Consider the following 144,179-nt stretch of genomic DNA (forward strand, 5'->3'; position numbering starts at 1 on the left):
TACATTGTCACTGTAAACCTTGTACATTGTCACTGTAAACCATGTACATTGTCACTGTAAACCATGTACATTGTCACTGTAAACCTTGTACATTGTCACTGTAAACCATGTACATTGTCACTGTAAACCATGTACATTGTCACTGTAAACCATGTACATTGTCACTGTAAACCTTGTACATTGTCACTGTAAACCATATACATTGTCACTGTAAACCATGTACATTGTCACTGTAAACCATATACATTGTCACTGTAAACCTTGTACATTGTCACTGTAAACCATGTACATTGTCACTGTAAACCATGTACATTGTCACTGTAAACCATGTACATTGTCACTGTAAACCATATACATTGTCACTGTAAACCATGTACATTGTCACTGTAAACCATGTACATTGTCACTGTAAACCATGTACATTGTCACTGTAAACCATGTACATTGTCACTGTAAACCATGTACATTGTCACTGTAAACCATTTACATTGTCACTGTAAACCATATACATTGTCACTGTAAACCATGTACATTGTCACTGTAAACCATATACATTGTCACTGTAAACCATGTACATTGTCACTGTAAACCATGTACATTGTCACTGTAAACCTTGTACATTGTCACTGTAAACCATGTACATTGTCACTGTAAACCATGTACATTGTCACTGTAAACCATATACATTGTCACTGTAAACCATATACATTGTCACTGTAAACCATGTACATTGTCACTGTAAACCATATACATTGTCACTGTAAACCATGTACATTGTCACTGTAAACCATATACATTGTCACTGTAAACCATATACATTGTCACTGTAAACCATATACATTGTCACTGTAAACCATATACATTGTCACTGTAAACCTTGTACATTGTCACTGTAAACCATATACATTGTCACTGTAAACCATATACATTGTCACTGTAAACCATGTACATTGTCACTGTAAACCATCTACATTGTCACTGTAAACCATGTACACTGTCACTGTAAACCTTGTACATTGTCACTGTAAACCATCTACATTGTCACTGTAAACCATGTACATTGTCACTGTAAACCATGTACATTGTCACTGTAAACCATGTACATTGTCACTGTAAACCATGTACATTGTCACTGTAAACCATATACATTGTCACTGTAAACCATATACATTGTCACTGTAAACCATATACATTGTCACTGTAAACCATGTACATTGTCACTGTAAACCATGTACATTGTCACTGTAAACCATATACATTGTCACTGTAAACCATATACATTGTCACTGTAAACCATATACATTGTCACTGTAAACCATATACATTGTCACTGTAAACCTTGTACATTGTCACTGTAAACCATGTACATTGTCACTGTAAACCTTGTACATTGTCACTGTAAACCATATACATTGTCACTGTAAACCATGTACATTGTCACTGTAAACCTTGTACATTGTCACTGTAAACCATGTACATTGTCACTGTAAACCATGTACATTGTCACTGTAAACCATGTACATTGTCACTGTAAACCATGTACATTATCACTGTAAACCATGTACATTGTCACTGTAAACCATATACATTGTCACTGTAAACCATGTACATTGTCACTGTAAACCTTGTACATTGTCACTGTAAACCATGTACATTGTCACTGTAAACCTTGTACATTGTCACTGTAAACCATATACATTGTCACTGTAAACCATGTACATTGTCACTGTAAACCTTGTACATTGTCACTGTAAACCATGTACATTGTCACTGTAAACCATGTACATTGTCACTGTAAACCATATACATTGTCACTGTAAACCATTTACATTGTCACTGTAAACCATGTACATTGTCACTGTAAACCATGTACATTGTCACTGTAAACCATGTACATTGTCACTGTAAACCATGTACATTGTCACTGTAAACCATATACATTGTCACTGTAAACCATGTACATTGTCACTGTAAATCTTGTACATTGTCACTGTAAACCATATACATTGTCACTGTAAACCATGTACATTGTCACTGAAAACCATGTACATTGTCACTGTAAACCATGTACATTGTCACTATAAACCATATACATTGTCACTGTAAACCATATACATTGTCACTGTAAACCATGTACATTGTCACTGTAAACCATATACATTGTCACTGTAAACCATATACATTGTCACTGTAAACCATATACATTGTCACTGTAAACCATGTACATTGTCACTGTAAACCATATACATTGTCACTGTAAACCATGTACATTGTCACTGTAAACCATATACATTGTCACTGTAAACCATATACATTGTCACTGTAAACCATATACATTGTCACTGTAAACCATTTATATTGTCACTGTAAACCATATACATTGTCACTGTAAACCATGTACATTGTCACTGTAAACCATATACATTGTCACTGTAAACCATTTACATTGTCACTGTAAACCATTTACATTGTCACTGTAAACCTTGTACATTGTCACTGTAAACCATGTACATTGTCACTGTAAACCATATACATTGTCACTGTAAACCATGTACATTGTCACTGTAAACCATGTACATTGTCACTGTAAACCATGTACATTGTCACTGTAAACCATATACATTGTCACTGTAAACCATATACATTGTCACTGTAAACCATTTACATTGTCACTGTAAACCATTTACATTGTCACTGTAAACCATGTACATTGTCACTGTAAACCATATACATTGTCACTGTAAACCATGTACATTGTCTCTGTAAACCTTGTACATTGTCACTAAACCTTGTACATTGTCACTGTAAACCATGTACATTGTCACTGTAAACCATGTACATTGTCACTGTAAACCATATACATTGTCACTGTAAACCATGTACATTGTCACTGTAAACCATGTACATTGTCACTGTAAACCATATACATTGTCACTGTAAACCATATACATTGTCACTGTAAACCATGTACATTGTCACTGTAAACCATATACATTGTCACTGTAAACCATGTACACTCATGTTATTTTCATTGAGAGTGATAAAGTTCTGTTCTATAGCTATTACTGAAGTTTATCAAAAATCAGTGTTTATTTTTTTAATCCATGAATAAATGCGGACTACAAGCCATGAATTACCAGTTTGGGTGACTTGCATTGCATATCAACAACAGATGATGGTGTGAAATTGAATAATATTGATCTACACATACTAGTAGTAAATGCAAGTAACACATCATTGTGCTGGTCCCATAGACCAACGTTGGTGTAGGGTTTATGCAAAGACCACTCGTGTAGGGTATATGCTTCTACTAATTACTACGAATGTCACCTATCAAGGCAATCCAGTTATCGCTATTTACTTTAACTTGACATAATCTACTAGTAGGCCGTTAATTCTCTAAGAGGATTAGTTCGTCAATCACTTTTTTATCACCTTCATGATACCTGAGACCACTATAGATGATACAAACTACTGTGCTAAAACCATGGCAATAAATGTTTTCATCCAAATATGAAAAACACCAACAACAGAAAAGATTCCTGAATAACATAGCTGGAAATTAATTTGTTCGAGTTAATGGTGTCAAAACCTAGAAGTTGGCAACTGCATAATTTATGATTTACTACGATCAGTTCCAGTGTTGTGTGAGACGTCCTGTCATGTCCAAGGGATAGGAACTTACTGCTACTATGTATCATTAATTAAAGACCACTAACACACTGGTATATTTGCATTGGTTAATGTGAATCTTACTTGCGTTGATGTCATGAATACATAAATAACCATTTATTGGTTATTGGTTACCATGATTATTATTTTCAGCCAAAAAATAGGAGAGGGATCTACAGGGGCCTTGTAACTTCAAGTCGAAGACGAGAAGTGACAAAACCTTTAGGTCACGAGTATTTTCTAGCTGTAGGAAGACAAATATTGGGAAATAGTATTCTCATACCTATGTACGCATAAGTTGTTGTCAACCGTCGGGAATAGGAAGTAGTTTAGAGTACTCATTATGGTAACTTTCAACGTTTTGACTCATATTTCTAACACCGCAGAACCACAAGGTATGATGAAGACGTGAGTAGTAGGATAGAAATCCCATGTCTTCGTTCCGAACGCCTTCATCTTAGTGTGTGGTATTCAAGTCATCCAGCTGATGAATCAAGGCGAGACTCATAAACTGTCTCTCTATAATAGTGGTCTAACACTTTCTCATAGGCCCACTTCAGATTAGATACAATTTTAGATATGAAGACAGTTCTCTTGGTCTGAACAATAGAATCCTATCTAATCCAAATTAGATAACACATATACAAATAGTTGGGATTGAATTTTTCAGCTGTGACACAGACATAGACAATTCATTGTCTGTGTGGCTGTGATTATATCATTGACAATGAACTGTCTTTTCAATTATTTATAGTCGATTTTTAACGTATCACAAACACACATGCAGACGTAGAGCTAGATCATATAATGATGAACATATGTAGAATATCGAAATCCTTCGAAGCGAATTTGCCATGATCTTAGTATATGTATTGAATACTGAATTGCCCAAAAGCCCACAAGCGACTGTACTTACAGACTTGAAAACAGTTACTGTACATGTATTTAACTTGGTTCACTGAAAGCAGACAACGAAGCTATAATATATAATAAATCTTTCACAATAGGGAACTTGCAATCCAGACTGAGCATGCTCAGACGCAAATGACTATGGGATTATCTGTGGTTATCGTAATACCTAATCTGGAGCTACCGATAAAATAAACCTCCCATAATGGTCAGGGTATCTATGAATTGATCATTCGTGGTTGCAAACAATGTACCAGTATTGTTTACAATACCAATTCATTAGCATTTATTATCACATTTCCCATGATCCAACATTCAACATGGCGAGTTTGCAAGTTCCCTATTAGTCAACACGAATGTATTATACCAGCTAGTGAACTCACAGTCGGCAGATTCCAAGAACTGATAAAAAACAATTTCTAGTATACATCCAAGCCTAATTCTTGTGTGTGTGTGTGGGGGGGGGGGGGGCAATAAGGTGGCCATTGAATAGTTACACCAAATTACCATATACAATGTATTATTATCGTGATGAATTCAAGATACTAATTTGAATCAGATAACAGACACCTCAGACATCGGTATGCAAGGTAAATGCTCAAACCATTAATATAAAATTTGTATGACAAAAACCAAACAGAATAACAATTCAAACTTGTCATGACTTATGCTTTGCACTCAAAATTAAATCACTGGTGTTATGCATTGGCTATTTACTACTCATAATATAAATGACAACAGTGAAAATAAAACGATAAGCTAAATTAACAAACTTAATATATTGAATTTGAAGTATGCATTCTTAAGATATAGCGTAATTACAAAAAAATCATAAATTATGTAAATGACTAATTTATTGGAGTTTATGAAAATCATTAGAATCAATGAAGTAGTTTTTGAGATATTGTGTCCACAGACAGACAGACAGACAGACAGACAGACAGACAGACAGACAGACAGACAGACAGACAGACAGACAGACAAAAGTATATCATATAACCTTTCCTTACGGGAGAGTATAAAAACAACGACTCGGATTTTCGACACTCTATCTAGATTTGACATATGAACCGTTTATCTAGGTTTCACCTAGTCTATCAGCTAGCCCTCGGATGTTCTTCCGATAAAATACAACACACAGCCGAACAACGCTATCGAGGATGGAACATCCGAGTGTTCGGGCAAGCCCTCACATGCGAACTTCGTTCGCTTATAGTTATAACATCGAAAGAAAGCCCGAACGTCTAGCAGCAAGACTAGGTTTCACCATGGATGTATTAATACATCCATGGTTTGACGTACACCCGGGGACGTACACTAAAACCCAATCTGATTAAAATCTAATGCGGCAAGATGTCTTTATTTACCTCTATTTCGTGGGAAGGCGGAGATCACCCGAAACAAAACAAACGAGACAAAACGATGGAAATAGAGGTAAATAAAGACATCTAGCCGCTTTTTGTAATCAGATTGACTTAACCAGGCCTTTCGCCTCCGACAGCCGCTTACCATTTCGATGTCAGAACGAAAACGAAAGTTGGCAAACAGGAGTCTGTTAGGGGGCGCTCAACATCACAAAATCAAAATTTAACTTGATTGTCTGGAATCTAATTTTTAGATTTTGGTCATCAAGTAAATAAATGAATGCACTTTGTTTATGTGATATTGGCAATTCTGAGTGTTTTCACGGGAAAAATAGTCCTGAGAAGAAAAAAGGGATTGTAGGTCGACACGCATGCGTAACGCCTTTGTTTCTTGACCTTTGCTCGCCGTGGCAACCACTTTTTGTGCCTGGAGATCGATGCCAGGGGAATTTAAACCTTATTTTTGCTAAATACTAAAGACTTAGACCAAACCTGGTCATTTTCGAAGTCCGGGATGGCATCAAAAGCAGCGAAAAAGAAAGAATCGGCCAACAGGGTCAACTCTGCTTCCAAACAAGAGTAAGTCTTCTGCAGACTGCAGTTTGTTTATTTCAGTTCAAAATGGCCGACATTTTGTCTGTGATTTGATTCGTGTAGGGATGTTACTATTCGACAAACATACATATCTTTTACAGGGTGCGTAGTTTGGCGTCCTTGGCGATTTGACCGTGATACATTTATTCTTAAATCTGTTGCCATCTGCTGTTGAATCAGGAAGTAGGTATACGGAGCTAAAAGTTTAGTAAAACACCTGTCAACGCGCAGATGTTTTTCATACAATGATACATTTAAATCATATTAACTATTGATTGATTTGCTTAAAAATAATAACGACTTTATAGAAAGTTTCAGGTACAAACGAGTTTGATGTATTTGATGGTAAGGTCTAATGGATTTACAACAGAGCATTTAAAATTCTTAATGTCTTAATAAATGTAGTACTGATTCAGTGATTATGTTAAAGTAAAGTCATGGATCTCCACAAAATGACTTATTCTACATTGTAAGCACTTCATTACGGTTTGTTATTAATAACTAATCATGTTTAACAAGTAAAAGAAAAGTTTTAGTAAAGAGAAAACATATATAATTCACTGTGATGTTAGATTAGGTACATGTACATGTAGTTTGTGAAGTACAGTACAGCATTGGGGTTTAATATTTATATACATTGCTACAATTACCACTGTAAAACATATTTGCTTGTATTTCGGTGGGACCTCACCTTATTTCGTGAATCAAAAAACTGGTGTCATGATGCATTTAAGATTTTCTCTAAATTAGGGTTACAACATAAGTTCGCCAACTTGGAACCAATAACTACTAATGAAGCAACTGCATTATAAGAAATGTTCATGCCAACCAATGGGAATCAGAAATAATTCAAAACCCAAGTTGAGAACATATATTACTTTCAAGAAAACTTACGGAAAAGAAAATTATTTATTAGGAGAAATGTCCCATGCAAAACACTCCATAATGGCTCAATTTCGACTAGGCATAGGTAGACTTTGTGGGCTTGAAGTCGAAGACAGAGAATGTGACTTCTGCCAAAACTTACCAGAGGATGAAGTACACTTTATGTTTTACTGTAATTTATACAAGGATCTAAGGAAAGCATTAATGGATAAAATAATAACTTCAATTCCAAACTTTAAGTCATATGAACATTTACGATAAACTACACCATTTAATGTTAAAATTTCCCAGTGATACTGCAAACTTTCTACATGAAGCATTTAATCGTAGGAAAACCTTTATGTATCATTAAAACGTACGTGATATTTATTTATTTATTTATTTATTTATTTATTTATTTATTTATTTATGTATTTTGACATTCTTTTTGTGTCCTATAAGCCAGAGGGCTGGATGTGGCTCTTTTGTTTGTAAATTATATTTAAGCATTGTATAATTTAAATAAGTCCACATAGGACACCTTAATAAACAATAACATAACGTGTACATACATGTAGATGTAGACCAGCTTGCACATTGAGTATATAATACTCTATTCTGTCATTGGAGAAGGAAGGTACAATATCATTAAGTTCAAACTTATTCCATCTGCTACTTTGCTTGATACCTTTTTTGAAATCTGTTAGACATATTTTCCATATGATATACTGGTAGGCTTGGTTTGACTGTCTTCATGTTTAGCATACTGACATGTGGAAATGGGTCTTACTGATGTATGCGTACATTGTATATCTGTGCTAATATGAGAATCTGTCAAACTTAATATCAAAACAATCAGACCATTACTTTTCTCATGTAAAAGTACTGATTTGGTAATCAGACTTCACTAATTAATTCAGTGTAAGTGATAGTTTTAGAATTTAAACTGTACAAAATAGACCTTTCCGTCAAATTTAGACTGCTACATTTCCAATCAAGATGTAAATGTGAGGATATTTTATCTTACCATGTATGTATGTATAAATATTTTGGTGTACTATGTTACTGTGGATATTTATTTCCCTGTATAAACTACATGTACCCTTGTGCATGAGTTAATTACATGTATTACACATAAGAAGTACATTGTACATTGAAGCATACAATGGTGTATCATGTACATAGTCGGTATAGGGCTTCATACCATTGAAGGCAATAGTTGACTTTCCAGTGTCACTGCAGACACTGAGGTATTGAATTGACACCATTGTATTAAATTGGCACCAAGTTACATCTACATGTGTACACGTTTAGTAAAGTTGTTTGTAGTGTTATATGCTACTTGTGGTTGTATTTGGACAGCATTCTTAAATAGTGTTATTGGGTGACAGAAAGGGATATTTTTGAAAGTTTGATAACGAAACAATTATGCCATTATGTCACTTCAGATTATATCTGAATGGTCACCTGATAAGTGTTCTACTCCATAGCTAAACTACATGTACCAGTGTACAATCTACATCTGTTGAAGCAGTGAATACATCATGAATAATTCATTGTTATTGATTTTCGCTGTTAGTGTTAGCTACTATACCAGAAAGTTGAAGAAACTCCTATTGATGTGTGTTCTGGGAATGACAATGTCACATCATGTAAAAGAGGTACATGTAAAGTGTTGAGATGTAACTATTTAGACAATTCTGTGTAGTTGATATAACATTTGGGATGAATTTTACAAATAACAATACATTTTGATGTGCAGTTGTCTGGCAAACCCTTCCCCATGTCAATCAATGGATGGCAAACACAATAATACATGCGATACTTGTATACAGTTATACAAACTGAACACATTAATGCATGTGCTATTAAGTTATAAACTAACAGTAATACATGTGCTGTACATGTGCATTTAACTAAACAGTAATACATGTGCTATACATGTACAGTTAACTAAACAGTAATACATGTGCTGTACAGTTAACTAAACAGTAATACATGTGCTATACGTGTACAGTTAACTAAACAGTAATACATGTGCTATACATGTACAGTTAACTAAACAGTAATACATGTGCTGTACAGTTAACTAAACAGTAATACATGTGCTATACGTGTACAGTTAACTAAACAGTAATACATGTGCTGTACAGTTAACTAAACAGTAATACATGTGCTATACATGTACAGTTAACTAAACAGTAATACATGTGCTATACAGTTAACTAACAGTAATACATGTGCTATACAGTTAACTAAACAGTAATACATGTGCTATACGTGTACAGTTAACTAAACAGTAATACATGTGCTGTACAGTTAACTAAACAGTAATACATGTGCTATACATGTACAGTTAACTAAACAGTAATACATGTGCTATACAGTTAACTAACAGTAATACATGTGCTATACAGTTAACTAAACAGTAATACATGTGCTATACGTGTACAGTTAACTAAACAGTAATACATGTGCTGTACATGTACATTTAACTAAACAGTAATACATGTGCTATACATGTACAGTTAACTAAACAGTAATACATGTGCTATACAGTTAACTAACAGTAATACATGTGCTATACATGTACAGTTAACTAACAGTAATACATGTGCTATACATGTACAGTTAACTAACAGTAATACATGTGCTATACAGTTTGATAAACAGTAATACATGTGCTATACATGTACAGTTAACTAACAGTAATACATGTGCTGTACAGTTAACTAAACAGTAATACATGTGCTATACGTGTACAGTTAACTAAACAGTAATACATGTGCTATACAGTTAACTAACAGTAATACATGTACAGTTAACTAACAGTAATACATGTGCTATACATGTACAGTTAACTAACAGTAATACATGTGCTATACATGTACAGTTAACTAACAGTAATACATGTGCTATACATGTACAGTTAACTAACAGTAATACATGTGCTATACAGTTTGATAAACAGAACAGTTTTCATGCTTTCTAGCAAGGACAGTCTTGTCTATTTGTAATGATCAGACTGACATTATATCATGTTAAAATAGATGGTGTCTATGGCATAGTGCAACTGTAGGATTAGATGGCGTCTATGGCATAGTGCCACTACAGGATTAGATGGCGTCTATGGCATAGTACCACTACAGGATTAGTTGGCGTCTATGGCATAGTACCACTACAGGATTAGATGGTGTCTATGGCATAGTGCCACTACAGGATTAGATGGTGTCTATGGCATTTATAGTGCCACTACAGGATTAGATGGCGTCTATGGCATAGTGCCACTGTAGGATTAGATTGCATCTATGGCATAGTGCCACTGCAGGATTAGATGGCGTCTATGGCATAGTGCCACTACAGGATTAGATGCCGTCTATGGCATAGTGCCACTACAGGATTAGATGGCGTCTATGGCATAGTGCCACTGCAGGATTAGATGGTGTCTATGGCATAGTGCTACTACAGAATTAGATGGTGTCTATGGCATAGTGCCACTACAGGATTAGATGGCGTCTATGGCATAGTGCCACTACAGGATTAGATGCCGTCTATGGCATAGTGCCACTACAGGATTAGATGGCATCTATGGCATAGTGCTACTACAGAATTAGATGGTGTCTATGGCATAGTGCCACTACAGGATTATATGGCGTCTATGGCATAGTGCCACTACAGGATTAGATGGCGTCTATGGCATAGTGCCACTACAGGATTAGATGCCGTCAATGGCATAGTGCCACTGTAGGATTAGATGGCGTCTATGGCATAGTGCCACTACAGGATTAGATGGCGTCTATGGCATAGTGCCACTGTAGGATTAGATGGCGTCTATGGCATAGTGCTACTACAGGATTAGATGGCGTCTATGGCATAGTACCACTACAGGATTAGATGGCGTCTATGGCATAGTGCCACTGTAGGATTAGATGGCATCTATGGCATAGTGCCACTACAGGATTAGATGGTGTCTATGGCATAGTGCCACTACAGGATTAGATGGCGTCTATGGCATAGTGCCACTACAGGATTAGATGGCGTCTATGGCATAGTGCCACTACAGGATTAGATGGTGTCTATGGCATAGTACCACTACAGGATTAGATGGTGTCTATGGCATAGTGCCACTGTAGGATTAGATGGCGTCTATGGCATAGTGCCACTACAGGATTAGATGGCGTCTATGGCATAGTGCCACTACAGGATTAGATGGCGTCTATGGCATAGTACCACTACAGGATTAGATGGTGTCTATGGCATAGTGCCACTGTAGGATTAGATGGCGTCTATGGCATAGTGCCACTACAGGATTAGATGGCGTCTATGGCATAGTGCTACTACAGGATTAGATGGCGTCTATGGCATAGTGCCACTACAGGATTAGATGGCGTCTATGGCATAGTGCCACTACAGGATTAGATGGTGTCTATGGCATAGTGCCACTACAGGATTAGATGGCGTCTATGGCATAGTGCCACTACAGGATTAGATGGCGTCTATGGCATAGTGCCACTGTAGGATTAGATGGCGTCTATGGCATAGTGCTACTACAGGATTAGATGGCGTCTATGGCATAGTACCACTACAGGATTAGATGGCGTCTATGGCATAGTGCCACTGTAGGATTAGATGGCATCTATGGCATAGTGCTACTACAGGATTAGATGGCGTCTATGGCATAGTACCACTACAGGATTAGATGGCGTCTATGGCATAGTACCACTACAGGATTAGATGGCATCTATGGCATAGTACCACTACAGGATTAGATGGCGTCTATGGCATAGTGCCACTACAGGATTAGATGGCGTCTATGGCATAGTACCACTGCAGGATTAGATGGTGTCTATGGCATAGTGCCACTACAGGATTAGATGGTGTCTATGGCATAGTGCTACTACAGGATTAGATGGTGTCTATGGCATAGTGCCACTACAGGATTAGATGGCATCTATGGCATAGTACCACTGCAGGATTAGATGGCGTCTATGGCATAGTGCCACTACAGGATTAGATGGCGTCTATGGCATAGTGCCACATTCATACATTCATACCTACATGTATTTCTAGTTAGTGCGTAAAACAAACAGCTTAACAATAACATTCAGGTAAATACCTTTCAGAAAAAAATCTAATTTTGGATATATTTATCATCATCAGGTTTTGAGAAATAGTGACATAAAAATATATATTAAATGTCTAAACACTCTCTATCTTATGATTTTATAAGATAAAAGCTTAGAACTAAAAGTAATATATCTAACCTTTGTATTATTTTCACCAAAGTTTTAGAACCAAATCAAATTAACAGCATTTTGTAATATGCAAAAATGTGGTTACTCAGTAAACTAAAAATTGTGATGAGGTCTGACAATTAAAAGAAATGTGGTGATACACTGTCCCTGACATACATGTATATACATGTGTAATGTGACTTACAACAAGAAAACATACTTTTTATCCTCAATAACAAAAACTTAGTTTCCCCCAAAACCATGCAGGTGAGGATTACCAGAATTGCTATTAATTTAATGGTGTGTTAAGATATATATGAAAGGACACACTGCTTGGAATCAGGTAGATAATATTATCTTACATGTGATCTATCACCAATAAAAATATACAGTGCTGAAGTGTATCAGTACATTAACTCTTTCTTCAAACTCTTGTCTCTAATTTAACTCAAAGTTTTTACATAATCAGACACAAAGCTATAACCTCTTGTACAATGTAATTGATTGTTACTAGTGGCATGGTATTCATACTTTTTTGTAGATTTCTCAATCATTGGTACATGTATTGATTCAGGTTGTAAGGAGTTTTACATCTATTATTTGTGAACTTTAAGTGTTTATTTGTGTGTGTGTGGAGAAAGTGAGCTGGTAGGAGATACCATAAGTCATGGGGGGGGAGGGGTTTCAGTGTTGTCACATTGTATGACTCAAGAAAAAGACTCCCGTTTTCATAATGATAATCTTAATGTGTGTGTGTGTGTGTGTGTGTGTGTGTGTGTGTGTGTGTGTGTGTGTGTGTGTGTGTGTGTGTGTGTGTGTGTGTGTGTGTGTGTCAATAACTCACAGACTCTCTGCTTGTCATACATTTGTACAATGTACCTCCCATTGCAATTTAAAACACACAAGTTGTGCCACAGGTCACACCCCTCCTGATGAAGGATAAAGAGTGATAAATAGCCAGTATTGATTTCCATTTAGGAATACAAGTAGATGATAGTGCATCCACTGTTTGTTGGCAACCCTTACTCAGATAGGTTGTAGGAAGTCACTAAAAATGTGTTGTAAATATTCTAAAAAATGAAGAACAGTGGATGGGATAAATTTGCCAATCAGGAAAGTGTAACAAGTGGTCGGAACAGTGCTCTGTTATTTAGGTAAGCTTTTAACCATGTGACGTACATTGTACTGGCCAGTTGGCAATAATGATTGTCAACATGCTAAATGAAAAGAAATGTGACTAATTTACTATTGGTATGCAGTTTAATGTGGATAGGTGTAAATTTAGATATTTGATTTCTTGGTTCTGAGATTTTCTTGTGATGTGGTATGATCATAGGAATATTACAAAACCTCCATTTTAAAACTACTCCACCTTCAAGTCGATATTTTGGCTTCAAAATATTACGACAATTTGTCACAAATGCCTTACACGTACTTGTACTCTGTAGTGACTGGGACACTGTATACAAATGTCAGAATGAACATATCTCCCTGAGACTTGGGATGATCACACAATTTCATAGTAGCTCAATAAGCAAACTTCATTCGTTTAGGGAGGGGGAGGTGTATACATGCATTTCAAATAAAGTTCAAATGAATATTGCCATGATAAGGCCTAACAAAAAAATTGTGTGGTTCTGATTGCACTCGATTTTAGAATAGATGGGGTAGGTAGATTTTTATTTTATTTAACTTTTTTTTCATGTGTGAGTGTCTAGTTCAGGTAGTTATGTGTTCTGTTCTCTGTGAGTGTCTAGTTCAGGTAGTTATGTGTTCCGTTCTCTGTGAGTGTCTAGTTCAGGTAGTTATGTGTTCCGTTCTCTGTGAGTGTCTAGTTCAGGTAGTTACGTGTTCTGTTCTCTGTGAGTGTCTAGTTCAGGTAGTTATGTGTTCCGTTCTCTGTGAGTGTCTAGTTCAGGTAGTTATGTGTTCTGTTCTCTGTGAGTGTCTAGTTCAGGTAGTTATGTGTTCCGTTCTCTGTGAGTGTCTAGTTCAGGTAGTTACGTGTTCTGTTCTCTGTGAGTGTCTAGTTCAGGTAGTTATGTGTTCCGTTCTCTGTGAGTGTCTAGTTCAGGTAGTTATGTGTTCTGTTCTCTGTGAGTGTCTAGTTCAGGTAGTTATGTGTTCCGTTCTCTGTGAGTGTCTAGTTCAGGTAGTTACGTGTTCTGTTCTCTGTGAGTGTCTAGTTCAGGTAGTTATGTGTTCCGTTCTCTGTGAGTGTCTAGTTCAGGTAGTTACGTGTTCTGTTCTCTGTGAGTGTCTAGTTCAGGTAGTTATGTGTTCTGTTCTCTGTGAGTGTCTAGTTCAGGTAGTTATGTGTTCTGTTCTCTGTGAGTGTCTAGTTCAGGTAGTTATGTGTTCTGTTCTCTGTGAGTGTCTAGTTCAGGTAGTTACGTGTTCTGTTCTCTGTGAGTGTCTAGTTCAGGTAGTTATGTGTTCTGTTCTCTGTGAGTGTCTAGTTCAGGTAGTTATGTGTTCCGTTCTCTGTGAGTGTCTAGTTCAGGTAGTTATGTGTTCTGTTCTCTGTGAGTGTCTAGTTCAGGTAGTTATGTGTTCCGTTCTCTGTGAGTGTCTAGTTCAGGTAGTTACGTGTTCTGTTCTCTGTGAGTGTCTAGTTCAGGTAGTTATGTGTTCCGTTCTCTGTGAGTGTCTAGTTCAGGTAGTTATGTGTTCTGTTCTCTGTGAGTGTCTAGTTCAGGTAGTTACGTGTTCTGTTCTCTGTGAGTGTCTAGTTCAGGTAGTTAAGTGTTCCGTTCTCTGTGAGTGTCTAGTTCAGGTAGTTATGTGTTCTGTTCTCTGTGAGTGTCTAGTTCAGGTAGTTATGTGTTCTGTTCTCTGTGAGTGTCTAGTTCAGGTAGTTACGTGTTCTGTTCTCTGTGAGTGTCTAGTTCAGGTAGTTACGTGTTCTGTTCTCTGTGAGTGTCTAGTTCAGGTAGTTATGTGTTCCGTTCTCTGTGAGTGTCTAGTTCAGGTAGTTATGTGTTCTGTTCTCTGTGAGTGTCTAGTTCAGGTAGTTATGTGTTCTGTTCTCTGTGAGTGTCTAGTTCAGGTAGTTACGTGTTCTGTTCTCTGTGAGTGTCTAGTTCAGGTAGTTATGTGTTCTGTTCTCTGTGAGTGTCTAGTTCAGGTAGTTATGTGTTCTGTTCTCTGTGAGTGTCTAGTTCAGGTAGTTATGTGTTCCGTTCTCTGTGAGTGTCTAGTTCAGGTAGTTACGTGTTCTGTTCTCTGTGAGTGTCTAGTTCAGGTAGTTATGTGTTCCGTTCTCTGTGAGTGTCTAGTTCAGGTAGTTATGTGTTCCGTTCTCTGTGAGTGTCTAGTTCAGGTAGTTATGTGTTCTGTTCTCTGTGAGTGTCTAGTTCAGGTAGTTATGTGTTCCGTTCTCTGTGAGTGTCTAGTTCAGGTAGTTATGTGTTCTGTTCTCTGTGAGTGTCTAGTTCAGGTAGTTATGTGTTCTGTTCTCTGTGAGTGTCTAGTTCAGGTAGTTATGTGTTCTGTTCTCTGTGAGTGTCTAGTTCAGGTAGTTATGTTTTCCATTGTTTTCATATATACAGTCTCTGTGTTATTGGTTTCTTCCCATCAGATGTACAGCCTCAGCCAATTGCAAGAACAGTTTTCTTTTGTCTTTTTAAGTTGATGTCAGTTTCCATTTCCATTGTTTCTTGTGAGACTTCACAATTTTTGCAATTTTATTTATTTATTTTCATGAATACATGTACATGTACGTAATAAAAGTTTAGGGTCGGCGTGAAAAACTAGGTGTTTGTACCATTATCACTGTCTTATCAGAGTTTATCAATTTTGCACTAATTAATAGATTGTGAATCGTAGAACAAACTCACCAGCTACATGTATTGCCCAATTTAACAGATTATTCAGTTAGTGTAAACGAACTACTGGTCTGACTAACAGAAATGCAGGGGGGGGGGGGGGGGAAGCAACTCCAAAAGGACATGAAAGAGGAAGAAACAGTCAGAGGAAACAATAGTTATGATGGCAATATTTAAAACTTTATTTGAAATTTACAGAAAATAATATTAGAAATCTGGAAAATTTAGAGAACAAAATTATTTATTCATCCTATTCTATGTGCTTCTAGTGGAGAGGTTATTTGTCCTTTGTACATTATGTTGTATCATAAACCCTACATGAAAGGGATGTGTCTCTGCTGGCATTCATCAAAAGGAATGTTACTTCCACCCATTTTATGTCAGAAATAAGCTGATAAACAATGTGATCTATTGTCTTGCCATACAGTTAGTATAACCACAGGGGGCAGCGAGCATGTAACTGATTGATCAATTCACTCATGGAGTTTTAAAACTATCTCTTTTTCTTTCCCTGGTTTAATTGCTCTCAGCTATATCTCAGACCACTAGCAGTCTGAGGCTGTATGTAATTCTCTCTTTTCTTTATTGACTAAATAAAGACGCCTTGTACATTCTTCTCCTCTTATCTTAATTAAAACATTTCTAATCTTATAATTGGCGAGAGATCACTTACATTAACAGTTTACTTTATCTCTCATCTGCTGGGAGATTATCACACTGGACAAACATTTGATCATGCATAAACTAGTAAGAAAGTGAACACTAGATGTAATCATATAAATTGTAAGTGAACACTTGCATAGATGTAGTGTAGTCATATAAATTGTAAGTGAACACTTGCATAGATACGTGTAGTCATATAAATTGTAAGTGAACACTTGCATAGATGTAGTCATATAAATTGTAAGTGAACACTAGCATAGATGTAGTCATATAAATTGTAAGTGAACACTTGCATAGATGTAGTCATACAAATTGTAAGTGAACACTAGCATAGATGTAGTCATACAAATTGTAAGTGAACACTTGCATAGATGTAGTGTAGTCATATAAATTGTAAGTGAACACTTGCATAGATGTAGTGTAGTCATATAAATTGTAAGTGAACACTTGCATAGATGTAGTCATACAAATTGTAAGTGAACACTTGCATAGATGTAGTCATACAAATTGTAAGTGAACACTTGCATAGATGTAGTCATATAAATTGTAAGTGAACACTTGCATAGATGTAGTCATACAAATTGTAAGTGAACACTAGCATAGATGTAGTCATACAAATTGTAAGTGAACACTTGCATAGATGTAGTGTAGTCATATAAATTGTAAGTGAACACTTGCATAGATGTAGTCATACAAATTGTAAGTGAACACTTGCATAGATGTAGTCATATAAATTGTAAGTGAACACTTGCATAGATGTAGTCATACAAATTGTAAGTGAACACTTGCATAGATGTAGTCATATAACTGTAAATGTAGGATATAGTCAAGAGTATTTCTGTATTTCCATACAAATGTAGGTTGTCTTTCAGAATGAAAACATGTGTATATAAATATTCTTGAAATGTATCATGATACATTCTGAGCAAATAAAAACTTCTTATAATTTATTATTGTCCTCTTGGTAACATGACAATCAAACTACTGTTGCCAAATACTTTGCTTTATGAAGTTGGCCACAAGACCCCTGGAAGACTTGTTTACAGATCTGGTGCAGCACTTTCATTGAACTAGGGGAGTGAACTGTTTGTGGGAAAAAATAGAATTCAATTTACAACATGTTACATATAAATGTCCATTATGAGTATAATCCCAAAGATGTGTTTTGGAATAACAACAATTGAAGTAATACATTCTAGAACATAATATAAACCTGTAGATTGTATATTTGTTTTTCAGAGCTGCTTCCATTGCTGCTAGTGTTATTGGTTCTACTGGTGAAGCTAAGAAACATAAACCTGTAATATGGCCAGAGTTTTCTGATACTGATATCAACCAAGAAAAATGGGACACACCACACAAAGGAAAGGAAAAAGACAAAGGGAAAAGTCCCAATCTAGTAAGTTGAATTAATGAAAGGGTTATAGTCAAAGATAACACAGAATGTACTCGGTTGTTTTTCACCACTTCTTCAGCATATGTTTTTATTTTACCTTGCTGGAATATTTTATGTTAAAATCAATGAATTATTTTGACAATGAAACTGATATTTCACAAGGTTGATATAACCACTTAAAATATGTACAAAACACAGACATTTAAGAAAATAATAACTCGGACCTTGACCCACTGAAGAAGAAGGTCTGAGTCTCGTCAAAATATTTTGGTTAAGAAGGTCTGAGTCCCCTCAAAGTAGTTGGGTTAGAATTGTATGATAGCGTGGTGATAGTATTTTTATTATGTTCTTTAGTGTAATGTTGTGGTACAGTGTGCCCTCCAAGCCAATTTGACATGCCACTGACACACACAATTTTTAGTGACGTACCAAAATTTGGTGTCCCCTATCTCTTACTATGTGACAACTCAAGAAATGCCAGTTTTTATCATACTGACCCACAACAACAAAATTTGGTTATCATTAGAGAGCACACTGGTACAGGTATCGTTTTTAGCTTTCAATTAGATAATGGGATTATTTGTATGATATTCCTATACAGCAGCATTTCTTTGAGGATCCAGAGGGTCGTATTGATATGCCACCATCACTTAAACAACGTGTAGACCACTGGAAAAGACCACAAGATTTTATACTAGACAAGACTCCTGTTGTATTCGAAGAGAATGCTGTTGACTTTGATCTAATGACAGCTAATGAACATATACAGGACAGTGAGGTATGTTGATCTAATGACAGCTAATGAACATATACAGGACAGTGAGGTATGTTGATCTAATGACAGCTAATGAACATATACAGGACAGTGAGGTATGTTGATCTAAGGACACTGACAGCTAATAAACATATATTTTTTGTACAGGACAGTGAGGTATGTTTTGTATTTTAAGAATTTTTTAATCAGTTTTCAGTACACATAGTTTGTAAGACATGGTGTACATTGTACACATAGTTTGTAAGACATGGTGTACATTGTACACATAGTTTGTAAGACATGTTGTGTTGTATCATACCTATCAGCCAGTACCCAGAGAGAGGATTGGGCTGATTGACATGTTGTGTTGTACCATACCTATCAGCCAGCACCCAGAGAGAGGACTGAGTAGGGCTGATTGACATGTTGTGTTGTACCATACCTATCAGCCAGTACCCAGAGAGAGGACTGATTAGGGCTGATTGACATGTTGTGTTATACCATACCTATCAGCCAGCACCCAGAGAGAGGACTGAGTAGGGCTGATTGACATGTTGTGTTGTACCATACACATGTACCTATCAGCCAGCACCCAGAGAGAGGACTGAGTAGGGCTGATTGACATGTTGTGTTGTATCATACCTATCAGCCAGTACCCAGAGAGAGGACTGATTAGGGCTGATTGACATGTTGTGTTATACCATACCTATCAGCCAGCACCCAGAGAGAGGACTGAGTAGGGCTGATTGACATGTTGTGTTGTACCATACCTATCAGCCAGTACCCAGAGAGAGGACTGATTAGGGCTGATTGACATGTTGTGTTATACCATACCTATCAGCCAGCACCCAGAGAGAGGACTGAGTAGGGCTGATTGACATGTTGTGTTGTACCATACACATGTACCTATCAGCCAGCACCCAGAGAGAGGACTGAGTAGGGCTGATTGACATGTTGTGTTGTACCATACCTATCAGTCAGTACCCAGAGAGAGGACTGATTAGGGCTGATTGACATGTTGTGTTATACCATACCTATCAGCCAGCACCCAGAGAGAGGACTGAGTAGGGCTGATTGACATGTTGTGTTATATCATACCTATCAGCCAGTACCCAGAGAGAGGACTGAGTAGGGCTGATTGACATGTTGTGTTATATCATACCTATCAGCCAGTACCCAGAGAGAGGACTGAGTAGGGCTGATTGACATGTTGTGTTGTACCATACCTATCAGTCAGTACCCAGAGAGAGGACTGAGTAGGGCTGATTGACATGTTGTGTTATACCATACCTATCAGTCAGTACCCAGAGAGAGGATTGGGCTGATTGACATGTTGTGTTGTACAGTCTAACATACACCTTGTTTGAAAAACACAACATTTTTGTATATTTTGCAGTGTTTTATTTAAGGGCGGTAAGTAGGTAAAATCTACCGGGGTTCCCACATCATTTTACCGGGGTTCCCCACCTAAACTATGATACATTGCATGGGAAGCACTACCAGTTTTACCTCTTTCCCCCTTTCTGTTACCGGGGTTCCCAAACCTTAGCAAAAACACTGTTTTGAACTGACTTTTTATTGTGTTATGGTGAAAAACATAGAATTAAGTAAGGAGAACCTTAGTAGAACAAAATGACCCCCACTCCTACCTCCTCACACAAACACACACACACACACACACACACGCACACACATACATATGCACACACACACACATACATACACACACACACACACACACACACACACACACCCTCCCAAATGCCATGATTTCACCTAAAAATTAAATGCTTACTGTTGTTTTCAGTTGATGAGATGGATTACAAGTCAAATTGCTACATTATGGTGTATCACCATGGTAACTGATCAAGATGCTGCTATCAGTGCAACTCTATCGCCACCCACCAATCACATGTGGAAACCATGGGAACACATTTATTCAATGAGTAAAGTTGGTAAAGGTCCTCATGTCCCAATGTACAACCCTCATGGCAAATATGTAGTTAAACTTTACTGGATGGTAAGTATTGCTGATTTTAAACTAAGTTAGAGGGTTTAGCTAAATTTCTAGATTGTAAGTATTGTAGCAGCTTTTTTATACCAAGTTAGAGGGTCTAAGTCAAACTTAATGGTGAGCTCTGCTCACTTTTTTTTATATTTGTGAAAACAGCCAGTCAGCCTGATGATGTATAACATGGATAATCATGATGACACTTGAGTCAAAGAAAACACAAATTACACTTGTAAACCTGCTGTAATTAGCATTGAATGTAGAAACTAGTGACACTTGTAAACCTGCTGTAATTAGCATTGAATGTAGAAACTAGTGACACTTGTAAACCTGCTGTAATTAGCATTGAGTGTAGAAACTAGTGACACTTGTAAACCTGCTGTAATTAGCATTGAATGTAGAAACTAGTAACACTTGTAAACCTGCTGTAATTAGCATTGAATGTAGAAACTAGTGACACATGTAAACCTGCTGTAATTAGCATTGAATGTAGAAACTAGTAACACTTGTAAACCTGCTGTAATTAGCATTGAATGTAGAAACTAGTGACACTTGTAAACCTGCTGTAATTAGCATTGGATGTAGAAACTAGTAACACTTGTAAACCTGCTGTAATTAGCATTGAATGTAGAAACTAGTGACACTTGTAAACCTGCTGTAATTAGCATTGAATGTAGAAACTAGTGACACTTGTAAACCTGCTGTAATTAGCATTGAATGTAGAAACTAGTGACACTTGTAAACCTGCTGTAATTAGCATTGAGTGTAGAAACTAGTGACACTTGTAAACCTGCTGTAATTAGCATTGAATGTAGAAACTAGTGACACTTGTAAACCTGCTGTAATTAGCATTGAGTGTAGAAACTAGTGACACTTGTAAACCTGCTGTAATTAGCATTGAATGTAGAAACTAGTGACACTTGTAAACCTGCTGTAATTAGCATTGAATGTAGAAACTAGTGACACTTGTAAACCTGCTGTAATTAGCATTGAATGTAGAAACTAGTGACACTTGTAAACCTGCTGTAATTAGCATTGAATGTAGAAACTAGTGACACTTGTAAACCTGCTGTAATTAGCATTGAATGTAGAAACTAGTGACACTTGTAAACCTGCTGTAATTAGCATTGAGTGTAGAAACTAGTGACACTTGTAAACCTGCTGTAATTAGCATTGAATGTAGAAACTAGTGACACATGTAAACCTGCTGTAATTAGCATTGAGTGTAGAAACTAGTGACACTTGTAAACCTGCTGTAATTAGCATTGAGTGTAGAAACTAGTAACACTTGTAAACCTGCTGTAATTAGCATTGAATGTAGAAACTAGTGACACTTGTAAACCTGCTGTAATTAGCATTGAGTGTAGAAACTAGTAACACTTGTAAACCTGCTGTAATTAGCATTGAGTGTAGAAACTAGTAACACTTGTAAACCTGCTGTAATTAGCATTGAGTGTAGAAACTAGTGACACTTGTAAACCTGCTGTAATTAGCATTGAGTGTAGAAACTAGTGACACTTGTAAACCTGCTGTAATTAGCATTGAGTGTAGAAACTAGTGACACTTGTAAACCTGCTGTAATTAGCATTGAATGTAGAAACTAGTGACACATGTAAACCTGCTGTAATTAGCATTGAATGTAGAAACTAGTAACACTTGTAAACCTGCTGTAATTAGCATTGAATGTAGAAACTAGTGACACTTGTAAACCTGCTGTAATTAGCATTGAGTGTAGAAACTAGTGACACTTGTAAACCTGCTGTAATTAGCATTGAATGTAGAAACTAGTAACACTTGTAAACCTGCTGTAATTAGCATTGAATGTAGAAACTAGTGACACATGTAAACCTGCTGTAATTAGCATTGAATGTAGAAACTAGTAACACTTGTAAACCTGCTGTAATTAGCATTGAATGTAGAAACTAGTGACACTTGTAAACCTGCTGTAATTAGCATTGAATGTAGAAACTAGTAACACTTGTAAACCTGCTGTAAATAGCATTGAATGTAGAAACTAGTGACACTTGTAAACCTGCTGTAATTAGCATTGAATGTAGAAACTAGTGACACTTGTAAACCTGCTGTAATTAGCATTGAATGTAGAAACTAGTGACACTTGTAAACCTGCTGTAATTAGCATTGAGTGTAGAAACTAGTGACACTTGTAAACCTGCTGTAATTAGCATTGAATGTAGAAACTAGTAACACTTGTAAACCTGCTGTAATTAGCATTGAATGTAGAAACTAGTGACACTTGTAAACCTGCTGTAATTAGCATTGAATGTAGAAACTAGGAACACTTGTAAACCTGCTGTAATTAGCATTGAGTGTAGAAACTAGTGACACATGTAAACCTGCTGTAATTAGCATTGAGTGTAGAAACTAGTGACACATGTAAACCTGCTGTAATTAGCATTGAATGTAGAAACTAGTGACACATGTAAACCTGCTGTAATTAGCATTGAGTGTAGAAACTAGTGACACATGTAAACCTGCTGTAATTAGCATTGAGTGTAGAAACTAGTGACACATGTAAACCTGCTGTAATTAGCATTGAGTGTAGAAACTAGTGACACATGTAAACCTGCTGTAATTAGCATTGAATGTAGAAACTAGTGACACTTGTAAACCTGCTGTAATTAGCATTGAATGTAGAAACTAGTGACACTTGTAAACCTGCTGTAATTAGCATTGAGTGTAGAAACTAGTGACACTTGTAAACCTGCTGTAATTAGCATTGAGTGTAGAAACTAGTGACACTTGTAAACCTGCTGTAATTAGCATTGAGTGTAGAAACTAGTGACACTTGTAAACCTGCTGTAATTAGCATTGAGTGTAGAAACTAGTGACACTTGTAAACCTGCTGTAATTAGCATTGAGTGTAGAAACTAGTGACACATGTAAACCTGCTGTAATTAGCATTGAATGTAGAAACTAGTGACACTTGTAAACCTGCTGTAATTAGCATTGAGTGTAGAAACTAGTGACACTTGTAAACCTGCTGTAATTAGCATTGAGTGTAGAAACTAGTGACACTTGTAAACCTGCTGTAATTAGCATTAAGTGTAGAAACTAGTGACACTTGTAAACCTGCTGTAATTAGCATTGAGTGTAGAAACTAGTGACACTTGTAAACCTGCTGTAATTAGCATTGAGTGTAGAAACTAGTGACACTTGTAAACCTGCTGTAATTAGCATTGAGTGTAGAAACTAGTGACACTTGTAAACCTGCTGTAATTAGCATTGAGTGTAGAAACTAGTGACACTTGTAAACCTGCTGTAATTAGCATTGAATGTAGAAACTAGTGACACTTGTAAACCTGCTGTAATTAGCATTGAATGTAGAAACTAGTGACACTTGTAAACCTGCTGTAATTAGCATTGAATGTAGAAACTAGTGACACTTGTAAACCTGCTGTAATTAGCATTGAGTGTAGAAACTAGTGACACTTGTAAACCTGCTGTAATTAGCATTGAATGTAGAAACTAGTGACACATGTAAACCTGCTGTAATTAGCATTGAGTGTAGAAACTAGTGACACTTGTAAACCTGCTGTAATTAGCATTGAGTGTAGAAACTAGTAACACTTGTAAACCTGCTGTAATTAGCATTGAATGTAGAAACTAGTGACACTTGTAAACCTGCTGTAATTAGCATTGAGAGTAGAAACTAGTAACACTTGTAAACCTGCTGTAATTAGCATTGAGTGTAGAAACTAGTAACACTTGTAAACCTGCTGTAATTAGCATTGAGTGTAGAAACTAGTGACACTTGTAAACCTGCTGTAATTAGCATTGAGTGTAGAAACTAGTGACACTTGTAAACCTGCTGTAATTAGCATTGAATGTAGAAACTAGTGACACTTGTAAACCTGCTGTAATTAGCATTGAATGTAGAAACTAGTGACACATGTAAACCTGCTGTAATTAGCATTGAATGTAGAAACTAGTGACACTTGTAAACCTGCTGTAATTAGCATTGAGTGTAGAAACTAGTGACACTTGTAAACCTGCTGTAATTAGCATTGAATGTAGAAACTAGTAACACTTGTAAACCTGCTGTAATTAGCATTGAGTGTAGAAACTAGTGACACATGTAAACCTGCTGTAATTAGCATTGAATGTAGAAACTAGTGACACTTGTAAACCTGCTGTAATTAGCATTGAGTGTAGAAACTAGTGACACATGTAAACCTGCTGTAATTAGCATTGAATGTAGAAACTAGTGACACTTGTAAACCTGCTGTAATTAGCATTGAATGTAGAAACTAGTGACACATGTAAACCTGCTGTAATTAGCATTGAATGTAGAAACTAGTGACACTTGTAAACCTGCTGTAATTAGCATTGAATGTAGAAACTAGTGACACTTGTAAACCTGCTGTAATTAGCATTGAATGTAGAAACTAGTGACACTTGTAAACCTGCTGTAATTAGCATTGAATGTAGAAACTAGTGACACTTGTAAACCTGCTGTAATTAGCATTGAATGTAGAAACTAGTGACACTTGTAAACCTGCTGTAAATAGCATTGAATGTAGAAACTAGTGACACTTGTAAACCTGCTGTAATTAGCATTGAGTGTAGAAACTAGTAACACTTGTAAACCTGCTGTAATTAGCATTGAATGTAGAAACTAGTGACACTTGTAAACCTGCTGTAATTAGCATTGAGTGTAGAAACTAGTAACATTTGTAAACCTGCTGTAATTAGCATTGAGTGTAGAAACTAGTAACACTTGTAAACCTGCTGTAATTAGCATTGAGTGTAGAAACTAGTGACACTTGTAAACCTGCTGTAATTAGCATTGAGTGTAGAAACTAGTAACACTTGTAAACCTGCTGTAATTAGCATTGAATGTAGAAACTAGTGACACTTGTAAACCTGCTGTAATTAGCATTGAGAGTAGAAACTAGTAACACTTGTAAACCTGCTGTAATTAGCATTGAGTGTAGAAACTAGTAACACTTGTAAACCTGCTGTAATTAGCATTGAGTGTAGAAACTAGTGACACTTGTAAACCTGCTGTAATTAGCATTGAGTGTAGAAACTAGTGACACTTGTAAACCTGCTGTAATTAGCATTGAATGTAGAAACTATTGACACTTGTAAACCTGCTGTAATTAGCATTGAATGTAGAAACTAGTGACACATGTAAACCTGCTGTAATTAGCATTGAATGTAGAAACTAGTGACACTTGTAAACCTGCTGTAATTAGCATTGAGTGTAGAAACTAGTGACACTTGTAAACCTGCTGTAATTAGCATTGAATGTAGAAACTAGTAACACTTGTAAACCTGCTGTAATTAGCATTGAGTGTAGAAACTAGTGACACATGTAAACCTGCTGTAATTAGCATTGAATGTAGAAACTAGTGACACTTGTAAACCTGCTGTAATTAGCATTGAGTGTAGAAACTAGTGACACATGTAAACCTGCTGTAATTAGCATTGAATGTAGAAACTAGTGACACTTGTAAACCTGCTGTAATTAGCATTGAATGTAGAAACTAGTGACACATGTAAACCTGCTGTAATTAGCATTGAATGTAGAAACTAGTGACACTTGTAAACCTGCTGTAATTAGCATTGAATGTAGAAACTAGTGACACTTGTAAACCTGCTGTAATTAGCATTGAATGTAGAAACTAGTGACACTTGTAAACCTGCTGTAATTAGCATTGAATGTAGAAACTAGTGACACTTGTAAACCTGCTGTAATTAGCATTGAATGTAGAAACTAGTGACACTTGTAAACCTGCTGTAAATAGCATTGAATGTAGAAACTAGTGACACTTGTAAACCTGCTGTAATTAGCATTGAGTGTAGAAACTAGTAACACTTGTAAACCTGCTGTAATTAGCATTGAATGTAGAAACTAGTGACACTTGTAAACCTGCTGTAATTAGCATTGAGTGTAGAAACTAGTAACATTTGTAAACCTGCTGTAATTAGCATTGAGTGTAGAAACTAGTAACACTTGTAAACCTGCTGTAATTAGCATTGAGTGTAGAAACTAGTGACACTTGTAAACCTGCTGTAATTAGCATTGAGTGTAGAAACTAGTGACACTTGTAAACCTGCTGTAATTAGCATTGAGTGTAGAAACTAGTGACACTTGTAAACCTGCTGTAATTAGCATTGAATGTAGAAACTAGTGACACATGTAAACCTGCTGTAATTAGCATTGAATGTAGAAACTAGTAACACTTGTAAACCTGCTGTAATTAGCATTGAATGTAGAAACTAGTGACACTTGTAAACCTGCTGTAATTAGCATTGAGTGTAGAAACTAGTGACACTTGTAAACCTGCTGTAATTAGCATTGAATGTAGAAACTAGTAACACTTGTAAACCTGCTGTAATTAGCATTGAATGTAGAAACTAGTGACACATGTAAACCTGCTGTAATTAGCATTGAATGTAGAAACTAGTAACACTTGTAAACCTGCTGTAATTAGCATTGAATGTAGAAACTAGTGACACTTGTAAACCTGCTGTAATTAGCATTGAATGTAGAAACTAGTAACACTTGTAAACCTGCTGTAATTAGCATTGAATGTAGAAACTAGTGACACTTGTAAACCTGCTGTAATTAGCATTGAATGTAGAAACTAGTGACACTTGTAAACCTGCTGTAATTAGCATTGAATGTAGAAACTAGTGACACTTGTAAACCTGCTGTAATTAGCATTGAGTGTAGAAACTAGTGACACTTGTAAACCTGCTGTAATTAGCATTGAATGTAGAAACTAGTAACACTTGTAAACCTGCTGTAATTAGCATTGAATGTAGAAACTAGTAACACTTGTAAACCTGCTGTAATTAGCATTGAATGTAGAAACTAGTAACACTTGTAAACCTGCTGTAATTAGCATTGAGTGTAGAAACTAGTGACACATGTAAACCTGCTGTAATTAGCATTGAGTGTAGAAACTAGTGACACATGTAAACCTGCTGTAATTAGCATTGAATGTAGAAACTAGTGACACATGTAAACCTGCTGTAATTAGCATTGAGTGTAGAAACTAGTGACACATGTAAACCTGCTGTAATTAGCATTGAGTGTAGAAACTAGTGACACATGTAAACCTGCTGTAATTAGCATTGAGTGTAGAAACTAGTAACACTTGTAAACCTGCTGTAATTAGCATTGAATGTAGAAACTAGTGACACTTGTAAACCTGCTGTAATTAGCATTGAGTGTAGAAACTAGTGACACTTGTAAACCTGCTGTAATTAGCATTGAGTGTAGAAACTAGTGACACTTGTAAACCTGCTGTAATTAGCATTGAGTGTAGAAACTAGTGACACTTGTAAACCTGCTGTAATTAGCATTGAGTGTAGAAACTAGTGACACTTGTAAACCTGCTGTAATTAGCATTGAGTGTAGAAACTAGTGACACTTGTAAACCTGCTGTAATTAGCATTGAGTGTAGAAACTAGTGACACATGTAAACCTGCTGTAATTAGCATTGAATGTAGAAACTAGTGACACTTGTAAACCTGCTGTAATTAGCATTGAATGTAGAAACTAGTGACACTTGTAAACCTGCTGTAATTAGCATTGAGTGTAGAAACTAGTGACACTTGTAAACCTGCTGTAATTAGCATTGAGTGTAGAAACTAGTGACACTTGTAAACCTGCTGTAATTAGCATTGAGTGTAGAAACTAGTGACACTTGTAAACCTGCTGTAATTAGCATTGAGTGTAGAAACTAGTGACACTTGTAAACCTGCTGTAATTAGCATTGAGTGTAGAAACTAGTGACACTTGTAAACCTGCTGTAATTAGCATTGAGTGTAGAAACTAGTGACACTTGTAAACCTGCTGTAATTAGCATTGAGTGTAGAAACTAGTGACACTTGTAAACCTGCTGTAATTAGCATTGAATGTAGAAACTAGTGACACTTGTAAACCTGCTGTAATTAGCATTGAATGTAGAAACTAGTGACACTTGTAAACCTGCTGTAATTAGCATTGAATGTAGAAACTAGTGACACTTGTAAACCTGCTGTAATTAGCATTGAGTGTAGAAACTAGTGACACTTGTAAACCTGCTGTAATTAGCATTGAATGTAGAAACTAGTGACACATGTAAACCTGCTGTAATTAGCATTGAGTGTAGAAACTAGTGACACTTGTAAACCTGCTGTAATTAGCATTGAGTGTAGAAACTAGTAACACTTGTAAACCTGCTGTAATTAGCATTGAATGTAGAAACTAGTGACACTTGTAAACCTGCTGTAATTAGCATTGAGAGTAGAAACTAGTAACACTTGTAAACCTGCTGTAATTAGCATTGAGTGTAGAAACTAGTAACACTTGTAAACCTGCTGTAATTAGCATTGAGTGTAGAAACTAGTGACACTTGTAAACCTGCTGTAATTAGCATTGAGTGTAGAAACTAGTGACACTTGTAAACCTGCTGTAATTAGCATTGAATGTAGAAACTAGTGACACTTGTAAACCTGCTGTAATTAGCATTGAGTGTAGAAACTAGTGACACTTGTAAACCTGCTGTAATTAGCATTGAATGTAGAAACTAGTGACACTTGTAAACCTGCTGTAATTAGCATTGAATGTAGAAACTAGTGACACATGTAAACCTGCTGTAATTAGCATTGAATGTAGAAACTAGTGACACTTGTAAACCTGCTGTAATTAGCATTGAGTGTAGAAACTAGTGACACTTGTAAACCTGCTGTAATTAGCATTGAATGTAGAAACTAGTAACACTTGTAAACCTGCTGTAATTAGCATTGAGTGTAGAAACTAGTGACACATGTAAACCTGCTGTAATTAGCATTGAATGTAGAAACTAGTGACACTTGTAAACCTGCTGTAATTAGCATTGAATGTAGAAACTAGTGACATATGTAAACCTGCTGTAATTAGCATTGAATGTAGAAACTAGTGACACTTGTAAACCTGCTGTAATTAGCATTGAATGTAGAAACTAGTGACACTTGTAAACCTGCTGTAATTAGCATTGAATGTAGAAACTAGTGACACTTGTAAACCTGCTGTAATTAGCATTGGATGTAGAAACTAGTGACACTTGTAAACCTGCTGTAATTAGCATTGAATGTAGAAACTAGTGACACTTGTAAACCTGCTGTAAATAGCATTGAATGTAGAAACTAGTGACACTTGTAAACCTGCTGTAAATAGCATTGAATGTAGAAACTAGTGACACATGTAAACCTGCTGTAATTAGCATTGAATGTAGAAACTAGTGACACATGTAAACCTGCTGTAATTAGCATTGAATGTAGAAACTAGTGACACTTGTAAACCTGCTGTAATTAGCATTGAATGTAGAAACTAGTGACACATGTAAACCTGCTGTAATTAGCATTGAATGTAGAAACTAGTGACACTTGTAAACCTGCTGTAATTAGCATTGAGTGTAGAAACTAGTAACACTTGTAAACCTGCTGTAATTAGCATTGAGTGTAGAAACTAGTAACACTTGTAAACCTGCTGTAATTAGCATTGAATGTAGAAACTAGTGACACTTGTAAACCTGCTGTAATTAGCATTGAGTGTAGAAACTAGTAACACTTGTAAACCTGCTGTAATTAGCATTGAATGTAGAAACTAGTGACACTTGTAAACCTGCTGTAATTAGCATTGAGTGTAGAAACTAGTGACACTTGTAAACCTGCTGTAATTAGCATTGAGTGTAGAAACTAGTGACACTTGTAAACCTGCTGTAATTAGCATTGAATGTAGAAACTAGTGACACTTGTAAACCTGCTGTAATTAGCATTGAATGTAGAAACTAGTGACACTTGTAAACCTGCTGTAATTAGCATTGAATGTAGAAACTAGTGACACTTGTAAACCTGCTGTAATTAGCATTGAGTGTAGAAACTAGTAACACTTGTAAACCTGCTGTAATTAGCATTGAGAGTAGAAACTAGTAACACTTGTAAACCTGCTGTAATTAGCATTGAGTGTAGAAACTAGTAACACTTGTAAACCTGCTGTAATTAGCATTGAGTGTAGAAACTAGTGACACTTGTAAACCTGCTGTAATTAGCATTGAGTGTAGAAACTAGTGACACTTGTAAACCTGCTGTAATTAGCATTGAATGTAGAAACTAGTGACACTTGTAAACCTGCTGTAATTAGCATTGAATGTAGAAACTAGTGACACATGTAAACCTGCTGTAATTAGCATTGAATGTAGAAACTAGTGACACTTGTAAACCTGCTGTAATTAGCATTGAGTGTAGAAACTAGTGACACTTGTAAACCTGCTGTAATTAGCATTGAATGTAGAAACTAGTAACACTTGTAAACCTGCTGTAATTAGCATTGAGTGTAGAAACTAGTGACACATGTAAACCTGCTGTAATTAGCATTGAATGTAGAAACTAGTGACACTTGTAAACCTGCTGTAATTAGCATTGAGTGTAGAAACTAGTGACACATGTAAACCTGCTGTAATTAGCATTGAATGTAGAAACTAGTGACACTTGTAAACCTGCTGTAATTAGCATTGAATGTAGAAACTAGTGACATATGTAAACCTGCTGTAATTAGCATTGAATGTAGAAACTAGTGACACTTGTAAACCTGCTGTAATTAGCATTGAATGTAGAAACTAGTGACACTTGTAAACCTGCTGTAATTAGCATTGAATGTAGAAACTAGTGACACTTGTAAACCTGCTGTAATTAGCATTGAATGTAGAAACTAGTGACACTTGTAAACCTGCTGTAATTAGCATTGAATGTAGAAACTAGTGACACTTGTAAACCTGCTGTAAATAGCATTGAATGTAGAAACTAGTGACACTTGTAAACCTGCTGTAAATAGCATTGAATGTAGAAACTAGTGACACATGTAAACCTGCTGTAATTAGCATTGAATGTAGAAACTAGTGACACATGTAAACCTGCTGTAATTAGCATTGAATGTAGAAACTAGTGACACTTGTAAACCTGCTGTAATTAGCATTGAATGTAGAAACTAGTGACACATGTAAACCTGCTGTAATTAGCATTGAATGTAGAAACTAGTGACACTTGTAAACCTGCTGTAATTAGCATTGAGTGTAGAAACTAGTAACACTTGTAAACCTGCTGTAATTAGCATTGAGTGTAGAAACTAGTAACACTTGTAAACCTGCTGTAATTAGCATTGAATGTAGAAACTAGTGACACTTGTAAACCTGCTGTAATTAGCATTGAGTGTAGAAACTAGTAACACTTGTAAACCTGCTGTAATTAGCATTGAATGTAGAAACTAGTGACACTTGTAAACCTGCTGTAATTAGCATTGAGTGTAGAAACTAGTGACACTTGTAAACCTGCTGTAATTAGCATTGAGTGTAGAAACTAGTGACACTTGTAAACCTGCTGTAATTAGCATTGAATGTAGAAACTAGTGACACTTGTAAACCTGCTGTAATTAGCATTGAATGTAGAAACTAGTGACACTTGTAAACCTGCTGTAATTAGCATTGAATGTAGAAACTAGTGACACTTGTAAACCTGCTGTAATTAGCATTGAGTGTAGAAACTAGTAACACTTGTAAACCTGCTGTAATTAGCATTGAGTGTAGAAACTAGTAACACTTGTAAACCTGCTGTAATTAGCATTGAATGTAGAAACTAGTGACACTTGTAAACCTGCTGTAATTAGCATTGAATGTAGAAACTAGTGACACTTGTAAACCTGCTGTAATTAGCATTGAATGTAGAAACTAGTGACACATGTAAACCTGCTGTAATTAGCATTGAGTGTAGAAACTAGTGACACATGTAAACCTGCTGTAATTAGCATTGAATGTAGAAACTAGTGACACTTGTAAACCTGCTGTAATTAGCATTGAATGTAGAAACTAGTGACACTTGTAAACCTGCTGTAATTAGCATTGAATGTAGAAACTAGTGACACTTGTAAACCTGCTGTAATTAGCATTGAATGTAGAAACTAGTGACACATGTAAACCTGCTGTAATTAGCATTGAGTGTAGAAACTAGTGACACATGTAAACCTGCTGTAATTAGCATTGAATGTAGAAACTAGTGACACTTGTAAACCTGCTGTAATTAGCATTGAATGTAGAAACTAGTGACACTTGTAAAACTGCTGTAATTAGCATTGAGTGTAGAAACTAGTGACACATGTAAACCTGCTGTAATTAGCATTGAGTGTAGAAACTAGTGACACATGTAAACCTGCTGTAATTAGCATTGAATGTAGAAACTAGTGACACATGTAAACCTGCTGTAATTAGCATTGAATGTAGAAACTAGTGACACATGTAAACCTGCTGTAATTAGCATTGAGTGTAGAAACTAGTGACACATGTAAACCTGCTGTAATTAGCATTGAGTGTAGAAACTAGTGACACTTGTAAACCTGCTGTAATTAGCATTGAGTGTAGAAACTAGTGACACATGTAAACCTGCTGTAATTAGCATTGAGTGTAGAAACTAGTGACACATGTAAACCTGCTGTAATTAGCATTGAGTGTAGAAACTAGTGACACTTGTAAACCTGCTGTAATTAGCATTGAATGTAGAAACTAGTGACACTTGTAAACCTGCTGTAATTAGCATTGAATGTAGAAACTAGTGACACATGTAAACCTGCTGTAATTAGCATTGAATGTAGAAACTAGTGACACATGTAAACCTGCTGTAATTAGCATTGAATGTAGAAACTAGTGACACTTGTAAACCTGCTGTAATTAGCATTGAATGTAGAAACTAGTGACACTTGTAAACCTGCTGTAATTAGCATTGAATGTAGAAACTAGTAACACTTGTAAACCTGCTGTAATTAGCATTGAATGTAGAAACTAGTGACACTTGTAAACCTGCTGTAATTAGCATTGAGTGTAGAAACTAGTGACACTTGTAAACCTGCTGTAATTAGCATTGAGTGTAGAAACTAGTGACACTTGTAAACCTGCTGTAATTAGCATTGAATGTAGAAACTAGTAACACTTGTAAACCTGCTGTAATTAGCATTGAATGTAGAAACTAGTAACACTTGTAAACCTGCTGTAATTAGCATTGAGTGTAGAAACTAGTAACACTTGTAAACCTGCTGTAATTAGCATTGAATGTAGAAACTAGTAACACTTGTAAACCTGCTGTAATTAGCATTGAGTGTAGAAACTAGTGACACTTGTAAACCTGCTGTAATTAGCATTGAATGTAGAAACTAGTGACACTTGTAAACCTGCTGTAATTAGCATTGAATGTAGAAACTAGTGACACATGTAAACCTGCTGTAATTAGCATTGAGTGTAGAAACTAGTAACACTTGTAAACCTGCTGTAATTAGCATTGAATGTAGAAACTAGTAACACTTGTAAACCTGCTGTAATTAGCATTGAGTGTAGAAACTAGTGACACTTGTAAACCTGCTGTAATTAGCATTGAATGTAGAAACTAGTGACACTTGTAAACCTGCTGTAATTAGCATTGAGTGTAGAAACTAGTGACACTTGTAAACCTGCTGTAATTAGCATTGAATGTAGAAACTAGTGACACTTGTACTATTCATAGTCATATTGTTGACACATGGTCACTAGAACAGCTCTGCTAGTGTTTAACAGTTTGACATTTGACGTATTTTATCCTGAAATCTTTTTTCTATGCAATTATATGGACAAGCTTTTAGTTTTGAGCACCTTATCAACACAAAATTAAAACTTACTAGCATCTCTACATGTAAGTGACACTACTGATAATGTACTTTGGATGGTACATTGTAGTTTGCAGTGATAGATGGTGTAACATTGTTGTGTATGAGATCAAGCCTAAAGGCATGCAGTGCTCCTGATTTCAAACTTTACCAGTTTGTTTATGTCAATATCTCATTGTATAATACCACCTCTTTAATTACAGGGTGTCTGGCGAAAGATTGTGGTGGATGATACTATTCCTTATGATGACAATGAGAAAATGTTACTTCCAGCCACCACACTGCAGCATGAATTGTGGCCTATGTTATTAGCTAAAGCTCTCATCAAAGTTGCCTCCCTAGAGTAAGTTATAAACTGTATAATCAATTGGATCATGATTCAATAACTTGACAACTTTTAGGTTCATTGCTATATTGTATTACAGGTGCATGCAAGGATATCAGGGTAGTGTTGGATTGCATACAAAACATACATAAATCTGATAGTTTTGAATATACCTGCTACCAGAATGTAATCTTGTAGGCCCAGTAACAGAGGGGAAATCTGATACTATCATGAAAGTTCATCTGTATTGGTAATACATATTGTCACAAATTGAACTTTTGTTCTCAATACCGAATATTTTTTCTCCGAAATTTTCAGCTGTCAACACTACAGCTTTCATCAGCGGAATGATCTAACTTGACCTTCTTTGTGTGAAGGTCAATGATCGAGTCGTAGACATTTGGGAGTTTGTAGCGCCCTCCGTCTTTGTTGAGAGAAGGTTGTAATGCCCTGATGTAAATGGCTTCCTTCACTCCCCTTTCGAAATATCGTGGTTCAGTGTCCAAAACCTGCACTTTGAACAAGTCAACATGATGGCCTGGTGATTCCACATGCATATGTTGGGAGACCTCAGATGAAGTAGAGCTGCGTCGTCGGTGTTCAAGAAATCTGATAGTTTAGAACGTACTATAATCTTATAGAACCTGATAACAGAGTGGGGGAATATGATAGTTTAGTACGTACTATAATTTTATACAAGTTATAGAACCTGATAACAGAGTGGGGAATCTGATAGTTTAGAACGTACTATAATGTTATAGAACCTGACAACAGAGTGGGGGAATCTGATAGTTTAGTACGTACTATAATCTTATAGAAACTGATAACAGAGTGGGGGAATCTGATAGTTTAGAACGTACTATAATCTTATAGAACCTGATAACAGAGTGGGGGAATCTGATAGTTTAGAATGTACTATAGTCTTATAGAACCTGATAACAGAGTGGGGGAATCTGACAGTTTAGTACGTACTATAATCTTATAGAACCTGATAACAGAGTGGGGGAATCTGATAGTTTAGAACGTACTATAATCTTATAGAACCTGATAACAGAGTGGGGGAATCTGACAGTTTAGTACGTACTATAATTTTATAGAACCTGATAACAGAGTGGGGGAATCTGACAGTTTAGTACATACTATAATCTTATAGAACCTGACAACAGAGTGGGGGAATCTGATAGTTTAGTACGTACTATAATCTTATAGAACCTGATAACAGAGTGGGGGAATCTGACAGTTTAGAACGTACTATAATCTTATAGAACCTGATAACAGAGTGGGGGAATCTGATAGTTTAGTACGTACTATAATCTTATAGAACCTGATAACAGAGTGGGGGAATCTGATAGTTTAGAACGTACTATAATCTTATAGAACCTGATAACAGAGTGGGGGAATCTGATAGTTTAGTATGTACTATAATCTTATAGAACCTGATAACAGAGTGGGGGAATCTGATAGTTTAGAATGTACTATAGTCTTATAGAACCTGATAACAGAGTGGGGGAATCTGATAGTTTAGTACGTACTATAGTCTTATAGAACCTGATAACAGAGTGGGGGAATCTGATAGTTTAGAATGTACTATAATCTTATAGAACCTGACAACAGAGTGGGGGAATCTGATAGTTTAGTACGTACTATAGTCTTATAGAACCTGATAACAGAGTGGGGGAATCTGACAGTTTAGAACGTACTATAATCTTATAGAACCTGATAACAGAGTGGGGGAATCTGATAGTTTAGTACGTACTATAATCTTATAGAACCTGATAACAGAGTGGGGGAATCTGATAGTTTAGAACGTACTATAATCTTATAGAACCTGATAACAGAGTGGGGGAATCTGATAGTTTAGTACGTACTATAATCTTATAGAACCTGATAACAGAGTGGGGGAATCTGACAGTTTAGAACGTACTATAATCTTATAGAACCTGATAACAGAGTGGGGGAATCTGATAGTTTAGAACGTACTATAATCTTATAGAACCTGATAACAGAGTGGGGGAATCTGATAGTTTAGAACATACTATAATCTTATAGAACCTGATAACAGAGTGGGGGGAATCTGATAGTTTAGAACATACTATAATCTTATAGAACCTGATAACAGAGTGGGGGAATCTGATAGTTTAGAACGTACTATAGTCTTATAGAACCTGATAACATAGTGGGGGAATCTGATAGTTATGAACATACTATAATCTTATAGAACCTGACAACAGAGTGGGGGAATCTGATAGTTTAGAACGTACTATAATCTTATAGAACCTGATAACAGAGTGGGGGAATCTGATAGTTTAGAACGTACTATAATCTTATAGAACCTGATAACAGAGTGGGGGAATCTGACAGTTTAGTACGTACTATAATCTTATAGAACCTGACAACAGAGTGGGGGAATCTGATAGTTTAGTACGTACTATAATCTTATACAAGTTATAGAACCTGATAACAGAGTGGGGAATCTGACAGTTTAGTACACTCTATAAACTTATAGAACCTGACAACAGAGTGGGGGAATCTGACAGTTTAGAACGTACTATAATCTTATAGAACCTGACAACAGAGTGGGGGAATCTGATAGTTTAGAACGTACTATAGTCTTATAGAACCTGATAACAGAGTGGGGGAATCTGACAGTTTAGAACGTACTATAATCTTATAGAACCTGATAACAGAGTGGGGGAATCTGATAGTTTAGAACGTACTATAGTCTTATAGAACCTGATAACAGAGTGGGGGAATCTGATAGTTTAGTACGTACTATAGTCTTATAGAACCTGATAACAGAGTGGGGGAATCTGACAGTTTAGTACGTACTATAATCTTATAGAACCTGATAACAGAGTGGGGGAATCTGACAGTTTAGAACGTACTATAATCTTATAGAACCTGATAACAGAGTGGGGGAATCTGACAGTTTAGAACGTACTATAGTCTTATAGAACCTGATAACAGAGTGGGGGAATCTGATAGTTTAGAACGTACTATAATCTTATAGAACCTGACAACAGAGTGGGGGAATCTGATAGTTTAGAACGTACTATAGTCTTATAGAACCTGATAACAGAGTGGGGGAATCTGATAGTTTAGAACGTACTATAGTCTTATAGAACCTGATAACAGAGTGGGGGAATCTGATAGTTTAGAATGTACTATAATCTTATAGAACCTGATAACAGAGTGGGGGAATCTGACAGTTTAGAACATACTATAGTGTTATAGAACCTGATAACAGAGTGGGGGAATCTGACAGTTTAGTACGTACTATAATCTTATAGAACCTGATAACAGAGTGGGGGAATCTGACAGTTTAGTACGTACAACAATCTTATAGAACCTGATAACAGAATGGGGGAATCTGACAGTTTAGTACGTACTATAATCTTATAGAACCTGATAACAGAGTGGGGGAATCTGACAGTTTAGAACGTACTATAATCTTATAGAACCTGATAACAGAGTGGGGGAATCTGACAGTTTAGAACGTACTATTGTCTTATAGAACCTGATAACAGAGTGGGGGAATCTGATAGTTTAGAACGTACTATAATCTTATAGAACCTGACAACAGAGTGGGGGAATCTGATAGTTTAGAACGTACTATAGTCTTATAGAACCTGATAACAGAGTGGGGGAATCTGATAGTTTAGAACGTACTATAGTCTTATAGAACCTGATAACAGAGTGGGGGAATCTGATAGTTTAGAATGTACTATAGTCTTATAGAACCTGATAACAGAGTGGGGGAATCTGACAGTTTAGAACGTACTATAGTCTTATAGAACCTGATAACAGAGTGGGGGAATCTGACAGTTTAGTACGTACTATAATCTTATAGAACCTGATAACAGAGTGGGGGAATCTGACAGTTTAGTACGTACAACAATCTTATAGAACCTGATAACAGAGTGGGGGAATCTGACAGTTTAGTACGTACTACAATCTTATAGAACCTGATAACAGAGTGGGGGAATCTGACAGTTTAGTACGTACTATAATCTTATAGAACCTGATAACAGAGTGGGGGAATCTGACAGTTTAGAACGTACTATAATCGTATAGAACCTGATAACAGAGTGGGGGAATCTGACAGTTTAGAACGTACTATAGTCTTATAGAACCTGATAACAGAGTGGGGGAATCTGATAGTTTAGAACGTACTATAATCTTATAGAACCTGACAACAGAGTGGGGGAATCTGATAGTTTAGAACGTACTATAGTCTTATAGAACCTGATAACAGAGTGGGGGAATCTGATAGTTTAGAACGTACTATAGTCTTATAGAACCTGATAACAGAGTGGGGGAATCTGATAGTTTAGAATGTACTATAGTCTTATAGAACCTGATAACAGAGTGGGTGAATCTGACAGTTTAGAACGTACTATAGTCTTATAGAACCTGATAACAGAGTGGGGGAATCTGACAGTTTAGTACGTACTATAATCTTATAGAACCTGATAACAGAGTGGGGGAATCTGACAGTTTAGTACGTACAACAATCTTATAGAACCTGATAACAGAGTGGGGGAATCTGACAGTTTAGTACGTACTATAATCTTATAGAACCTGATAACAGAGTGGGGGAATCTGACAGTTTAGAACGTACTATAATCTTATAGAACCTGATAACAGAGTGGGGGAATCTGACAGTTTAGAACGTACTATTGTCTTATAGAACCTGATAACAGAGTGGGGGAATCTGACAGTTTAGTACGTACTATAATCTTATAGAACCTGATAACAGAGTGGGGGAATCTGACAGTTTAGTACGTACTATAATCTTATAGAACCCGATAACAGAGTGGGGGAATCTGACAGTTTAGAACGTACTATAGTCTTATAGAACCTGATAACAGAGTGGGGGAATCTGACAGTTTAGAATGTACTATAGTCTTATAGAACCTGATAACAGAGTGGGGGAATCTGACAGTTTAGTACGTACTATAATCTTATAGAACCTGATAACAGAGTGGGGGAATCTGACAGTTTAGTACGTACTATAATCTTATAGAACCTGATAACAGAGTGGGGGATCTGACAGTTTAGAACGTACTATAGTCTTATAGAACCTGATAACAGAGTGGGGGAATCTGACAGTTTAGAATGTACTATAGTCTTATAGAACCTGATAACAGAGTGGGGGAATCTGACAGTTTAGAATGTACTATAGTCTTATAGAACCTGATAACAGAGTGGGGGAATCTGACAGTTTAGTACGTACTATAGTCTTATAGAACCTGATAACAGAGTGGGGGAATCTGACAGTTTAGAATGTACTATAGTCTTATAGAACCTGATAACAGAGTGGGGGAATCTGACAGTTTAGAACGTACTATAGTCTTATAGAACCTGATAACAGAGTGGGGGAATCTGACAGTTTAGAATGTACTATAGTCTTATAGAACCTGATAACAGAGTGGGGGAATCTGACAGTTTAGAATGTACTATAGTCTTATAGAACCTGATAACAGAGTGGGGGAATCTGATAGTTTAGAACGTACTATAATCTTATAGAACCTGATAACAGAGTGGGGGAATCTGACAGTTTAGTACGTACTATAATCTTATAGAACCTGATAACAGAGTGGGGGAATCTGATAGTTTAGAACGTACCATTGTCTTATAGAACCTGATAACAGAGTGGGGGAATCTGATAGTTTAGAACGTACTATTGTCTTATAGAACCTGATAACAGAGTGGGGGAAATCTGGTCACCGTTGTTTACAATGTTTATTTCAATATTTTCAGTTACAATGGTGGAAGCAGTCATTCTGAGTTTGGTGATGTAACAGTTATACATTGTTTGACTGGATGGCTACCAGAGACTATACCTTTACAGTAAGTATTCTCATTTTACCCAGTGCTATGCAGGGCTGTCTGTTTTGTGACGGAATGTCATAGCAACTATAAGCTGTCCAAGCACTATATAGTAGTACATTAAAATGAAGTCACTCTCAAAGTCTTGTATAATGCTGCTTTTATAATCTATGTATACCTAGGCAATATTTCTGATCAAAGAATATTGACAGTAACACAAACTTAGAAAACAAAAACCAGATTTGATGGCATACCAAAAATACTTGCAAAATATTCAGAGTGTAGAGTTTCATATTGCGGTTAGAAAAAGTCAATTAAATGCACATATCAAGAACTGGGGACACTTTTTGAAATTGATAACTTAAGAAAAGTTTAAAATACCAAATGTAAAAGTATTCATTCACAAAAGAGTTGTATTTTTGTAATAAACCCAATAAAATGTTATTAAATACAAAAAAACAAACAAAAAAACTTGAAATGTTGTGGTTGATAAAAGTAAATATAGGAATAGAGCCACCTTCCTCAGATGTCAGGCAATATAGTGAAAGTTAATGTTTAGTTTAGCTTTCATTGTTAGCTGTCGATGTTATTCACTTCAAATTGTAAGTGTCAAGAATATCCACTGTCAGAAGTTTAATAGTTATGTCGTATGTAATAGTAGTTGATGTAATAGGTGTGTATTTTACAGATGTATTGCAGAGAAAGAAATGTTTAAGAAGTGGCAATCTGTGCTTAGAAATGAAACAGACACAACGAATAGACAGAGTAGTCAGAGTAGTAAAGGGCAAGTATACCAGACTATAGTAGTGTATAAGTAAAGATAGATGTTGTTTAGAAGTGTAATTTGTAGATGTACAATGTAGTTAGAAAGTTGGTACATATTCAGCATGGTACACAGCACGGTATAAAGTAAGTTGAGCGTAGTTTGTATTCCGCATGGTATGTAGTCAACACAGTATGTAGTCACATGGTATGAAGTCAACACAGTATGTAGTCACATGGTATGAAGTCAACACAGTATGTAGTCACATGGTATGTAGTCAACACAGTATGTAGTTACATGGTATGTAGTCAACACAGTATGTAGTCACATGGTATGAAGTCAACACAGTATGTAGTCACATGGTATGTAGTCAACACAGTATGTAGTCACATGGTATGAAGTCAACAGGGTACATAGCATGGTAAGTCAGCATGGTATAATATGTAGTCAGCATGGTACGTAATCAGCATGGTACATAGTCAACACAGTACCGGTATGTAGTCAATATGGTATGTAGTCAGCATGGTACATACAGTTAATGTAGTACATCTGGTTACAAATATAAATCCTAGAATAGACAGTTGTGTAATTCAGTATAAATACTTGATAGATAGATAGATAGATAGATAGATAGATAGATAGATAGATAGATAGATAGATAGATAGATAGATAGATAGATAGATAGATAGACAGAAAAGGCAAGTACAGTATAGGAATGTATGACTTGGTAGACAGAATGGCATGTACAGTGCAGGAATGTATGACTTGTTAAACCAAAGTACAAATGGGGTTAAAATGGTAATATACAGTAGCACTATTTTGACATGCGCACTCACCCTAGGTAGGTCGCAGTCACTTCCGTTTTGTGGTTATAATTGATCACATTGATCACATCAGTGATAGTGCATGCTGCGGCATGCGATTCAGTGAAAGTGCTTTCGGAAGACTGAGAGTTGATTGTACAACCATCATTGCTATATTACTCAAGATTATTTCATTTTGAAACACTGAATACAACCAAAGTATCTCTAAATATCATAAGGTACATATTTTCTGAGACAGAAACTTATAAGTGCATTTACTAGAGCACACATGCTGCTGAACTTGCTATCACAAAAGCAATCGAGTTAATACAACAGCAAAATGGAAGTGGCTGCGGCCTACCTAATGTGAGCACACCACCGGTGGAAAAATATTTCGAAATAGCACTATTGTTGTAACTATTTCAATGAAAATAAATGAGTAGTGATGTGTAGAATGTATACATCTATTGTCACAGCATGTGTGTGAATCTCAGAAATACTATTAGCTGGAAGTTGAATATCACACTATTAGCACACTTCTGGTTAATGGTGTTGATATAGGCTTTATAGTAAGATATAGTAAGATTCACAATGTGGGTGTATTGGTGATTATATATATTTTAGTTAGTAAGGCTACCAGTGGAATGTTGTTAGCAAGACTTCAGTAAAGTCTTGTTGACAAGGTTACCAGTGAAGTCTTGTTGGCATGTTACCTGCAGTGGAATGCTGTTGGCAAGGCTACCAGTCTCATTGGTTAAAACCAGAGATACATTGTAATATCATGCACCGAAGCAATGTACATGTGTCGTATTTTAACAATTCTAGGTATGGTCACATTAATCAAGTGTGGGACCTCCTTAAGATATTACTACCTGAGTTTAAATTACCAGAATTAGAAGAACAAAAACCACCAGAGCTGGATACAGTGAAAAAAGATCCAAGTAAAACTGATGAAGTCAGCAAAGATGGTAAGAAAGATGATAAGGCAGTAAAAGAAGTCAAAGACAAGGAGAAAGGTAAGTGTGCATGGTTTCATATGTATCAAAGATAGAACTATAGCCTAGGTAAGTGTATGTGTGATGTTTGACAACAACCTTTATCAGAATGTCATACTTACAACTGACCACTAGGTGGCGGTATAATCATGAGCTTGTGTGGGATTGTAGCACCTGATATTTTCGCAGGAAAACTTTGAACTGCTTGTTGGCTGTAACCTGTAAATCATTTGATCTAGCAAGGTGATGAACATTTTTAGCACAACTGAACTGATAAGGTTCAGTAGTGCTATAGGCATGGCAAAGTGTCTGTCTGTTTGTCTGTCTGTCAGTGTGTGTATGTGTGTGTGTGTGTGTGTGTGTAAACAACTTAAAAGTCAAAAACCAATGGACCGATTGCCATGATATGTGGTGGGTATATTACCTTGAGTGTCTAGTTGAGAAATTGTTCAAATCAAAATGTGTGATTTGGGTCAAAATACTTGAACTCCAAAAGTACATGGCAGATCTTAAATTTGATTGGAACACTTTTAACTTAAAGGTGTTTAGATTAAGAATTGTTCATGACATCATGATCCCATCAGTGATATGCAAATTAGATTTTAAAATGTCGATTTTGGTCAAAAACTTATATCTTGAAACTGCATGGTGAAATGGGTTGAAACTTGGTGGGGATGTTTCTGGAGGTATTGTTCTGTAGTTTTTGTTGAAAACATTTCGACACAATTGGTCCCAGCAACCATGACCATGCCCTTAGCAACAGTGAAATGACGATGCACATTACAAAGATAGCAACAGGGATGGGTAGGTAAGTGACTAATGATTCAAAAAATGTATCATACAAATATGCATAGCAACAGGACCATGCCCATAGCAATATCTACATGATGGTTTGTATTACAAAGATGAAAAGTGGGAAGGGAAAGCAAGTTAATAAAGATTCCAGAAAATGTATGGAAATATCCCTAGCAACAAGACCATGTCCATAGCAACAGCCAAATACAGTTGTGCTACCATGCCATTGGTGCTATTTTTGATCATTTGCATCTAAATAATTTTGACTTGATTTATTTACTTACAGAAAAGGCAGAGAAAGGTGAAAAGCCTGGCAAGGAGAAAGAACACAAAGAGGACAAAAAAGACAAAAAAGAGAAAGACAAAGATAAAGATAAACGTAAGGAGTCCACAGCAATCTCTGCTGTAGACATCATTTTTAACAGACACTAAAATGACTAGATTGTGGTGGCGTGTTGCTTAGTAACCAGTGGTAATTATGGGATGGTTTGGGATGTTTGTGGGTATTGTTTTTATCTCCACCATTGCATGTCACCATGGTAACCACCTGCATGCAGTGCGTGTGGCATAACCTTGACATTGACTCATTGCATGTTTCTGTGTGAAGTGGTTTTTTTTTTTGCCATATTAACATTCTAACATGTAAAATGGTTGAAACTATCCCCTTGACACAAGGCACATCATCACCCTGCATAGACTTGCACATTTTAGAAAAAAGACAGACAGGGAATTAAATTTGAAAACAATTTATATTTATGAAACCCTTAAAGAAGGATGTTTTTGATTGTTTTCATTTTCTTGTTTTTTATTTTGACTGGATTTGTCACATTGGTTGTGTCTGCTAAGTGAGTTTTACACTTCTTTGGATGACATAATCAGTGATCAAACTTGAACAAATAAAAGACCGACAATAAAAACAATCAAGCCTTTTCCTTTATCTGAATTAAATTCAAAATTATCAACTGAATCCCATCTTCTCTTGCCTTTCTGATATCTTCTAGTATTTGAAAAAACAAAAAACCTTTCAGTATAGTTTCCCAAAATGGCAAAAAAATATATTCTCTGATTTTCCTTCAGTGGAACACAGAATAAAAAAATTGTAAGAGCTGTTATCTTCCATATACCCTGGTACATGGACTAGGGGGTTAGTATTATTGGTATGGTATTTGGTGGACTGGGATTAATTGGTGGACCAATGCAAATTAAAAGCATAATACTGCAAATAGTGTACATAACAAAATATAGCCACAAATTAATAGTAATGGATGAATGATTAAAATGTAGGTATTATTGAGTTTTTGATAAAGATATAATGTGCTAATGAAATATAAATGGGGTTTTAAATGGAGTGACTGTGAAAATGTCTTCTGAAGTACAAATAATTGCATGAAAACAGCACATAATTTAAAGACAAGTTGTGCTTGTTTAATGTGTCTCTTTGTGCAATATTCACCATAATTTCATAATTGTTATAATTATACTGTAAATGGATTTCAAATGAATAACTAGGTACTGAAACAATGAGTGATGTAAAATGTCAAAAAACAATTGCACCACCATGTCAGTTTTATATATATATATATATATATATATATATATATGCACTTTCATCATTTCACATTATGCACACATTATTAATATTACATGTCATTTCAAAGATAAAACTCCATTAACTATTAATCCAGTCACCCCTATAATTGTGAAATACATTGATCCTTTAATAATAAAATAAGTGAGGTTATACTAAACTATATGTAAAGTAGGTATATAACTGACCAGTAATGATAGCACCATTCACAATCACAACTATTTCACTACATGTTAGCACCAGTGTTCAGCACGGAAAGGGAAGAACAATAACACATTTTGCATGAAAGTTTTTGCTAGATTTGTCAGACATCTTTATGGACTTGAACACAGCATTCAAAGAAGCTTATCATTGAATTTGCATGGTGCATGATTTTATGGGTGATGTCAAAGTTCAAGGGTTAAGGTCAAGGTTCATGTGCATGGATAAATATTCACAATCTATTTTCTCTTAGCATGTTCCACTCTCTACCAATGAGGACTCACACTAACTTTGTACTTCTGCTTGTATGTTCACTTTGGGATTCTCTTCTCCAATTTTTTTATGAATATATTATTATCGCGCAATCAACCACTGGTGTTCTTGATATACGCTGTGGCAACTGACCCTGCAATGAACCAACCAACTATCAACTGTAAAGGACCCGGTACTCAGGGTGATCCGGGGCTAGGTGTGTCAAATTGTGGCAGATCATTGGTTACCATCAGATCTCTCCACATTCATGTACATTTACATTATTGTTGTGCCTATATAGCCAATATGCTGATCAATGATTATGAAATGTCAGCACTGGTGACAGAGTGGTAAACTGGTGATAGAGTGCTCATAATCTGAACATAAGTGACAAAGTGCTGGTGTTCAGCCCACCATTGCCAAAGTGCTGGTGATCAACCCACCACTGCCAAAGTGCTGGTGATCATGAACTGACTGGTGGTGGGTGTGCAAGGTGACTGCGAGCATAAAAGTGATGAAGTGTTGGTTATCAGCACACTATTAGTAATCAAGGGCACACTGACTGAATGCTCTGTGATACAGTGCCAGCTATATAAACACAACAATAACAGAGTTCCTGGTTCTTTCTGACTCACAATTCCAGTCCAACAGTATAGTCTGGAGCATCTCATTCAGTATTCAGTTATTTTGCCTTCACAATAACAAGACACATTACCATACAGTGTCACTATCGGTGCATTCCAACCAGTCATGGCCTGTCTCTTACTCTGCTTCAATCTTGTAGTATTTTAAGAGGGATTTGGAACGCTATATAATTTACATTACAAATGTACTAAATGAATTCAAAAATCCTCTGTCCAATAGAATTCTCTACAATATTGTAAGATATGTACACTGCTGGGGAGATCTGATGAGTGATGTGTGTGTGTGTTTGGTTTCAGTTGTTATTATTTTCATATTTTGTATTTAATTATTTATCTACATTATGCTTTGTTGCTGCTTGTTTGCATTACAAAATTAAAATCCTAATATTTTAACAAATTGTACTAATAGTTCAGGTTCAAGTTTATATGTTAAAGATAAGACATTAGACAAAACACACTTCAATATTTTTCTGTTTTGACATTACTCTGGTATTTTTTTAAATTTATTATGAGACCTATTTACTTTGAGACTAACTTGTTTTAAACTTTCTTTTTGACCAATTCGTCTTATTTTTATGTACTGATGTAAACTATTTCTCTATTTTGATTTTCTCTCATATTTTTCTATTCATTTTTTTCCTTTTATTTTTTTAAAGTAAAACTGCATTTGAAGTTCTTTACTATCAATTACATTATATACTTGACACTGACAAATATGTGACATGTACAGTCTCAGTTTCCTTATATAGTCAATATAGCTGTATATGACCATATTTGGAGATCTCAGTGCTATTTGTAAGATGCATGTTTTTCAAATATTGTCAATGCAGATGTTACATACACCCTTGTTTCCTTATATGGTCATTATGGCTGTGTTTGGCCATATTTGGAAATCTTGATAATATAATGCAAAATGTACAATTGCCAAAAATGGTATAGTGATACAATTTTACCTCCGAGTCCCATAAGGGAGGTTATGTTATGCTTTTGTCTGTCTGTCTATGTGTGTGTGTCTGTCTGCCTGTCTGTCAGTCTGTCTGTCTGTGGACATGATATCTCAAAAAGTACTGCATCGATGAAACTTGCTAGACATCTTTCATATGTTAATCACAAGAACACTGATTAGATTTGGTAAACATCCAATGAATATTAATTAGTCATTTGCATAATTAATGATTTTTAGTAATTAGGCTATATCTTAAGAATGCTCTCTTGAAATTCAAAATAATTTGGTGCATGCTTTAATCATAACAAAGCGCACATGCCATATGTAGTTTGCTAATGTAGCATATAGTTTTAATGAATAATTTGTATAATTCATTATTTGTAGTAGTTAGGCTATATCTTAAGAATGCACTCTTCAAATTCGACATTTTTACAGAAATCAACCGTAATTAAGCACATATGTCCTAAAAAGCTATTTGGCATAGTTTTTAGTTTTAATGAGTAATTTGCATAAATAATGATTTTTGGTAATTAGGCTATATAGTAAGAATGCAAAATTCAAATTTAATTTAACTTGGTACATACATCAACCATTACAAATCACATGTGTCTGATGTACTTTTTTATGTAGTTTTTCATTGTGATGTTTAATTTGCATAAATAATCACTTTTGATGATTAGGCAATATCTTTAGAATGCAAGCTTTAAATTTCAGATAATTTGATGGTAAAAAAGTGCATGTCATGATGTATCCTTTAAAGCTTGTTGATGTAGCTTATAATCGTAATGGTTAATTTGCATAATTAATGATTTTTCAATAACGAGGCAGTATGTTACTATGCAAGCTCCAAATTTCATATAGTTTCATATAATTAATTTTCCAATTAAGGAATACATCATGCATAATACCAGAGTTCAAAATTTTGCATTCCAACAATGTGTAGGGCCAAAAATCTATTTTTTCCCCCTTACATTCAGCTTCTTAAGAGTAGGGCATGATGACAAAAGACAATAGACAAGAACACCATTGTCTACATTATTTCCTCATGAATATTCTGTCCAAACTCATGAATATGCACGTCACTGAACAGCGGTACGAGTGACTACACAGTGTCAAACGTGATTACCAGTAATGCCTGGCATGTTGAAGAAGCCTAAATCTGATCTACTCTGTTGTTTAATGTGTGTAGGAAGTAGGCCTCATTATGTGATGTATTTGAAGTAACGGCAGTAAAGATAAAAAACAGTATTGCCTTGTAGTCTTGTCATTTCAACTTTGGTTTTCAGAATGTTGATGAAAAATCTCATTGCCCTATTTCTATGAAGAAACTTTCCTGTTAAAACTTGAAGATTTGAATCGCCACTGTGACAGTTTTATTTATTTATTTCTTTTAAAGAGGGTTAAAAGTCATATAGATAACCTAGTTAGCTAAAAGCTAGTCTTCCCCAGACCCTCTAAAAGACAACAAACAGTGCTATAATTACTAAGGGAATATAAACAAATTATCACTTCCCTCTGACACCTTGTTAGGAAAGATATTACAATATTTAAAACATGAAATTATCATCGATCCCTATTACCTTGTAAGGAAGATAGTACAATATTTGGAACATGAAGAAATGATAATTTCCTGCCATTACCTAATTAGGAAGGATATGGTACCATGTTTGGAATATCAAGAAATTATCATTTTCTGCCAACTCCTTATTAGGAAGGAAGCTTACCATATTTGGAAGTTGTACATGTTGTATCAATTGTAGTATTGACAGTTGTTATAAATGAATCTAATGTACTTGATTGCCTTTGTTTAGATAAAGATGCAGGGTTAGGTGAAGCAGCCAATGGTCCACAGGTTGCCATTTATGTTAGTTATGATAATCCTCCTAAAGTACCTGTCAGAGTCTCACTGCTTGGAGAAATGGTAGGTTCTATTCCAATTACAAACTATCCACAGCTAACATAGCCATACCAAACCTACCTTGTCATGAAATGGTAGGTTCTATTCCAATTACAAACTATCCACAGCTAACATAGCCATACCAAACCTACCTTGTCATGAAATGGTAGGTTCTATTCCAATTACAAACTATCCACAGCTAACATAGCCATACCAAACCTACCTTGTCATGAAATGGTAGGTTCTATTCCAATTACAAACTATCCACAGCTAACATAGCCATACCAAACCTACCTTGTCATGAAATGGTAGGTTCTATTCCAATTACAAACTATCCACAGCTAACATAGCCATACCAAACCTACCTTGTCATGAAATGATAGGTTCTATTCCAATTACAAACTATCCACAGCTAACATAGCCATACCAAACCTACCTTGTCAGGATCAATATTTCATACAGTGTTATGGTAATTAAATATCATTCCCCAACTCTTTCCTCAAATTCATGTAAAGAGAATACATATTGTGAGTCACATACATTTATACATACTAATAGACAGACACACAACTGACATGTATACTATAGAATCATTCAAAACTCCTACACAAATTCACATACACAGTGAATATTAACAAATGAATGAACTTTGTACATTATTTTTGGTCAAGACATACTTTTCATATTCCCACAATCCATAGGCTGATGCATCAGAACGTCTTCGTCAGTCTGGACTATCGCATGTCTTTCCACATCCATTGCTGTTAACAAGAACACGATCCTGTCCTCTAGTAGCTCCACCACCACCACCTGTTGTACCAGCATGGAAATTAATAAGACAAAAGAAAAAGAAAACAACACCACATGACCAAGCACCAGGTTAGTATACATACTATTCAAAAAACCCAAACACTATGTTAGTATACATACTACTCCACATAACCAAACACTATGTTAGTATACATACTACTCCACATAACCAAATACTATGTTAGTATACATACTATTCAAAAAACCCAAACACTATGTTAGTATACATACTACTCCACATAACCAAATACTATGTTAGTATACATACTACTCCACATGACCAAGCACCAGGTTAGTATACATACTACTCCACATAACCAAATACTATGTTAGTATACATACTACTCCACATAACCAAACACTATGTTAGTATACATACTACTCCACATAACCAAATACTATGTTAGTATACATACTACTCCACATAACCAAATACTATGTTAGTATACATACCGTACTACTCCACATAACCAAACACTATGTTAGTATACATACTACTCCACATAACCAAATACTATGTTAGTATACATACGACTCCACATAACCAAATACTATGTTAGTATACATACTGCTCCACATAACCAAATACTATGTTAGTATACATACTACTCCACATAACCAAACACTATGTTAGTATACATACTACTCCACATAACCAAATACTATGTTAGTATACATACTACTCCACATAACCAAATACTAGGTTTAAGTTAACCTACCAAATACCAAAGGACCTTTAAGTCACCATCCATGGTCCTTTAAGTCATCATCCATGGTCCTTTAAGTCATTATCCATGGTCCTTTAAGTCACCGTCCATGGTCCTTTAAGTCACCATCCATGGTCCTTTAAGTCACCATCCATGGTCCTTTAAGTCACCATCCATGTTACTAATTTTGATAATCCTCATTATTCTACTTTGAATAACACTGTAAGATTGCAATATTTGTGATTTCAGAGCCTGAGATTAAAAGAGCAGAACAGTGGATTGAAGTGACTTCACCATATGTTAATTATAAAGTCAGTCCCATACCAATACCAACAGATGTGTAAGTATAACTTATATGGTGTGATGCATCTTTTACTTTAGTTTAATGTCTCCTCATAACGTTCTACTCTTTCCATATTCTACATCCAGTCTGATTAGTCCTCGTTGGACGAAGTCCGGGACGGGGACTTATGGTTTGGGTTCCGTCTGTCCGCGCGTCCGTGTGTCCGTCCGTCCAGAGCCGTTTCTTGGAGATGCCTGGACCGATTTTTTTCAAGCTTGGTACAGGGGCAACATACAATGACATACATGTGCATATCCATTTTCGTCATGATACGATCCAATATTGCCGCCTAGCAGCCATTTTGTTTGCGAATTTTCCATGTCCAAAGCCATAACTCAGACATGCTTGAACAGATCTCATTCAAAGTTGGTATTAGGACAGTGTTCTATGACATACATGTGCATATCCATTTTCGTCATGATACAATCCGATATGGCTGCCTGGTAGTGATTTTGTTGGCGCAGTTTTCATTTCCAAAGCCATAACTCATGCCAGACATGCTTGAACAGGTCCCCCCCCCCCCCCATACCCAACCCATCCTTATCGTTGAATGGTTTATTCCATCACGTCATCTTGAAGAGTAGGCATGTCCCATGTCCAACGAGGAGACACAACATGTCTAATTCTGTTTGATTTAGGTTCACAAGTGTTGTTGCGTGATCAGAGTAGTGATAATTCCTTAAAACCCAATCATAGCGGGGACTATGTCATTCTCAATGACTTGTTTATTTGAATCCTTTGACAAGATTTGCATTATTGTACCTCAATTCACTCAGCTGTACGAATGGCGACCTGATAGGAGAATATTGTTATGGGACAGGTTTAAATTTTGTTTAATTTTTTAAACTATCAAAGCAAGGAATGCATCATGCTTCCAATTCCCATATGACATGTCACCTTTGTGCCAGGTTTGAACACAGACACATGAATGGAAGGAGCCCATATTGGGGTACTAAAATCTTGTAACACCTGGGGTACTAAAATGTCGTAACACCTGTGACATATAATTTATTACTGCAGTAAAAGACCCAAGTCATCACTATCTAGAGGAGGGGGTTCCCGTCCTAGCACTGCACTCATGGGTGAAATTGTAGCGGAATTGGACGAAGACCATCCTGAGAGAACAGAAGAACTTTTACTGAAAGAAAAACAAAAAGCTGAGGAAAAACAAAAACTTGCAGAAAAAGAAGCTGAGTTAAGAGAAGCTGAAGCTAAAGCTGAACAACAGGTAAAGTTGACTTAGGATTGTAGGAACTGATGAAATCAATGCCTTTGATATCTACACCTTGACTCACAACTCTAGCGCAGCTGATGGTAATACAGACATGTCACAAGGGATATATATCTTCTTTATTACCTACTTATTAAATTTACATTTGTAGATAAAATAAATAATACATTTTTGAGGGAGGTAAAAGGAGACCAGAAAAATAGCTACTTGCTAATCAAGTCTGTCTCCTTAGACACTGTAAATAAAATTTTAAAATAAATACATGACAAAATATAAAGAGGGCAGTGAAAACAAAACATAAATATCTATGAAAATATATACATTATACATCAATATGAGTTGCAGTTTATTCATATCATATCAGGTGAAGAAAATCTTTTAGTGAATTACGAAAAACATTCCTTGATGATTTGGACCTAACATTAAGAGGTAAGGTATGCCCTAGTCTTGCTGCTAGACGTTCGGGCTTTCTTTCGATGCTATAACTATAAGCGAACGAAGTTCGCATGTGAGGACCTGCCCGAACAGTCTAGCGAATGTCATTTTCAGACCGGACATTCCATTGAGATTACATTGAGCGGTGGGTTGGGCCATCTATGCATATATATACTTTAATATATTCAATAACCTATGACCTCGGGGAATCTCTGCATGCAAGTGTTGACAAACACATTTACGTCATTACTATGGCTTATCGGTTTATGGTAATTGTGAGTTTGATGAGTGTGTAGACGTTGTCATTCACACATTTAAGTTAACGCATTGGTGGTTATTTATACAAGCCCCTCCTTAAGATGAATATGCATGAAAATTTAGCTATTGTCCTCTGTTTGTGCTTGTCGCTAATACGGTTCTCTGATTGGCAGTTATTTATATCCTGATGACATTCGCTAGACCTCGGATGTTCCATCCTCGATAGCGTTGTTCGGCTGTATGTCGTATTTTATCGGAAGAACATCCGAGGGCTAGCTGATAGACTAGGTATGCCCCCACATGAGAAAAATGACAGCTAAAATCACATGGCAGTGCATGAAGTAGTCTGCAAAATGTGGCTAAAACAATAAAGTGAGTTTCTGAAAATTACATGACCAGAAACAAAGTTGAGAATGCCATCAACTTTTGCTGTGAAATACAGAATTTTCAAATGATGATTTTTTCAAAGGAAGCTCTAATTATATTAGCGCTTGACAATCATAGCCCTCATTTCTGGTCTAAAAACTGCCTCTGAACAGTTCCTTGGTGGGAGGCTATTCAGATTTGTTCATGCCAAGTTGATCTGTGCCATTTCAGGTTTTTTAGTACAACTGAACTGATGAGGTTCAGTAGTGTAATAGGCATTGCTAAGTGTGTGTGTGTGTGTGTGTGTGTGTGTGTGTGTGTGTGTGTGTGTGTAAACAACTTAAAGTAAAAAACTGCAAGGGAATTCCTTTTTCTGCTTGACCATTTCGGTAATATGTTTGTTTTGCTTTGCTAAAACAAAACTGCATAGTGGAAGAGCTGAACAGCAGAACCATTGGTACACATAACAAACAAAAAAAGTACAGCAGAGCTATTGTGACCATTAGGTCCATTGCCATTCATTGTTTTAATTGTTTGCAGAAAATGGATATACCACCTAAACCAGATACTCCATCCAAAGATAGCAAAGATGGCAAAGATAAGAAATCTACCAAAGATGAGAAAAAAGATGGAAAACGTGAGAAAAGTGCAGCAAAACTTGAGAAAATTGAGGTTGGTGTTTATTTAAATGAACCTTTTCTGTCCATTATTGTGTGTGTTCTGTTACTTAAACCTGCACTAGCTGCAACTGGGACATTTTTTCATCAACTAACTGATAGTTATAGCACATGTTAGAGGACATTTACTGTGTTTTAGCACAGCTGTCAGCGAAAGTTGCTTAAGGGTTGGGTTAATACTCTGCCATCTGCCCTCCATCTGTCAACTTTTATCTTCTCCTCTATAACTGTATAGTCAATTGACGTGGACTTTATTGTGTAGGTGTCATTTGATGGGCAGATATAAGTTTGTTCAAGATGCAAATTAGGTCTAATTTGGTAAAAATGCTTCAAAAATCTTCTCCAAAACTACTGGGCGGCGCCAATTGAGTTGAAATTTGTTGTGTAGGTGTCTTGGAATGAGCAGATAAATGTTTGTTCAAGACAAAGTGACTGGGTGATTAATATGCAAATTAGGTCTAAAATAGAATTTTTGGTAAAAATCTTCTTATTACCAAAACTACTGGGCCAATTGAGTTGAAATTCTTGGGAACCTTGTTATCTACAACTATATTATGTAAATTCTTACCCATTATCATGTTAATTATAAAATTCACTATAGAAATCCCACCCCGCACATCTCGGCCAAATATTCCAATGTTTTCCCCAAAAATTTCAGTGTGAAATGCACGAGCCTGGCAAGGACTAATTCTGTAACAAAATGACAGTCCCAATTGAGCAGTGTTTCCGTTTTACCCATCTGTACTTCTGTTACTAACCCTGGTGCACATACACATCGTCAAGTCAATGAACAAATTCAATATTGAGACCTGTTTTCACAGACCTAGAGGTACTATGTTCAAGACCAGCCAAGGTAATTTCGATTTTTCACACACACTTTACAGAATGACAGGTGTAGAATTAGGTGCGGTAGCAATATGACTTGGTTTTAGGCAGGGCAGCATATGGTGATTGTGTTGTAACGTTGACAAGGTGGGGACAGTGCCATAGAAATGATTAACATGTTGATGACAGTTTCATTCATGGGTTAACGGTATGCGGACACTTCCTTTGTGTAACAGTGTCCCGTTAATTGAAAAAGTGTCTGCTAAATGACATTGAGAGCACAGTTGAAAGAATGTGGAAGAGTCAGAAAGGAGTATAACCAACGATATACTTATGAAAATACATTATATTTATCAATTAGAAGTCAGTATTACCTATAAGTAATGTAGTGACAAGTTTCAATCTTGAGCAAAAGCTCAATTTTTAATCTGTCACCATGTTAAAACTGTACTACTTGTAACTGGAGTATCATTTCTCAACCTGACAGCCTCAATTTCACTGAATATCATTGAAATGCTAATTAAATATTGCACATGTTCACCAATGGTTGATATTATCCATAAGTAGTACAGACATAGGTTAAAATAGTGATTGCCATTGAGGCTGCTGATTTTTGGATATTATGAGTATGTCATTTTATCTAACAAAACAGTTTTCAAAAAATGTTCCAGTTGAAATTAGTGCAGCTTTAGTAAGTAGTTATGGACAAGGTGTACAACTTTGCCTTCTGTACAGTGTACCCTCTATTGAAAGACAGCAGTTCTTGTCAGTCAAAGTCATACTGTAATTAATTAATACAAGAATACAAAATTTTGGTTTGTCAATTAAAAGACATTGTTGTGTGTCAGTGGCATGTCAAATTGGTGTAGTACTGCCTCCTGTACATGTAGTAATTTAGTACAGGCATACATTGGTGTAGTACTGCCTCCTGTACATGTAGTAATTTAGTACAGGCATACATTGGTGTAGTACTGCCTCCTGTACATGTAGTAATTTAGTACAGGCATACATTGGTGTAGTACTGCCTCCTGTACATGTAGTAATTTAGTACAGGCATAAATCCTCAGGTGTATAAACTATTGTATTAAATCTAGTCAATTTTTTTTTACATGTTATAGGAACCTAAGGGTCGTAAGGTCAGTGCTGGCTTAAAGAAGAAAGAAAGTTCTCTTGGTGAGAAAGCACCCTCATTGAAAAGTGAGAAGACAGAAAAGTCAGAGAAAATCACTCCTATTGGCAAAGATGCTAAAGACTTGAAAGATAAAGGTAAGAACTAAAGACAGCGTATGAAAGAATAGTTCTACTCTCAGTGTCAACAGTCACTGATATTTCAACAGCCTCAACCGAGATGTACCTACAATAGGTTGCTGTCATTGAACTTTGTAACAAGTTATTAGAGAAATACAGCTAGGATTTCAGTACCTACAATAGGTTGCTGTCATTGAACTTTGTAACAAATTAGAGAAATACAGCTAGGATTTCAGTACCTACAATAGGTTGCTGTCATTGAACTTTGTAACAAGTTAGAGAAATACAGTTAGGATTTCACTACCTACAATAGGTTGCTGTCATTAAACTTTGTAACAAGTTAGAGAAATACAGCTAGGATTTCAGTACCTACAATGGGTTGCTGTCATTAAACTTTGTAACAAGTTAGAGAAATACAGCTAGGATTTCAGTACCTACAATGGGTTGCTGTCATTAAACTTTGTAACAAGTTAGAGAAATACAGCTTGGATTTCAGTACCTACAATGGGTTGCTGTCATTAAACTTTGTAACAAGTTAGAGAAATACAGCTAGGATTTCAGTACCTACAATGGGTTGCTGTCATTAAACTTTGTAACAAGTTAGAGAAATACAGCTTGGATTTCAGTACCTACAATAGGTTGCTGTCATTAAACTTTGTAACAAGTTAGAGAAATACAGCTAGGATTTCAGTACCTACAATAGGTTGCTGTCATTAAACTTTGTAACAAGTTAGAGGAATACAGCTAGGATTTCAGTACCTACAATGGGTTGCTGTCATTGAACTTTGTAACAAGTTAGAGAAATACAGCTAGGATTTCAGTACCTACAATAGGTTGCTGTCATTAAACTTTGTAACAAATTAGAGAAATACAGATAGGATTTCAGTACCTACAATAGGTTGCTGTCATTAAACTTTGTAACAAGTTAGAGGAATACAGCTAGGATTTCAGTACCTACAATAGGTTGCTGTCATTAAACTTTGTAACAAGTTAGAGAAATACAGATAGGATTTCAGTACCTACAATAGGTTGCTGTCATTAAACTTTGTAACAAGTTAGAGAAATACAGCTAGGATTTCAGTACCTACAATAGGTTGCTGTCATTGAACTTTGTAACAAGTTAGAGGAATACAGCTAGGATTTCAGTACCTACAATAGGTTGCTGTCATTGAACTTTGTAACAAGTTAGAGGAATACAGCTAGGATTTCAGTACCTACAATAGGTTGCTGTCATTAAACTTTGTAACAAGTTAGAGAAATACAGCTAGGATTTCAGTACCTACAATAGGTTGCTGTCATTGAACTTTGTAACAAGTTAGAGAAATACAGCTAGGATTTCAGTACCTACAATAGGTTGCTGTCATTGAACTTTGTAACAAGTTAGAGAAATACAGCTAGGATTTCAGTACCTACAATAGGTTGCTGTCATTGAACTTTGTAACAAGTTAGAGAAATACAGCTAGGATTTCAGTACCTACAATAGGTTGCTGTCATTGAACTTTGTAACAAGTTAGAGAAATACAGCTAGGATTTCAGTACCTACAATAGGTTGCTGTCATTAAACTTTGTAACAAGTTAGAGAAATACAGCTAGGATTTCAGTACCTACAATAGGTTGCTGTCATTGAACTTTGTAACAAGTTAGAGAAATACAGCTTGGATTTCAGTACCTACAATAGGTTGCTGTCATTGAACTTTGTAACAAGTTAGAGAAATACAGCTAGGATTTCAGTACCTACAATAGGTTGCTGTCATTGAACTTTGTAACAAGTTAGAGAAATACAGCTAGGATTTCAGTACCTACAATAGGTTGCTGTCATTGAACTTTGTAACAAGTTAGAGAAATACAGCTAGGATTTCAGTACCTACAATAGGTTGCTGTCATTGAACTTTGTAACAAATTAGAGAAATACAGCTAGGATTTCAGTACCTACAATAGGTTGCTGTCATTGAACTTTGTAACAAGTTAGAGAAATACAGCTAGGATTTCAGTACCTACAATAGGTTGCTGTCATTAAACTTTGTAACATTGTAACAAGTTAGAGAAATACAGATAGGATTTCAGTACCTACAATAGGTTGCTGTCATTAAACTTTGTAACAAGTTAGAGGAATACAGCTAGGATTTCAGTACCTACAATGGGTTGCTGTCATTAAACTTTGTAACAAGTTAGAGGAATACAGCTTGGATTTCAGTACCTACAATAGGTTGCTGTCATTAAACTTTGTAACAAGTTAGAGGAATACAGCTAGGATTTCAGTACCTACATATGGATGTGGCAAATAATAGATGGTTCAATTCTTTGAAAGTGAGATGGTGGACAACCAAATTTCTGTAATAGTTTTGAACAGGACCAGAAACAAACCTTCATCCATGGCAAAGTTTGGATGATTAAAAAAAATTGATTCAAAATTTGAGTAAGAATGTAATTTGTATTTTGTTATTACACTTACAGACAGTTCCTTGAAACCAAGTGATGGGGCTGAAGGGGATGCCATGTCAGTGTTAACAGAGACAGCTAGTAAAGCTGAAGGCTCTACCAATGAAGGAGAAGGTGGTGATGATGAACAGAAAGAAAAACAAGAAGCTGCAGAACCTGTACAGAAAGATATCTGGATGCATTTTGAAGACTTTGCCAAGTGTTTCAAGTAAGATTATCCAAACATAAAGTAACTGTTCAAATTCATTCCACTATATTCGAAATTTATCTCGGGCTAAGCAGAGTTTTAGAGAATATCTGTCAACCTACTCACATATGCACACCTTGGGGCCATGTCTACACTACAAACACCTCACCACATACCTTGGGCCTTGTCTACACTACAAACACCTCACCACATACCTTGGGGCCATGTCTACACTACAAACACCTCACCACATACCTTGGGCCATGTCTACACTACAAACACCTCACCACATGATTGGGGCTTGTCTACACTACAAACACCTCACCACATACCTTGGGCCATGTATACACTACAAACACCTCACCACATACCTTGGGGCCATGTCTACACTACAAACACCTCACCACATACCTTGGGGCCATGTCTACACTACAAACACCTCACCACACACCTTGGGGCCATATGTACACTACAAACACCTCACCACACACCTTGGGGCCATGTCTACACTACAAACACCTCACCACACACCTTGGGCCTTGTCTACACTACAAACACCTCACCACATACCTTGGGGCCATATGTACACTACAAACACCTCACCACATTCCTTGGGGCCATGTCTACACTACAAACACCTCACCACATACCTTGGGGCCATGTCTACACTACAAACACCTCACCACACACCTTGGGGCCATGTCTATAAACACCTCACCACACACCTTGGGCCTTGTCTACACTACAAACACCTCACCACACACCTTGGGGCCATGTCTACACTACAAACACCTCACCACATGCCTTGGGCCATGTCTACACTACAAACACCTCACCACACACCTTGGGCCTTGTCTACACTACAAACACCTCACCAGTTTTTAAATATGTTCAAACAAAACTTTGTTTCTGAGTCAGAGTGAACTCTGATGTCATGCAATTAAGCCAGATTCAACAAGGTTTTCAGAAGTTAGAACTTGGGATATGCTATGTATCATGTTTATCAACAAATAACAAATACTCCACTGAGACATGTATATGGGACAACCACTGAATGCACACATTCATTTCTTGAAAATTGTAAGAAAATAAAACTTTATAACTGCAACAAAAACAGTTGACAAAAGTGTTTCAGAATTGGCAGAAAAATGGACCTAAAGATATAGCTGACCATTTAAGACATACAGTGCTACCTGTTAAACATTTGTAATGTAAAATAATAATTCTTACTTTTATTTTAGGACTCTGTATATTTTTCACAAACCAAATACTTACATCTGTAACCATAAGATGTCAGACCTTAGGGTGAGTACACAATCTGATATACAATATTTTGTATGTGACCATAATTTATGCAATTTACAAAATGATGCTGTCTTTATTTTGTAACCTTGTGGCAAGTGTGGTGACACTGTAGCTTGTATATACTAGTTTAAAATGTATGTTGTTGGAAGTCATACATTGTAGCTTGTATGTATACACTGTATCTAGTGTGGTTATAGTGGTGCTATGGATACACTGTAGTTAGTACAGAGACATTGTTGCTAGTCAAAGAATAGATACACTACCTAGAATAAGTATACTGTTGATAGTATTGATACACTATTGCTAGAATAGATAAACTGTAGCTAGAATAGATACACTATACAGTGTAACTACATGTAGAATACATTGCAGGTAATATAGATATACTGTTGCTAGAACATATGCACCATTGCTAAAATATATCGGACCACTGTAGCTAGTTTGGACACACTGCAGCTACATGTAGTATGGGCACACTGTAACTAGTATGGACCACTGTAGCTAGTATGGATACACTGTATAACTAGTATGAATACACTGTAGCTAGTTTGTACACACTGCAGCTGGTATTGACACACTAGCTAGTATGGGCACATGTACTGTAACTAGTATGGGCATACTATAGCTAGTATGGATACACTGTAGCTAGTATGGATACACTGTAACAAGTATGGACCACTGTAGCTAGTATGGATACACTGTAGCTAGTATGGATACACTGTAGCTAGTATGGATACACTAGCTAGTATGGATACACTGTAGCTAGTATGGATACACTAGCTAGTATGGATACACTGTAGCTAGTATGAATACACTGTAGCTAGTATGGATACACTGTAGCTAGTATGGATACACTGTAGCTAGTATGGATACACTGTAACTAGTATGGACCACTGTAACTAGTTTGGACACACTGTAGCTAGTATGGACATACTTTAGCTTGGAGATATTGCATATATGTAAACACCAGTTAGATTCTTAGACAAGAACACTTTAGCTAGTGCATGCATATAATGTATATAGCTAGTATACATTTACGTAATATTATTCTGTAGCTAGACCATTTATACACTACTAGGTATAATAGATACATTTTAACATAAATGGCCACATTGTAGCTAATGGTGATATGATAGCAAACAGCTTAGTCTGCAGTGGGCAATACAGTGTACATATACAACTGTTACATTATTATAGTTTGTAACAATGTATGATATTACATAGACACAGCAACAACCTAACCCACAGTATTGCAGAACAGTCAGTATAATGTTTTAGAAGTGTGGTTTTGTATGAATGTAGAACTGTTGTAATACTACAAATGTCAACAATTTTCATGTGAGCACTAGCACTACATTTGATATGTCTTTATATTTTTAGTGGTATAGTGAAGTGTGGTGGTACAAGTGTGTAGTAAAGTGTGGTGGTACAAGTGTATAGTGAAGTGTGGTGGTACAAGTGTATAGTGAAGTGTGGTGGTACAAGTGTGTAGTAAAGTGTGGTGGTACAAGTGTATAGTGAAGTGTGGTGGTACAAGTGTATAGTGAAGTGTGGTGGTACAAGTGTATAGTGAAGTGTGGTGGTACAAGTGTATAGTGAAGTGTGGTGGTACAAGTGTATAGTGAAGTGTGGTGGTACAAGTGTATAGTGAAGTGTGGTGGTACAAGTGTATAGTGAAGTGTGGTGGTACAAGTGTATAGTGAAGTGTGGTGGTACAAGTGTATAGTGAAGTGTGGTGGTACAAGTGTATAGTGAAGTGTGGTGGTACAAGTGTATAGTGAAGTGTGGTGCTACAAATGTATAGTGAAGTGTGCATGGTGGTACAAGTGTATAGTGAAGTGTGGTGGTACAAGTGTATAGTGAAGTGTGGTGGTACAAGTGTATAGTGAAGTGTGGTGGTACAAGTGTATAGTGAAGTGTGGTGGTACAAGTGTATAGTGAAGTGTGGTGGTACAAGTGTATAGTGAAGTGTGGTGGTACAAGTGTATAGTGAAGTGTGGTGGTACAAGTGTATAGTGAAGTGTGGTGGTACAAGTGTATAGTGAAGTGTGGTGGTACAAGTGTATAGTGAAGTGTGGTGGTACAAGTGTATAGTGAAGTGTGGTGGTACAAGTGTATAGTGAAGTGTGGTGGTACAAGTGTATAGTGAAGTGTGGTGGTACAAGTGTATAGTGAAGTGTGGTGGTACAAGTGTATAGTGAAGTGTGGTGGTACAAGTGTATAGTGAAGTGTGGTGGTACAAGTGTATAGTGAAGTGTGGTGGTACAAGTGTATAGTGAAGTGTGCATGGTGGTACAAGTGTATAGTGAAGTGTGGTGGTACAAGTGTATAGTGAAGTGTGGTGGTACAAGTGTATAGTGAAGTGTGGTGGTACAAGTGTATAGTGAAGTGTGGTGGTACAAGTGTATAGTGAAGTGTGGTGGTACAAGTGTATAGTGAAGTGTGGTGGTACAAGTGTATAGTGAAGTGTGGTGGTACAAGTGTATAGTGAAGTGTGGTGGTACAAGTGTATAGTATGTGAAAATTAGCGTAGTGATTTATGTTGTTGATTGTATAGCGTACTAATTTATTTTATGTTTGCACTGTTGCTGGAACACACTATATTCCTAGATGTTTGGTGTATGCACGCAATAATAGTTTAGTTGCCATAGAAACACAAGTCATATCATCCACCAATCAACATACACTTCTTGGCACTTGGGATATATTGGTTAATTTACATTACTTGTATTATCATGTACATGACGTATGTAATGTTTGTATGTATGTGTACAGAAATGTACTGTCATCTCTTTCTACTCCTCACATTGACACTGTACATACATACCTCTCTGGGTAATGGTTCATTCCATATTAATTATGTGTAAGGTCATACCATTCTGAAATGGGTGATGGTAGATTTCTGTTCAGCTGTCATGTAGTTTTTAAGTAGAATTCACATTAACTGTTGATGTAACTGCTTTTTTCACACTGCTGTCGCTCAGAAATTGGAACAAATGATAATGCAAAAACAACAAGCTGGTATCCAGGTATTTTCTTCCATTCTTGTGTACTGATGTGTGATGACCACTTCAAAACATGCACAGAGGAAAAAAGTCATAGGTTTTAAAGGATGTCAAATATGATATTGGCCCATCCTATCTCACACTTGTTTCTAAAGCATTGGTTGTGAAATATACATGCAGTAGTAGTACCTAGAAAATGCAAGATGTCTATTTCACCAAATGTTTAATCAATTCTAACACCATTGTCAAAATCTGCATTTCACCAAAACAAGAATAAAAATGCCAAAAAAAAGCAAGCAAAAAAACCCCATAGCAAACAATATCCTTTCTATAGTCAGGATATAAAATAATCGTTTATATCATAATACAATGATGCATGATGTTACTAATTTATACAACTGTAATATGTCTTTCATTTCATTTTCTTCAAAACCACCACAAATCAGGACTTGCTGGCTTTGTAGTGTTAATAATGATGATGATGATGATGGGCCACTAGCATATATTGACTATTCACTCAGCCTGTTAAATCACTATTTTCATGTTCAAATCTTGTGCATCTATTAATGGTTTATAATGCATTATTGAATATCATAATAACATATAGCATGGTGTGTCATATAATATTAAAGTTTGTCAGTATAATTGTATCTTTTCATATTCCTGCTGTATCTCTCCATAAAATATGACCTTTATACCTACCCCCAGCCTTGCAGACATAGATTTACAAAGTATGAAACCAGTCTTGTGTGCATTGCTGTGAGCAAAACATGACCCAGATTCAAGAAATATAAAATTGATGGATCAATATATGTACGGAATAAAATGACTCTCTAACAGTGTAAATTTGAGAAGGTTCCATTTACATCCATTTTATTATTGCCGATGAGTGTACATTGTCATACATGCAACATAATACCAAAAACATTATAGCATACCAATGTGCAAATGAATATCCATGCAAGTGTTCTATGTACACATGAAATCACTGTCAGTTTAACCTGGATATATTTTATGAACATTGCTATTTCAGATATAAACATTATTGCATAGATGTGTGGAGATGAGTAAATGAACATACACAGTTAAACATTGCATAGATGTGTGGAGATGAGTAAATGAACATACACAGTTAAACATTGCATAGATGTATGCAGATGTGTAAATGAACATACACAGTTAAACATTGCATAGATGTATGTAGATGAGTAAATGAACATACACAGTTTAACATTGCGTAGATGTATGTAGATGAGTAAATGAACATACACAGTTAAACATTGCATAGATGTATGCAGATGAGTAAATGAACATACACAGTTAAACATTGCATAGATGTATGTAGATGAGTAAATGAACATACACAGTTAAACATTGCATAGATGTATGCAGATGAGTAAATGAACATACACAGTTAAACATTGCATAGATGTATGCAGATGAGTAAATGAACATACACAGTTAAACATTGCATAGATGTGTGGAGATGAGTAAATGAACATACACAGTTAAACATTGCATAGATGTATGCAGATGTGTAAATGAACATACACAGTTAAACATTGCATAGATGTATGTAGATGAGTAAATGAACATACACAGTTTAACATTGCGTAGATGTATGTAGATGAGTAAATGAACATACACAGTTAAACATTGCATAGATGTATGCAGATGAGTAAATGAACATACACAGTTAAACATTGCATAGATGTATGTAGATGAGTAAATGAACATACACAGTTAAACATTGCATAGATGTATGTAGATGAGTAAATGAACATACACAGTTAAACATTGCATAGATGTATGCAGATGAGTAAATGAACATACACAGTTAAACATTGCATAGATGTATGCAGATGAGTAAATGAACATACACAGTTAAACATTGCATAGATGTATGCAGATGAGTAAATGAACATACACAGTTAAACATTGCATAGATGTATGTAGATGAGTAAATGAACATACACAGTTAAACATTGCATAGATGTATGTAGATGAGTAAATGAACATACACAGTTAAACATTGCATAGATGTATGCAGATGAGTAAATGAACATACACAGTTTAACATTGCATAGATGTATGCAGATGAGTAAATGAACATACACAGTTAAACATTGCATAGATGTGTGCAGATGAGTAAATGAACATACACAGTTAAACATTGCATTGATGTGTGCAGTTAAACGTTTATTTAATATTTGCCCTTCTGAATAAACATACCATATTAGTATCAATTATTCCCTGTGTGTATGTGTGAGTGCCAGTGTGCTGTACTTGGGGTATTTGCACTCATACTTTACATTATATAGCCACATCACTATGTTGATACCCTTAGTATGCCCTACTGGTAGTCATCAGGGGTTATGAACACCATCACTATGTTGATACCCTTAGTATGCCCTACTGGTAGTCATCAGGGGTTATGAACACCATCACTATGTTAATACCCTTAGTATGTCATACTGGTAGTCATCAGGGGTTATGAACACCATCACTATGTTAATACCCTTAGTATGCCCTACTGGTAGTCATCAGGGGTTATGAACACCATCACTATGTTAATACCCTTAGTATGCCCTACTGGTAGTCATCAGGGGTTATGAACACCATCACTATGTTAATACCCTTAGTATGTCATACTGGTAGTCATCAGGGGTTATGAACACCATCACTATGTTAATACCCTTAGTATGCCCTATGGTAGTCATCAGGGGTTATGAACACCATCACTATGTTAATACCCTTAGTATGTCATACTGGTAGTCATCAGGGGTTATGAACACCATCACTATGTTAATACCCTTAGTATGCCCTACTGGTAGTCATCAGGGGTTATGAACACCATCACTATGTTAATACCCTTAGTATGCCCTACTGGTAGTCATCAGGGGTTATGAACACCATCACTATGTTAATACCCTTAGTAAACTGACTCACCATAAATATAAAATTTGTATTTAAATTACCATTTGTACATTGATTTCAAATTCAAACTGACCTTCGCTATAAGTGTAAGTATAAGTATAAGTATAAAAATTAAAATTGATATATGTGAATAAAATGGATGTAAAGAAATCTTACTATATGACAACCAGCCATCAAGCTAAAAAAGAAAGTTGATAGTGTAAACTATCCTATTATACAAGTATTGTTTTGCTCACAGTTATCTTGTTTGATATTGATAATAATTTAATAATTGTAACTATTCTCTCAGAATGTACAGCCAACTAATGCCAAGACTAAGTCAGCAGCACCAGGAGGGCCAGCACCAGTTGGTTCAATGACAGCACAGACACCAGCTAGACAACCATTCAGTCCATCCCCACAACATCACCACCATGTGAGTTATTTCATTTCTACTTTGCAGACAGGTGTAGAAATTGAAAACCTTGACAAGGATTCCTTTTATTTTGTGATTAATTTTGTGGTCATTTTCCTCTTTCATAACCCATTCACTGCCAATCTCAACAGAATACATTTATTTTCACATTGATATACTCCCTATACAATTTCTGATAAAATGTGTCAAAATATGTCATGTAGTCAGTTATGAAATCTTAGCCAGGAGAAGACTTTATTTACTTTTAGTCACCGTATTTCAAATTACTGTTTTTAATATTTGTGTTCTCTTTTGTTATAATCTGCATCAGATAAACAACAACAAAAAACCTAACTGATAATCACAATAATAGCCAGCCTTCTGCTTGATCAGATTTTGATCAGATTGACCATCTATTTGTGTTAGTTTTACCCAAATTTATGTTGTTAGTCTGAAACTCATTAAAAGACAACAGATTGTAAACTGAAAGAGTGGCAGTTGAACTTGAAGTGTTACAACTAACAAGATAACATTTACTTTTTAGTCAACATAATTATGTGATAATTATGTGGTGGTCACACTGTATATGTACAAGTCACTGTCATAGTTGATGTTATTTCACTACTGTGTGTTTATTATGTCTGAATTAATTGTCACACTATATTATGTTCTTACTCCTTTATCAATGTATGATTGTCAGTATTAAAACAGTTCATCTAATTCCATCAGATACACATCAGGTATATTTGTACTATGAGTTTGGAAGTGAAATATGCATAAATTATACAAATTAATAATCTTGATTCTACTCAAGTCATTATTTTCATTCCTGCCTTGATGTGCAAATTTCATCTTCAGGGTAGATTATCTGTGACATGATTTTCTAGGTTGGCTGATGTTAGTCATACAATTTTTAGATGAGCTGGTTATATAAAAGTAAGGTTCCTTTATACTGTAGCAACTAGTATAGATTGGAATTTGTCTGCCCTGTCAATAATTGCTGATAAATTCAAAACATCACTATGAAACTTTGAATGTTAGAGAAGGAAAGAGAATATGGTGCATGTATCCCTGCAGTATTGCTAGATCTGTATCATAATGTACCTGTGTATTTTGACTCTAAAATTTCATCTTACAGGTGAAATGACATTTAATACACACCCTTAGACAACTTCTAATGCAAAAGAAACAATTACATAGGCGCCATGCACAGTGGGGATGTAGAAGTAGTTAAATTGAAATGTTGATTATCATTTAGAAAATAAACAATTCAAGTCCATGTGTAATGTATTCATTAGAAGTCTGTTTGTACTGCACTATGAAAGAATAGCAATGCTTATCACTGTTCAATGTGATTGGGTAAAGGATCCTGCTGTGTTTATTGTGTCTCTGTTATTGTTAGTCTAGAGCTAGTTGAAATATGTCTATCTTTGTGTCAAAAATGTAATGCCCCAAGTGAAACACCAAGCCTACACCATTTTAGCTATATTTAGCTGAAGCAATTTTTGTGCCAAAATAAATCGACATTGGTAAATGATAAATTCTGAGTAACTACACATAATGGCAGATATTATTAGTGTGAATCAATAATTAATTTATAAAAGTAATGTGGTAATAAGTTTCTTTTAATTAAGTAAAAGTTGTTTATCAGTTCAAGTAAAACAGAACAGAAATGTGAAAAATTGGATTCCAGTAAAATTGTTGGTTGTCAACTCCCAAATAAAAACAGTGGCAGTACATTGCAGTCCTAGAATTTCAAGTATTTAGGAATCTAAAAGGAATTGTATTCAATAGAAATACTGAGAATTAGATCAAATGTTGTACAGTCTTCTATCCATAGTTGACCATTTTATTGGAACAAAATGTCATCTGGTTTCAATTGTTATGCCTTTAATCTTAGTCAGCTTGTTCTTTCATACTTTGATAGAAATCTAACTTGTATATGTGTAATATAATGTTAGCTGTAAATCTGTCATTTAAGTCTAAGTAATGGTTAATCATAAACTTTTAAAATTTGAAATTGAATTGAGTCTAAAAGTTAACTTACAAAGTGAAAGCATGAATAGTATGTAATAATCATGTGTTATGTTCAATTTTATTACTAAAGCTATAATACTATCACATAAGCACGTGTATATCTTCTACTGTGTGATGTCAAACAGGGCAGATCAAAAACGCATATCACCCCCTGTTCTACCGAACTTTGTTTCTCAAGTGTTTGAGTGTTCCAGCTACGCTACGATCAAGTTGTTGTATAAATCATTATGTACTTTCAAACCGTAAATGCACACATTACTTTACATACATCATGGGGTGGCATATGAGTCCGATACATAGAGGTTCTTTTTATAAGTTTTAATTGAACAGATTTCATTCTACCTAAAATCATGTAGATTATTGATAACAATTTGTATGTAGGCTCACAGCTGGTACGATTTTCTGTCGAGCTCAAAGCTCCGAACGTAATCCTGAGCTAAAATAATTAAAATGTCAGAACAAAATTTGCATTAAGACAAAGTTTAGTTATGTTTTAAAGCTGAATTTGATATAACATATACATCGCTAGGTTATAACCGATATTTTTGGTCGAGAAACCACGGCACAGTGTAACCTGCATGTAAGATTGACCTTGCAACAGGTCACGCGATTACATAATTTGCATAGCCATCGTTCGCCATTTTTGATATGCAATGAAGAATAAAGTGCGATGAAGCGATGCAGTATTCGTAAAATTCAATTCATAAAGGAGGAAAAATGTGGAAAAACTTAATTATGTGTTAAATATATAATCTCATGAAATCAATGTTAGTTTTACGTCATACTGTGCCTCGTATGATTCCGCGGACTACAAATTCTTGTCTATCGGCTCAAATTTGTATTAGTCCGTGGAATCATACTCAGAGCAGTATGATGTAAAACTAACATTGATTTCATGGGATTATATATAAATATGACATGGTACATGGATTGCTTTGCTTAGGAAATGGTCAATATATTTGGACCATGACTAACAAATAGACAAAATGAAATACATGTACTTAATAATGTATGATTGCATTGCTTATTGATTTGTAATTCCCTATACAGCCTCTGTTAAAGTCATAATTTATGTCCAGTTTGGCATCACTGTTGCACACCACTTCTGAAGTTGCACACTCCTGTATTCATTGGTTTGCATCCCCTATACTGGTTTTGCATCCCATTATTGGAGTAGCACCTTGGTATTAGTGTATTGATGTTGCAGAGCAGTATTTGTGTTGCACTCCCTGTACTGATATTGCTCCCCAATAAATACATTTAGAAAATGGATGTTGCATGCAGGTTAGGTATGTTAATGCATGTCATTTATGTATAATGTGTTTTTCTCTTCCCCTCCCAATCCCTTCTATGTATTACTATCTTCTATGTGCCTCTCTATTTCTCTATCTCTCTTGTTCATTGTCTGCATTGCAGGAAGGAAAAGAAAGAGACAAAGAGAAGGTGACAAGACAAACCACAGTCAGTGTGCGTGTGCCATAACCTACTAATTGGCAACAATGTGGTACAATGTTTGCACAAGAGCACGATTTGTAACACACTGTAAAAGCCAAAATGTGTGTCACATAGTGATCACTTACAGCATGACAATAAACTAAACTCAGTAACAATAGTATGCACTCACCATAACACTGGACCTATCCAAATGACCCTAGATAATACAGTAGAAAGTTAGCTAAACCCTCCCAGTCAACTTGTTTTGTATTGACACAGTGTTAGTGTTTCTTGTACCTTGGAGTTGCCTAACTCAACTAGTTTGTTTGTTAGCAACAACTCCTTGCAGATAATCATTTCAATGTTCAAACAAGCTGTTATATTCCATTGTTGTCACCATATTCAACACCAGACATAAAACATTGAATGGAATATCAGTGAAAATGTTGTATCATACATACAAACAAAACAGTTGATGCAGGCATATAAAGTGTCTCAATTGAAACTTCTTTCCCTTGTCCTGTTCTTTGAAGAAAAAGTTCAGTCTTGGCTATGACATGACACAGGTTTTTTGAAAGACTGATGTGATGCTACATTACTGTTAATGGGACTGGGTTGTTTTATTGGTCTTACTGACTTCTGTTTTAACCAGTACATACAAGTTTTCAACCAACTTCTCTATACACGTATGATGCAGTCTGTCAAGTGTTCATACACATGCTATCAAGTTTACCTATTCTATCACACCATCACATGATTTGTAAATTGCCTCACTCACACGAGGATCTATGCTCACACATGTAGATATTAGATGGTGATAAATGCATTATGATGTTCCAGAATGCAACAGTCTTAGAATGAAATGAAATCGCTTGTAAGAACAGCTGCATGGTGGGAAATATACACTTAGAACTGACGGGCAAAGACTGTATAATAATGATGTGTGCATTCTTCATACACACTGTATGACAGTACATATAATGATGTGTGCATTCTTCATACACACTGTATGACAGTACATATAATGATGTGTGCATTCTTCATACACACTGTATGACAGTACATATAATGATGTGTGCATTCTTCATACACACTGTATGACAGTACATATAATGATGTGTGCATTCTTCATACACACTGTATGACAGTACATATAATGATGTGTGCATTCTTCATACACACTGTGTGGCAGTACATACAAATGTATAATGATGTGTGCATTCTTCATACGCACTGCGTGGCTGTACATATAATGATGTGTGCACTTCATACACACTGTGTGGCAGTACATATAATGATGCGTGCATTCTACACACTGTATGGCAGTACATATGATGTGTGCATTCTTCATACACACTGTGTGGCAGTACATATAATGATTTGTGCATTCTTCATACACACTGCGTGGCAGTACATATAATGATGTGTGCACTTCATACACACTGTGTGGCAGTACATATAATGATGTGTGCACTTCATACACACTGTGTGGCAGTACATATAATGATGTGTGCACTTCATACACACTGTGTGGCAGTACATATAATGATGTGTGCATTCTTCATACACACTGTATGGCAGTACATATAATGATGTGTGCTCTTCATACACACTGTGTGGCAGTATAAAGATGCCAGTGTAGAATCTTTGCCAATTGATGCATAGCCAAAACTGGATATTTCAAGACAATAATAGTAGAGTTATAAAGATTGAATAAAGCAAGTGATTGTCATGTTGCATTGATTCACCTGATATCAGTGAAAATGGCAGCTATGTAATACCAGTGTATTGCTGTCTTCTTTCACTTCTAACCAGTAAATCTTATTCTGATGTTTACAGGCACCATCTGATGAAAGACAACCACAGTACATGTGTATCCTTTTATTTTAACTACATGTATGCCTAGGTCTAAATAATACTTGTTCCTTGCAATTGTTCAAAGGAGTTCCTTACCATGTGACACACAGTCAGCTCACATATATTATGGGATATAATATTCATGAGTTTTATTTGGAAAGTCATAAACAATTAGGAGTCATTAAGTTCTGCTATTACATGTACAGGTATGCTTACTCCCAAGAGAAATTAGTTTCAACTTGACGTTTCTTGGCAGTTGTGTGTAATGTTTGTGGTGTAAAATCCTGAAATAACTCTCCATAATCCAAACATTATCAAAATGATTTATTTTGCTTCCTGGTTTTTCAAATTCAAAATAGTGTGTTTGATAAAATTGTACAAAGTCAAAGCATGAAAGCCAGTAAGAACCCCTTTATCAAATCTTGCTCAATATAACTTACATTCCAATATTGATTGGGGTAAACAATACATGTACATAGATTGGACATCCTATGTTCTATAATGTTGACATTAATGTTTCCATAACTACTGTGTCAGTTGTTGATAACTTGGAGCCTACAGAGATCATTGTTAGTTTCTCAGCATTGTCTAGATGGCTAGATCCACCACCTGAACACCCCAAAACATCACATAGTACAATACGAGACAAGAAAGACAGAGAATCTGATAGAGATTCAGTTGCTGCCAGTGGTGGTAGTTTATTGGATGGTAGGTATCCATGGTAACATCACATAGTACAAAACAAAACAAGAAGGACAAAATCTGATAGAGATTCAGTTGCTGCCAGTGGTGGTAGTTTAATAGGTAAACACCATGATGGTGTATGCACAATGCTGACACTGAGGGCACTATAACATTGCTAAGTAAGCCATCACACATCTCACTGCATAGTATTTGTATAATTATTCCTGAAAGATTCCTTCAATTGTTTCATTGTATTAGACTGAGTTATGTGTACCATCTATGTATTAGACTGAGTTATGTGTACCATCTATGTATTAGACTGAGTTATGTGTACCATCTATGTATTAGTAAAAGTCATTAACACAAATATTCTGTTTTCACTATTTACAGTAACTGTTGTTTTTTAAGGAGATGTTTATAGTCAATCTTTTGGGTGTATTAAAAAGTTAATGGAACATAGGGAGTCATATAGTGCATGGTATTCTCAGGCATAATATTTTGATTTTAACTTGTGTGGAATATTTGATGTCACTGTTTAGTTGGTGGTAGTACAAAGGAAAGTCATGCTCCAGTATCACCAGGATTGCTAGTAGCTGAGCCATACTCATGGAAGAGTTTAGTGGTAGGCCAACCCATACTAAGGATTAGAAGTACGTCAACTAGGGCAGCAGCTCTAAGCCTACCACCGGGGTAAGATATTCAATTGTGTTCTTCATATCAGTGTTTGAATCATTAGTTTTAAGGTATCACACTAGATTTTGAGGATAACACACAGTTTATGAAAAATATGTTGTTTTTTCACAACAATGCTAAGATAGTTACCACTTCACTCCACATTCAAACAAAACGAAACAAAACAAAACCTGTCAGCCAAACAAAAGACCAATATATCACCTTGTGACCTTGTATTGTATTGTATTACATGTTAATAATTTCACATTTTTTAGCTCCGCTGTCAGCGACAGCTGCGCGGGGCTTTAGGTTTAGAAGTTGATTCTTTGCCATCGCCCGTCATCATGCATCTGTTCATCAACTTTTTTCATTTTCATCTTCTTCTCCAAAAACTGGCAGTCACAATACTTTCATATTTGGTCTGCAAGTTGCCGGGGGGGGGGGGGGGGGGGGGGGGGCTATTTAGATGTTCATGCTAAGTTGATATTCACGATATTTTTTTCAAAAATTATATTTTCATCATCTTCAATACTACTCGTCAGATTGCTTTGATATCTGGTGTGTCTGTGCAGAGGGTAGCTTAGCTAGATTTGTTGATTTCAAGTCCATTTTTCCATTTTTGATGAATTTTTTTATTGTATTTATTAAATATGTAAATTAGATGCATGCTCAGACCGACACCATATTGGAAATCAGCTCCCTAAACTTTGAAGTAAACAGCCACTTTTCAAAAGACACCATATTGATGGCAGACAACAAGCAATGTAGTTCTATGCATCATGCGCCCTCAACGACAAGTGACCAGCATAAATCCAAAATCAACACCCCTTCTATGAGACTGCTTTACAGAATAGTGCATCCCAGAAAGCTCAATGAGAGATTGTGTTATTCCATCATACTTTCTCAAACCCTTTACAACTCGTGTGGCATTATTTTGTACTCGCTGCAATCTGTGAAACAAATACTGTGGCATTCCATACAATATGGAGTTTGCATAATCAAGATGAGAACTGACTAGAGTATGGATCAATGTTTCACAAGCTGTCTGATTCGAATGTTATGTATATTTTATATTGATTTCAGGCGTCATGTACTACGTTTTATGATGAATGCGCCACTTGGCTACCATATTCATCTTTGTTCAACTGTTAACTTTGTCTTTGGTGATGAAGAGACTGTCATGACATATCTAACAAGGGTAAGTGTTTATTCATATCACTTTGGTCTTTCTGTTCTCCACTCTACACTGAAAAGAAACACTTGGTTTGAATGGGTTCCTGTCCCCCACTGTACATGTACACTGAAAATAAAACACATTGTTTAAATGGTCTTCCTGTCCACGGCTCTACCGTACACTGACCAAGGGCAAGCGGCAACAATTCTTGTGTATATCAACAGTGGAATAACATTAATAAATAAAAGAAGAAAAAAAACATGAAATCAATACAAATAATTCCCAAAGATATCATAAGTTCTGCCATGGTACTGTGATACATGATAAATATCTGTAGAATGGCCAGGTATACGGAGACTTCTATATCATGGCTTTTACATCAACTACATGGAGTAATAGACTTCTATATCATGGCTTTTACATCAACTGCATGGAGAAATAGACTCCTATATCATGAAAATATGCTCAAGTTGCACATTTGCTAAAAAAGAAGGGGTAGGACACTCGTCTTCTTTTTCTCTGTATGCGTGAAACCACAATGCCCTCGTTCTCTGACACAAAAACTGGTACGGGTAAACTCACAGGTATATTTATATCTAGTCAATAAGGCTGCTACATTTTATTCTCTTCATTCAAATATTTGAGGAAACACAGATATGATGACTACTGTTTGTTGATTAATATTTTGTGAAATTTTATGATAATAATATAGACCAGAATCAACTGTATGTTAGAGCCTACTTTAACTCTAAAGCAGTAAATCTTAATTAAAGTAAGATATCACCAATTGTATTTTTGTTTATTTCCTTTGCAAAAAACACACGTTTAGGAGCTTCATTTCAAACAATGTGCCATTTCAGTAATCTGTTGTAATGTCCTGTAAATTCCACAATGTACTGCAACATGCTGAACACATATCTCACCACAAGAGGGCAGCAGGTGATAACGAGCATTGAGAGAAAATTCATGAATCACATGGTCGATTTTAAGTGTCCTGATTGGTTTATTCAATGTTGTGTCCCACTCCTCTGTATGACTAGTATAAGCAAGGAACGTGTTTGAGCATGAGCACAGAAGCATGTCAGCTGGCTTTTTTCAAGCACTCTAACTCTAAGCATCAACTTTTTGTCTTGATTATGTTTCATAATCTTGGTATCAGATAAGCATTTTACAAACAGACTGAATCTATTCCTATTTTTATTTTTTATTTTTTGGACTCTGTCATATTATAAACGTATTCTGGCCACCACTGTAAAGAATTAAGCTTATAAAAGGAATGATGTGTATCACAATCTAATCCCAAACACTTGTCAACAGAGATTAGTACAGCATAATACAGGAATTAAATGATGAAAACAGCATAATACAATACTAAGAATACCATTATTATGATAATAATAGTAATAAGTTGATATGTGGAAAGGTATAGTTCCCATAGCAACTAACATTTCCAAGACTAAAGGATACCAAAAGAAGAATGACAAGGAGAAGTTGGTATATGGAAATAAACTGTTCCCATAGCAACCATTCAAGTAATGTCAATAAAAACATTAGAATATTTTCATTTTTATAGACCAATATCACCATGACATCAAAGTCTTAGAATTTAACCGTCATAATTGTGTTTATATCTGAATTCCAGGAGAGTTGTAGGTTTGTAGACCATGCAAACCAAGTCATGCTATCCATTAAGAACTTTGTCCAATGTTTTGATGACCAAGACAAATTCACAGAAGCCATGAACAGTCTAGCATTGCTTCACTACCCTGTCAATGAGGGTAGCAAAGCTAAGGCTCATAACTTTGAGGTAAGTCTGACGTTATTGTGTATGACTTGTTAGAAATGTATGTGGTGTCTTCAAAGTGACATTCATTGAACAAGATACCAACATTGCCAAGCCCTCTTGTAATTTGAAATGAAAATCACACTAGGACACCTTCATTGACACATATTTACAGAAATAAAACTGGCCATATAGTATGTCCTAGCTGCTGGCTTGTATCCTTATGTTCTATGAATGTTGTATCAGTGTACCCTCTAAATTAGAGACAACATCTGACAAGATCCTTATCCTGTGGAGCCATTTTACAGAATGAATTAACCCTTTGAATTAGAGACAACATTTGTTATTGCTGGGTTTTCTTGCCATTCATGACATTGTATTAAAGGGAATAGGGGTTACCAAAGTATGGTGCCTAACAAACAATTGCTGTCTGACAGTGGCATATCATTGTCAAATTGGCTTAGAGAATACACTGGACAGAATATGTCATTGAAATGGAAGATATTATAATAGTTAGTAACTTTAAATTGATATATACAGGTGGCATAATATATTTCAAGATACTGTACAAACATGTGACATTTTACAACAAACTTACCCTGCTTTCAAGTTAAAAAAATAACGTCCAATTATTATACTGTTATAAATGAGATTACAGTCACACCATTGAGTGCCATTTGATTCCCACAAGCTAAGCAGTGCGCACTGAATTATATGCTAACATCAATACCTAGTTTACAAATAGCTTGAAGCATCACTCACTGATTTTCACAATATAATGCACCTCTACAAACAAAAGTCATTTTAATTTAGCAATATTTAACTTGATTCCATGCAGATTATATTAACACTAATAAAAACCCAATATTTGCTGTCAGATATATCAAAGATAGTGTTTATACTCAATCGTTCTATGATGAAGACAACAACACCGTGTACCGCCTCAATGTGTCAATAGTCACATTGAATAATTGCCTACCATTTCACTACCTAGACTCTTAATCACTTCTGTTCAATTGTTGTTTTTTTATATTCATCCCCAACCAGCAATCCTTCACATTTCAGGAAAAACGGTATCTGTATAAGGTGATTATTTGTTGAAAACACCTAATGCCTTCAAAAACTAACCTGCACCTTTCAATCCGCAATAACACAATTTATCATTATTTCATGATAAATTGACTCCATTTCATTGCTATATAGTATATAGACTAATGTTTCACTATCCATATTCCAGAATTATCCTATTTCATAGTTTCATGAATAACTATTCCATTCAGATTCCATGGCTTTGTCATAATATCACCATACTTATTCAGAGTACCAGACTCATCAACATAGTGTACCTGGTCTGCCACCATCATGTCATCCAGTGGTCTCCCCAGATGGTAGCTAAGCACAACAACTAATTTGCATACAGATACTTTGCATAAAAATAGAGTTGAATGATTACTATGTAAATACACAAATAAAGACATTAGAGTTAAGTGCAATGGTGACACTGGGGAGAACATTGTACATTCTTACTATTAGAGAATTTTATACTTTCTAGTTCAAGTAGTTGATATCATTATCATGTTGATTAAAAATACTTCAAATTTCAATGTTTTTTTTTTAGCACAATTGAACTGTGGTTCAGTAGTGTTAATAGGCATGGTGAAATGTCTGTTTGTTTGTTTGTTTGTGTGTGTGTGTATGTGTGTTGTATGTGTGTATGTATGTATGTATGTATGTATGTATGTATGTATGTATGTGTGTATGTATGCATGTGTGTGTATTTGTGTCTGAGTGTGTATGTATGTATGTGTGTATGTTTGTGTGTATGTGTGTGTGTGTCTGTCTGTCTGTGTGTGTGTGTGTGTGTGTGTGTGTGTGTGTGTGTGCTAATTGGAAAATGTTCAAATCAAAATGATCTTACCACGGTGTGTGATTTGGGTAAAAAATTGTAATATTTGGTCAAAAAACATAAACTCAAAAACTACTGGACAGATCAGTCTGAAATTTGGTGGGAACATTCTTAAGGGTGTTTAAACTAAGAATTGTTCATGACATGATTCCATCAGTGATATGCAAATTAGGGCTAAAAATGTGTCTTTTTGGTCAAAAATCATTAATTCCAAAACTATTGAGCGGATTAGACTGAAAGTTGATGGGGGATGTATCTGAGGGTATATAGATGAAGAAATATTAAGCATATATTAAGCATATTTCATCAGTAACATGCAAGTTAAGTGTAAAAATGTGAATTTTCATCAAAAACTTATATCTCAAAAAGTACTTGGTCAATGAGACTGAAACTTGGTGAGATGTTTTTAGAAGTGTTATTCTGCAGATTTTCTTCAAAATATTTTGACACAATTGGCCCTAGCAACCATGACCACACCCACAGCAACAACCAAACGGCGGTATATTTTGGTTAAGTAACAACATCATCTGGTAAACATTCAAAAAATGTATGCAAATACCCCTAGCAACCATGACCACATCCATAGCAACAGCCAAACTTTGGTGTATTTCACAAAGATAACAGGGTTTCTGAGACAAGTGAACAAACATTCAAAAAGTGTATGCAAATATGCCTAGCAACAAGACCACGCCCATGGCAACAGCCAAATGATCACATATATTGCAAAGATAACACCAGGGATTAATAGACAAGTGAATAAACATGCAAATATATCTAGCAACATGACCATGTCCCTAGCAACAGCTAAATGATCATGTATATTACAAAGATAACAACAGCGTTGGATAGGTAACTGGATCGCCATTCAGCAATTGAACAACTATACCTAGCATGGATCAGCATGTGGGTAAATATTTTAAAAACTGTACAGTTGTGCTACAATGCCATTGGCACTATTTTTAATTTTCTATCTTGTTAAACACTTTTCTTTCTTTACCATTAGATGTAAATTCTTGTAAGTTGTAGTCAGATAATACGATGTAGAAACAGTTTTATCTTATTATTGGTGTTCACAAGTTGTTATACCATTCTCTGTGATGGAGTGTTTCAGATAGCCAAAACTTAATTTGACTATACCATTTAAGTAAAGTTTATGCACAAGTTATAATAAAAAGTACTCATAATTTTAGCATTGATATAATTTTTGTTTATGTACGATATTAAAATGGTGTTCATATCAGCTGCATATTAGCAGTCTGTATTTCAAAATGAGATGCGTAATGTCAATAATTGTAGATAGTATGGACAAGAAATTATGTGTTTAGGTAGTCTTGCTTTGTCATCTTAAGATGGATTTAAAGTCAGCAAAAATCAGATCCAAGTACAATACGGATGTCTTGATAGACTGCAAGATCTGTTGTTGTTTCCATCTATGCAATATACAATCAATCTTCCAGTCTAATGTCGCAACTGACTTAGTGGTATGCAAATTAGGTGTGATTTGTAGACACTGAGTGATGATATATTCATTTATTGGGATCATAATAAAGTTTGAGTTCAAATGATACCTAATGATTTCAGTATTAATTTATACAATTGGACATTCAGTCATAGACTCTATACCAAGTGTATGGTACATTGGACATTCAGTTATAGACTGTGGACTAAGTGTATGGTACATTGGACATTCAGTCATTGACTGTATACCAAGTGTATGGTGCATTGGACATTCAGTCATAGACTGTGGACCAAGTGTATGGTACATTGGACATTCAGTCATAGACTGTGGACCAAGTGTATGGTGCATTGGACATTCAGTCATAGACTCTATACCAAGTGTATGGTACATTGGACATTCAGTCATAGACTCTATACCAAGTGTATGGTACTTTGGACATTCAATCATAGACTGTGGACCAAGTGTATGGTGCATTGGACATTCAGTTATAGACTGTGAACCAAGTGTATGGTACATTGGACATTCAGTTATAGACTGTGGACCAAGTGTATGGTACATTGGACATTCAGTCATAGACTCTATACCAAGTGTATGGTGCATTGGACATTCAGTCATTGACTGTGGACCAAGTGTATGGTACATTGGACATTCAGTTATAGACTGTGGACCAAGTGTATGGTACATTGGACATTCAGTTATAGACTCTATACCAAGTGTATGGTACATTGGACATTCAGTTATAGACTCTATACCAAGTGTATGGTACATTGGACATTCAGTCATAGACTGTGGACCAAGTGTATGGTGCATTGGACATTCAGTCATAGACTCTATACCAAGTGTATGGTGCATTGGACATTCAGTCATAGACTGTGGACCAAGTGTATGGTACATTGGACATTCAGTCATAGACTCTATACCAAGTGTATGGTGCATTGGACATTCAGTCATAGACTCTATACCAAGTGTATGGTGCATTGGACATTCAGTCATAGACTGTGGACCAAGTGTATGGTACAATGGACATTCAGTCATAGACTCTATACCAAGTGTATGGTACATTGGACATTCAGTTATAGACTCTATACCAAGTGTATGGTACATTGGACATTCAGTCATAGACTGTGGACCAAGTGTATGGTACATTGGACATTCATATGGTGCATTGGACATTCAGTCATAGACTCTATACCAAGTGTATGGTATTGGACATTCAATCATAGACTGTGGACTAAGTGTATGGTACATTGGACATTCAGTCATAGACTCTATACCAAGTGTATGGTGCATTGGACATTCAGTCATAGACTGTGGACCAAGTGTATGGTACTTTGGACATTCAATCATAGACTGTGGACCAAGTGTATGGTGCATTGGACATTCAGTCATAGACTGTGGACCAAGTGTATGGTACATTGGACATTCAGTTATAGACTCTATACCAAGTGTATGGTACTTTGGACATTCAGTCATAGACTGTGGACCAAGTGTATGGTACTTTGGACATTCAATCATAGACTGTGGACCAAGTGTATGGTACATTGGACATTCAGTCATAGACTCTATACCAAGTGTATGGTACACTGGACATTCAGTCATAGACTGTGGACCAAGTGTATGGTACATTGGACATTCAGTTATAGACTGTGGACTAAGTGTATGGTACATTGGACATTCAGTTATAGACTGTGGACCAAGTGTATGGTACATTGGACATTCAGTTATAGACTGTGGACTAAGTGTGTGGTACATTGGACATTCAGTTATAGACTGTGGACTAAGTGTATGGTACATTGGACATTCAGTCATAGACTCTATACCAAGTGTATGGTACATTGGACATTCATATGGTGCATTGGACATTCAGTTATAGACTGTGGACTAAGTGTATGGTGCATTGGACATTCAGTCATAGACTGTGGACCAAGTATATGGTACATTGGACATTCAGTCATAGACTCTATACCAAGTGTATGGTACATTGGACATTCAGTCATAGACTCTATACCAAGTGTATGGTACATTGGACATTCAGTTATAGACTGTGGACCAAGTATATGGTACATTGGACATTCAGTTATAGACTGTGGACCAAGTATATGGTACATTGGACATTCAGTCATAGACTGTGGACCAAGTGTATGGTACATTGGACATTCAGTCATAGACTCTATACCAAGTGTATGGTATTGGACATTCAGTCATAGACTGTGGACCAAGTGTATGGTACATTGGACATTCAGTCATAGACTCTATACCAAGTGTATGGTACATTGGACATTCAGTTATAGACTGTGGACCAAGTGTATGGTACATTGGACATTCAGTTATAGACTGTGGACCAAGTATATGGTACATTGGACATTCAGTCATAGACTCTATACCAAGTGTATGGTATTGGACATTCAGTTATAGACTGTGGACTAAGTGTATGGTGCATTGGACATTCAGTTATAGACTCTATACCAAGTGTATGGTACTTTGGACATTCAGTCATAGACTGTGGACCAAGTGTATGGTACATTGGACATTCAGTCATTGACTGTGGACCAAGTGTATGGTGCATTGGACATTCAGTTATAGACTGTGGACCAAGTGTATGGTACACTGGACATTCAGTTATAGACTCTATACCAAGTGTATGGTACATTGGACATTCAGTTATAGACTCTATACCAAGTGTATGGTACTTTGGACATTCAGTCATAGACTGTGGACCAAGTGTATGGTACATTGGACATTCAGTCATTGACTGTGGACCAAGTGTATGGTGCATTGGACATTCAGTTATAGACTGTGGACCAAGTGTATGGTACACTGGACATTCAGTTATAGACTGTGGACCAAGTGTATGGTACATTGGACATTCAGTTATAGACTCTATACCAAGTGTATGGTACTTTGGACATTCAGTCATAGACTGTGGACCAAGTGTATGGTGCATTGGACATTCAGTTATAGACTGTGGACTAAGTGTATGGTACATTGGACATTCAGTTATAGACTGTGGACCAAGTGTATGGTACATTGGACATTCAGTTATAGACTCTATACCAAGTGTATGGTACTTTGGACATTCAGTCATAGACTGTGGACCAAGTGTATGGTACATTGGACATTCAGTCATTGACTGTGGACCAAGTGTATGGTGCATTGGACATTCAGTTATAGACTGTGGACCAAGTGTATGGTACACTGGACATTCAGTTATAGACTCTATACCAAGTGTATGGTACATTGGACATTCAGTTATAGACTCTATACCAAGTGTATGGTACATTGGACATTCAGTTATAGACTCTATACCAAGTGTATGGTACATTGGACATTCAGTTATAGACTGTGGACCAAGTGTATGGTACACTGGACATTCAGTTATAGACTCTATACCAAGTGTATGGTACATTGGACATTCAGTTATAGACTGTGGACCAAGTGTATGGTACACTGGACATTCAGTTATAGACTGTGGACCAAGTGTATGGTACATTGGACATTCAGTTATAGACTCTATACCAAGTGTATGGTACATTGGACATTCAGTTATAGACTGTGGACCAAGTGTATGGTACATTGGACATTCAGTTATAGACTCTATACCAAGTGTATGGTACTTTGGACATTCAGTCATAGACTGTGGACCAAGTGTATGGTACATTGGACATTCAGTCATAGACTGTGGACCAAGTGTATGGTACATTGGACATTCAGTCATAGACTCTATACCAAGTGTATGGTACATTGGACATTCAGTTATAGACTCTATACCAAGTGTATGGTACTTTGGACATTCAGTCATAGACTGTGGACCAAGTGTATGGTACATTGGACATTCAGTCATAGACTGTGGACCAAGTGTATGGTACATTGGACATTCAGTCATAGACTCTATACCAAGTGTATGGTACTTTGGACATTCAGTCATAGACTCTATGCCAAGTGTATGGTACATTGGACATTCAGTCATAGACTGTGGACCAAGTGTATGGTACATTGGACATTCAGTCATAGACTGTGGACCAAGTGTATGGTACATTGGACATTCAGTCATAGACTCTATACCAAGTGTATGGTACATTGGACATTCATATGGTGCATTGGACATTCAGTCATAGACTGTGGACTAAGTGTATGGTTTATAATTCAAGTTTCATTTTGCTGTGTGCATCAAATTTGTAAACATAGTGTAAGGACAGTTTAAATTTTTCTATGAAATTTGACAAAGCAAGCCTGTAGTTTGTAAGTTATTAGTTATTTCACCAGAAGACACTTTGATTTACAATTCACCATGTGAGGGCAGTCTTGTAGATGTTTTGTGCCCTGGATACTGTAATCCAGTAGTAGTATGGAAAAGAGAAAAGTTCTCTTTGAATACTATGGCTTCACATGGTGAAGTTCAGTAAACAGCATAGCAACATAAATTGATGTTTTTAATAAAGTTGTTGTAAGTATAGATATGTTATACAGTATGGATAATTAGACTATTCTGCATGACTATAAAGATATATACAGGGTAGTCCATACCAATTACCTTTTATATGCAATTGGGAACTTGCAATCCAGACTGAGCATGCTCAGATGCAAAGGACTATGGGATTATCTGTGGTTATCGCAATACCTAATTGGGAGCTACCGATGAAATAAACCTCCCACAAAGGTCAGAGTGACTATGAATTGATGAATTGATTATACAATACTAATTGATTAGCATTTATTATCCCATTTCCCATGATGCAACATTCAACATGGTAGGTTTGCAAGTTCCCTATTCATAACAGTCAGCATGGTCCATACCAGTTACCATGGATACATAATTCATAAGCATCGGCATGGTCCATACCAGTTACCATGGATACATAATTCATAACAGTCAGCATGGTCCATACCAGTTACCATGGATACATAATTCATAACAGTCAGCATGGTCCATACCAGTTAAAACAATAAGTTTGAAGTCTGGTAGATGTAAACCCAACATAATTTCACATACAGTCACAATTTTGGTGTGGTACCACAGTAAAATAACAGGAACCTACCTTTCAAACAGTTGTATGGATATGGCATATGAATAATCCTGTAGCAACTTGTAACATACATGTATAGTTTAATTACTTAGGTATATATATATCTATCTCTCTCTATATATATAATTATACAAGTGTATGTAGGTATATATACATATATTTAGGTATACAGTGTATTTACATGTATTTAGGTATATTTACATGTATCTACAATAGGTATATTTACATATATTTAGGTATATTTAGGTATATTTACATATATTTAGGTATATTTAGGTATATTTACATATATTTAGGTATATTTACATATATTTAGGTATACAGTGTATTTACATGTATTTAGGTATATTTACATGTATCTACAATAGGTATATTTACATGTATCTACAATAGGTATATTTACATGTATCTACAATAGGTATATTTACATATATTTAGGTATATTTAGGTATATTTACATATATTTAGGTATATTTAGGTATATTTACATATATTTAGGTATATTTACATATATTTAGGTATATTTACATATATTTAGGTATATTTACATGTATCTGCAATAGGTATATTTACATATATTTAGGTATATTTACATATATTTAGGTATATATACATATATTTAGGTATATTTACATATATTTAGGTATATTTACATGTATTTACGATAGGTATATTTACATGTATTTACATGTATTTACATATAATTAGGTATTCAATGAAGCCCTGTACACCACTCTACGCAGTGCCTTAGGAGAGAACTTTACCTTGGAGATGGTATTTGCATGGAAAGCTTTTAACTTTGATGTACTGACCCGGAATGTACTAGGAACGGTGTCTGGTTCTACAAGTAGACCAGGTAGGAATCTTGTTTACTACCATTTATTGCATTGAATTAATACTTGAATGCTTGTTGAGTTATTGTTGTTTTGAAAACAATACTCTAATTGCATGTTGTAATTAACATTGCTGTATACGTGTGACTATATGCTTAAAATAATGCTTTGCAACTTGAAGGAGAACAATAAGAGCTGACATTGAGAAACTAAATGCATCTAATCAACTAACATTTATACATACAAATTAATATTAACACCATTGCTAACTCATATCAAATATCAGTTAGAAAAATAAGTTTTAAGGTATATAAATCAGGGGTGAATAAGGTTAGAAAGTTTGCATGAGATATTGGGACACAATAGACATGTACGGTTACATGAAATTGATGTAAAAGGGTTTAACAGGGTTTAGCTGGCTATTTGTATTTGTATACTTTGGGGGAAAAGGTGAAAGATTTTGTTTTTATTTGTTCATATGATGCAGCTTATGAAGGGATACGAGCTGAATTTAAATGTTTTTGGACATAATTGTTTTCTGCACATATAAAGGTTACTCACAGTGTTCTATTTACTGTTGTATACTTAATCATTACTTTCAATTGACTGAACTCAAACCTAGTATTAAGAGATAACTTACAAAAGATCCGATGATGCAATTCTCTATATGTATGAAATTGTCAAGGAAATCCAATTGTATTGTCCCAGAAGACATACATCAACATTAACATCATATTAGAATATTTGAATTGAAATTTGATGTCAGCATCTAAACTCAGCTTGTGTCACTTTAAATGAGGTGGTTTGTTACAGTATCAAGTGAGGTGCTTTGTTACAGGGCCAAGTATGAATTATGATGGTAGAGTAGTGACATATCATTTCCTGTCTCCAAAGACAGCAAAGATTTATATTGAATAGATTGAGAAGACTGGTGATGAAATCTTAACACAACAAAATAGTACAAAGAGAGCAATTTAAAAGTTATGATGTATTTAGTAAATGATATTACGGAATATGAAAAGGAAGAGTTTGTGATTTTATTTTTGAAAGCTTTAGCCCAGCATAGAAATTGCCGTAAATTGTAACTGACTAAAGCTGTTAAGTCAGAACACAAGCATTAATTAATGCATTGAAAAGAAAGCAATTTTAATTACTTTAAAATAGCACATGACTTGTAAGGAATGATATGTACGTAAAAACAAAGCCATTAATACCAAAAGAGTGATATCTAACCAATAATAAATTGCAATAGATTTTTGTTGAAAAAGCGTAAGATACTGAAAATTAACATTGGAAGAAAGAACAGCAAAAAAAATTTCTAATGTGAAGTACTTTATTGTGATAATGAATTGAAGAGATTGCAAATTTAGTTTAAAAGTGAATAAAGTATATGTACATATCGTGTCAGCGTTTAATGAGACAGATTGTCTAAATTTGTTGTCAAATGTTATTCATTCTCTGATACTTTTGGCAATCACTGACAAAGTAGAATCCTTCTTTCAATATTATGTTTGTATATCAGATGGATTCAAATTGGAGATATTTTGTTATTATATCCAGTACATATCATTGATATATCAAATTATTGCTAAATAAAGTAGTGTGTCTCTCACAACAATTAGAAATGTTTGTGTAAATGTGTTTGCACTACCAAGCATTAGTGGGTTATTACGATACCCATCTCAGAGAAAATGATAGAAAATGAGTTGAATGTACCGAGTACATCCATGACTGAATTAAATGAGTTTAACATACTGACTGCATCAAGTTAATGTTCTTGGTACATCATTGATTTCAAGGGATTTAATTTACGTAATTGATGAATATGTCATGAATTTGGATGTTTCATAAAGATCAACTTGAAATAGAATGTTACAGCTGTCCATTTAAATGATTTGTATTAATGTGCCATAACTGCTGTATGGCTATTAGCAGGGTGCTAGCATGTCTGTCTCTCCCTATTAATGATGTGTTTGTGTGTTTTTTCTCCTCTCTTCATCACATTGCATTGTGTGTTGCTATAAACACAGAGGATACACACAGTGAATCAGGAGGTATCTATGTTTTGCTAACATCATTTACTAGTATCTCACAACCTTTCCACCCCTTCAACAGCTTTCAATTTGTATAAGCCTATTGTTTTAAGTATATTTATGAGATAGCTATTATATTGTAGTATGTAGGGGTGGATAGGTTATATGGTGTGCTGTGTTGTTTAATTGACCTGCTTTAAACCTGCACTATAATTTAAGCACTATATCTTGTAGCTAGTAAGATATTAGCTTGCTATATATCTGTAGTGTTACTAGTATTGGTAATTTTCAACTCTGATGTTGGTTGTGTTTAAAAATACATTTCTAGAGTAGTTTTATTTATTTATTTTTATTACTTTCTTTCCTTTGATGCATGACTCTTCACTGATTGTGTGTTTGCTGATTTGGTTTGTTTGTTTGTTTTTTTGTTTGTTTGTTTGCTTGCTTGCTTGTTTGGTTGGTTGGTTGGTTGGTTGGTTTTGAGCTGGAAAGGAATAGTATTACTATCCAATCAGTGAATGTTGCAGAAAATATTTGTCTCTTTGTGTTGGTGCCAAAATACAACTGCTATAGAAAAAAAGAGTTAGCAATGAAATAAGAACATTGTGAGTTATGAAAGCAATGGGAATGTGTTTATTGATTTTTCCACAACATATTTATCACTGTTACTTGGTTCTGTTTCTAGTATCTACTATCTTAGTATTATTATTTTAGTTTGCAATGTACTAACTTATCAAATCACTTTCATTCATAACAACAACAACACTACAATACAATCAGTCCACATCATCACAATGTTTTACAGCTGTAAGTGATAGCTGTATGTCTGAACCACTGTAGCACTAACCATAATGTTCACATTATGCAAAGTAGTCACATAATTAGTCAGTGACGGTATTAGTAGTGTACTCTTATTGCATAGCAGTTGCATAGATAATGACTGAAATCCACATTTTATGCAAAGTAGTCATATGATTAGGTAGTCACTGTGATTGAAGCATACTATTTATGCAAAGTGGTTGCACATGATTAGATACTGACTTTATTCATGCACAGTAGTTATGTAGCTATGTATGTAACTGTAGTGTGACGACTTTACATATGTTATGACTTCTACTGAGTCAAACTGTATATGTAATGATACACTTGAAATAGGGAACTTGCAATCTAGACTGAGCATGTTCAGATGCAAAGGACTATTGTCTATAGTTCTCTAATACCTAATCTGGAGCTATCAATAGAATAAACCTCCTACAATGGTCAGGGTAACCATGACTAGATAATATTATTTGTGTTTACAAACAATGTAACACAATTGTTTACAATACTGATGGATTCATATTAAATATTTATCATCTTATTTCCCATAGTGCAACATTCAGGATATTTGCGATGGCAGTATTGCGAGTTCCCTATTGGCCTTCTATCTACCTATTCTTGGTTACCCAGGCTCTTGTCTCTGGGGGCGCTGCCACGAGACCTCCCATGGCAGCGCCCCCAGAGACAAGAGTCTGAGTAATCAAGACTACTATCTACCAAGCCTTGTCTATAGAAGTTCACTACAATGTTTCATTGGACTTCTATAGAATTATGTGTAACTTTATAGACTTCTATAGAATTTCTATGGAATTCAATGAATTTTACCATCTTTTTGCTAAAGTTATAAAATACTGAATATAAATATTACATTTTCTATAGACTGAACATTATTTCACTTCCATGATTTTCAGTATAATATCTATATGATATATTCTATAGAATTCTGTATAGAGTGCAATATAATTTCTATGTATGTATATATATTTTCTATAGAATTCTATAGAGTGCAATATCTGCATATGTATATATATTCTATAGAATTCTATGGAGTGAAATATCTATATATTATGTATATATATTTTCTATAGAATTCTATAGAGTGCAATGAATTTACTCTAGAATAAATTTGTTTATTACAACCAGTATGCTTCAACTCTTTGACAACAATTTACCAGTAGTTGACCTCAAATATTCTTTGACAAGAGATGACTTATCAGTCAATTAAAAAATCAGTTCTGATACAGAGATAGTGTATCTGTCAGTATGGACATAATATCATAGCATACCTAAATATTGTCATGCCATGTCAGCACCCCTATAGTGTTAAAGAAGTCATGCCATGTCAGCACCCCTATAGTGTCAAAGAAGTCATGCCATGTCAGCACCCCTATAGTGTCAAAGAAGTCATGCCATGTCAGCACCCCTATAGTGTCAAAGAAGTCATGCCATGTCAGCACCCCTATAGTGAATATACTTCAAAGGGCCACTACAGGTGAATTGTTGTACTGTTAGAAGTAAATGGGGATTAAGAAATACAATTATGGTAATAAATATAAGTACCTGACAAGTAATAACGAGGACTATGTGTAGTATTATTGGATGTCATCTTGTACAATGTCACTTTGATACCAAACATCAGGATATTGGATATCCTTGATACATTTACACTAGACATTCTTGTATTCTAATTGTCCCTGACACAAAACTCAAAACGTTACATCACTTTTAATGTTGTAATGACCCTTGACATATTGATGTAAAGACCTTTTACATGACATTTGACATAATGGTAAATGACCTTTGACATATTGGAGTAATGACCTTGATAATCATGGAATGACCTTAACTTGGAAAATGTTCACACTTATCCTCTACAGACTTGTCATGTGTAATATTTATTAATATTGAATATACACAGTACGTCATTGTTATATTTATTGATATTGAATATACACAGTACGTCACTGTTATATTTATTGATATTGAATATACACAGTACGTCACTGTTATATTTATTGATATTGAATATACACAGTACATCACTTTTAATGTTGTAATGACCCTTGACATTGATGTAAAGACCTTTTACATGACATTTGACATAATGGTAAATGACCTTTGACATATTGGAGTAATGACCTTGATAATCATGGAATGACCTTAACTTGGAAAATGTTCACACTTATCCTCTACAGACTTGTCATGTGTTATATTTATTGATATTGAATATACACAGTACGTCATTGTTATATTTATTGATATTGAATATACACAGTACGTCACTGTTATATTTATTGATATTGAATATACACAGTACGTCACTGTTATATTTATTGATATTGAATATACACAGTACGTCACTGTTATATTTATTGATATTGAATATACACAGTACGTCACTGTTATATTTATTGATATTGAATATACACAGTACGTCACTGTTATATTTATTGATATTGAATATACACAGTACGTCACTGTTATATTTATTGATATTGAATATACACAGTACGTCACTGTTATATTTATTGATATTGAATATACACAGTACGTCATTGTTATATTTATTGATATTGAATATACACAGTACGTCACTGTTATATTTATTAATATTGAATATACACAGTACGTCACTGTTATATTTATTGATATTGAATATACACAGTACGTCACTGTTATATTTATTGATATTGAATATACACAGTACATCACTTTTAATGTTGTAATGACCCTTGACATTGATGTAAAGACCTTTTACATGACATTTGACATAATGGTAAATGACCTTTGACATATTGGAGTAATGACCTTGATAATCATGGAATGACCTTAACTTGGAAAATGTTCACACTTATCCTCTACAGACTTGTCATGTGTTATATTTATTGATATTGAATATACACAGTACGTCATTGTTATATTTATTGATATTGAATATACACAGTACGTCACTGTTATATTTATTGATATTGAATATACACAGTACGTCACTGTTATATTTATTGATATTGAATATACACAGTACGTCACTGTTATATTTATTGATATTGAATATACACAGTACGTCACTGTTATATTTATTGATATTGAATATACACAGTACGTCACTGTTATATTTATTGATATTGAATATACACAGTACGTCACTGTTATATTTATTGATATTGAATATACACAGTACGTCACTGTTATATTTATTGATATTGAATATACACAGTACGTCACTGTTATATTTATTGATATTGAATATACACAGTACGTCACTGTTATATTTATTGATATTGAATATACACAGTACGTCACTGTTATATTTATTGATATTGAATATACACAGTACGTCACTGTTATATTTATTGATATTGAATATACACAGTACGTCACTGTTATATTTATTGATATTGAATATACACAGTACGTCACTGTTATATTTATTGATATTGAATATACACAGTACGTCACTGTTATATTTATTGATATTGAATATACACAGTACGTCACTGTTATATTTATTGATATTGAATATACACAGTACGTCACTGTTATATTTAAATGTTATTGCCAATGTTTTCAGTTAGTCAGTCCTATAGCTATAGAAAATGCTAGTGATATATTACAGGCCTTGTCACTTCCTGTCTAAGATGGGTAGTGACATTGACAACACTCGTTTGCCATGAGTATTTTGAAGCAGAATCAATACAAGGCTACTTGCACAAACTTAATGTGAGAAAAAAGGGGAAAATAATGTTTTGACTAATATTTTGAGTATTGCAGAACATAAAGATGTAAATTAACACAATTTTGTCATGGCATAGAATGGCAGGGTATAAATTCTATATTTATCTGTCAAATACGTACAACCTGGCTTGTGTGTGGTATGACGGATATTTGGTGTTAATCTTCCAAGATATCAGAACTTTCTGTTGTTTTTACCAATGAGATTTTAATCTGAATATAGCAATGCCAACCCATGTACAAAAGTACATACTTATAAGGTGTGGTGTCTACTCCAAACAAAGACAAAAAAAGATTACCGAATACTCTGTTGACAAATTCCAAAAATATGAATATTGAATATGCACAATATTACACTTGAAAGCAATGATGAGACATTAATGACCTAATATGTTGTTAATTATGACATAAAGTTCTGAAATGTATCATATTCTTGAACGTATGAAATTCCTATCACTAGATAACATCAACCATGTGTGTATTCCCTAATATATCACTTTCTCCATCAAACTTCCTGTTTATCTCTAGCTACTGGAGCATCCCGGAAATCGGCCAAGGCAGGACGGAAGCGTAAGTCATAGCACCTATGTCATCACCTTGGTAATGTCTATATTCAAGCACCATGCACCAATTTGACCCTATCAGTCCAACATTTATTAATAACAATCATCTTATTCTTCAAATCTTGTTTGCTTCTCTTGGGATGTTTTCACTTTCATTTCTTTTAGCTCAAATGATGCGTCTCAGACAACTTAATATACTGTGTTTAAATACAACTTATACCATGTCTAGAATACAAGTAGACAGCAGACAAAGCTAGTGTGTCAAAGTTGATGAAGCCTTTTTTCTCACTTTCTCTAGGTATCTTCTCTCTAACTTCCAACGCTTTGTTTCTACTCTTTGTTTACAATTCTTTTGTTAATGCTAGACTTATGTTTTATGTTAACTAACGTATGTTTTATGGTAACTAATGTATGTTTTATGTTAACTAATGTATGTTTTATGTTAACTAATGTATGTTTTATGTTAACTAATGTATGTTGTCTATTTCATGTTAACAATTGTAATATCATGTTTATAATGTGTCAACCTTTTTGTCACTTTGCTACAATGTACCTCTTCAAATCTATTTAATTTGACACAGTGTAATTACTGAATAGGTTTTATGTAAATGATGTGTTCATTTCATATTGTTACATTGTTTTTCATTCATATTGTTACATTGTGTTCATTTCATATTGTTACATTGTTTTTCATTTCATATTGTTACATTGTTTTTCATTTCATATTGTTACATTGTTACTATAAAGTAATGACAAATATAGTTTCATCTTCATGATCTGTTCATTTCATGTTGATAATTAATTGCTACTTTCTGTAACTGCAGCATGGTCCATTATTCTGACTGTTTGTGGCTTGTAATTGTTTTCCTCTAGGCGTAATATTTATTTGATTATCTGTTTCTGTCTTCAAAGTTGTTACACTTTAAGTGTCCATATATATATATTTCAGTCTACTACATTGATATATCAGTATTAAATGTCTATGTGGCTACTGTCAGCTAAATTTCATTTGCATCATGTTATTAGATAAAATATCATTGATTTAGCATAACACAGACTCTAATCATTTTTTTTCTGAAAGGGAAATAAACCCATTTCCAATAGTATAAAAAATAAAACCTTTTTAAAAGACAGCTGATGATATTGGTTATAATACACACAGTGAATATCCACCATGTTGAGCTGTCAAATGTCATGCTTTTCAGAACATTCTAATAATATTGCTGCCCATGTAGTTTTCATATCTTATAGGCTCATATTAACATATTATGTGCCTTTCAAACAAAAATCTTAAAGTTTTGCTGTTACTTAGTTCAAGAAACTCCACCCCATTCTCAGATAGAACCAAGAAAATTCCACCCTATTGTCAGATAGAACCAAGAAAACTCCACCCTATTCTCAGATAGAACCAAGAAAACTCCACCATTAGTTCTCAGATAAAACCAAGAAAACTCCACCCTATTCTCAGATAGAACCAAGAAAACTCCACCATTAGTTCTCAGATAGAACCAAGTAATCTCCACCCCATTCTCAGATAGAACCAAGAAAATTCCACCCCATTCTCAGATAGAACCAAGAAAACTCCACCCTATTCTCAGATAGAACCAAGAAAACTCCACCCCATTCTCAGATAGAACCAAGAAAACTCCACCCCATTCTCAGATAGAACAAGGGGGGAAAAAAGTCAGGGGACACCATGCAAAATTTTTGAATGAGCAGTCAAAAAGATAATGAAATGAAGACATTTTAGAATCCAATATAACTAGTACACTGTATTAACTGTATGAGAAAATGAATGATTAATCCAAGACAGTGAATTACCCCTAGTATTTTTATTGTTTCAAAAGGGAATGGCAACAAGCTTTCCTACAGCAAAGTACAGATTTGAAGAATGTGTATTTTCAGGAAAATTGATCCCCAAGGCACTATGCATATCATTATAACATGTATCTCATTGTAAAAACATTTTTAGACAACCATAGATCTGACAAGAAATGTTTTTTTTTTTATCAACATGAAATATTGGCATGTTGCAGTAACCATCATGTTTCTCAACTTATGTTCATGTAGCACGTAGACAATCAGTTGCTCATGACGATGTCAGTGCAGGTACACTATGATTTCATCATTTTACTCCAACTATGTTGTAGTGTTACATGTAGATTTGCTGCACCTCATGTCAAACCACACATTCATATGCACGCAGCATAAGATGAAATTATTATAGTAATTAAATTATAAACACTATTAAAAGTATCATGAGCTCACCAAATGCACTTTCACATCGTTAACAGATACTCATGCAAGACTTAATACCATTAAAATGACACACAGTAAACAATACACAAATTGAAACAATATGTTGATATAAATGATATAATAAGAGCAATGCACAGGGATGGTGATATAGACCTAGTTGTAGGGTGTTTAACACATGACAGTATTGAGATCTGCTATTACCCCCAACACCCCACCCTACCCCTTACAGCCAACCCCATCATAAAAACATTAATATCTAATCAGCATTTCTGACCTTTCACATACCACAGGTAGTAATTAGACACAATGTCAGAAATGTTTCTATCACATGATTGGATTGCTGCCTTGGGCTTATAAGGACTATTTGTATTTAATAGATGATATAGGTGAATTGTAGCAGGATTTGTTGTTGTCATTTAGCTTTGTTTTGTTTTGTTTTGTTTTGTTTTGTTTGGATTGAGAGAATGTGACATCTATGTGAAACTATGTATCTATCAACTTCTTTCACTGTTATGTTACAACTCAGACTTAACCATGTATCATTTGGTTCTTGTACTCTCTCATTAAACTCTAGATATATCATTTCTATACCAACCTGACACCCCCTGTCCTCTGCTAAGTTGCACAATTCTGTATATTTTCTGCATTGCCAACTCAACACCTCCTACCTACCGGTGGTAACTCTTACAGAACTACTATATTTTGTGCATCACCAACCTGACACCCCCCATCCACTAGTAATTCACACAGATGAGATTGTGTGCACTCTTTTCACATGGTTTTCACTATTAATTGTGGTTTCTCTAACTTTTTTTTGTCTCACTGTTTTGCATGCGGTCTATATTATATTATCACTTCAGCCCAAACGGATCACACTGACGACACTCACAAAGGTACCATATGCTGACATCATTCTAATCAATAACGCTAACCAATATTAACTACTTGTATAAACTAACATTAACCAGTCTTTATACCACCATCAACTAACATTAACTAGTCCTAGCAAGCTGTTTGGCTTTTGATAAAAGTTAATAAGGAAAAAGAAAACAAAACCTCTAATTGCGTAGTATGTGAACTTTGTGTTCTTTATGTAAGAGTATTAATTGTACATTACAAGATCAAAATAATATAATGTCAAAGTTAGTTCTTTCTAAAATTCACATGCGTGGTCTTGGTATGTTTGCTGTTGTGTAACGTTTCTGTATTATGTAAATTGTTTGCTGTGGTGTGCTATGTTTAATGTACAGTCTAGTTAACTTTATGCTACATACATGTACTTATATTCTATTGAACTGCAGGTGAAGTTGTTGAGAGCTGGGTAAACAGGTAAATATACAAATTGTTACTTCATTGTTAACCTGTATTGAAATCATTATATAATGTATTGTATGAAGTTATTTCAACTTTGTAACCAAACTGGACAACTTTGTAACAAAATGAAGCACCAAACTGGACAACTTTGTAACAAAATGAAGCACCAAACTGGACAACTTTGTAACAAAATGAAGCACCAAACTGGACAACTTTGTAACAAAATGAAGCACCAAACTGGACAACTTTGTAACAAAATGAAGCACCAAACTGGACAACTTTGTAACAAAATGAAGCACCAAACTGGACAACTTTGTAACAAAATGAAGCACCAAACTGGACAACTTTGTTGTTTTTAAGACACTGTCAAATTCTTTTGTAAATATTATTCTTGTAGTCCAACCTTCGGTTTTCGAAGATAGACAAACTAAAAATATTGTACAGTTGCAACATGTTGAGGCAATGTGTCACTGATAAGCTATTGAATGGACATTGGTTAATTATAGTCCTTTTAGGGAGGCATCTTAAAACTAGTTTATTTAGAGTTCCATAAACTTGAAATGCTGTTTTGGGACTTCAACTGTGTTGATCACAGGGTGATTATAGAATCACACAACAGAGGAACAGCTATCACCCACTTGTGTAATCTACCACATTGAAGAACAATAGATTTAGTTTGTGTCTATCTTATAGTAAACCGAATGCTGGATTACTCGCATCTTATTTGTTTGTTTGTAAATAACTTCATTTCAAAATTCAAAACATAGTGTATGGATGCTAATTTAGATGTAAAAACATAGTGTATGGATGCTAATTTAGATGTAAAAACAGGTGTTGCAAATATAAGTGAAAGGGAATTGTCACATAGAATTTCAATAAGAAGAGAGACATCAATATAAAACAAAATTAATTTACATTAACTCCAAATTCTGCCTCTCTAAAACTGGGGTACATTAGATATAGAGTTGACACACACACACACACACACACACACACACACACACACATACACACATACATACATATGCACACATACACTCACATACATACACAGACATACATACATACATACATACATACATACATACACACACACATACATACATACATACATACATACATACATACATGCATACATACATACATACATACATACATACACAGACATACACATACACACATACATAGACATACACATACACACATATACACAAACATACACATACATACATACAGACAGACACACACACACACACACACACACACTACATTAATGATGTTACAAATTAATGAATGGAATTAATTTGTACTTCTGTTTCTAAAACTTTCAGAGAAGCAACAGAAGAGGAGATAGCTGCAGCAACGAGAGTGCAGAAACATTGGAGAGGTTATTATGTGAGGAAAATTAGACAAGCCAGAGAACCAGGTACACCACTTACGTCATTCATTTTTGTTTTATCTTCAAAGTTTTGAATGAAAATAAATGAAAAATTTATTTCACATTTAGAGGCCATCCGCCCAAAACACATATACAAACAAATACAGCAAGACAAAAAATGGGTCAAAAAATGTGATTATTGGTCAAAAAACTTAAACTCCAAAACTAGTATGCAGATTTGCCTGAAATTTGATGGGAACGTTCTTGGGGGTGTGTAGATTACGAATTGTTCATGACATGGTGATTCCATCAGTAATATGCAAATTAGGTCTAAAAATGGTCAAAAGTCTATAATTCCAAAATTACTCAGCAGATTGCAAATATGCCTAGCAACAAGACCACACCCATAGCAACAGCCAAATGATGGTTTATATTTGCAAAGATGCAAACAGGGAAGGGTAGCCAAGTGAATGAAGATTCCAAAAATTGTATGCAAATATGCCTAGTAACAAGACCACACCCATAGCAACAGCCAAATGATAGTATACTGTAAACCTGGAAATGTTCGCGTAAGATTTATTTTCGCTAATTTTGCTACAAAACAAAAATGCAAAAATAAATAGTAGCGAAAATATATATTTCTGCATAATGCAATGTACCAATATGGTTATTAGTGAAAATTAATCTTTGTGAACTACATGAAGACTGTAAAATCACAAAATTTTCTAGTCGTGAAAATATGCAGGTTTACAGTATATCATAACCAGATTTAAACTGAATGCCTCCCGTAAGGGAATCACTAATTATGCAAATAACTCATTAAACTAAAAAAAAAATATGGTTAGAGGTTTTGTTTTTGGACAAGTGTGCTTTCTTAGGTTAATGTATGTGCCAAATTATACGGAATTTGAAGATTGCATGATACTGCTTAATTGCTGAATATCGTTCATTATTCAAAATACTCATTAAAGGTAAAAGTTGTAGCAACAAACCTCATATGACAGGTGCGTATTATTATGGTTGATATATGTATCATATTATACAAAATTTGAAGCTAGCATTTTTAAGATACAACCTAGTTACCTAAAATAATTAATTATACAAATTTTTCATTAAAACTGACTAAGCTATATCAAATATTTTATAGAACATATCCGCTTTGTTATGGTTAACGTATGTACTAAATTATATTGAAATTCAAGTATGCAGTCTTAAGATATAGCCTAATTACCAAAAATAATTAATTATGCAAATTTTTCACTAAATCTTCAAACAAAATCAACAACTTTTATAGGAGATATGCACTCTGTTATGTTTAACGTATGTACTAAATTGTATTGAAATTGAAGTATGCAGTCTTAAGATATAGCTTAATTACCGAAAATCATTAATTATGCAAATTATTCATTAACACTGAAAGGTAGATCAGCAAATTTGATAGGACATACATTTGTATGTGTTTTCTCATGGTTAGCGTATGTACTAAATTATGTTGAATATGAAGGATGCATTCTTAAGATATAGCATAATTACCCATAGCAACAGCGAAATGAAGTTGTGCTTCAATACCATTGGCGCTATTTTTTTAATTGATGACTGCTGTTAATTTTCAGTATAAGTGTATTAAATACTATTAAACTTTTGACTGTTATGACTGTTTTCTGTTTATACCAAAGTAAGTAATTTTTTTTATGTATTTTGTATTTTCTTTAGGTACTGAAGAGAACTCTTTAGCCAAAGAGCAACTGGTCAAGTCGTGGGCTTTGATAGAGCAAAACTGGGAACAACATGCACTAACATTATTTAGGTAAAAGTTAAAGTAAATATATATATGTTTGTGACATATATATGTACATGTATTTTCTGTTCATGTTTGTGACATATATATGTACATGTATTTTCTGTTCATGTTTGTGACATATATATGTACATGTATTTAATGTTTGTGACATATATATGTACATGTATTTAATGTTTGTGACATATATATGTACATGTATTTTCTGTTCATGTTTGTGACATATATATGTACATGTATTTAATGTTTGTGACATATATATGTACATGTATTTAATGTTTGTGACATATATATGTACATGTATTTTCTGTTCATGTTTGTGACATATATATGTACATGTATTTTCTGTTCATGTTTGTGACATATATATGTACATGTATTTTCTGTTCATGTTTGTGACATATATATGTACATGTATTTTCTGTTCATGTTTGTGACATATATATGTACATGTATTTTCTGTTCATGTTTGTGACATATATATGTACATGTATTTTCTGTTCATGTTTGTGACATATATATGTACATGTATTTTCTGTTCATGTTTGTGACATATATATGTACATGTATTTTCTGTTCATGTTTGTGACATATATATGTACATGTATTTTCTGTTCATGTTTGTGACATATATATGTACATGTATTTTCTGTTCATGTTTGTGACATATATATGTACATGTATTTTCTGTTCATGTTTGTGACATATATATGTACATGTATTTTCTGTTCATGTTTGTGACATATATATGTACATGTATTTAATGTTTGTGACATATATATGTACATGTATTTAATGTTTGTGACATATATATGTACATGTATTTAATGTTTGTGACATATATATGTACATGTATTTTCTGTTCATGTTTGTGACATATATATGTACATGTATTTTCTGTTCATGTTTGTGACATATATATGTACATGTATTTAATGTTTGTGACATATATATGTACATGTATTTAATGTTTGTGACATATATATGTACATGTATTTAATGTTTGTGACATATATATGTACATGTATTTTCTGTTCATGTTTGTGACATATATATGTACATGTATTTTCTGTTCATGTTTGTGACATATATATGTACATGTATTTAATGTTTGTGACATATATATGTACATGTATTTAATGTTTGTGACATATATATGTACATGTATTTAATGTTTGTGACATATATATGTACATGTATTTTCTGTTCATGTTTGTGACATATATATGTACATGTATTTTCTGTTCATGTTTGTGACATATATATGTACATGTATTTTCTGTTCATGTTTGTGACATATATATGTATAATTTATGTATTTTCTGTTCATAACCAACTTTGACAAATCTTACATAAAATAGTTATACCAGATTTAAACTGAATGCCTCCCGTAAGGGAATCACTAATTATGCAAATAACTCATTAAACTAAAAAAAAAATATGGTAACAGGCTTTGTTTTTTGGACAAGCGTGCTTTCTTAGGTTAATGTATGTAAGAGTGTATGATACTGCTTAATGCAGTCTTAAGATATAGCCTAACCGAAAATCATTAATTACGCAAATTATTCATTAACACTGTAAGGTACATCAACTAACTTTATAGGACATACACAATTTGTTATGGTTTATGTATGTACTGAATTGTATTGAAATTGAAACATGTAGTTGTAAGATATAGCCTAATTACCAAGAATCATTAATTATGCAAATTATTCATTAACACTGAAAGGTACACCAACAAGTTTTACAGGGCATATGCGATTGTTATGGTTAACGTGTGTACTGAATTATATTGGAATTGAAGTATGTATTCTTAAGATATAGCCTAATTACCGAAAATCATTAATTATGCAAATTATTCATTAACACTGTACGGTGCATCAACAAACTTAATAGGACATATTGTGTTTTCTTATGGTTAACGTATGTACTAAATTATGCTGAATTTGAAGTATGTATTCTGAAGATATAGCCTAATTACCAAAAATAATTAATTATGCAAATTATTCATTAACGCTGTAAGATACATCAACGAATTTTATAGGACAAATGTATGTTGTTATGTTTAACGAATATACTAAATTATATTGAAATTGAAGTATGCAGTCTTAAGATATTGCATAATTAGTTGATTTCATTAATATGCAGATTTCTCTAATTAAACATTAACAGATCTTGCTCAAAACCTAATCAGGTCTAGCTATTACCCTAAAGATTATATATTCCAAATTTCATTACAATTGAGCTAGCCGATTTTTAGAAAATGATGACACAGACAGACAGACAGACACACAGACACACAGATAGACATTCCCCTTTTAATACCTCCCGTACCCTTACGGGAGGTAAAAACTAATGAATTTGTCCATTGAACCTTGTATTCTTTCAACTTTCTTACCCAGTGTTGTAATTTGTGATAACATAGTGTGTACCTTTCTCAAGTATTCAGTCTTTAAAGTTTTTTCACCTGACCATGTGAATTTTTGTAATTATGGAGGTTATATGTTCAATGTTATTGACACTAATTACAACATCAGATTCTGGGGTGGTTTTTTTTATTTGCAGAACCATGTTTAAAATAGATCCTGAGTTGATGCCAAAATTTCCATTTTATCAAGATGAATGGAATAAGATTTCATATTCCGATTACCAAGGCAACTACCCAGATCAACCACCAAATACATGGTTTGTTGTCTTCAGGTAAGAAGTGAGGATTATGTTAGCAGGAATCAGACATGACTCTCACTTTAGGTCTGTGTCTGTTACCCTTACATACCAGTAACAAACTTGACTCTCACATCAGGTCTGTGTCTGTTACCCTTACATACCAGTAACAGACTTGACTCTCACTGTGCGTCAATAGAACTCACTGTGCGTCAATAGAACTCACTGTGCATCAGTAGAACTCATTGCGCATCAGTAGAACTCACTGTGCATCAGTAGAACTCACTGCGGATCAGTAGAACTCACTGTGCATCAGTAGAACTCACTTTGCATCACTGGAACTCACTGTGCATCAGTAGAACTCACTGTGCGTCAATAGAACTCACTGTGCATCAGTAGAACTCACTGTGCATCAGTAGAACTCACTGCGGATCAGTAGAACTCACTGTGCATCAGTAGAACTCATTGCGCATCAGTAGAACTCACTGTGCATCAGTAGAACTCACTGCGGATCAGTAGAACTCACTGTGCATCAATAGAACTCACTTTGCATCACTGGAACTCACTGTGCATCAGTAGAACTCACTGTGCGTCAATAGAACTCACTGTGCATCAATAGAACTCACTGTGCATCAGTAGAACTCACTGTGCATCAATAGAACTCACTGTGCGTCAATAGAACTCACTGTACATCAATAGAACTCACTGTGCATCAGTAGAACTCACTGTGCATCAGTAGAACTCACTGTGCATCAATAGAACTCACTGTGCATCAGTAGAACTCACTGTGCATCAGTAGAACTCACTGTGCATCAATAGAACTCACTGTACATGAATGAGTGTATTAATTGGGTTAGAGGGCACCGTACCCTGGTTGTTACATTTATGACAATGACCCAATCTCACTATTTCAAACATTCAAGAGAATGTCAAGTCAATAATCTGACAATCATGTGGACTACATCATATACATTACTAGTATCATACAAGCCATGATTATGTTGTTAATTTGTAGGGATGTTTTCTACGTACAAGAACCAATGTTACTGGTGCCAAAGTTGTATGTTTCCATACCAACCTGCATGCTGAGAGTTGTGGATAATGACACTGGGGAAGAAATACCAAGAGTGTTCCAACGAGTAGCACCATTTGAATACAAGAGAAACAAGGTAAGGCATTGACATCTAAGTTAACAGACCAATAGATAGACATGTAATAGACACACTAACAAACAGACTGACAGACAAACAAACAGACTAACAAACAAACAGACAGACAGACAGACAGACAGACAGACAGACAGTTCCATAGATATGGATAAATAGGGATACTACTTTACAGACATTTGGAAATCAACACCAGATTAGACCAGACCAAGAACTGCAAGAAGGAAGAAGGAAGATTCAAATTAACATGTACAGGATACCTTTGTAGAGGAAAAGGAAAGGATGAAAATTACACATACATGTACAGTAGTCAGAAACAGGAAGTGACAAGACAAATCAATCACAGTGTCTTAATAATGGACAAATATTGTGAAGATAGACATACTAGGTAAAGAAGAGAAAGTGAAACAAAGCTGCACAAAACTGATAACTGTGCATGTTTATTTATTTTCAGAGAGGTTATACATTTGTAGCTGAGGCTCGGACAACTGATATGCCATTAGCAGGTGGGAAATGGAGAATGAGAATGATTGGTTCTCTTAGTCCACTACCACAACCAATGAGAGAAAACCTCAACAGTACATTCAATGTCAAAGAAATTAGAGATTATTACATTCCCAATGACAGTAACATAATACTGAGGTAAGAAATGTATATTATTCTATATGCACCATGGAGGAGTGTGTTTACTACACTTGATGGTTATGTGATAGTTATTGGAATGTGTGTACTATACATTTGATGTTGATGGAGATAGTGTGTATTATAATATACCTAGTGATAATGCTGTGCCATGATTCGCTAGAATCAGTCACGTGATAGGAAAATAGAATGACTATTTCCCCAGGGAAATAGTTCCATCAACTTTTACATGGTCACGTGACCACCGCGCATTCACAGCAGGTCGAAAATGGCAGCTTCTGACGATGTCGTCTGCCACCGCGAGTTCACAGCATGAAGTATATTATAAAACACATATTGCCTGGCCTATATCTGGGCTATAGCACCAGTTCATTACCCCCTCATGACTGTGAGTTACCAGAATCACATGCTATTTCCCTCGGCCTTTGGCCTCGGGAAATAGCATGTGATTCTGGTAACTCACAGTCCCTCGGGTGTAATAAACGGGTGCTATAGCCCTCATGGCCAGGCAATATGTGTTCACTATACATTTGATGTTGATGTGACCATTTTTTGAAATGTCAATCCTATTGACTGTTAGCATTCACTGTGTGAAGAACAATGTTCTATGGCAAACATTTCCCTTTGTACAAATGTTATCATCATGTACTTTAGGGTAACAGGAGATGTTTTAGATAGGCAAACACTGACCTGTGTAACTTGTGAAATACTAGGTACATTTGTATACATTGTAATTTCAATACCATAAATGATATTTTGTACAAAACCTTTCTTTAAAGAGCTGATAAGAAAAAAAATGTTGCATTATCACATCACATTGCATCACGTCACTTTGCATCACTTCACTTGACACCACACCATGCTACACCACACCACATGACATCACATTACATCACTGTGACAGTACATTACTGTTACCTGACATGATTATCATGGTTTGTTACAGATATTCTGTTAAAGTGACTGAAGACCAGATTGCTAGTGTTCAACTCAGTACATCTAAACTTGATGTCTACATACTACTACAAATCTTAGACAATGAAGTCAAGGTTACAGAAACCATTGGTAAAGGTCACGTTGTCATCCCAGCATTTACGTTTTTACGAGACCGAGAAGCTGGTGAAGATCAGCCCACAAGGAGATCCAGTAGTAGGGCATGTAAGTTTGTTATGTAATAATACTATGTTGGTTATTCTTTGAACGTTACATAGAAGATGTATTTCTTTCATGTTAATTTAATTTTCATCACTACAAGATGGTAGCAAAGTGGTAGTAAACTGCACACATCACTGATCAGATCAAGTGTTAGCTCTGAAATTATGATTTTATATTCTTGTCCATTTCAGCACAACGGCGGTGGTAGTAAACTGCACACATCACTGATCAGATCAAGTGTTAGCTCTGAAATTATGATTTTATATTCTTGTCCATTTCAGCACAACGGCGGTGGTAGTAAACTGCACACATCACTGATCAGATCAAGTGTTAGCTCTGAAATTATGATTTTATATTCTTGTCCATTTCAGCCCAACGTGGTGGTAGCAAACTGCACACATCACTGATCAGATCAAGTGTTAGCTCTGAAATTATGATTTTATATTCTTGTCCATTTCAGCACAACGTGGTGGTAGCAAACTGCACACATCACTGAGTAGTTCAAGTGTTAGCTCTGGCAAGAAGCGACAGGAGTCAGCTGGTAGTCGTGATGGAAGGACTTCAAGGGGTAGTAGAGGGTCTGGTGATTTACACAGAACAGATGATGATATAGATGTAGGAAGTGATAAAGAACAGGAACCAAAGGTAGGGTAATACCCAAAGTAGTGTACTTGACATGATTTCTTTTTAACTCTGTCACATTTGTTTTAATTGTGATACCATGTTACCAACATTACAGGTTTCCCAAACCCAATCTTGTATTTATGAGTAGCCAATTAGAATCCATCTTATATCAATATAACTTACGAGTAGCCAATTAGAATCCATCTTATAATAATATAACATTCAACGTTCAAAATCAAAAGAAAGAGAATTACCAAACAATAAAGATAACATCATTGTCTACGTGCAGTGCTTGAGCTCTTTTTGAGCAGAGCACTCTGAAGTATTGTACCCATATGTTTCAGCACATTACGCATTCTCATTCATTGAGTAATTCACTCGGCGCTCTTGTGTGGCTCGGGAAAACCTATGGTATTGTGTCAGATGTAAGTAAAGGGTGCTCACAAAAGAACAAACAACAGATTGGGTAATACCATTGTTAGATCAGATGATGATATAAATGTGGAAAGTGATAAAGAATAGGAACCCAAAGTACTGTAAGGTGGTATATCATATTTGGAATAGGTACATGACTTAGATACTTTATGACAGCCATTTTTTGTGTACAAATCCATTATTTGTACAAAAGTTTATTAATTTAGAAACTTTATCGGGAAAGTAGAGTCCCTTATTTCTGCCTTTAGTACAGTTGTATTGATTAATTCTATCAACTCATATGATTTTAGATGATAAATAGTACCTTGGTACAACAATGTTTGACCAACTGTACCTCTTAGCCGTCCCAAGCTGTGCTATAACTGCCTACCAGCAGCAAGTTTCTCTATTGATCACATTGTAATCTTTCACTCCCTGATGTTTAATTTAGTGTACATTTCACCAGTGGTGTTTTAAGTAGTGTCTTCAGGATAGTGTCACTATGGGAGACTGGTAAACAAAGTTGTCAAGTTGTATTGTGTTCTAGTTGCTATAATTTAACATCAAATGTTAGAGTTGTTTGTTTACCATCTGAGTGAAGTGATTGAGTGTATGTGTGTCATTATCTGTGTAGTGACTAGCCAGCCTGGGTCTTATCAACAATTTGTTTAGGGAGTAAAAGCTTACACTGTGATCAATAGAGAAACTTGCTGCTAGAAGGTAATTTTAGCACAGCTTGAGATAGGCTAAGAGGCAGTTAGTCAAACATTGTTGTAACTTACTCAACTTTGGAATCTTGTAAAGAAGTCCTACTGTACTTGACATGTGTTCAGCTCTTTGGGGGGGACTTCGTGTAAAGTTTATTGGAAACCCCTTGTGATGACATTGTCAATGCTCTAATCTCTAACCCCACCACTTTTGACGATGGCTACAAAAATTAGTACGTTACAGAGAGGAACAAATTAAAAAAAAGTAAAGCTAGCATATAGTTTCCATGGTGACTAGTGAATAAAGTTGGAGAATAATACAATATTGTGATTTTCAAAAATTCAAACCATTGAAACACTTTGATGTACTTTCTACAGCCACACAAATACATAATCCAAGCTAAAGTACTGAGGAAGAGTTGGCCTCTATCTGAAAGTAGCTGGGCCTTCGTACAAGTATTGAAAGATCTAGAGAAGAATGACCTTAAAGCTAACAAGGACAGACCTATCTCAGCTCCTAAAAGTGAGAAAGCTGCTGCTACTCAGGGGAAAGGTGGTGGAAAGAAAGGAAAAGATAAAGGGAAAGACAAGGAAAAGGACAAAGATAAGGGTTCTCGACCACCATCTCAACAATTTGATAATACCAAACCAAACTGGGTCTTACGTGTTGTCTTAGACCAAACACCGACTGTAAGTTAGCATATATGTTTTGTTTCTTTTGTTTCTTATATAATATATACTGAGCAGTGACATTATGATAACATTAGAATTGTGTTTTATGATCCGGGTGGTGCTCTAAGCATTTGAAATATAATCTATGTTACAAAACACTAAAAGTGATATGCTTGACAGGTTCATATATCCAGCCAACTACAAGGTGTAGATTTGTGCAATGTGGTAAGCCTATACCCATCCATACCTAGATTTGTGCAATGTGGTAAGCCTATACCCATCCATACCTAGATTTGTGCAATGTGGTAAGCCTATACCCATCCATGCCTAGATTTGTGCAATGTGGTAAGCCTATACCCATCCATGCCTAGATTTGTGCAATGTGGTAAGCCTATACCCATCCATGCCTAGATTTGTGCAATGTGGTAAGCCTATACCCATCCATACCTAGATTTGTGCAATGTGGTAAGCCAACACCCATCCATGCCTAGATTTGTGCAATGTGGTAAGCCTATACCCATCCATACCTAGATTTGTGCAATGTGATAGACCTACACCCATCCATACCTAGATTTGTGCAATGTGGTAAGCCAACACCCATTCATGCCTAGATTTGTGCAATGTGGTAAGCCTATACCCATCCATACCTAGATTTGGCAATGTGATAGCCCTACACCCATCCATACCTAGATTTGTGCAATGTGGTAAGCCAACACCCATTCATGCCTAGATTTGTGCAATGTGGTAAGCCTATACCCATCCATACCTAGATTTGTGCAATGTGATAGCCCTACACCCATCCATACCTAGATTTGTGCAATGTGATAGCCCTACACCCATCCTTACCTAGATTTGTGCAATGTGATAGCCCTACACCCATCCATACCTAGATTTGTGCAATGTGATAGCCCTACACCCATCCATACCTAGATTTGTGCAATGTGGTAAGCCAACACCCATCCATGCCTAGATTTGTGCAATGTGGTAAGCCTATACCCATCCATGCCTAGATTTGTGCAGTGTGATAGCCCTACACCCATCCATACCTAGATTTGTGCAATGTGGTAAGCCTATACCCATCCAAGCCTAGATTTGTGCAATGTGATAGCCCTACACCCATCCATACCTAGATTTGTGCAATGTGGTAAGCCAACACCCATCCATGCCTAGATTTGTGCAATGTGGTAAGCCTATACCCATCCATGCCTAGATTTGTGCAATGTGATAGCCCTACACCCATCCATTCCTAGATTTGTGCAATGTGATAGCCCTACACCCATCCTTACCTCAATTTGTGCAATGTGATAGCCCTACACCCATCCTTACCTCGATTTGTGCAATGTGATAGCCCTACACCCATCCATACCTAGATTTGTGCAATGTGATAGCCCTACACTCGGTACCCATCCATGCCTAGATTTGTGCAATGTGGTAAGCCAACACCCATCCATGCCTAGATTTGTGCAATGTGATAGCCCTACACCCATCCATACCTAGATTTGTGCAATGTGATAGTCCTACACCCATCCATGCCTAGATTTGTGCAATGTGATAGCCCTACACCCATCCTTACCTAGATTTGTGCAATGTGATAGCCCTACACCCATCCATGCCTAGATTTGTGCAATGTGATAGCCCTACACCCATCCATACCTAGATTTGTGCAATGTGGTAAGCCAACACCCATCCATGCCTAGATTTGTGCAATGTGATAGACCTACACTCGGTACCCATCCATGCCTAGATTTGTGCAATGTGGTAAGCCAACACCCATCCATACCTAGATTTGTGCAATGTGATAGACCTACACTCGGTACCCATCCATGCCTAGATTTGTGCAATGTGGTAGGCCTACACCCATCCATACCTAGATTTGTGCAGTGTGGTAGGCCAACACCCATCCATACCTAGATTTGTGCAATGTGATAGCCCTACACTCGGTACCCATCCATGCCTAGATTTGTGCAATGTGGTAAGCCAACACCCATCCATGCCTAGATTTGTGCAATGTGGTAGGCCTACACCCATCCATACCTAGATTTGTGCAGTGTGGTAGGCCTACACCCATCCATACCTAGATTTGTGCAGTGTGGTAGGCCTACAACCATCCATACCTAGATTTGTGCAGTGTTTATACCCACATACATCCATGCCTAGATTTGTGCAGTGTTTATACCCACATACATCCATGCCTAGATTTGTGCAATGTTTATACCCACACACACCCATAGTATGTCTAACTTTGTTCATACATTGTGCCTCAGTAGTTAGTCATTGTCATTTGGTGGCTTCTAGATTAATCTATGGTGATGAACAACTTTTATCCATTTATTTATGACTTGATAATCATTGCCATCATATTCTAGCACTCATATATCATGTCTCATGACTTAAAGTGATTTTTGCATGTAACCCAATCACCTACATATACCTAAATCACCTAAGAAGAACGGCTGTCGTTGAACCAGACGATCGACGAGTGTGTGGTCGACAATACAGGCCATGACATAATTATTATGTGTACCGTACTGTTGGCAAAGCGAGGCACCACAAGCTGGCTGTTCCATGAATATACCCCCTCTCTCACTTTATGCACACACAGTACAGTGCACTAGCGCTGGTCTTTGGATTGCAAAGACGGGTAAAGGAATATTTGTATCGTAAAAAATGACCAGATTTCACACACCCGGCTCACACACTGCATTTACTGTGAATTATTGAATGTATTTGAAAACAAGGTTTCAGAATAGACACGGCATGAAGGTAGAGAATGAAGTGAGACATATTCGTAAGTAACACAAGCAGGACAATAACAATGCAATGGTAACATGCAACAATGGGCTTCGATGTGTTGTGATTACAATCCGACATGGCATGTGTCAAGACGAAAGTGTTGTAAAACACACTACATTTACTTGTCTCCATGAGCTAGTGTACTACTAAAAAGATAGGCTTGCACAACTTGTCTGTATACATATGCATGCTATCCACACTCCCGGTCATACTGAAATTCATCAACTCGCGAGGAAGTCTCTCGCGATGGTACCACTATACTCACGTGTACGTTTGTTTATATACTCGAGATTACACAAGGGGCCGTTGAATATGCCTTGTGTGTCCCCTCAATTTCATCGCTATTTACTCGTGTTTTCCTCGCGAGTTCACCCGAACTATTTTTCTTCCAGTAGTGTATACCTCGATTACCTACATATACCTAAATTACCTACCTGATTACCTACATATACCTAAATTACCTACCTGATTACCTACATATACCTAAATTACCTACCTGATTACCTACATATACCTAAATTACCTACCTGATTACCTACTTATACCTAAATTACCTACCTGATTACCTACATATACCTAAATTACCTAAATATACCTAAATTACCTACATATACCTAAATTACCTAAATATACCTAAATTACCTACATATACCTAAATTACCTAAATATACCTAAATTACCTACATATACCTAAATTACCTAAATATACCTAAATTACCTACATATACCTAAATTACCTGCATATACCTAAATTACCTACATATACCTAAATTACCTTAAGCAAAGTTACCACCCTCGACAAATCATGGTTTTTGATATCAGTCCCATAATTTGTGACTTAGTGAAAACTTGCTATATAATTATAATCATAGTATATAGTTTGTTGATATTTATGATTGGAAATTGAATATTGCTACTAACATGTTAATGTTTTCTTTGACTTCAGGAGGAAATTGAAATCAAGAAAGATACAGAGAGACAGGATGAAATCAGAGCTATGAAACAGGCATGGGAAGCTGCTGAACCTGGTAGAGCTGCAAAGGCACAGGAACTCAGACGAAAATTCTTAGAAGAAAACATGATTAAAGTTGAGACTGAGGATGATGAGAGTAAAGAAGCTGAACCTAGTGAACCATTAAGTGATGGACCACCTAAAACACCTGATCCATCAGAACTAGAAGAAAATCCAGCCGATATGATACTTACCAATGAACCACCACCACCACCTCTACCTAAGGAAATATTGAGAGAAATTGACAAGACACAATTCATAGTGTAAGTACAGGTCTAAGAATCTTAATAACATGTAATGTGTACCTTACCAACATGTAATGTGCACCTTACCAACATTTTATGTGTACCTTACCAATACATGTAATGTGTACCTTACCAATATGTAATATGTACCTTACCAACATGTAATGTGTACCTTACCAACATGTAATGTGTACCTTACCAACATGTAACATGTACCTTACCAATATGTAATGTGTACCTTACCAACATGTAACATGTACCTTACCAATACATGTAATGTGTACCTTACCCACATGTAATGTGTACCATACCAACATGTAATGTGTACCTTACCAACATGTAACATGTACCTTACCAACATGTAATGTGTACCTTACCCACATGTAATGTGTACCATACCAACATGTAATATGTACCTTACCAACATGTAATGTGTACCATACCAACATGTAATGTGTACCTTACCAATATGTAATGTGTACCTTACCAATATGTAATGTGTACCATACCAACATGTAACATGTACCTTACCAACATGTAATGTGTACCTTACCAATATGTAATGTGTACCATACCAACATGTAACATGTACCTTACCAACATGTAATGTGTACCTTACCAATATGTAATGTGTACCTTACCAACATGTAACGTGTACCTTACCAACATGTAATGTGTACCTTACCAACATGTAACGTGTACCTTACCAACATGTAACGTGTACCTTACCAACATGTAATGTGTACCTTACCAACATGTAATGTGTACCTTACCAATACATGTAATGTGTACCTTACCAACATGTAATGTGTACCTTACCAATACATGTAATGTGTACCTTACCAATATGTAATGTGTACCTTACCAACATGTAATGTGTACCTTACCAATACATGTAATGTGTACCTTACCAACATGTAATGTGTACCTTACCAACATGTAATGTGTACCTTACCAACATGTAATGTGTACCTTACCAATACATGTAATGTGTACCTTACCCACATGTAATGTGTACCATACCAACATGTAATGTGTACCTTACCAACATGTAATGTGTACCTTACCCACATGTAACATGTACCTTACCAACATGTAATGTGTACCTTACCAATATGTAATGTGTACCTTACCAACATGTAACATGTACCTTACCAATATGTAATGTGTACCTTACCAACATGTAATGTGTACCTTACCAACATGTAACATGTACCTTACCAACATGTAATGTGTACCTTACCAATATGTAATGTGTACCTTACCAACATGTAACGTGTACCTTACCAATATGCAATGTGTACCTTACCAACATGTAATGTGTACCTTACCAATACATGTAATGTGTACCTTACCTACATATAATGTGTACCTTACCAATACATGTAATGTGTACCTTACCAACATGTAATGTGTACCTTACCAACATGTAACATGTACCTTACCAACATGTAATGTGTACCTTACAATATGTAATGTGTACCTTACCAACATGTAACGTGTACCTTACCAATATGCAATGTGTACCTTACCAACATGTAATGTGTACCTTACCAATACATGTAATGTGTACCTTACCAACATGTAATGTGTACCTTACCAATACATGTAATGTGTACCTTACCAACATGTAATGTGTACCTTACCAATACATGTAATGTGTACCTTACCAACATGTAACGTGTACCTTACCAACATGTAATGTGTACCTTACCAACATGTAATGTGTACCTTACCAATACATGTAATGTGTACCTTACCAACATGTAATGTGTACCTTACCAATACATGTAATGTGTACCTTACCAACATGTAACGTGTACCTTACCAACATGTAACGTGTACCTTACCAACATGTAATGTGTACCTTACCAACATGTAACGTGTACCATACTAATATGTAATGTGTACCTTACCAACATGTAATGTGTACCTTACCAATATGTAATGTGTACCTTACCAACATGTAATGTATACCTTACCAACATGTAATGTGTATCTTACCAATATGTAAAGTGTACCTTACCAATATATAATGTGTACCTTACCAACATGTAAAGTGTACCTTACCAACATGTAATGTGTACCTTACCAATATGTAATGTGTACCTTACCAATATGCAATGTGTACCTTACCAACATGTAACGTGTACCTTACCAACATGTAATGTGTACCTTACCAACATGTAAAGTGTACCATACTAATATGTAATGTGTACCTTACCAATATGTAAAGTGTACTATACTAATATGTAATGTGTACCTTACCAATACATGTAATGTGTACCTTACCAATATGTTAAGTGTACCTTACCAACATGTAATGTGTACCTTACCAATATGTAATGTGTACCTTACCAACATATAATGTATACCTTACCAACATGTAATGTGTACCATACCAATATGTAATGTGTACCTTACCAATATGTAATGTGTACCTTACCAACATATAATGTATACCTTACCAACATGTAATGTGTACCTTTATCAATACATGTAATGTGTACCTTACCAATATGCAATGTGTACCTTACCAATATGTAATGTGTACCTTACCAACATGTAATGTGTACCTTACCAATATGCAATGTGTACCTTACCAATATGCAATGTGTACCTTACCAACATGTAACGTGTACCTTACCAACATGTAATGTGTACCTTACCAATACATGTAATGTGTACCTTACCAATATGTAATGTGTACCTTACCAATACATGTAATGTGTACCTTACCAACATGTAATGTGTACCTTACCAATACATGTAATGTGTACCTTACCAATATGTAATGTGTACCTTACCAATACATGTAATGTGTATTCTATTAAATAAAACTTCTTTCTTGACTGACGTGGAATAAATGTAAAACATGCTTCAGAGAAACAATACTGTGCAATGATCATTTGAAAGAGTGATAACATGATCCTCAACTCCTGAGTACAATGTACACTCAAGTCACTTATTTTATTTCCTAATAATTAAAAATGGTTTTGATATGAAAAGTGTGACTAGCAATTATGTTGTAGATGACATGCTACTCAAACTATTACCAGTATTTTAGGTTGCAGCATGTGTTTTGAGAAATTTGTATATACGTGAGTTATTTTTTTTCTAATGATTAATTATTATTTGGTGTGTCCTTTAGGAATGCAGACAAAGAGCCACGATTACTGGATGAAGAGGAGCTAAGAAGACAACAAGAAAGACAACAATGCATTATTTTGGAATACAGAGCGCTGAGAGAAAAAGTTTTGGAAATAAGGGAGGAGGACAGAAAACGTAGAAATGCTTCCAAAGAAAAACAGATTGAAGAATGTGAAAAATTACAGGTGAGTGTACAAAGATGAAAATGATAAAATGATATTGTTGTTCTAACAATATTATATTTAACTAAATTACAGGTGAGTGTACAAAGATAAAAATGATATTGTTGTTCTAACAGTATTATATTTAACTTTATTTCCTACTCAAAGGTCATCTGTCCATAATGCAGTAACAAACTTGATAAAGATAGAGGACAAACAATACAAGAGATAGATAGATAGATAAATAAAATACAATAATGATGAAATCTGCACAAAATATTACAAATCTTCCTTGATTCTCAGACACAATATCATACCATGGTATACAAAAGCTGATAATCATTCAGAATTAAATCTATAGTTGCAGTAGATAACAAGTTGACAAATTTTCCATCACTCAGTGGATCAAAGTAATAATGGGCAATTAATAGAATCCCACACCCCAATGGGCTGAGATGGAATATCTCACACAAGTTGGGGAATTTTTGTCTCACACTCGCCTGCGAGAGACAAATATTCCCCAACGAGTTTGAGATATTCCATCTCTGCCCATTGGTGTGTGGGATTCTTTTTCTCATGTCCCCTTTTCATGGCAGGAAAACAAGTTCAAACCAGGTTATTAGTATTACTGATTGAAATCACAACACCAAGGACGTCTTTACTTTGTGTGGATGTTTTGTGACACTCCGCAAAAACTTAGTTCCTTTAATTCACATTCATAACAACTAATTCCAGACGTCGTAATATTGAGATCAAGGCTTAATTGACCTATATACCACTACTTGTCGTACTAGACAAGCTAAATTTGTTAACATAAGTTTTAATAATTTGTTGCAATATGACCAAAAATTCTATCATTGTTACCGTACTGGAGCTCGAGGCACACAATGTCACGGTGGTTCACTTTTAAACATCGTGACCATAATCACCCAGTGCATGAGTGTTTACAATTAATTACTAGTATGTACATGCACATAACATATCAAGTTTACATTCCATTTTTGAGGTCATTGGGCATAAAACAGGAAAACCGATCTGACAACTTGTAGTCATTGGCATTTGTCTGGTTGCACTGCGTAATTAGTCACGGTACCAGTATGCACGTTATTTTTCACCTGAAGCGTTGTCTCTAAGGATAAACAATCAATATGTTCCGAGGGGTTAAAATTCTCATAACAAAAACATGAGATTCCTACCTAAATGCGTTGCCAATATTTTATCATCTTAGGCACGGCATAAATGTAGCCTGTTCACTTTGTTATCGTCTGCCAGAATATACGTAGTTCCGGTTCTACATTACACGTTATTCTATTCGTCAATCAATACCTACGCCTGCTGACTATGGAACGTAATAAACCAATCAGCAATAGGTTTATAAAACAAAATTTAAGTCCCACATTGATACAGAATGTGAGATCGATTTTTTCTCACACTGGCTGTCCCACACTCTCAGATTGCAGGAACGTGAGTAGTATTTTTCCCTCATGTTAGCAAAAAAATGGACATACTGGCAACAAATGAAATTCGTCACATAACAGACAAATTTATTGAGATCTTTCCATACCACATTTTCACTCAGTCTCTATGCATATATTATTTTATAGTTCTCAAATACCGGTACATGTATATCTACACAGACTATAGACCTCAGGGTATACACACATGTATGTGTTAATCAGTGTATCGGCCTGTATATCTACACAGACTATAGACTTTCTGGTGTACATGCATGTATGTGTTAATCACTGTATCCTTGTATATTTACACAGGCTGCCTTGGATGCTGCAAGGAAAAAAATAAATGAACCAAGAGAAGCTTTTCGTGAGAAATTCCTTGCAGCTGAACGTAAACGTTTGGAAGAAATTGCAGCACAGGAAGCGGCTTTGAAAGCAGAACAGGAAAAGAGCTCACCCTCTCCCAAAGGACGGAAAAGTGCAAAGGGCAAAAAGAGTGCAGGCAAAAAGAGGAAGTAAATAGAACTGATGCTTTGCTTGAGTGGACTTGAAAAGACTTTGAACTCATCTTATCTTTAATGAACGTTTTTCTCCAGTGTCTGAAGAAGTACTTAATGGATGTAAAACCTCCAGGGATTGTTATCTTGTATTGTAACAAATTGTAGGCGATAGAAGGATGTCAATGAAAAGTTGACATGAGTTCACTCTTGATTCTTTATGTGTTTGTTTGTTTGTTTGTTTGTTTGTTTGTTTGTTTGTGGCAAATACAACCCTGTCGTTAGAATGATATAACAAAAACATGAGTCATATTTTTTTTTCAAATGAAAGTGCTCACATCAGAGATATGCATTTTGGGTCAAAAAAATGTGATGTGTGGTCAAAAAACTTTAACTCCAAAACTACTGGGCAGATTAGCCTGAAATTTATTTGGAATGTTCTTGGGGTGTGTGAGAATGGGTTTCCTTATTTCCAGCCCAACGTTTAGTTTGTCTCATTCATTTTTTCAATGTTCAAGTCCACATGTGACCTTATTTCTGGCATACACGCACTCTTTTTGTTTTTTGTTTACAGCAATATTTCATCTATTCCATCCAAAGAACAATGTGATATAATATAGCATATATAAAATTCTAAACATTGATATCTCACTGGAAAAAAAGGATAATTCAGAACATTTTTTGTCAATTTTGTGAATGTTTATGAGAACTGATAAAAGGACACACACATACTTACAAACTTTCTTTTAAGACATTGAATTCAATTTCCTGCATTATCAGACACTTTGTAGTATTTCTGTGTAGCCAAGAGTTTCTTTTAAATCATGTCTCGATCCATTCAGTGACATAGAAGTAAAGACTTTACTTAGTATTTGAGGCGGGTTTGTGTGTTCTAAGAAGACCAGTTACACTTAAAGGAATTGTTAGATGAAATTTGATGTTAGCATCTACTTTATGTGAACTGATTGCATAGAAACTACAATGTTATACAACTTATTGCATAGATGTTGCAGTATTATATAACTGATTACATTCACATGACAATGTTTCAGAACTGATTGTATTGACATTGTAGTGTTGCAGAACTGATTGTATTGACATGACAATGTTTCGGAACTGATTACATTCACATGACAATGTTTCAGAACTGATTACATTCACATGACAATGTTTCAGAACTGATTGTATTGACATCTTGTGGTGTTCTCGAAAGGTTTTTAGTAACCTGGGTAACAGAAAGGGATACCAAGTAAAACTGGAACAGTATGCACTACATTGTCATTGAACAAATTATAATTTTGTGTTGAAAACATTGTAACTAAGAGTTTTCATGGAAGAGCCCTGGAATTGGTGTAGAAGTATAAATCTAGTATTCTAACCACTATCTTTGTAATCAATTCCTATTACTGTACAGAATGAGTACAACTTGGTTTACACTTGATATAATCAGTTGACTGTAATGTATATTTTGTAATTCTAAACATTATAACTTTGGATCATTGTTGAATATACATGTATCTGAAATGTTTTATTTGTACATGTAACACATAATAATATACATGTATCTGAAATGTTTTAGTTGTACATGTAACACATAATAATATGCATGTATCTGAAATGTTTTAGTTGTACATGTAACACATAATAATATACATGTATCTGAAATGTTTTAGTTGTACATGTAACACATAATAATATACATGTATCTGAAATGTTTTAGTTGTACATGTAACACATAATAATATACATGTATCTGAAATGTTTTAGTTGTACATGTAACACATAATAATATTTTAAACACCGTCCACCAACACAGAATCAACTGTGCTAGTTCCATACTCTGTATCAACAATTTTGTAAATATTTGAAGACTTTGTGTAAAATGTATATACATATAAACTTATTTGTTATTCAACAGATTGGTATTTTGTTACTATTTGAATAAATTGATTTTTCAAGAGCAATGCTGTGTTTAGTTGTGTATATAGACCAGTTTTTGATTCCAAGATCATCATGTATCTACCCATACACAGGGGGTGTTGCCCCTGCACTTCCTCCTCACGAGAATGGTTTACCCATACAATGCCATGTATTCTGTGTGCACAGGTGGTGTTGCACTTGCTACTCAGGAGAATGGTTTACCCATACAATGCCATGTATTCTGTGTGCACAGGGGGTGTTGCACTTGCTACTCAGGAGAATGGTTTACCCATACAATGCCATGTATTCTGTGTGCACAGGGGGTGTTGCACTTGCTACTCAGGAGAATGGTTTACCCATACAATGCCATGTATTCTGTGTGCACAGGGGGTGTTGCACTTGCTACTCAGGAGGATGGTTTCACCTGCTATAACCTGGATTAAGGATTTATAAAACTTACAGTTTCTGTAACTGATGACATTTAGTCTTTGATCTATAAAATCACTCATAATGACAGAGGTCAACATGCCTTTCCATCTTTTCACAATCAATGTTATTTCAAATTGTAATAATTTAAAAGACAATTTATCTGAAAAAAATAAAATGTTAGGAATCATGAATATTCAGTATGCATAGCCTATTGAACAGTCTAAAAATTGGCTTTAAAGAGTAAAAAACCTCCAGATCGTCTAGGGGAAGACCTGTAGGACCCCCTTCAGAAGATGACATATCCCCATCTCAGGCTGTCCTCCCTACCTTTTACTGTCAAGATGCTATTAAACTTTAAAAACAACAAATTCAACCCTATGTAGTTGGTTGGTACTGTCTTCTAAAGCTTTGAAATTATTGCCCAAAACAATCTGAATAGCCCCAAAATTGGCTTTAAGTGTCAATAAACCTCCAGATCTTCTAGGACCCCCATGAGAGATGTATATGTTCCCAATACAAAACTTTCCCTCTACCTTTTACTGTCAAGATGCTATTAAACTTCTACATGCATTATTTTTGGTGCTTATATCACTTTTTACTCCATGGCAGCCATATTTGTAGTGAACAATCATGATTTACCACATAACTCAAAAACGTTAATACACAGAGACCACACTTTGTAGTATTCATTTGTTGCCACCAAAATCTCCACTCAGTCACATAGAGTCACATAAAGTACATGAAGGGACGGACTTGTGTCTTCTACGAAGACTTGTTCGTGTATATTTATTTTTGATTTATTGATTTGTTTGTTTTTTTTGTTTGTAACATGGTTCCTGGGCTCCCTGTGAAGCCTGTAATATAGTGGTTTCACCAATTAAATTACTGCCAGATGCAAACTGAATGTCTCAATATTTGTACCTTTCCCGATCCCCTGATATTTTAGGGTTATGCTAATACGTACAGCCATGTTTACTTAAATCAGTGTTTGTCATGATCCAACCGACCCCATATTTCTTCTTTCTGGTGAAATTATTTTAAAAAACTACTCCCTCTATGGCAGGATTAGAAGAAATTCACAATGTTACTAATGGTACACTTGTAACCCTATAAGCGCCTATCACAATGTTACCAATAGTACACTTGCGACCCTATAAGTGCCTATCACAACGTTACCGATGGTACAATTAATTGCGACCCTATAAGGGAGCGATCAGTTTTTACGGCCGGAGGTGGGCCGGTGACTTTTTGTTCATGTTGTACTTAAAAAAACACAATGACCCCCCCCCCCCCCATCTGTTGACAAGAAACAGTCTTTTTGTTCTTGCAACAGACACTCTATTCTCAAAGCATAATAACACACATTGCATAGTTAATTTTACATGTTATATTTTCAGTAATTTTAAGTGTATCTGGTAAATTGCTAACCAAAATCCATTGTTTCACATGTATAAAGCTCTTTAGACAGGAACTCTATGAGAAGTATGATTGTCTGTTCACGGACATACAAAATATTCATGGTTTAGTAACCAAAAGTTCAAGGATATCTCTTAGATTTAGTGAATTATTAATATTTATTAATTCAGCTAATTATCAAGTACAATATTATAAATGGAGTTAATATACTTGTAAACCCATGTCAATAACTGTCACACATAATGATGTACTTGCATCATATAATGAATTGTTTACATCATATAAAGATATGTTCACATCATATAGTCACTATATTGTTTTCTTTAGACTTAACACAACTGCGGCTTTCCATACATGTACACGTTTGCACTCCTCAAGGCACTTGTTTGTCCTGTGCATAATTGTTCAGCTTAATCATGGCACTGACTCAAAACTCCAACCCCCCCCCATTCATTGCCCACACTGCTAATTTTAACCAAGATTTTTGAAAGGTTTTGAATAATGAAATGTGATAAATGTCATTGGTTTCAGAATAGAAATTAAAAAATGTCATAAAAATGTTTTCTGACACTACAGCAGTTTCTAAACTAGATTATTAATTCAATTCACTTACTATTGGCTATGTTGTCCAGTATATTGCTGGCAACATGATAGCCTTGAAAATAAATACATTCTAATACCAAGGAAATGTAATATTATGATCTGCTGACAAAATTTTACTCACAGTATACAGTCACTCAATGTGGATACTAGATATTCCAGGGGAGATGTAAAATCTAATTTTCCTCCTAACTTTGCACCGTGTCAGTACTATAGAAGTCCTGGCTACAGTAAGTAGCCCTTTACTTGATCATCATCAAACAAGTCTGTGTTTATAACTTTGTTTATCAGTCATTCACATAATATATATTCTCTGAGAATCTGATTGATATTGTGTTCACCTTGGAATATATTTCTTTCTTGGGGTAGTTTATGGTGTAAAACAATAACAAGACAAAAGGGGGTTTCACATGTAGCCTGGTAACATGTATTAAACTTGGTGATGGTCACTGGTATCAGAGAAGAAGTGAAACATAAACACAGAAAAGTTATTTTTGATAAGACATGTAGTTGGTACTATAGCTATGCCAAGTAACAGTTCAATAGTTTGTACATGTATGATAAATCAACATATTAGGGGTGAGATCAGTAGGTAACAAAACTAATTCTTTTAGTAGTCTTGGTCCCATCCCCTTCTAACTAAATTGGTAAAATTGTTGCACACAGCACAATCAATTTCAAATCAGTATGTAGTATTATGTAGTGCTATGAATACAAAGCCAGTATGTAGTGAGGAAAAAAAGCTTTTTTATTGGCACAATAATGTATTTTAGTGCCATGCATAACAATTTTTTTTCCCATTTTCTGACATTTTTAGAATTGTTTGTATTGGGTTACAAAACAGATTTCATTATAAAAGACCTCCTCTCACCCCACCCAACATTAAAAGAATTTAGTTTTTACCCTACATTGAACTATTGATCTCAACCATAAATCAATTTGGGACTTCTAATGGAGATGGTTGTAGTTATCATACATTATATGTACAAAAATGTATAGGAACTAGACTAACTATACACATGGACATTGAATATCCAATATCTAGACACAGGCTGGGTCAGGCACTTTCAGTCACAGTGTTTGCCACATATTATTTCAAAGTGTCCTAAATTGGTTATGTTTGTACACAATTCCACATGTTCAGGTCAATGGAGGAACAGATTTTAGAGCCAGTAAATCCAGTAAATCTTAAGTTATTTTATTTCTTATGTGTTACATATACAGCTACACAAGCAAGTTTTTGTACCACAAGATGACACAGTGCAACTCATGGCGTGCAATATTGAGAAGTAATTTCTAACAAATAACTGTTGCTTAAAGGTGGCCATGGTGCAGTGTTGTGACACCATACCATATGTATTGGATGTATCAAGAGACAGAGTTTATGTTATATTTGAATGTATATTTATAGCTATTTGTTTATGGTTTATTTTATGCACATACATTTATTTGTTTAATAGCTCGCACAGCACCCACAAGCAGCAGCATAGCGGGTCAATGACTAGTACGCATGCGCGTCCTATATACTATGCGATGTTTTTTTTGGTGGTTTTACCCAAGTATGCATTGTGGTACAATGACTACGCATGCGCGTTCTATGTACGATGTGCAATCTCCATGCCGAGAGCGCTATCTATGATATCATCGTGAGGCAGCCGCTCACAAATGAATCTACCCAGCTGTGCGAGCTTAGGGGCTTTGGCCTAGTTATGATATTATATGTATGGACATTTAAGTACAGGAGCGTGGCTCATGATTTTGTTTAGTTGAAAACAAGGTGACCTCCCTTTATTCACTTCGTAAAAATGATGACACCCCCCCCCCCCTCTTTGAGTCCCAAATTAAGGTGACCCCCCCCCCCTCTGATTTGCCCCCCCCCCGGCCGTAAAAACTGTTCGCTCCCTAAGCGCCTATCACAACGTTATCGATGGCACAATAGCGACCCTATAAATAAGTGCCTATCACAACATTACCGATGGTACAATATAGGGTTATATATAGGGTTTCCAACTGATGTTCAAAACATGCTTGTTGGGTAAGGCTACGAAATTCCAACGTTCCTGTGAACAACAACTAGCTCTAAGTGTTCCAATCATCTCATGAGAACAACTATCCAGGACCACTTACGACAGCGTGATTATTTTGATCGTCAACTGATCCAGTTAATACACCATTGAAGGACATCCGAGCCATGGATAAATTAATACCATTAAGACAACAGTTCACCAACTCAACCGCAAGTTATACACCAACTTAGTAGCTTGTAAGCAGGGAAAGTTGGATGTTCTTAGTAAAGGATGGACCATTTATCCTGGGGAGGGCTTGGAAGATTTCGGGGGGGGGAGGATGCCAAATGTAGTTGCTTGAAGAAAAAAAATCCGGATCTGAGTGGGTGATGGAAAAAAAGATGGACCACTGCTGCTAGAACAAAAATGTCTTGGCAGGGAAATGATGCACAGGTTCGAGTGTACTGTTCAACCTGCTCGTACCTCTCCAACCAGGACACTTGTCAGATCATGACAAACATTTTCAAACACATGTCAAGGACCAGTCAGTTTCGTTAGCCTGTGGTACATATATATATTTGTTCTTGTCTCTGTTTCTTTCATAAATTTTTTAAATATTACTTCATGTAAGGGTTCAAACATAACTATACATAAAATTATACATATACATGTATTACGTAGCTACCACACTAGTTACAGAACATGCCATGTAAATGTTTGGCTGTTTCACAATCAGTTTTTCACTTATCTTACACTTTGGGGCAAAAGTGAACTTGAAGGTTTTGTAATGGTAGTCTTCATACTATTGGATAGTTTATAAAAGAACTTAATCTAAATTGTTCTAGTCTCTTCAGTATGAATTTGTCAGAAGGGATGAATATACATTCTATTTCGGACACTACATGTATCGACACTATACAAATCAAATTCAAGTTTCTATTGTACACTAGGCATGACCTCCTAAAGTGCTCTAACATACCAGTGACTTTACTATACATGCAATATCAATGCCCCTATACCAATGTTACAGGCCCATTTTTATAACATGGAAAACTTATTTTTAAAAGTTATGTTTACTTTAGTTTTTCGAAGCTTGGCAATATTACCTCAGAGGCTATGAATAACCTAAAAATTGCCTAAATAGAAACAAAAAACTCCAGATATGCCAGGGGGGGGGGAACCTCTTGGACTCCCTCACCCCAGAGGCCACTCATTCGTTAAACCATGGGTGGTGTTATACTTCCATGGTTAAACCAACAATAAGATTCGCCAAAATTGGTAAAAAACAAAACAAAACAAAACTTCAATTCAAAAGCGTCTAGGGGGAGACCCCCTAGGACCCCCATAAGAGGTAGACATGTCCCAGTCTCAAATCAAAGTTCTTCCCTCCACCTCTTACTGTTAAGATACTATGAAACTTTATTTCAAAAATGTTTCAACCTTATGTAGTTGCTTTTTATATGTTAGAGCTGTCTTGTAAAGCTTGCAAATTATTGTCTGAAAGTGTCTGTGAATAGCCTGAAAATTGGCTTTAAGAGTTGAAATCCTCCAGGACTTCTAGGGGGAGACCCCCTAGAACCCCCCCCCTACACACACACATACACACACACACACACACACACACACACACACACACACACACACACACACACAAAAAAAAAAACCAAACAAACAAACAAACAAAAAGAGGTGGACATATCCCAATCTCAAAAGCTCTTCCAGCTTAGGGTGACCTTTTTTCTTTTTTTTTCTCATCTCCAGTGGAATAGTCAGGCGGGGCGGGCGGGCGAAATAAAATAAAAAGGGGGGGGGGGGCAAGAAAAAAATCTGTATTTTTTCCGTTCTATTCTCTGTCCTTTCTGTCCTGTCAGTCGCTCTACGTACAACCTCTTTGCTCTTCTCTTTATTGAATTCCTTGTTACAGGCCTCTTTCCTTCATTTTAGCAAGGTTGACAAGTTCGTAGAACAACTTTGTAAGAAGATGAATACTTATCATCCTGATGGGTGTATATCTGTAGCCATGAACTATTGTGTGATTTTATCAGGAGTACTAATACATTCGTCCTATTAATCAAAGCTAACAATTTTTTTCAAGTTATCCAATTTGAACTTCAGTATTGCGTGATTGTCATCAGTGTGCTAGAGGAATTTTCATTCATATAAAATCATTACTTCTATGAAACATTTTTCTTCAGTGTGAACTTGTCAAAATAATCCACCAGATAACTGTAAACATTTCTAGAACTCAGAACTCCTTTTGGATTTACTGTTTAAAAGTAATTAAAAGTAATAATGTAAACATTGGAACGTTACGCATGTCATGGGTCATGAAACGCATTACCATTACGGAGTCGGTCATTTCCCCGATGATACAACTGATTTAAAGCTAAAAATTGGTCAAGAAATTTTTTCTTTAGGAATGGAGTATGACTTTTACCAATTTTAAGCATAATTTTGAAAATGATAGAAATATTCTGAACTATTATTACATTGCAGCAAAATGTACCGCGCGACGGCATTAATTTCGAGCCCTGCGTCTGTTGGATAGATATTAAAAGTGGTTTCGTGTATTACCATTAGTCAGATAGTAAGCTTAGATGTTTACACTGGTTATGGAAATATGTTAATTTGGCCACAGACAACTAAGAAGAGTTGTCTGTGATTTGGCAAATACCCAACCAGTTTCTTCTAGCTGTACACTAATTAATTCAAAGTTGGTATTAAAACTTGAATAACAATGATAACGGTGGGAATAAGACAAACAGACAGAGAAAACGATCGTTTTGATGGTAATATGTTATAATTAAAACTTTATTAACTTGAGATGTAGAGTAAAACAATAATAACATTATAAAGCCGGCAATCGCGAAAAAACCACCAAATTATATATTCGCCCTGGTCTGTATGAGTCACGCCAAAGTTGGTATTTTTATAAGTGTAACCATATTAAAAAAAAAAAAAAAAAAAAAAAAAAAAAAAAATTCTCTTTTTTCCATGGAAACTATGGGTCGGTATAATTAAAAAAAAAATCATCTTTGTCTCTCCTTTATGGGAAGCCGTTCAGGCCAAAAATATTTTTTTATTTCAGCTGTAGTATTTTATATTTTTCGTACTTACAAACTAATTTTAAGAGTTTATGTACTTTTATTCCATCTCCTTTCCCTCCTTTCAATCATCTTTTTATTGGATTCCTGGAAACAAGCCCTTTCTCAGCTTCTCTTACACTCAGCCACCCCCCCCCCCCCCGGGCCCCCAATATTATTAAAGAAATGCTCTGTTCGTGAACAAGTGTCGTTGCTGCCATGACTGTAGATGATGTCGACAGACACAGTATCGGTGTCGAGAAACTTGTTTATTCTTGTCAGAGAGGACGCTATTTCGCAACATATCAATCAAGGGCGGGCGAAAATTATAAGAACAGTTATTTTGAAAAATTGTTATTAGTCATTACTAACCTAGAGGGCCTTTCCACGTTTTAAATGAGACACACAGACATATCACTTCCGCTCTATCAGTATCAAGAACAAGACTATAAGCTGTAGTATTGATACTAAAACCAATTTTATAGTGGTGTATCCATTGTACTAACGATAGGAGTGTGGAGTGAATAAGGTACGTTGGTTATACCTTATTGAATTTGTTGGATATAATCATCGGGCCAAAGTGTTGTAAAATTTCTGTTTTGCATGACCAAAACAAACTATGTCGAATTCATCGCTGTCATCAATGTAATGCAAATGTCACGAGAAATCTGTCTCCTTCTTAATTTCAATATTATCTGCTTGTCCCTTACAATGGCTCGTCATATGCGACATTTCACACCATATACTGCATATCAGTAGTAGATTTTACGCTAAAATGATGACGGGCGTGGTTCACGACCCGTTGGCACTCACTGCGACTCACGCCGGTGAAGGTGTGGATGCGTGTATCGGTGTCTTGATGGAAACATGAGGGTTATGCTCGAAATTAACTTTTTTAGTTGGTACTTTTTAAAACTTGTAGTCAACAGGGAAGATTTGGTTGTCATTTTTTTCAGCATTTAATCATTTATGCATAAACAAAACATCATAAGTAATAAATATTCTCATAACACCTGAGTTTTTTTCATGAAATTAGTGACATTCATATTATGCAAACATTTGACCTGTCCTAAAATACTACATGTAATATCGTACTAGTATCATCGTAAGTAAATATCATATAAATGATTATTGTGTGTACCAAGCTCTTATTTTGCAATGGCATAACATGTACATAATAAATATACACATTCAGTCACACACACACACACACACACACACACACACACACACACACACACACACACACACACACACACACACACACATGTATAAACACCCCCCCCCTACAAACACACACACACACACACACACACACACACACACACACACCAAACAGTTACTGGCCTCAAACATATATACAGGACGGGACTGAGAGATTGACAGAAATGCACTTCAAAACGCTAACTAAATCGCTAGTCACATAGCAAAATTAAGTACTTTCCATGTTGTAGTTTATTTCACTGAATCAACTATGGTGTGACTTACACATAATGATTAGTGGCTCATTCCATTTCGGGTGTGTGGGTTGCTTGTCAAACTTATAACATAAATGCTCTCAAATCTGAGCATTTATGCTATTTATTGTTATTTACTTTGTAAAAGATAAAACGTCATACAATCAAAAATACACACGGTCACCATCAATTTCATTTTCCCTTAAATTAACAAATAACCTGCTATGACCCAACCCTAGAGAGAAATGGTACGTGCCAAGGCAAGGTCCTGTCAAATCTTATCTGTGTTGTGTTTGAGTAGACGCTATGGCGTTTGTAACATCACATATAACTTAATAAGCTACATGTATTTGTTTAATTTTACCAAGCCACTGTTCTTTATTACAAAGCAAGCAATATCAAACATGCCAGTCGTATCTAATCACATGTAGCTTTAGAGTCTAGCGCTCACGCTACATCGCCAGCTTGTCAGCAGGCCTTCCATGCATACGGTGGGTTGGCGTTCCCAGGATTTTCGTGTTAGTTAAGGATGACTACCAGTTTTCGAACTTGGTAGTCATTTTGGAAAAACTGGTAGTCAATTGACGCGAGACTACCGCTAATTTCGAGCCCTGATGGAAAGCATTTGTTTACGATTTACTTTTAGCATGTATTAAGAAATCTCAACATGCATGTGCAAGCATATATAATTACAGAGTGTCTAGTGACCGGCGCCTGTCACCAGCATGGTATAATGTATGCTCAAGATTTTTTCGGCATCACTTCGATGTGTATTGTATGAAAAGTACACGCTTGTTACCTTGTAAAAATGATTGCCTACGTACACGGAGTCGACAGATCTTTCAAAAGATGTCTAAAACGTGAGCAAACGTGATACTGAGATGACGCAGGAACAGTTACCTCCAGGAGGTTACACAACATATCGTTGGCCGATACATGTATTTGTATTTTTTCGACCTAAACCAGTTAAGTTCTACATCGCTTTGTAATGTTATTGTTGCATTGTAAAGATTCAGTTTGCTTCATCATACATTGTAGTTGTAGTATTTTTTCAATTTTTTAGTTCTCAATTAACTTGTCATGATATATCTTGCTTGTTTTGCTGTTAGAGACTACAGGAGGGAATCAAGTATCACTGCTATATTGAACCATAGACCCTCCACCAACTGGATAAGCAACTGCAGTATTTCCTTTGAAGCGATGTGCGTTTGCATACATTATGTATGATTAATCCGATTACGTATAGCGGTAATGCAGACTTTCTGTCTGGGGTGTAAAAACCTCACAACGCTACCTAAATCGTACGTAAAATCTCACAAAAGACGAGAAGAGTTTATACGCAGTTATGCTAATTTATGTTGATAACCACAACACATCATGGCATGGCATGCCGTCTTCCAGTGAGGATCATGAATTTTCTGGTGTCTTTGACGATGGTTTTTGATTTTTGTCAGCAATGTATACACAGGGAAGGACTTGATAGTTGAACGAGTGGATAGCAGCATTCATACTGTCGTACGCCATGTTTATAGGCAACACGAAGTACTTTCCTCTCCGCTAAATGGGTTCCCATGCCACAATTGCATCGTCCGAAGATACGTTATATCATGAAGCCATACAAAATCATGTAAATGATAATGTACAATTATGAAGAAAATATGGATTTTTTCAATACGTAGACAGGCCGATAGTGGCCAAACTTATGCGACAAGCGTGAGAAAGATCGGAAGTTTAGATACAAATCTACAATTCAGCTTCTTTTGCCCAGACTATCGCATGAGACATTTTTAAATCAATGCCTGCCTCTAGAATTTGAAGAATGAATGTACAGTTTTGTGAAACACATAATCGATCGAACTGGTGTGTATATGAATTTCATACATTTCTACAATGCCAAGTATTTTTATGCCATTTTTTAATAGCCCTACATAACACATTGGCACATGTACTACGCTCATGAACATAAAAGATTTGTACTTTTCAACTCAAAGAAGTCAAAAATGGGTTACAATTCATTCAAATATTAAAATTGAACCACAACTTGAAAGGTAATCTGCGTAAATACAATCTCTCAAGTCAAAGTTGGAGTACTTCTCATTTTCTCAGTTAGTTCGTCATGGATTGGCTGAGAACGATGTAAGGTTTCAAATTCCGCAAAGACAATCGACTAGCAACCAGAAATTTGAAGTCTAGTACTCTAGTATGTTTTGGAGACGTGTCTTTGACGAAATGTATCGTTGTCTGTGAATACATCATCCGTGACAATAGAGGTAAAATGGCAACCATGCATTGGATGTTTACGTTTTATTTCGATGTAGTTGTGATAACATGCCTCCTCCTGATCAATGAAAACAGCCTAAAATATTAAAACGTGATAAAAAGCATCAATAAATAGACTCAAAATTTCATGAATCATTTCTGACTGAGAGAAATCGGGTAACTAATGAAACACTACTCAAAACGTACTGCAACAATCACAAGCAATGGACAGCTTATGTAATCAATTCATCTTTTCATGCCATAGAACAACAAAATACACGACAAGACTATAGGGTCGTTCTCACTAGAGCCTTTTCGACGGTGTTGACAACGTTATTTATATCAATTTATGTCAACACCGTCGGAAAAAACGTGTCAGAACAGTTGACAACGTTGCTACAACGGCGGAGATTAACGCCGGTGTAAACAGCTGGACCTGCAACGGTGCGCCGACGCAAATTCCTCCAAACGTAGCGTGTGATGACGGCGTAAATGTCCTCTCGCGACGACATTCGTCTATATAACCACCTCTGACCTTTACTTCTGATCAGTGTTCACAAGGCCAACGACTGATACAGATGGGATGGCAGAACAACGTGCGACTCCTATCATTATCATATAAGCTCTATTCACTGGCGTTAAAGCATTGTTCAGAAAGCCAAACAGCATGAACATGAAACGCATGGTCGATCGCCTACGGCGTCGTTCAAAATTCCTTGTATTATTATTTATTATTTAATTTCTTAAAAAGCGCACTACACTACATCTCAGTGCTCTTTACATAACGAAAAAGATTGCATATAAAAGGTACCGATTAATAAAATACTAAAAAAAATGCCATACAATAAAGTACTACAATGCGTCATGCAAAAAAAAAATATGGGGAAAAAATAATTAAAATGCCATAAACAAAGCGGAGAGAAAAAAATTAAAATCTTACACTCCATAATGAACTTTAAAAAGATGGGTTTTCAGGGTGTGTTTAAAAGATTCAATAGAACAATTAGGAGTGATTTTAAAAGGTAGTTTATTCCATAGGATTGGTGCTGCGATGGAAAAGGCACGGAAACCATAGTTTTTGGTTGTTGTGTTGGTGTCGTGTCTTGATAAAAGTAATCCTTCCGATGAACGAAGTGTGCGCCTAGGAACTCTGATGTCTATTAGCGAGCATAGATAATCTGGACATTTGCCGGAGATAATTTTATATGTCAGGAGAATGATCTTGAATTGAATTCGTTTCTCAACAGGCAGCCGATGTAAATTACGTAGAACAGGTGTTATGTGATCGAATTTCTTTGTACAGGTAATGAGTCGTGCAGCGGCGTTCTGTACAGATTGTATCTTTTGAAATTGGTAGTTGTTGATTCCGTATAGCATAGTATTGCAGTAATCTAGTCGCGATGTGACAAACGCATGTATTAACTTCTCCGCTGTTGGAACGTCGATCAAGCAACGGATTTTGCCAATCCTGTATAATGCAAAGTATGCTGATTTGCAGATGTTATTTACTTGACTTGTCATGAAACCATCCGAATCTAACATGACACCAAGATTTTGGTATACCCATTAGTGACCAAAGGAAGCAACTCTTGTTCATGAACATGATCCAGAAGACGACTAAAGCGTTGGACACGTCTTGATCGCATATGAAAGTGAAGCAACATGATGCACATCCGCCATTCTTGTTTACCATGCGTTGTAACATATACATATATTGATCCGTAGAGGGCGCGTTACGCCGGCGATTCTCCCAAAACAACGACCGAAATGACTGCTTGTGGACGCCAGTACGGATTAAGAGTTAATCCGTCGGTGTTTACCGATCAAACAACGTTGCATTTCAACAACGTCGTTGCACTAGTGAGAACATGGTATATGTATGTATTTACCTAAAATACTATATATCTTGTTGGGGTCTTCAATCAGTTCTAAACTTCGAAATGGTCAGAAAATTTCGTCAAAAACATGTCAGATAGCTAGCAACTATCACTGATTCATAGTGAGTGTACACAACTCGGAAACATAATGTATGCAAACACACATCGTACAATAAACATTTAGAGATCCTTTGATGTTTACCGCAGTTGCGTATCCTGTTGGTGGAGGGTCTATGAGTATGATTGAACAAACTCAAATGGGAATTACTTTAAGACTGACACACTAATTAACGCTTAATCGCAATATCCAGGCAATCAGACATTCATAAATACAAAGTGATAACCCCAAGTAAAGACTGTTAGTGTTATCGACATTCATTATATCTCTAAACACTGCCACTATGGAACTCACTACACGTACCTCAAGAAGTTCGCTGTGTACCCAACATACCTGTATAAGCCTTGAAAACTGTACTGAATGCTATTAACACTAGGGCTCCTTAGTACTTTGATTGTGTTGCCCCACACGCTACACTTGACTACGTACGCAACATACAACCAGTATTGGTGCTTGTACGTCTATGATACAGATACAGATACAGATACAGATACAGATACAGATACAGATACAGATACAGAACTACACATCTACCTGTAATAGTAATACAGGTCGACATCAACATGTTCGTTAGTACACAGACTGTGGTTAAGTACTATGCCTTGACTATGTTTCCCACCCCAACCCTACTTAGCACTTGCCATTTTAAGTGTATTTCACCTGTTTCTATTTTATAGAATCGTAACAAGCAAAAATATACAACACCCCAAAAACTATACACACTAGTATGAATGTAATGGATGCAACAAACTTTAGTTTTTAGATTAATTACCTTTACCCATTGCACATGGATCGTGTGTGTATCGTGTGTGTGTGTGTGTGTGTGTGCATGTATCGTGTGTGTGAGTGTGTGTGTGTGTGTATCGTGTGTGTGTGTGTGCATGTATTGTGTGTGTGTGTGTGTGTGTGCATGTATCATGTGTGTATGTGTGTGTGTGTGTGTGTGTGTGTGTGCGTGTATCATCTGTGTGTGTGCATGTATCGTGTGTGTGTAAACAACTTAAACTCAAAAACTTCTTGACCTATTACCTTTGTATTTGGCGGGGACATTACTTTTGGTGTCTAGTTGGAAAATTGTTCAGGACAAAATGATTGCATCACAGGTGTGAGATTTGGGTAAAAAAAAATGTCATTTTTAGCACAACTGAACTTGTAAGGTTCAGTAGTGCTGTAGGCATGGCAAAGTGTCTGTCTGTCTGTTTGTCTGTGTGGATGATGTTTGCATCAGAAGTCACGTTAATGTGTTATTTGTGCGTATTTGATGCCATATTTGACACTTGGGACACATTTTTTTATGTATGCTTCATAGACAGGGGACAAATGGGGCTTACTGTTGGCAAACGTATGGTTATCATCCTTGCTTTGAAGTTGTAGAACAAGACATCTAAGATTTAGTCTGTTCTTCTTGTAACTATTTTCTAAATCTCAATGTGCAGTGTGACCTGTGAAATTTGAATATGACCCATCATATGCATAACGTTTCAACAGTTTCATGTGACCCATGACCATTTCCTGATGTGGAGAGCACGTCTTGGGTAGTTTAGAAACTTCACGATATTATTGTTACTTATCCATGTGAGTGATTACTTATTAACAGACGTGGTTAGAAAGGGTTTCCATTGACAGCATTGTCATTATGGTGAAGCGTCTTCCCTCATTGGATGATCAAATAGACCACATCAGTGGACAGTCTGTACTGAAAACTTCACTTAGATAAATGAAAACTGCCACGTCACCATTTCATTCTCACGAAAACTGAAACTTTTTTTTTTGAGCTTCATTACTAGATTGAACACAGTACGTGAATTTACCGTTCACTACACCATGCTCTTCGTCTGAGGTGAACATGGTTCACACGTTATGGCATCGTTCAAGAAAAAAGAATATCTTGGTGTATACTGAGTTAACAGTTCTCTTCAGTGACACAAAATTTGTATCAAAGGCTTTTACAACTGTGTCTCTTTCAAATTAAAAGTTCACACTGCCATTCGTGTCATGGAAGTTAGTTTGTGCACTGCAGTATTTACTGTTGAATCGTAGAGTAGATATATATTAATATTCATGAATAAATTAATGGACAATCACAGTACGTGATGTACAATCAAAGTAGCCAACGAAAACGTTAATGCTAAACTCAATCTTTGCCCATTGATTTTTCAATCACACTTTTTGATTAGTTTTCTCAGGAAAGCTAAACTTTAATAGGTTGAAATTTTTGTTGCCGTGATTTCGTATTTATGTACAAGTGCGTAGTCTTGCTAAACAGTAATTTTCAGATCAGTTGGTATTTAAACTACGTTTCTGAGCTCCCTTTATAAAAACGCTGTACAAATTGGACGTGGACGTCAGCGTTCGCCCGGCCATGTTCAACGTAACTGACTATTAAAGTGAAGCTCAATCATAATAATGGCGGCTGTCAAAATCGAAGACGCAATTTGATTGTGTTGTTATTTCAATGAGTTTATTCAGCAAGAATGTGATGATCGTAATTTTTACCGGTACAACTTACAGCCTACAATGAAACCATGGTAGTAGTACTGCTAACTTAGCTTGTAACAGTGACTCGATTCCATGTTCCGTATTCCGTGTTCCATACCGTGTTGTGAGGTCGTGTTATGGGGGACATTTCTAAATACACGAAACCAGTTATTGAATGTGTAGTGGATATTCAGTTTGAAAAATTAAAATCCTGAACTTTATTTTGCGAGTGTTTTTGTCATTTCTTAGTAACTGTATCATGTTTAACATTTATGTCAACCTGGAAGTACATGGACACGAAAATAGACAAAGTGACTTTTACAATTAGTAACGAAATTTTACTCTAACTGCTGGTAACCTTCAAGTTTATTTATTTTTATGTTGTAAATACATTCTAATATGCTCTAAGGACGACACTATTAAGACTTGCTCTATAGGAAAGTAATTTTTTTGTCTTTTAAAAATGCAATAGTCAGATCAATGTGTACCAGAAATGTTATGTAGTATTTAACCTAGAAATAAGACCACATCATATCTTATTACCCTCCCCCCCAAAAAAAAATTAAGACAAACTAATCAAAGAAAGCAACAAAAAACAAAGAAGAAGCTCCAAAACATAAAAAAAAGAACAAAATTACAGTATGGAGCTGATGATGCACAAACAACTACAAAGAAATAGACAGTTCAATTGGAACACAGTGTTTGAAATAAATATGGGGTTTGAAAAGGTGAATTAGAAGTAGAGCAAAAACTAAGAGAGATAAAGAGCCTAAGTCAACAAGTGAAAGCACTTAAAGACAGGACCACCAAATTTTTGGCAGGACCACTGTGTTACATGTATCAATTTTACTAGTCCTGTGGGATAGTTTACTAGTCCTGTGGGATAGTGAGTTTTTTACTCCAGTGTCGAACCCTGCAGATCGGTCTGAAATTTGGTGGGAACATTCCTAAGGGTGTTTAGATTAAGAATTGTTCATGACATGATGATGCCATCAGTGATATGCAAATTAGGGCTAAAAATGTGTCTTTTTGGTCAAAAATCTTTAATTCCAAAACTACTGAGCAGATTGGGCTGAAATTTAATGGGGATACATCTGGAGGTGTGTAGATGAAGAAATATTAAGCATATTATGATCTCATCAGTGATATGCAAATTAGGTTTAAAAATGTGAATTTTGGTCAAAAACTTGTATCTCAAAAAGTACTTGGTCAGTGAGACTGAAACTTGGTAAGATGTTTCGGAAAGTGTTATTCTGCAGATTTTCATCAAAACATTTTGACAAAATTGGCCATAGCAACCATGACCACGCCCTTAGCAACAACCAAATGGCAGTATATTTTGGTTAAATAACATCTTCTGGTAGGCAAGAGAGTAAACATTCAAAAAATATATGCAAATATCCCTAGCAACCATGACCACGCCCATAGCAACAGCCAAATGGTCGTGTATTTCACAAAGATAACAACAGGGATTAATAGACAATTGAATAAACATTAAAAAATGTATGCAAATTTGCCTAGCAACAAGACCACGCCCATAGCAACATCCAAATGATCACGTATATTGCAAAGATACAGGAATTGAAAGACAAATGAATAAACATTCATAAAATGTATGCAAATGTGCCTAGCAACAAGACCACGTCCATAGCAACAGCCAAATGATCACATATATTGTGAAGATAACAGTTGGGATTAATAGGCAAATGAATAAACATTCATAACATGTATGTAAATGTGCCTAGCAACAAGATCACGCCCATAGCAACAGTCAAATGATCACGTTTATTGCAAAGATAATATCAGGAATTCATACACAGGTGAGCAAAAACATTCTAAAATGTATGCAAATATATATAGCAACATGACCACGCCCATAGAATCAGCCAAATGATCATGTATATCGCAAAGATAGCAACATGGTTGGATAGGCAACTGGATTCAGCAAATGAACACCTATTGTTAGCATGGACTAGCATATGGATAAACATTTTTAAAAACTGTACAGTTGTGCTACATACAACGCCATTGCTTGGCTTGTGCATGGTGTAATGAACAACATGTTCTTGGCATGCTGTTGTTACAAGCAATCAAACTTTACCAGTATCCAAACATCTCAGTTGAAAAGATAAACATTAAAATGTATTTTTTGTTCTACAGGAGTGTGAAGTGTGACATCACATTGAAAGACTAGAAAGGATGGATTCCCATACTAGACATAATGATGGTGGTTTTCCACAAATTGACCTGAGTAATAAACTTATCATTAAAGTGCAACTAGGGGATGATATACGACGAATACCTATACATAATGAAGATATTACATATGATGAACTAGTTCTTATGATGCAGAGAGTATTCAGAGGTCGTCTCAATAGTAACGATGAAGTTGCAATCAAATATAAGGATGAAGGTAAGACACCTTACATCATTTGAAGTAAGTGAAAGTAGTTGTTATTTATCACTTATTGCCTGGCTATGAAAGGACTACCAGGGTAGTAGCCATCTACATGTACATGTAGTACATGTATACCAGAAGGATGTGATGTTGGAAATGTTTCCCAAGGCTGAAAGCTGAGGGAAATAGTTGGTAGATAACAACCTAAGGAGAAGTAATGTACACATGTTGACTGGCCATGAGGGCGACAGCATATGAAGAAATATATACAAAGAAATATTAAGCATATAATGATCTCATCAGTGATATGCAAATTAGGTGTAAAAATGTGACTTTTGGTCAAAAACATATCTCCAAAAGTACTTGGTCAGTGAGACTGAAACTTGGTGAGATATGTGGGATATGTTTTTCATGAAGACTTGTTATATTGTACATTTTATTGACAACTGACTAATATGGACATGTTTTCTATTCACAGATGGTGATTTAATTACAATATGTGATAACTCAGACCTTTCTTTTGCCATACAGTGTAGTAGAATTCTCAAGTTAACTTTATTTGGTAAGTTAGTGAGCTTTGATTTTATCTGTCACCTCAACAGGAGCTCAACATTTCATAAAGGGTAATTAATGTGCTATAAAGGGTAATACAAGGTTTATTTTTCTTCAAAGGGTAGGTAATAGAAGGCTTATTGCCTCTAAAAAGGGTAATACAAAGTGTATTGCACTCTATAAAGGGTAATACAAAGTTTATTGCACTCTATAAAGGGTAATACAAAGTTTATTGCACTCTGTGAAAGAATACAAGGTTTATTTATCTTCAAGGGTAACGCAAGGCTTATTGCCTCTAAAAAGGGTGATACAAGGTTTATTGCACTCTATAAAAGGTAATACAAAGTTTATTGCACTCTATAAAGGGTAATGCAAAGTTTATTACACTCTATAAAAGGTAATACAAAGTTTATTGCACTCTGTAAAGGGTAATACAAAGTTTATTGCACTCTATAAAGGGTAATACAAAGTTTATTGCACTCTATAAAGGGTAATACAAAGTTTATTGCACTCTGTAAAGGGTAATACAAAGTTTATTGCACTCTATAAAGGGTAATGCAAAGTTTATTGCACTCTATAAAGGGTAATACAAAGTTTATTGCACTCTATAAAGGGTAATACAAAGTTTATTGCACTCTGTAAAGGGTAATACAAAGTTTATTGCACTCTATAAAGGGTAATACAAAGTTTATTGCACTCTATAAAGGGTAATACAAAGTTTATTGCACTCTATAAAGGGTAATACAAAGTTTATTGCACTCTGTAAAGGGTAATACAAAGTTTATTGCACTCTATAAAGGGTAATACAAAGTTTATTGCACTCTATAAAGGGTAATACAAAGTTTATTGCACTCTATAAAGGGTAATACAAAGTTTATTGCACTCTGTGAAAGATGATACAGAGTGTCCGGTAAGCATGCATTGAACTACATCCCTTAAATTTTTGATATTGGATCAATTCCTGTAAGACAGGAAGTATACATGTACGTCACTTGCTTAGTTTTGTTTTTGAAATATTGTGTAATTTAAATTTTTTTCAGTGAATGGTCAACCGAGACCATTAGAGAGTGATCAGGTTAAATATTTACGTAAAGAAGTCACTGATCTCCGCAATCGTCTTAACCAATTACTGGATGATCTCGAACCACCAGCAAGGCCCAAGACACCAGGTAAAAGTTCTTTCCCGGTACACCGGGGAGACATCACCTCACAGACTACCTTATTACCATCATTTCCAGCTACAAAAATCAGATCCCAAGGTAAATTTGGTATCTTATGATTCAACTAGGCATGGGACTGGTATGGTAAATCTAACCTTTGATAATCTGTATGACCTCTAACCCCATATGTAAATTTCAGTTGTTGAGATTCAGCTCTGCATGGCACCAGATTGATCTCTAACCCCCCACTACATAGAATTCACAAGTCTAAATATATGGATGATTGCACTGTGTGATTAGTACTTCAGAAAAAAATATTTTCCTACCAACATGTATTGCAGTTTAGAAAGGCATGTCATCAGAGCCAGTGATTTTGATGGTATTACTTAGGGTGTGTAGATAGGAAATTGTTCAAATGAAAATGATCACATCAGAGATGTGTGTTTTTGGCCAAAAAATGTGATTTCTGGTAAAAAAAACTTAAACTCTGAAATTGCAAGACACATTTGCAGATATTTGTTGGGGATATGCAGATGAAGGATATTTCATGACAATGTGATTGATCCCTTCAGTGATATCCAAATTAGTTATAAAAATGTCACTTTTTGGTCATAAACCTTCAATTAAAAAACTACTGGGTAGATCAGTGGGCTGAAATTTAATAGGGAATCCCGGATGTATCTGGGTAGATCAGTGGGCTGAAATTTAATAGGGAATCCTGGATGTATCTGGGTAGATCAGTGGGCTGAAATTTAATAGGGAATCCCGGATGTATCTGGGTAGATCAGTGGGCTGAAATTTAATAGGGAATCCCGGATGTATCTGGGTAGATCAGTGGGCTGAAATTTAATAGGGAATCCCGGATGTATCTGGGTAGATCAGTGGGCTGAAATTTAGTAGGGAATCCTGGATGTATCTGGGTAGATCAGTGGGCTGAAATTTAATAGGGAATCCCGGATGTATCTGGGTAGATCAGTGGGCTGAAATTTAATAGGGAATCCCGGATGTATCTGGGTAGATCAGTGGGCTGAAATTTAATAGGGAATCCCGGATGTATCTGGGTAGATCAGTGGGCTGAAATTTAGTAGGGAATCCTGGATGTATCTGGGTAGATCAGTGGGCTGAAATTTAATAGGGAATCCCGGATGTATCTGGGTAGATCAGTGGGCTGAAATTTAATAGGGAATCCCGGATGTATCTGGGTAGATCAGTGGGCTGAAATTTAATAGGGAATCCCGGATGTATCTGGCAATGTGTAGATAAAGATGAAGTGTTCATGACATGATTCCATCAGTAATATTCAAAGTACGTCTAATAATATAAACTTTGGTCAAAAGCTTGCATCTTGAAAAAAATACTTGTTGAATGGAGCTGAAATCTGGATGGGTAGGGATGTGAAGAAAGATCTAAGAAATGATCCTAGCAAAACGGCTAGATCCATAGAAACAGCCAAATTGTTGTGGCTATTGTAAAGGTAAGTTGATTAGGCAAAGAGTTGGTTAGGCAAGTGGATACATTTCCATTTAGTGAACACGTGTACATGTCAACCTAGCAATGAGACTATACCCATAGCAACAACCAAATTATGATGTATATTATGGCAGAGGTAACAATGGATAATTAGACAAGTAGCATAGATAAAAAACAATTTTAAAGTCACAGCGATAAAATGATGGTCCATATTGCATGGGTACCAACTAGGATCAATTGGCGTGTGGATAAACATTTTTTTTTTTTAATTATCACAAACTCTATAGTTATGCTACAATGCCATTGGCACTACATTGTATTTTAAGCTTTGACATCCTGTTGTGGTGTTGTTACTATAGTTATGGTATTGATAGGGCTTTCCTCAACAATTTAGTATTCACATATTAATATACAATGTACTATGTCTAAATACCTAGTTTGAGTTCTACCAATAGTAAGTTTGAGTTCTACCAATAGTAAGTTTGAGTTCTACCAACAGTAAGTTTGAGTTCTACCAACAGTAAGTTTGAGTTCTACCAATAGTAAGTTTGAGTTCTACCAATAGTAAGTTTGAGTTCTACCAATAGTAAGTTTGAGTTCTACCAATAGTAAGTTTGAGTTCTACCAATAGTAAGTTTGAGTTCTACCAATAGTAAGTTTGAGTTCTACCAATAGTAAGTTTGAGTTCTACCAATAGTAAGTTTGAGTTCTACCAATAGTAAGTTTGAGTTCTACCAATAGTAAGTTTGAGTTCTACCAATAGTAAGTTTGAGTTCTACCAATAGTAAGTTTGAGTTCTACCAATAGTAAGTTTGAGTTCTACCAATAGTAAGTTTGAGTTCTACCAATAGTAAGTTTGAGTTCTACCAATAGTAAGTTTGAGTTCTACCAATAGTAAGTTTGAGTTTTACCAATAGTGAGTTTGAGTTCTACCAATAGTAAGTTTGAGTTCTACCAATAGTAAGTTTGAGTTTTACCAATAATAAGTTTGAGTTTTACCAATAGTAAGTTTGAGTTCTACCAATAGTAAGTTTGAGTTTTACCAATAGTAAGTTTGAGTTCTACCAATAGTAAGTTTGAGTTCTACCAATAGTAAGTTTGAGTTTTACCAATAGTAAGTTTGAGTTCTACCAATAGTAAGTTTGAGTTCTACCAATAGTAAGTTTGAGTTCTACCAATAGTAAGTTTGAGTTCTACCAATAGCAAGTTTGAGTTCTACCAATAGTAAGTTTGAGTTCTACCAATAGTAAGTTTGAGTTCTACCAATAGTAAGTTTGAGTTCTACCAATAGTAAGTTTGAGTTCTACCAATAGTAAGTTTGAGTTCTACCAATAGTAAGTTTGAGTTCTACCAATAGTAAGTTTGAGTTCTACCAATAGTAAGTTTGAGTTCTACCAATAGTAAGTTTGAGTTCTACCAATAGCAAGTTTGAGTTCTACCAATAGTAAGTTTGAGTTCTACCAATAGTAAGTTTGAGTTCTACCAATAGTAAGTTTGAGTTTTACCAATAGTAAGTTTGAGTTCTACCAATAGTAAGTTTGAGTTCTACCAATAGTAAGTTTGAGTTCTACCAATAGTAAGTTTGAGTTCTACCAATAGCAAGTTTGAGTTCTACCAATAGTAAGTTTGAGTTCTACCAATAGTAAGTTTGAGTTCTACCAATAGTAAGTTTGAGTTCTACCAATAGTAAGTTTGAGTTCTACCAATAGCAAGTTTGAGTTCTACCAATAGTAAGTTTGAGTTCTACCAATAGTAAGTTTGAGTTCTACCAATAGTAAGTTTGAGTTCTACCAATAGTAAGTTTGAGTTCTACCAATAGTAAGTTTGAGTTCTACCAATAGTAAGTTTGAGTTTTACCAATAGTAAGTTTGAGTTCTACCAATAGTAAGTTTGAGTTCTACCAATAGTAAGTTTGAGTTCTACCAATAGTAAGTTTGAGTTCTACCAATAGTAAGTTTGAGTTCTACCAATAGCAAGTGTACAATGTACTATGTTTAAATACCTAGTTTGAGTTTTACCAATAGTAAGTTTGAGTTTTACCAATAGTAAGTTTGAGTTTTACCAATAGTAAGTTTGAGTTCTACCAATAGTAAGTTTGAGTTCTACCAATAGTAAGTTTGAGTTCTACCAATAGTAAGTTTGAGTTTTACCAATAGTAAGTTTGAGTTCTACCAATAGCAAGTGTACAATGTACTATGTTTAAATACCTAGTTTGAGTTCTACCAATAGTAAGTTTGAGTTTTACCAATAGTAAGTTTGAGTTCTACCAATAGCAAGTGTACAATGTACTATGTTTAAATACCTAGTTTGAGTTTTACCAATAGCAAGTGTACAATGTACTATGTTTAAATACCTAGTTTGAGTTTTACCAATAGCAAGTGTACAATGTACTATGTTTAAATACCTAGTTTGTGTTCTACCAATAGCAAGTGTACAATGTACTATGTTTAAATACCTAGTTTGTGTTCTACCAATAGTAAGTTTGAGTTCTACCAATAGTAAGTTTGAGTTCTACCAATAGTAAGTGTACAATGTACTATGTTTAAATACCTAGTTTGAGTTCTACCAATAGCAAGTGTACAATGTACTATGTTTAAATACCTAGTTTGAGTTCTACCAATAGCAAGTGTACAATGTACTATGTTTAAATACCTAGTTTGAGTTTTACCAATAGCAAGTGTACAATATACTATGTTTAAATACCTAGTTTGAGTTCTACCAATAGCAAGTGTACAATGTACTATGTTTAAATACCTAGTTTGAGTTTTACCAATAGCAAGTGTACAATGTACTATGTTTAAATACCTAGTTTGAGTTCTACCAATAGCAAGTGTACAATGTACTATGTTTAAATACCTAGTTTGAGTTCTACCAATAGCAAGTGTACAATGTACTATGTTTAAATACCTAGTTTGAGTTTTACCAATAGCAAGTGTACAATATACTATGTTTAAATACCTAGTTTGAGTTCTACCAATAGCAAGTGTACAATGTACTATGTTTAAATACCTAGTTTGTGTTCTACCAATAGTAAGTGTACAATATACTATGTTTAAATACCTAGTTTGTGTTTTACCAATAGCAAGTGTACAATGTACTATGTTTAAATACCTAGTTTGTGTTCTACCAATAGCAAGTGTACAATGTACTATGTTTAAATACCTAGTTTGTGTTCTACCAATAGTAAGTGTACAATATACTATGTTTAAATACCTAGTTTGTGTTTTACCAATAGCAAGTGTACAATGTACTATGTTTAAATACCTAGTTTGAGTTCTACCAATAGTAAGTGTACAATGTACTATGTTTAAATACCTAGTTTGTGTTCTACCAATAGCAAGTGTACAATGTACTATGTTTAAATACCTAGTTTGTGTTCTACCAATAGCAAGTGTACAATGTACTATGTTTAAATACCTAGTTTGTGTTTTACCAATAGCAAGTGTACAATGTACTATGTTTAAATACCTAGTTTGAGTTTTACCAATAGTAAGTTTGAGTTTTACCAATAGTAAGTTTGAGTTTTACCAATAGTAAGTTTGAGTTCTACCAATAGTAAGTTTGAGTTCTACCAATAGTAAGTTTGAGTTCTACCAATAGTAAGTTTGAGTTTTACCAATAGTAAGTTTGAGTTCTACCAATAGCAAGTGTACAATGTACTATGTT

General features: G+C 35.5%; 2 protein-coding genes across 9 annotated transcripts in view; both read left to right on the top strand.

Annotated features, from left to right (window-relative positions):
* Positions 1–6,355: 6,355 nt before the first annotated feature.
* On the top strand, positions 6,356–119,247 carry LOC144433456 (androglobin-like). Of its 6 annotated transcripts, none has more exons than XM_078121784.1 (38): positions 6,356–6,524; positions 18,367–18,526; positions 19,125–19,301; positions 21,085–21,297; positions 35,170–35,309; positions 41,055–41,144; positions 43,516–43,706; positions 44,767–44,859; positions 49,923–50,032; positions 50,710–50,887; positions 51,775–51,865; positions 52,889–53,096; positions 54,699–54,830; positions 56,779–56,926; positions 59,363–59,555; positions 60,776–60,839; positions 67,071–67,196; positions 72,486–72,519; positions 73,041–73,211; positions 73,727–73,877; positions 74,943–75,057; positions 76,676–76,840; positions 85,914–86,061; positions 88,069–88,092; positions 93,151–93,192; positions 95,256–95,294; positions 96,746–96,773; positions 98,090–98,184; positions 99,850–99,943; positions 102,500–102,634; positions 103,614–103,767; positions 104,219–104,406; positions 105,353–105,564; positions 106,022–106,206; positions 107,685–107,996; positions 111,718–112,046; positions 115,180–115,363; positions 117,109–119,247. In XM_078121784.1, the coding sequence occupies exons 1-38, from the start codon at positions 6,460–6,462 to the stop codon at positions 117,310–117,312; spliced, it is 5,388 nt and encodes a 1,795-aa protein (XP_077977910.1). In that variant the 5' UTR covers positions 6,356–6,459; the 3' UTR covers positions 117,313–119,247. The 6 variants fall into 6 exon arrangements, with proteins under 6 accessions (XP_077977910.1, XP_077977912.1, XP_077977911.1 ...); XM_078121786.1 differs by lacking the exon at positions 95,256–95,294 and adding an exon at positions 96,305–96,337; XM_078121785.1 differs by having other exon boundaries at positions 19,128–19,301.
* A 7,911-nt stretch (positions 119,248–127,158) lies between these two features.
* Positions 127,159–144,179, top strand: part of LOC144432557 (uncharacterized) — a 48,092-nt gene continuing 31,071 nt past the window's right edge. For 2 of the 3 annotated variants that reach the window (XR_013480728.1, XM_078120797.1), the window contains exons 1-4: positions 127,159–127,273; positions 137,094–137,346; positions 137,810–137,893; positions 138,924–139,142. Coding sequence is in view for 2 of the 3 variants with exons in the window: in XM_078120797.1 (XP_077976923.1) it covers positions 137,133–137,346; positions 137,810–137,893; positions 138,924–139,142 (517 nt within the window). In the remaining variant the exon portion in view is untranslated. The remainder of the gene's footprint in view (positions 127,274–137,093; positions 137,347–137,809; positions 137,894–138,923; positions 139,143–144,179) is intronic. The other variant, XM_078120798.1, reaches the window with a different exon arrangement.

This window comes from Glandiceps talaboti, chromosome 3 (assembly GCF_964340395.1).
Source record: "Glandiceps talaboti chromosome 3, keGlaTala1.1, whole genome shotgun sequence".
In the NCBI taxonomy this organism is placed as follows: domain Eukaryota; kingdom Metazoa; phylum Hemichordata; class Enteropneusta; family Spengelidae; genus Glandiceps; species Glandiceps talaboti.

Coding starts and splice junctions, on each gene's coding strand:
- LOC144433456 (XM_078121784.1), top strand. CDS start 6,460: ATGGCATCAAAAGCAGCGAAAAAGAAAGAATCGGCCAACAGGGTCAAC. Junction 96,774..98,089: donor GTTGAGAGCTGGGTAAACAG/GTAAATATACAA, acceptor TAAAACTTTCAG/AGAAGCAACAGAAGAGGAGA. Junction 112,047..115,179: donor GACAAGACACAATTCATAGT/GTAAGTACAGGT, acceptor TGTGTCCTTTAG/GAATGCAGACAAAGAGCCAC.